Source organism: Camelus bactrianus, chromosome 6, assembly GCF_048773025.1.
Source record: "Camelus bactrianus isolate YW-2024 breed Bactrian camel chromosome 6, ASM4877302v1, whole genome shotgun sequence".
Taxonomy (NCBI): Eukaryota; Metazoa; Chordata; class Mammalia; order Artiodactyla; family Camelidae; genus Camelus; species Camelus bactrianus.
The window spans coordinates 42,699,796-42,818,779 of record NC_133544.1 but is presented as its reverse complement, the minus strand read 5'-3'; the positions used below and the strand labels follow the sequence as shown (position 1 = coordinate 42,818,779).

General features: G+C 41.9%; 1 protein-coding gene across 10 annotated transcripts; it reads right to left on the bottom strand.

Annotated features, from left to right (window-relative positions):
* Window positions 1-13,884: 13,884 nt before the first annotated feature.
* TRIM9 (tripartite motif containing 9) lies at window positions 13,885-118,557 on the bottom strand. 10 transcript variants are annotated; one of them, XM_045504299.2, is made up of 14 exons: window positions 116,760-118,556; window positions 62,891-62,986; window positions 60,498-60,620; window positions 47,819-47,929; window positions 46,522-46,675; window positions 38,220-38,377; window positions 36,896-37,050; window positions 28,283-28,296; window positions 24,608-24,796; window positions 22,068-22,109; window positions 21,628-21,651; window positions 20,550-20,799; window positions 17,901-18,063; window positions 13,885-15,915 (listed from the first exon to the last, which is right to left on the bottom strand). In XM_045504299.2, the coding sequence occupies exons 1-14, from the start codon at window positions 117,579-117,581 to the stop codon at window positions 15,853-15,855; spliced, it is 2,364 nt and encodes a 787-aa protein (XP_045360255.2). In that variant the 5' UTR covers window positions 117,582-118,556; the 3' UTR covers window positions 13,885-15,852. The 10 variants fall into 10 exon arrangements, with proteins under 10 accessions (XP_045360255.2, XP_045360253.2, XP_045360252.2 ...); XM_045504297.2 differs by lacking the exon at window positions 28,283-28,296 and having other exon boundaries at window positions 20,496-20,799; window positions 36,912-37,050; window positions 38,220-38,365; window positions 116,760-118,557; XM_045504296.2 differs by lacking the exon at window positions 28,283-28,296 and having other exon boundaries at window positions 20,496-20,799; window positions 36,912-37,050; window positions 116,760-118,554.
* Window positions 118,558-118,984: the final 427 nt, after the last annotated feature.

Genomic DNA, 118,984 nt, shown 5'->3' with positions numbered 1-118,984 from the left:
CTTCCTACTGTCAGAAGAGAACTTGGGGGAAGTGTGTCTGTCCAGCTCTTCAGAGAAGCAGATGCTAAGATGGGATTCAACATGCAAGGATTTTATTAGGGCAGATGCCTGTAGGGGAGAGACTGGGCAAGGAGCCAAGTTAGCCTGGGGGTGTCAGGCTGTGATGCAAGTCTGACCCCCAGTGAGGGAGAGACGGAGGGAACAACGGGAGGGGGCATCCCAGACTGCCCTCTGTCCAGGAAGGTCCAGCAAGGCCACTGGCAGTTCTGGAGCCGAAGTCAATGGCCAGAGGAGTCCCCATGCTCTCTTAGCCATTGGCAGGAGCACCCCAGGAAGGTGTGGCCTCTGTACAAGCACAGTGAGGATAGCCGGGCCCTTGGTCACTTAGGCTCCTTGTATTGGAGGTCTGTGAGCCCCATTCTGGTGGCCAGCAGAGAAAGATATCAGATAACAAACACAGGTTAGAAGCCACCAGCTTTCAGACTAGGGCTGCTGGTGTCAGCATTTCAGATTCATCTAAACTGCAACTAGCATTTTCCAAGGGCTCTGGCTAGGCTCCCAACGTGCAATCCTCTAACCAGCTCTGTGAGGCAAGTTCTATTTTTCTTCCCATTTTATAGATGAAGAACTTAAGAGAAGTTAGGTCACTTGCTCAGGATCACTTGACAAGTAAGGGGCTGAAGAGGTTTGCAAATCTTTGTGTATTATTTTCCTTCCTCTGAGCCAGGTCTGGGATCTTCTCAGTAAACCTGAATTCTCGCTGCATGTCAGCTGACCTACTTACGCTGTTGCCTTGGTTTGTTTTGTACTGTTCTCTGGCCTTTGGACCTACTTCAAGTCAGTTCTGAAATCCACAGAAATGTCTGAGGTCCAAAGTGGCCCCACAAATGAGCTCTGATGCTCCAGCGATGGGCAGCCTGAAAGGTGAGCTGAGCTTTGTGCCCGATGAGTGTGTTTAAGTACATTTCACTCAGTATATTTAATGTATGAGTCTGTCAACCAAAGTTGCTACCTAGGTTCTACTGCTTTAAATATTTAGTAAGATGACCAAGAGCCCAGATTTTTATACTACTGAGTGCCCTTAGGACCTGCTGACAGCATGTTGACCACATTGCCATCTCTAATTGGTTGTGACTGTGACCATTTGCTTATTACGAATATAATATAAGAATATATTTGACTTGTCTAGAAGTAAGCGGGTTTTCCTGGCACTTTCAGGTCCTGTCATATCTGATTTGCTCATTAATATGGTAGTTTGGCTTGTTAGGTGTGGTCCAGTGGGAGTTCCTGAAAAGCTGGAAATATTTCAGCCCGTCTTCTCCCTGTGCCTCGGTCAGCGGCTGGTCTCAGGATGCCTGTTATGGAATGTGCTGGAGACTCGCTTACCACCTCGACTTCCACCTCTGCTGAGTGAGGAGAACGCTCTCTGCCTCTTCACTCCCCAAGATGGCTGAGTGCAAGCAAGGCATGAGCGGACAAGTGCTAGGAAACAGTAAAAGCACTGTTAAGACGTCAATTTGGGGGTTGGGGTTATATTTTGAAATATTAGCCAGCATTTCCTGCTTCTCCTCGTGGTTTCCTTTTCCCCATCTCCCTTGAGGAGCCACTCTAGCTTGTGCTTATAATCTGCAAGGAAGGATGTACCTTCCTGGTTTGGAAGCAGGCCTAGCTTAACGTCTGGGAGACACACTGAATGAGGGCCAAGGGTCTGAGAAGACTCCCAGGAGTGAGAAGATGTCACAGTGGAGGGCGGGGAGTGGAGCAAGGAGCCTGGCGCCTGCTCCCCTGGGGAGGCAGCAGAAACCCCAGGGAGAAAGTACCTGCTTGGAGGCTCTCAGCAGCTGGGCCTTAGCCATGACCGCAAAGACTCCCCGTCCCTAGGGAGGCGTGGGGCAGCCCCTGGCTGAAGCCCGTGTGCTGAAGGCTGACTCAGAGAATACCCAGCGAGAGACTTGTTCAGACCTGGTCTTCCCACCCTCAGCCCTCTGCCACTGGTGCTTGGACTGAATGGGCCAATTGACTGAGATCAGGTTTTCCCTTTCCTGGAGGAATGGGGGTTCAAACTAGAAATTCAAATGATAAAAAAATAAAGCTGCATTTCATACACACCTGAGTTTATGTACTGTTTGTATCTGCTTCACCCTCTGGATTATTACTGGTGCAACAAGACTTATGTTTCAGAAAAAGCTTTCACCTTGCTGTGGGAATGAATGAGGAGATAAATTCTGGGAAAATTTTGCAAAGACGTATGAGCAAATCCTGACAGAGGAAGGGAAGTGAGAAGTGCGCTAAGCACTAGGTTTCAGCAGGTAATCAGGATGCGACGTGCACTTCAGACAGCCTCCCTGGCCTCTGTCCCAGGGCCTCTGTTGTGCCAACCACGGTTGGTCCACATTTGACTTGTTCTTTGTGTGTGGTTGATTAATCGTGAGATTACCTATAAAACATATAGGTGCCATACAAATATTACTGTTGTTTAGAATTTTGTTCCCTTAAGGGGTAAACTGAAGGAATCACAAACACCAGGTTCTCAAATGCCAAATACTTTAACTTCTCTGAGCTGTTTAATCATCCGTCTTTAAAATTCTAAATTGAGTGGTAGCATTTATTAGTTTAAAACAGATAATACAGAGGAAAATAGCTTCCTTTCTACTTAATTTTTTCAAGGATGGAGTCTGGATGATTTATTAAAAGCTGATCCTCATTCACAAATACTGGGCTTTTATTTTTGCACTTCTTGTGTTAGATGGGCTGGAGTTCATTCAGCATAGTTGTGCATAATATAGCCTGTCTGTTTTTCAAATTCAATATTTTAATTTATTGATTTATTAAAAATTTTGTTAAGAATCTACTATGAGTCCAGCCTTGTGCTGGGTACTTGGGATACATCAGTGACCAAACTGACTGCACAGCAGCCAGACACAGTGTTTCCCCAGTCCCCTGGGAACTGACTCCCTCTCTTTATCTGCCTCTCCCTTTCCCCTTTATACTTAAGGATAGTTCCCTGTACTTGTTTTAGGAGTGGTCATTTTACAACCCAGAGTAGGTGTTACAACCATGACTAAAGGATTCCCCTTTGGTGATGTCCCTGGTGAAAGAAGGAACTGGAAGTATTCACCAACTTGGAAAATCAACAAAACAATTATTGAATGAGCACCTACTGTATACAAGGTATGGTGCTCACTGTTAATGGTACAAAAAATACAGGTCATGGCCTCTGCCTTACCAAGAACTTATAAACTAGCTGAGGGCACCACACTCACAGGAAAACACAAGGCAGAGTATGCTAAAGGGAAAAACAATTAGTCCAGACCTGAAGCGCTAAGTTCACAAGAAGGGAAGAGCATCTTGTATTCATCCTGAAGCTGAAGTATTCATCCAAAAGACAACAGCTATTTTTCTCCCTGAAAGTGCTGTTTCCTCCTCCACCCTCTTGAATGACAGTATCTGAATCATTGAATCACAGTACATTTCCATTTTAAGATGAACACATGAAGTTTCACTCCACTCATCATTTTCCTGACAAATCCTCTTTTGTATTTTTGAGATTTGTGTGAGAATTGCAGAGACAAGCTTGTACCAGCAGGTGGAGGAATTCGCTATTTGAACTCAACATTTCAGGCCACCAAGTGGTGCAGCAAAGGATGTGATTGCAATTTTAATTATTGCTTTATTTCTCTTTCTTTGTTCCAGATATTTATGCACTAAAACCCTCTGAAAAAATTACCTATATTCTGAAGATGAATCCAAGTTGATTACTTTCATCACTCTAGCCAGAGCATAAATAGATGGCACTTTCTCCCTTTCAAAATCTTAGATGTAAATCTAAAGAAATAATTTATGCTCATACAGAAAATTGAAGAAATATTTCACAAAAAGCATCAGATTGTAACATTATTATGCTGGATTTAGAACACACTCAGAGTTGGGTGTGCTCTTGGCTTGGGGCTTCCATGTGAGTTAAGTATCTGAGTTTGCAGAATTAGAGAAACAGAGTAGAGGGATCTCCGCACTGGTTTATCTGGGGTCTATCGCAGGTTTTTGAGCTTGTCTGGGCACATTTGTGAACTGGTGAGACAGGCCTGAGTGTAATCAATATACCCAGGGGAGGTTGGATTCATCTGGGAAAGAAGTCAAGCCATGCCCTGGCTGGGGTGAAGTATATATGGGCGTGTCTAGCAAGCTGTAAGTGGCTGGTGAGGCTGAGAAGCTTCCTGGGAGAGAATTCACCCTAAGGGTAGAAGGAATCTGCTGATTCGCTTGAGCCAGTAAGAAGCCTTAGTCATCAGAGGGGAGCAGCAAGTCTGATTGGGGCATTGTAGCAATTTCTTGGTTCTGGTCCCTGGTCTAGGTAACCTAGCAGCGTGTGTTCCAGAAGCACGTAGAAGGCTGTCAGTAAAAGCTGATGGAATTATCTCACTAAGCCTTATAAAAAATGCTTAGATCCAAGGTTTTGCCTTCTCACCTGAACAGGTGAGCCTTTCTCCTGCATGTCTTGCTGCACACCCAGAGGAGGGTCTGGAGAAACTGCTTTGCTCAGCGGGCAGATGCGTTGCCAGCAGGACATGGAGACACCTAGTGGAGACCCTCAGAAATATAAGATGGTGCTCAGCGGGTGGAGGTTTGATAAGGAAAAGGGGAGCAAGAACCAGGGACATTTGTGTTGGAGTTAATGAGATCTTCTGACTCAAAGGCTCATGAGATCTGGAGAAATAGGCATTACATATATACTTAGGTTTATGTTGAACATCTGCATTCCTTCTGGGAGTCTGGAATTTTGACACGTGTTTGGCAGAGGGTCTCTACATGACTAGCCTGCAATAAAAACCTTGGATGCTGAGGCCAGTGATCCTCTCTGGTAGACACACTTTGCATACATTGCTACACATCGCTGTTGAAGGAGTTAAGTACATACTGTGTGACTCCACTCGGAGAGGACTCTGGAAAGCTTCCGCCCTGTTTCCTCTGGACTTTGCCCCATGCACCTTCCTCCTTTGCTGATTTTGTTTTGTATCTTTTAATTTCAACACACTATACCTGTTAATATAACTACTTCTCAGTCTGTGAGTCCTTCTAGTAAATCAGCGAACAAGAGGTTCAGTGGGGCTGCGAATATGAGGACCTACTGGGAAATTAAATTACCAGGTGAGTCATTACCTCTACTTTTATGGTGGCCTTTAGGATAGAGCTGGGAATACAACTCTTTGAGTGAGTCCCCTCAAATGAGATGCTTCAAGAGGGGAGATTTGGGCAGGAGAAATGGTTTAATGTCCCAGGTAACTTACAGCCACAGGAGGGTTGGGGAGACTGTTCCTGAGGAATAGCTGCCTATTCAATCTACATCCTCCCCTGCCCTGAACAATCCTATTGCAAGAGAGCAGTCTCACTGGCATTAAGAAAAAGTTGTAACTATTCATGTAGTTCAGTATACCCTCAACACAAATATAGCCAAACATTAAAGGAAAACCAACAGCCTGACAGGCATGGATTCAACAGACAAAACTGACACACAACGGAAAAAGAGTTAATAAGGGAAACAGAAGAAAACTTAAAAATAAGCACAAATATGTAACAAAATTAAGAAATGTTTACTTACAGGAGTCTCCTTACTGTATGTGATGGAAGAAACACTGTACGTGTTACTTGGGTGCTGGCTTATTCTCAATCAACCCTGGGCATTTTAGTTTACTTCCTGACCCCCAGATCACTTAGTCTCAAGCATTGAGGCACTTATTTAAGACTGGCACTGGTTTATATAAGCTAGCGAAGGTTCTGTAAAAACTAGGCAGGGAGGATGGTAATAGAAGAGAATTATCTCACAAACGGGAAATATCTTGAAATCAGATAGCAGACATCACTGTACCTGAAGACCATTAGACAAACATTGTCAGAAGGAATTCCTTACTGGCTGTTTCTTTCCTTGGGTCCTATTCACCTTCCCTGTCCCTGGAGACCACCCTTTTGTGGCTTTTTCTATCTCCTCTTTCTCTTGGGAACCCCAACCACAATCTCTGGGCTTCTCCTTTTTTTTCAGGGGAAAAAAGAAATCTCTTAAAATAAGTCAAGCAAACAAGCAAACAAACCCCTCTCCCCCAAACCCTGTCTGGACAAAGGGAAAACACTCACACTCCTGCACAGAACAGTCTAGCCCACACTCTCCCATGCTGACTTTTGTATAATCAGAGGTCCCTTTAAAGCATTTTAACAAAAAAGGGAGAAAAAAGAAGAAAAGCTTTCCCCAAAGCAGCTGTTTACAGTGTCCTCAATGCCTGCAGTGGCTGCAGTTTAAAAAATTCTTTTCCTTCCAGCCATCCTGCTCCTAACCTGCTCCTTCTCTTTAGTTCTGCTTCACTAGAGAAGGTGATTTCTGTCTTCAAGCATATTAGCAAAACGCCCTGAGCATGGCTGGCCTCTGAATACCTTCCCTCCTCAGTCCTCACGTGCCAGCATCATCTCCATGGCAGAGTGTCCCCTCAGCAGACAGCTGGCAGAGTGTCCCCTCGGCAGACAGCTGTTGTGTGGTCCTGAAAGGATACAAGTAGAGGCGCTTGCCTTCTCGGCTGCAGCAGGGCGGAGCTCCCTGGGTATTACTTTGTGCAGGACCTGCATTTCTGAGCTGGGTGCCGTTAGTGGGGTGACCAAGAGTCTTTTTCTCTCCTTCCCAGGTGACTGTGCTGCTCTGTCCCGGAGGGTGGAGCCTGTTTATTTCAGTCAATTCCTTTTGCATCTTTGCCACAATTGTGTTTCACGGTCTGGCCTGCTTTAAGCTGACCTTGGTCTAAGTTTTTTTGGGGCACTGTCAAGTGGTTGATAGGATTTCTAATGCTGTTGAAAGTTTCATATTTTAAGAAGCTTATATGGATATCTTAGCGGGAAGTTGCAAGAAACCGTATTGGAGTCTATTACCCCGCTTCAGCAATAACCTGGAAATTGAAGACTGGATGTGATTAATGAGGGAAATGGAAGAGAGAGTGAGTGGAGTATAGCTCCTGAGGCATCGGGTGAGTTGTCACTGTTGGAAGCTTTCAGTACTTTGGATACTGTACTCCTGGTGAGAAGTGATGGACACAGAAAGGAAAGAGAGGCTACCAAAGAGACACCTTCACTTTGGAATTTTGCCTGGAGTTGGCTTTGTCCTCTCTCCTCCAAGACACTAACTGGGAACTAGAGCCCAGAGAAGAGCGAGCTAGCCTCTTTACAATAGCCTGGTGGTCTCTGGGAGGGCCAAGGCCAAGGGCCAGCTTGTAAGGAGACCAGGTCTCTATCAGAATTTCTCCATGCCCTGGACATAAACCTTTTATTTTATTACATTATTCTACTTTATTTTGTTTTATTGGGCTGAGAACACAACGTGAGATTTATGATCTTGGCAAATTTTTAAGTGCACAATACAGTTTTTTAAATGGGGGATAATAATACCAATCTCATAGGGTTGTTGTATAGATTAAATAAGCAAATAAATATGAAATGTTTAGAATAGTGTCCAGTATATCATGAGGATTGAAGTAACAGTAGTGATTATTATTACTTGTCTTAAGAAACACTGGCATGAACTATACTCGAGGAATGTAAATCTTTTAAAGTTATTCAGGGCCAAAACCCTTTGTAAACCTTTTTTCCCCTCCACATCCATACTAAGGTAGACATCCTGGCAGTGTGTATTCAGTTACGTGCTGACCGCTCTCCACTGCAAGGATTAACACGACCTTAATTGAAAGAAAGCCCAGTGAGGTGCTGTATTAGGCAGGCCACACACTTTCCAACTCAATGCTTACAATCAGCCTATGGTGTGGGTATTATTATCTCCAGTTTATGACAAACTAAGGCCGACTGTGGTTAATTAACTTGTGTAAGCTTTTATTTAAAAAGTGGATGATCTGGGTTGGGAAACTGGTTTTTGTGACTCAAAAGCCTATGTTGAGACAGATTTTCAGATCAGCAAGGCCCAAAGAATACTGTTTTTTAAAAAAATTTACTATGTGGGATCTTTATATCACGAGAGAAAAATTCCCAGCTCAGTTTGGAGTAGTTAGAGGCAGCGATTTCTCTGTTCACTGCTTGGAAAATTTTACTGAGATTGGCTGTGGCCCCAGTTTTGACTGATCGTGGAAGCTCTGTTGTTTTTTGAGCAAAACGCCTTGTGAGCATTTAGCATCGTGAGATATAAATTCAATACTGAAGAGAACGTCCCCTTCAATGTTTATTCTCTGCAGAGATTGAAATTGAGCCTCCTTGCTTCCTGCCATTTCTAAAACATTTGCTTTTGTGAAAAAACAAACAAACAAACAAACAAAAAACCAAACCCACCCAGACACAAGAAACAAAACCAAAATCAAAACCAGAAAACCCCCTCACCAGAAACTGAAGCCACAGACGTCAGCAGCATTCATTCATTCAAAACACGCCGCGGATATAACCTGTCCCTTTGCTTTGCTCCTTTGGCTGCCAGCACTCATCCCCGCATTTCTAGAAACAGCACTCAGATTGGATGCAGTGGTTGGGGTGATAGGCCATGATGTCAGCTAAGAGGCAGACCCAGGACCTAAGCCAAATCAGACACCGTCTTCCTGGAATCACATCTCGAGCAGAGAGTAAATGATGAGACGTCATGGGAGTGTGTGTGTGGCCCGTGGGGCTTGGAGAAGGCCGTTGCCCATCAGTCCCTGCTCCCTCCAGACGCAGAGCCGCCCTGGTTTCCATCTTTCTGAGCTGCTCCGTGCCATTCTAATAGCTTCCTTCTGTGCCTTTATGTCAACCAGAGTCAAGTTGGGTTTTTTGTAACCAGACTCCCAAGCGGCGCATCTGGCCTGCAGGAGCCTGGAGGTCTGGCCCTGAGCGTCTCCGGGCCTCACTGGCCGGCTCTCCTCTCCTCTCTGCATTGTCAGCCGCACTGACTCTAGTTCCCCGGACACCCAGTGCTTGTTCCTGCCCAAAGGCCTTTACCCCTGCCTACTGCCTTACCACCACCTGCCTCTAGCACTTCAGCTCAAATGTCACCTCCTCAGAGAGGCCATTGCTGACCCCCCACCCCTCTATCCCATTGGTCAGTTCAATTTCTGGTACAGCACTTAGTACTCAAATGATCTGGAGCTTTATTGATTTACTTACTTGCATTTCTCTGCTAGAATATCAGCTCTAAGAAGGGAGTGAGGGCCTTGACTATTTTATTCACTAGCATCTCTAGTTGTTATACCAGTGTTTATAGCACTTAATAGGTGCTCATTAAATATATATTGCCTGTGTTGTATGGGGTACACCCTGTGTGCAGCAACCAGTGTCCTATAACCAAGCGGTTAAGGGCATGAGCCCTCAGGCCATCTGGGTTCAGATCCTGACATTTGCCTGCTGTGTGACCTTGGGCAAGTGACTGACCTCTTTGTGCTTCAATTTTCTCATTTCTAAAATGGTAATAATAAAAATACATAAGATGAAGATCAAAGAAGATGATTCACGTAAAGCCTTTTGAACATTGCATGGAAAACAATGAGATTCAATACATGGCTACTATATTATTGACCACTAATTTAATATTAGTTCTTTTGGAGAAAACCAAAACCAAATGCAACATTAAATGCCCACAAGAATTTTTAAATCTAATTTACAACAGTGTACCTTTATTCCCACAAATACACGTTCCTTTTCTCTTCAGAATGACAACCACAGTTGGAATCTCTGTATCAAGTATGGCCATTGGCAGTTACATTTAATGTAATCATCACCTCCGTGGGTGACCTGGACCTTGTTAGCATCTTTGTGATGCTGCAGAATAATTTAAACACACATCAAAGCATACTGTGGGTTATGTGGGCTTTTAAAAATTTGTTTGGTTGCATTTCCCTCTTGGCCATTTTGTTTGTATTGTTGCTGCTAATTGTATTATATATAACTAGAGACATTTTGGGGAAACTAGCTGGAAGCTTTTGACGAATGTGGATATCTGAATGATAGTTTTTAACATAGCTGGTCCCAACAATTGAATATCTGTGATCTGGTCTCAGAATTTTGGCAATTTTTATTGCCTTCAATTGCATTACCCAGTGTGTGACTATTAATTTTGTGCATACACAACATATTTTTTCTGTTCTATATTACATTATAGTGGAATCTTTTAAAGTGGGTCTTTTAACTGACAATTATGAGGTGAATTTAAATCTACCAGCTATCAATGCACATAACTCCACAGAAGTAACAGATTGATGAACTGATGCTCCCCTTCCCCAGCATCTTATTAATTTTCCAAACGTACAGGCAATGAAAACTGTCTCTGAGCATTTGCCACCCACTCATCCCTTACCCCTGCATTCTCAACCCTGGCTGCACATTAGAATCACCTGGGAAACTTTAAAAAGCCCACATTCTCAGGCTGCATTCAAACCAATTAAATTAGTAGCATGGTATCAGTATTTTTAAGGTCCTTCTGATGATTTCAATGCGGTGAAGGTCAAGGACCATCACTTTACCAGTGGCTAGTGAGTTTCTTTTGACACATGTAAGATGTATCCTCACTACAGAGATGTTAAAGTGGGGGAGGGGGGAGTAAAAACAAACAACCCTTGGGTCTGAGAAATAAGAAAACAGAGTATTACTGTTATTGTTATTATTAGCCTAGCCTCGCGAAGATTCAGACCATGAAAAATATCATATTGAGTCAGACCCACTTTGTGGAAGAACCAATGTTCCTTTGTTGTCCTTTATAGCAAAACCTTTGAAAGTTTCTACTAGGAATGTGCCCCAGTGATTGAGTTTCCTTTAGTTACTACCAAAGACTTGACAAGCATCTTAAGGATGAAGCCTGACACCAGAGACCTCTAAAGAAAAAAACACAACAACAAACAAACACATGTGAAATGCATCTGAATTTCCTTGTGGCTAAGTGTGCCCCAGTATCCTTGTCTCTCTTGTTCCCTTGGGGCCCCTGATGTGGCATCCTGATTGCCCCTGAACCAGCCCTCAGAGCCTCATCAGATCCACTGGGATTCTCTCTCCTCTCTCTACCCATCCCCAAGGTATGGAGAGCAGATGCTCAGATTCTTTTAATATCAAGGAAAAGTGTCCCCTCCATTTGGATGATACGACAACTGACTTACACAGAGGATATGTAACTAGGCTATGTTTTAATTCTTGGTCTTAGTTGAAATCTTGAAGACAAGGAATTTAATAAAGGCATGGAGTTTTGATTGATCCTCAGAAGTTTCTTAAGATTGACTGATTTCTTTCTGATAGATATTTGTGATTTTTTTTTTCCTGCAGGCATAGCAGGTCTACAGACATCACGACACCTAGGTAAAGTTTGCATATTCTGCAAAGCCCATGTATTGCCAACTCCGAAACCAACCTCTTGAGAAGCTGCAATTAACCTTCATATGCTCATCATTTTAAGCCTGCCAAGCGATAAGACTGGAGATTTATTTCTTCGCATCTGACAACCACATTGCCCACCAGGCAATTAGGAAAATATATTGAGTGGAGCCATCTTCTCACAGAACATATGTGGCAAACAGCATTTACAGAAGGAACAATTAGAATCTTCATTTACTTGCTCATTATAAACCCATTACCTATTAGGCTGAAAATACAGTCCAGAAACAGAACGCAGAGTAGTTCCTATTTAATACCTCAGTCTTTTCTGAAGAGTCATGTGTTAAATGGCAGCATAACAATAAATCAATGCACTCAGTTAACCTATAGTACTAGAAATGGACTTAGACAGAATAAAGACAGGCCCAGTGAATTAAGGAAGAAAACAGATGGCTAAGATATACAGGCAGAAGTAACAAAGGAGGGTTTAAAATGTAAAAAATATAGGCTGGAGAGAAGTTTAAAAAACTCATAAGCCTTTTGCGTAAAGTAATTTACAGTGACTTAAGCCTCCTTGAAAAAGAGCAGATGAATATTTGCCTTGTCTTCTGGTTTATTAAAGTTTTAAATATTTCATGTTTAATGCCAGCATATCTGAGATGTGATATGATTAAAAAATAGAGTTTCACTTTCCAAATAGTTAACCAAGTTTTGAATAATATTTTTCAACGGTTTGGAACACTTTTCATTTCCTTTTTTGTGATTCTCTGTTCAACATTCATTGACGTCTCTATTTCTGAGTTACGTTGGAGCTGATTTTAGTGATACCAGACCTGCCGGCTCCTGCGCTCTCAGCCACCATACCTGACAGCTCACTGTCTGAGAATGCAGAGGGTAGAGGTTACTTAATAATTATATTTAACATGCTGTGGTAAAGGGGAGCAGGTAATAAATCCAAAGGACCAGGCTGATGTTTCTGGGTATTTAATTAGGTGCGTCCATTGTTCACTCTTATTCAGTGAAACCCTCAGTTCTGTGTGTAGCCGAAAAGCTGGTTCTTCAGATAAAGACACGATTTAGGTAGCCTCAGTTATGTGTGATGTACCATTGCCAAGCCTAAGGCTCCCTAAACACCAGCCTCGGTAGAAATAGCTGGCTCATATATTTGAAGAATATATGCAGATGTCTCTGGCGTGTTCATAAAAACTAAAAGGTAGTGTGATCTGAGAACTTCCTTTGTTTAACTACTGTAGTTTCTCTGACTCGTAATCAGAAATTCTGATTCAATAGCAAGGCTTCCTTTCTTATCAACGCACACATTAGAGGCAGAAAAAAAAGATCTCATTTCCAGAAAAAAGGGCGATTTCTTGCAGATCACTTAATCACTCCCGTGAGGAAATACGGGGGAACAGAAGTTCTATTAACCTCCGCACCACAGGAAGAGTGAAAAACGGCTGAAGTTTCCATTAGGTAACGGACAGAAGAAAGAAAACCTGCAGGGAGATGGCCCCCAAAGAGGAAGAAGAACAAAGAAGGGCGGGGGTGGGTGTAGGGTGCGGTTGGAGAAGCGCGCAGAGACCCGGATGGACAACCTCAGGTCCCACCCCGACATTCCCACCTGGATCGTACTGCTACCCAACCATGGGCTTTTTTTACCAACACCAGCGAGTCAAAACGCTGAGACGCGAAATTTGCAGCAAGGTGAGGAGACAAGAACAAATCTCAAATCTGCCCATCCCTACCCAAGGCTGGGGTATTTACGGGCAGGGCAGTCTGAAGCGTGGAGGGCGCGGGGCACGGGGGAAAGATGACTGAAAGAAGGTACTGGTAATCGGCAGTCTGCGCAGGTGTAACCCATGACAGGCTCCGCACCTCCCAAAGGTCCCCGGGGCGGACTCTCGCGCATGCCCAGTTGAAAGGTGGGGGGCGCCAATCTCGTCTTAATCAGCTCAGCTGGAACCAGACACAGCTTGATTCCAAGTTCCTGGACAATGACGCCCACCAACATCTTACAGTTTAGGCAACGTGCTTCTTGGAGGACAAGCAAGTCTTAAAACGACCTTGATGAATGATGGCCTGGGAAATGGATTTAACTCATGGTTTCAATATGCTTTTAGGTGGTGTTTTCCTTTTAATAAAAAACGAAAGTGGTTCATTTAAAAAGGCTAATAATAATGTAAGGGCGATCAGTGACGTTGTAATTATTTAAAAACAATCGTATGCTTAGCCACTCCAAGAAGCGATGAAGGAACCAGGTTAGAAAAAGTCAGTGACACTCTCTTGAGGTACAAGCTTGTGGCTTTTTTAGGAGCAGGTTTCTTAAAGTAAGTACCCAGTATTTGGAGGCAGATCCCCAACAGCATCTAACTACTGACATTTCACACTAAGTTAAGACCCAGGATTTGAGTACCACCAGGAAGCAGTGCCAGGCTCTGGAGGAGATGGGGTGAAGTGCAGGTGCTTTCCTGAGCTCTGGGGGGGGGGGTGTCCAATGACACTTTGCTGAAGAAATATTGCTCTGACAAAAGCAAATTGTCACCCCAAATAGGCCCAGACTACACAATTCTAAAGAGACATGGGATGCTCTCTCATAAAAGTCATTTATTGGCACACCAGGAATATCCATGTTTTCTAGCACAGTAGCTGTATGCATCTATAATTGCAGTTCTGTGTAAACTACGTGTTACCGATCACTAGAAATCTAATTAGCAGGATGAATTTAATAAAGAACAAGAGTAACTATGGGTCTACAGCGGCCCAGCGATTGAGTCTCACTGGAGAGTAAATCAAATATCAAATGAGTGTTGGCCTGCAACAGAGTGTTTCTGTAGCCAAGAAAGATCAAGGTGGACACAAACAGGATAGCACCCATTCAATAAATTAGGAACACTGAACTAGAAAAACACCACGGCTCATAGAGATTATCTAAATAAAGTAAGCTCAAAAGTAAATGATGAGCTATTTACATAGATCACTTTTGCCAACACTTTAAATGGTAAGCTTTCCCACCCCATCCTACCTCTTCCCTTGTTATACTTGTTTTTTTCCTGGTGAATTTCTTGGCTCCCTGGCAAATATTTAGACAACTAATCAGAACCTCTTTCCAGGTCCTACATTTTCTAAAACTTCCTGTCAAACTAAAGGCTCTGAAGGGCAGCTTATACAAGTCTACCTCTACATGGAATAAGCTGATTCTTCTGCTATCAGTCATAGCAATGACCTACAGTTTCATTTCCTTCTAAACATTATTTGAACTGTTCCAGAAAGTCAGGCTGTGAATGGCAGCAGAGTGGATGGACTTTTCATTTGTGACAGGCACAGATAGTGAGTCTACATGGAGACAAGTGTGTTAATCCTGAGAATGTGAATGCTGTGCACTGGAACTTAAGATCCCCCAGGACAGAGAATGGGTCCTCCTCCATCTGGTCACTATTTTTTTTTTTTCACATTCATTTTTTAAGGCTTAGTATCATTGCAGCATTAACAAATAAGAATGCTGACATCATTTCTACCAAAGAAGGGCTCTTGATGAATGGCAGGAGGTACCACAATTAAAATAGCACAGCTGAAAAGGCATTGAGTTGGTATGTTTCTGGTGCTATGGCCAGAATGAATAGAGTCTTAGCCTCGTTCTAGGGGATCTGAAAGATCTTGCCAATGAGCCCCTTTGGCCCTTGTTTATTTCCTTTCTAGTACGTGGAACAACTTGTAATTATTTTATTTTTGGTTTGTTCTCCTAGGACCGTATAAGCTCCAGGAGGGCAGAGGCCACACCTATGTATTTGTCACTGTGTCTCCGGTGTCAAAACAGTGCCTGGTCCATAAAAGGTTCTCAACTAAAAACTTGGATTAAATAAATGAACCAAATCATGAAGTCCCCTGGCCTCCCTGTTTGGAGACGTCCCAGTTTCATTCAGTGACTGGGGTTTCTGGCCTGTCCTAAGGACCTGGCTGCCTTATGATCCTACCCCACTGTGAGCCTTTGTGTAGCTGAGATTTTTGTGCTTCAACAGAGAGTAAAACTTTTCAGTGCTGCATTCCCTCTACCCACCTCCCAAAGATTAGCTACGCAGAGCTAACACTGCAGGAGAGGTCATGGGGCAAGAACATTCAAGGACATTCTAGACTGCCGGCTTCAAATCCAGTTCATTCTTCCCTACCACCTACCTCTCTGACAGAAGTTCAGGAAAAAAGTTATCAGGAGAATTTCCTCTCGGCAGTACCAGCTCAGTAGTCACCAGTGACATGATCAGAAAAGAAACAAAATGGAACTCACCTACATAAAAAATTAATGTAAATAAAAGCAAACTCTGGGCGTGGAAACGAAGTGACGTGGTGGGCTGTCTAGGTCCTTTGTTGGTTAGAATTACTGAACATGGAAGAGAAAGCAGGCGGCACAGCTGTGGAGAGGCCGGAGGGACAGGGGGCTGTGGGCAGCGAGGACCAGCGTTTCTCTCCTCCTCCTCCCTCTCCTGCTCTGGCTCTGGCTGAATGCCTTGCCGTCGCTCCCAGGTGGAGGTCAGAACAGGCAGCTGGTGCCTCCACAGCCCATCCTTAGGCTATCGATGCTCTGCTGGAGTAGAAGTCTGGGACTGGGAGCCCGGTGTGAAGCGTGACCTGGGGGAAGAGACTGTGAGTCCTGGAGGCACTGCAGGAGCCCCCATGCCCCCCACGCCCCCTCCCCAGACACAGTGGGAATGTCCCCAACTTAAAAGAGGATCCTACTGAGTTTTCTGTAACATCTCTTCTAGTAGACGCGAAAGAGAATTCAGCCTGTGCTAAGAACCTGGCCACCATGCTGGGCTCCCACATCCCAAATAATATGGTTCTCATCCACCTGCCTCTTCTAAGGATTCTCGGGAGATTGTGTTCCTTATGACTGAAGACACGGGTACTGATTTGCAGGGAGAAAAGCCTGTTGGGCACATCACAGTGATCACTGCCAGATCCATGGATGGAGAACTGATGAGTAGAGAATGCTTCCCCTGTTATTTGTCCACTGGCATTCCAGTTAGGATAAACCTTCCAATTTGGGATGGCACAGGTGATTGTCAGGTACGAGGAAACATGGGCCCTGATACTACTTCACTTATTTCTGTCTAACCTCATGCCCCAGTGGGTAGCTGCCTGGGCCAGGCTAGAAGCATTTCCTGCAGTGCTGTCATCTCTCCCCTTCTTGTCCCTGTCTTCCCCAGCCCAAGACCTAAAGATACTCAGAACATCCTGGAAACCCCTGAAGAGCATCAAGTACAATATTCTTGGGAAGGGGAATAGCTGAAAATGTGGAAGATTCTGCATGAGGGTTTTCTGAGACACACTGCTAGGGAAATGGATGGTTTTCTTTTTTCCAATGTAGAGGCTGAACTCTGATAGGTTAGATTTCAGCCTCCCATAAAAACCCATCTAGATGCAGGAAGAGAGAAGGGCAGAGGTCACTGGGTTGCAATCACTTTTACTGCACATACAGATAAGCAACAATGGATTTTTTTTTAATAGCTCTCAAGATGGTGGTTCTGAATAGGGCACAGATCACCAGCAGTGTTTTGATCCTCAAGCCCTCTCTATCATCAGACAGCCATCTGCTGAATGAGGTGCACAGCTGATAACGAGCATTCCAGCTCAAGACGGGAGTGAAAGCTCCAATCCTAGCAGCGGCTGGCGGGACGCTCCCTGCTCTTCTCTCCCACCGCTCCCCTGTCTCCCCCAGCCACAGCTTCCTGGCCCTTCCTTGCCAGAAACCGCCCTGGCTGCTCCCTCTGCCCGGAAAGCCCCACACAGCTCACTCCCTCACCTCCTTCAAGGCTCAGCTCACCTGTGACTGTAGGAAGGCCCACCTACACCGAGCACCCAGACCACCCTTCTCAGGCTGTGCTGCCCTCCCAAGCCCGGCTCTCTCGTCCCTTCCCCTCCTCTCGGTCTTCTTTCCATTGCGTATCACCTTCGAACGTACCATATAACCAATGTAGCAACTGTGCATATTATTTACTGCCTGCCTCCTATAACTAGAAAGAGAGCTCTAAGAGGGCAAGATTTTTTTCGTTTTCACTGAAAAACAACAATACTTCAAATACTTAAAATAGTGCCTCATATGTTAAAGGCACTCCAGAGATATTTGTTGAACTAATGAATGAGGAGGACCTGTTGTTTTTATTTGCAGTAAATCATAAGTAACTAACTCTCAGGCAGCGATAATGTTTTCTGTCCCAGGAGCACCTAACAGCCAACAGGAATGCAGAGAAGATGCCCCACATTTCTGAGCGTGGAGCTCACGCTGCAGCCTCACACGTGAAATGCTCAGGTGCTCACGGGCTTTGCGTCAGTCAGTCCATTTGTTGTCATGCCAGCTGGTTCAAGAGTTTCATTCCTACCGGAGATGAATCTAGGGCTCAGAGGGACGATCATCGGCAAGCCAGGCAAAGAACTAGGAGTTTCCCACGTGCTGTTCACTAGACTGTGTCCAAGTATAACGGAGTGCTTATGCTGGTTCGGAGTCCTCTCACTTGTCTCTGTCCATCCCCCCACCCCCCTTGATCTGGGCCTTCCCGGTCAGGGGCCCAGCTCACCACCAGCGGGCAGCCCTGGGAGCGGAGCCCACAGCTCACCTGCACATTCCTGTTCAGGCTGACCGCCGGGAAGAACAGCCCCTCCACGTTCTCAAACGCTATGGGGCCTTGCTGTTCATCGTTGATAAAAAATGTCAAGGTTTTTCTGTTTAAGTCGAGGAGGACCCCGATCGTGGCCCCCTTTGTGATCCCTCCCTCAGTTCTGTGGGAAAAGAAAACAGTTGGGTTTCACTTGCCTGTCGTCATTCTAGCAGCTTCCTGTTTCGTATGGTTAAACCTGTATTTCTCAACCTGTTTAAAGGTGCTGTTCCCCACCCCCACCCCAGGAGCCTTTTAAAACGTTTTTTCCCCCCAACCCCCCCTCCTCACATACATTTTAATAGCACAGATACACTGTGTATCTGTTTATGTGCTGTGTATGTATCTGGGCTTTGTATGTAAAAGCAGTAAGAGTTTTTGCTCCCCTGTGAGGTTCAGCTGTGCTGCTCTGCTGCTGCCGATGGTGAGCACCTCCATACAGGGGCTCTGCTGCTGAGCCACAGTACTAGGCCGGCAAAACGCCGAAGCCCGAGAGCAGCCAGCAGCCTTTGGGCTATCAAAGCTCTGCCCAGAGCTGGCTTGCACGCTTGGCACAGACAGTGTGCATGAAACATCATTAAATCCAACGTGATTTAATTGGAAAGTCAAAGTAAAGAAGAATTGAATCTGAACCTAAAACACAGATGTGAAAAACTGGACTTGGGGCCTGATGTTATCCATTAAATAGAAAAACTCATTTCAGAAAGATGGTAATTTTGGGCATGTTGAGAAGTTGGAGGCGCTCTGTAAAATGGCAACACTGAAGGAGAGGGGTCTCCTCTCTGTAAGGTGAAATAATTAATTACACTGTACCAGTTGGAGTGATTGTCATTTGACTATAAATTGTGTCTTTTTCTTCAACTGATAGTTTCACAAAAGCCATTAAGCCTGGATGATCAGATTTGTCTTTTTCCTCCTCTTTGAGATCTAGCAATACTGAACTTCATCCTCATCTCAGCAGAGCACAGAAATGTTAGTGTTGTCTTCCCCACTCACCCGCAAGCCCAGCATGTAGAATACAGAATGCACATGGGCTTTAAAGCACAGGGGTATCAACTGCATCTTGGAAACTCCCAGCTTCAACGACGACGGCACTGGTGACATGCAGCTTATACACAAGCAGACGTGTTCTGACTTAAGAAAGTGTTTCTCTGCATAGTGTGGCAGCTGTGCTATTATATTGTTCATTCCTTTTTCTTTTTCTTTTTCTTCCTAGGGATTTTTTTTTTTTTGGCTGCTGGGGGAGGTTATTAGGTTTATTTATTTGTTTTTAGAGGGAGTACTGGGGATTGAACCCAGGACCTTGTGCATGCTAAGCATGTGCTCTACAACTTGAGCTATACCCTCCCAGCTTATTCATTCCTTTACTCCAAAATAGATAAGCTGAAAAGGAAAAGTATGGTACATGGGTGATGGAATCGGGAATGTAGTCACAGAGGCGTCCCCCAAATGTGAATCACTGAAGATAATGGTTTATCTACATCTAGTCGGATTTGCTATCAGGCTGAAATGGCATGTGTGTGCACTTCAAGTGATGGTTAATAACATACAACTGAATGCAGGCGTAAAGAAACTATTCGAGGGAAAAGGAAGTGGAGGCCCTGGGAGTCCTGCTCGCTCGAAAAGGAGCAATGATGAGGACACAAAAAATGTCCACTGCCCACCACTGCCCGACTTACTTTCCTAGTGATCAGACTGAATACAATTGTATTTCCGACCCCTCACCCCAAGAGATACCAATGAAAATGTATCCTGGGGAAATCTTTGACGGTAAGGTAGACCAAGGCCCATAAAGGATACTTCTCTACCTAGGAAATTTGTGAAAAATACGGATGAGGAAGAAAACACAAACCAAGTGAAAACAGAAATCTAGAGAAAACATAGTATGGGTTAAATTATAACTGCCTATATTTTGGTGGTAAAGGCAAACCTAAGGTGATTACTGTGTTCTTTTCCCAGAAAACTGGGTGCTCTGAAACCACACTATAATAAGAGAGTTCTTCAAGCATAAAACTCTCCAAATTGGCATTCACAAAATTTAGTTTAATGAATGGCTACTATTCTGAGCAGTGGCATTGATAATCATCATCATAAGAACAATGGCTTCTATTTTCAGGTGCCTCTGATGGGAGGCATTTTTGCATGTTTCATTTAATCACGGGAACATTTCTGCATGGCAAAATATGACTTTTCTAATTTGGTGGATTTGGAAACCGAGGTTCAGAAAAATGAAGTACCTTGTCCAAAAGTGCTTTTCTGGTAAGTTGTAAGTCTGGGTTTTAGAATCCTGGAATGTTTCTATGCACAGGGATTCTTATTTTCCAGCCCTGGATGGAATACAGCAAGAAAGGGGCCTAGGAAAGTACTCATGTCTCTCTCATTGTGTAAAAAAATAAAATACCAGGGTGGACTCGGCTCAGATCAGTAGAACTTTTACTTAAAGATCGCCTGCCTTACTTCCTCAATGTTGTCTATTTCACAGGTCTTTGAAGTTGGGCTGTCATTCTAGACCAGAAGCCAACGTGAAGAAGGCTCGGTTTGAGGGCTGCAGGGTACCTGTTGGTGTGCGAGTTGTTGTGCATGAACCAGCTCCGGTTATTGTCCACATACATTGCCCAAGCTTTGTCGTCCTTTCCTAACATCACATCTTTCATCACGTCCATGTGAGCCACACCGAAGGCAGGGTCAGGGTGGTTGTCATAGCGATCCACAGTGAGCTCCCAGTAGTGGACGCCCTTGGAGAAGCCGGTCTTCCCCAGCACCACCCGGTCATCGTAGCTACTGCAGGTCACAGTCAGGTTGTCATTGGAGAAGATGATGTCAGAGTGTGCAGAGCCGGGGTCGAAAGCAAACCAGGCCACTGGGAACAACAGAAGGGAGGGCGGTTACTAAGAGGGACCCGATGGGCTCAACCCCATCACTCACTCCTGGGCAGGTGAGGAGCATCTTGTTCCGTTTGCATGCTGCCATGCAGGAAGGAGGCGTCCGGGGCCAGAAAGGGCCGTGAGTGAGCAGACAGGGCGCTCGTCCTGGGAGCTGGTGCTCTCTGAGCCCAGAAGCAGACGGAGGACACACAACCGATTCAGCAGGGGTTACCTGGCTCAGACTGCACTCCCAACCAGGTGATCCGGGAGTGAAGTGGCATCGGTTTGGAAGGTGCAAGTCCCTTCACCCGGTGACTGGCAGAACAGTACACCAGAGACATAAGGGGGAGGGATGCGCTAAGATGCCTGTGTAACCCTGAGACGGGGAGGCTAGGATCTAGAGTCCTAGATGGAGGAGGGATAAAACACACTGAGTGAAACAAGGAAATCGTCCTTCGGCAGAAGTGCTCAGATCAAGTCGTTTTGAAAATGTCCTCAGTGTTAGTGAAAGCTTGAAAGCTTGAAAGCTAACAGCAACAGAAACTACTTTTCTTGAGTGATTGTGACTTGGATGTGAGACAGGTTGCTTCCTTCACACTTAAGAATGCAGTTTGCGTGTTACTCCTAAAACAAACATTTGAAACATTTTGGACATTAGGTGCAGAGAGAATGACGTCTTGGTACACAGAGCTATGCCCGAGTTCTGAAAGCCGCCTGCCAAGAATGCGCTCAGACAGACAAAATTGCTGATTTCTCAAACCTGTGAACCACCTCACATGCACTGTGGTCTTTGCTATTTGTAACAGAATAAGGTTATTCCATACCTGCCAACAGCTTTTTAATGTCAACTGTTGTCATTCCAAGTGAGGCATGGGAGAGAGAAACAGGAAGCAAAATTGACATTGATAAGAAAATATGTCTCTTTTGATAAAACAATATCAAAAAAGAGTTTAGTTTAAACCTGCAAACACTACAACCTTTGGTCTGACTAGTGCCTTTGCCCACAAGTGCTCTGCTTATAAAGAGTGCTTTGCATTGATGTACAAGAAAACTGGGGGGAAAGGTAATCTTTGAGGCATAAAATTTCAAAATCCACGTATCTTTTCCACCTTTGTAAGTACGTGAGAAATGGCTACAATGGGATTTGAATGACAATTAGACAATTTTATTGACATAGAATAAGCTGCTGCCGTTTATTTTGTGAAGGGAATGGAGCATATCGGTCACATCAGTAAAAGAGAACAATTACAATAGGTATACTTGCCTAATTGAGAGTAAGGTGCAGAGTGTGTCTCAAAATTGCATCCTATAAAGAGATACTACACATCAAAGCTATGAAACAACCAGGTTGATAAAAATAATTTGTATACACGTAAAAAGCACCAGCTGAACAGAGTCACCAGAGGCCTGATTCATGAAAAACCAAAGCCCTTTTTATGTTAGTTTACTTGGTTGGGTAAAAATTGCTTCTCTGCTCTTTCAAAATGAATGGTACATCTTTTCCCCCCACTTAATAAATTCTTCTCCAATTGTTTCTAAACTTTACTGCTTAAATTTTCATCATCTTCCAAGTTCAATCTTTTCCACTAAAGTTTCCATATTAAGAAGGCTTCCAACTGAAATGGAGAAAACACTGGATCTTGGTAACACTCCATTCTGCATCACTATGCCGTGTACTTCTAACTCTAATTATGCCAAAAGGCATTTGTTGTGACTTGGGCCCAAGTCAAATGATAATTATGTAACTAAATGTGTAATGTAATCTGTATGTTAATACATACATCTGATAATTATTAATAATGACATGAATTAAACGTAGTAAAAACAAAAATGACCTAGTCTCCATCTTAGAGTGCTTTACTACATCAGTCCTTTTCACCAAAGAAGGTGGGGGCAGTGGGTGAGGAGTGGCCTCAGGGATATGTTGGAATCACCTGTGGAATTCTCACAACCACCTTCCCCCTTCCTTAACATTTGGGAATGCCCTACCTAACCCGTGAGAAGTTTCCTCAGGTGGATGAAACAGTCTAGTCTTAAGATGTTCAAAGGTGTGTGAACTACAATTTCAAGTGGTATCAGTGACTGATCTAGGAAACATTTTTGATGAGTACTAGGGTATCCTCTAGAAAGAATCATTTATTTTTTTTTCAACACTCTAAAGCCCTTATGTGCTAAATGAAGGATATTACACTGAATTAAAAGAATTTTAGAAGAATTAAGAAAGCAACTTAGAAAGGACTACTGATTGAATTAAAAACAAAATGTAAAGATTATGACCTCACTTTTGGTTACTTTATATTTCTCTGGGATGACTTCATATGCAAAAGAATAATTTTCTCCAACTCATGGCTGATATTTAGTTTCTATCAACCATCACTTCAATTCCTACTCACAGCTTGGAGCTTAGTGAGTACAGAACACATTGAGTTTCAAAACCGAATCTCATAGCTAGCTTTGGAAATCAACTTGTAGAATTTGAATAGGGCTTTTAAAATTTTTAAATGAATCATGCCTTGTGCAAGTCTTTTTCAAAACAAGTTTTTGAAATCTTTTTACACTACTTTAAACATACCATCGTACATTTAAGATTCAACAAGACAGCTAGAACAATGGCGTCAAGTACAGCCATCAAATATCCCCAAACCCACATTTCATTTAATTCTTGAGACAATATACATTACAAAGACTACAACAATATTTCAGTACATTAGACACAAGTGCAAAGAGTTCCATAACAAAGCATGTTTAAAAGCCAGTAGTGCACAGAAAAACAATAAGAAACAAAAAAGCACAAAGAAAAATGTCATTTTCAAGAGAGCTTGAAGTCCCTGCATCCTTTTTGCACTGTCATGCTGTGGCCTTCTTCATTCCAGAATGTGGGATGAGCAAAAAGAATAAAATAAAAGAGAAAAGAAACCTTTGGAAATGTGAAATGTGCATCGTGTGTATCCCTGATTACAATATAGTCCTGAAGAGATCACAAAGGTCTGCGTGTTAGATGTTTTAAGATTCTATTGGCTAGACCGAGTTCACCACACAGAAACACTAGTCTAGCTTCCCTCATATGAGCCTGAAGCCCTGCCACGGCTCTCTTGGCTGTGGGTAACTTTGAGGAGGCCAGACTTTTCAGGGACTCCCATCTTTGGGCCTTAAGCTAGTTGACGGTTTCTGATTCAGCTGGTGGTGGGTCCCCTCTTTGCTTAGAAAAAAATCAGCCGTGAGACCGACTGTTGGACCATGGAGCAGAGGCTTTTGCAGAAAATACTTTCACTTTCTACTCTCCGGTTTGCCTGCTACACATGGTGCATTCTGCTGTTGGCAAGTTTTACACTTTTATTTTTTCAATAAAGATCTCTTGAGTCTATGTTTAATCAGACCACTCCAGGCTGGATGCACTGATCCAGTCTCCCAGACACAGCTGGTTTCCTGGATACAGCAGGGTTGCAAATCTCCAAACTAAGGCCACAGCCTCCACGCAGCCGGCACTGGTGCGTGCTATGCCGATGCATGTGATGACACAGCAGGTTTCCCATGGTGGTACCAGCTCGTGCAAAAAGAACGACTTCACTCAACACTTTCCAACACCATCATATACACCGACCATAGAGGTTGATCCTCACATGACAAACAAGAATGCCACAAAGCTCCATCACCCAAATGCTCCTCATCCCAGAAGCAGGCCACATACACAGAGACAGCTCATTGGCCTCTCCACGCACATGAACGGCAAGAACAAAACAGCTATTTCAGAGATGCCTTCAAGGCACAGAGATGAAGAGGAAAGGTCAGACGAGCTCAGCTCACCCGGTGCATTGAGAGACTGTAAAGAGGAATGCAAGCTCAGCTGGTGGGGTGAGGATCGGAAATCAAAGTAGGATCTCCCCGGGAAGCTGGGTTGTAGATTAAGGGTAGAGGAGAAAGGACTCATTCTACGGAGCGGCAATCTTTCCGAAGGCACTGGAAAAGGGAGTGTCTGTTCTTCTGAATCTGTGTCTAAATGTAAGATCAATGCAAACTAGAGATCAGAAATCTGCTACCTGCCCGTGCGCGGTTCCCCAAGACCTGCCTTACGAATGCTTTTTTCACAAAGCCTCATCCACCCCGCAGATGCCACAGACATGACCAAACCAGTGTGATTTGAGACTGGGAGGGAATTCTCAGCAGGTCAGAAACCAAGACCAGAGGACACTTCAAATATCTCAGACAATTGTTTTCATTTCCTCCCAGTTTTTAGTGGTAGAGAAAGTATTGGAAGGTTTCCTTTTAATTATATAGTTTCGAGTTGAATTTAGAAACCTCAGAGGTCCACTGATGACCAAGAGGTGATGAACACGCTACCCTCTTCAGCCCCCTTGGATGTTCCTACTTGTCCAATGGCATCTTACAAGGTTTCTATGTAAGAAATGATGATTTTGACCAATTCTTTGCTGTTCCGTATTTTCCCTTTTCTCTTTTAATATATATATATTTTTTCTATTTCTAAATGGACGAGAAGCTTTTTCTATACCAATACGCTTAAGACTTGCTCTTTAAATAGGAGAGGAAGATAGGGCTGAACAAATAATCGGGAAAGAGCCTTACCTTTGTCCCTGAATTAAGATCAGACTCTAGGGATATCCCTGACCACCTCTGGGTCTCTAACAATAAACAGACCGTGGGCAGTGGTGAGGTGCATTAGTGGCAAAAAATGTCTTTATTTTCAGGTAGTTAGGTCTGGCACAAAGATCACTATTATACCACAGTGAGAACGTATCAATTACTTGATCTGGTTTTAGAATTTAGAGCAATTTAGGAGTAGTTTCTCTAAATTACTAAAATTGCTCCTTTCTCATTTATGAAAGAGTAAGTTGGTTGTATGCAGTGGGGTGATCTGGTCAGAGAGATGTTTTACCAGTTAGGGCTTTCTTAGAACTCAGTTTGATAGTAATAATTTAGGAAATATAGGTGGCATGATGGTAGCACTCTATGTCGAAAACCATCGAGGAAATTTCTTCTCATTGAAAACATAATTTTGTTTTCGTGGCCAGAGCACATTCGTGGGATATTTTTCTGGTTTGAGTCTGTTAGCATGCTCCTCTGTGTTGAACACACCCTCATCCTATGAAAATGCTATTCTGTGCATGTTCAATGGAGCATGTGTGTGCAGAATAGGATTCTACTTGAGAGCTCAGAGCAAGGGTATAGGTGGGTTTCAATTTAATACTGCCAACCCAGCTCCGTTTTCATTTCTGAACTTATAACATTAAAATTAATTAGCTTTTCAGGCTTTAGACTTACCCTTGGGGGAAATGTGTGTGTGTGTGTTTGTGTGTGTGTGCACTTTTTTTTTTAAACAGAAAAGTATAAACCAGATTTTCAGAGAATAGGAATTGCTATTTATGGAGTTAAGGCATGGTGTTCCCAATAATAATGCATTCATTTGAGTTTTCTTCTACCTAAATTTCATATGGTTTGGGTAACTTGACATGTGTGGTCATTTCTTTGTCCAGAAATGGTAAATCAAAAATGATTTCTAATTATCTCAAGGGGGAATTGGTTTTTCAGTTTAACAGAAAAATTTGAAAGACAATAAATAGCACAGCACCACAAACTGGCATGGGCTTCTTTTAGGGAGAGATGGCATTTACAATTCTATTTATGTCAGTAAAAGATTTTTATTAACAAGAATTTGCTTGGAGAGGTATTTTTCACCAGGTGATAACAATCAAGTCATTATACCGAAAATTCTGGTTGCCCTGAAAATGAAGGGAAAGGACTCTTACAGTAAAATGAATTTCAGAGTATACCATACCCTCGAGTAATCATCTGAAAACCAGTGAAGAGATGTGTACTGAATCCAGACTCGGGGAGCATATCCAGTCCCACGGTACTCACCTTTTCTAGTCTCATCATAAGGAAGAACTTAGAGTTGGTGACGGCACCTCTGTGCGGGGTAGGGGCTGAGGGCAGCTATGGTTACACAGGCGACCAGTAACTTGACACTAAATGGTTGGTTTTCCTGTTCTTTTATGTAGAGCTGTTATTTACTGATGACCCAATTTTCCTTGACCATTCTCATTCTTGAACCACGCTCTCTCTTTAGGCAAGCTTACTTAATATCCATGGTATCCAATCATTCCATCTCTGTCCCGGAGTTTTTCCCACCTATGGCCTCCCATACCCTACTACCTGGACTCTTATTCCATTTTTTCTAAGAAGCTCCTAAAAAAAAATTTACTACCTCGTCATGAAAACTGTCCAAATGAAGTTCTAGAGAACTTTCCACCAGCCAGAACCTTTGAGCCCTTCCCCATGCATGTGGTGCAAATGTTGGATCAGCTGCCTGTAGGTCATCTATGCCACGTGATATTACCTTAGGTTGCGGGAGTCTTAGAGAGAAGGCACTTATCTTGATAACATCAGAGCAGCAACCATCAAGCTGCCCCTTGAAATCCCCTGGGTTGAAGGTCTCATGGCCTCCGGCCAGGCCCCCCAGTTTACAGGTGTTCTTGTACTGGTCTGGATACACCTGTCTGGGAGCTCTGCTCCTCCACTGCAGCATTACTCTCTGGGGCCATGCAGATCACTGGGTCTTCAAATATTTGAGAGCAGTCACGGGTCCCCTTTAAACCATTCTTTCTCAGGGCTAAACAGAAACTACTTCCAAACTTTCTTCTAGGATGTGGATTTCAAATCTTCACTCTCCTCGTCATGTCCCTCTGACATGTTCAAAGACATGAACCCAAGACAGTAAGACAGTATTGGGGATAGCAGTGCCACACCCATCTTTGACCAAATCCCACAATGAACACTGGGCACACACACAGCTAGCCAAGTGTGTGTTCTGTGTTATCCCCACAGGATGAGGGACGGATGTCCATCCCGCTTCCTCACCTCTCCTTCAAAGTACAACTACTGAGATCTGGAGGATTCTCAGCCATTCATATTCTATTAGTCACAACAAAGAGGAATGAGGTTAGTGCTTTTTTTTTTTTAAGAATACATGATACAAAGCTATGTTTCAGGTCACAGCTAATATCCAGATGATTATTATTAATTTTTAATGTATAGGTCACTAGAGAAAGACAAATAGTTCCTTAAAATTTCTTATCATGTTTCATCCCAAGCAGTGATCCTGTCTGCTGAAGAGATTTGCTGAGTGAAAGCAGTTTAGCAAGAAAGAGCAATGGAAAACAGAATGCCAACTGAATGTGGGGGTGGTGACCCCGGGCAGATCAGTAATTCTGGGATGGGGATGGCGTTTATAATAGAAATGTGTCAAGACACACTTTCGCTTGACTGTGTCAATGGCCTTTGTTCTCCTCTTGCCTTTACCTGGACTGCTTTCCCTTCCCACCTGGGCTGGCTGGATTCTGAGATTAGGTCCTCTGCTTGAAAGAAGCAATCAAGAATAATCAAAGCAAAGGCTGGCTGGGGACCACACTTATTATCTACTGACTCTTGGGTTTGAGGCAAAAAAAGAATATTTTAGTAGCGTACTCCTTTTTGGCTTACTACACATTCATATTATTTGTTCACTAGCAGACATCACATTAGAACTAAGCAGCTGGGAAACACAGGGCTGGGAGGAGAGCTGACTGTAAGAAAAAGAATAATTTAAAGAAAATTCTTGTCTTACATTATTGATTGATTTTTGCACTTCGGAGGGTAGAAGTTCTTGACTGATTCCAACATGTATAGCACACTAAAGATTTCTATGGATGTGGTAGAATATTTTGGAAATGTAAGGCACAGGCGTTGAGATGTTATTTTTGGAATTCAAAGAGGAAAAGCAAGCTGACAGGAGTTCTTTATGACAATGTACACTAATCCAGCTTCCTTTGTGCCCTGGTAGAATTCTTGGTTATCTGCCTGTCTGGTAGTGAACAGCTTCATAACTGAAGGACCCTTGGATACTGGCTCAACATGATGGTTGTGTTTCAGAGCACAGTAGGGTAAGATATGCCACCAAGAGCTGCACAAGCAGTGTCAATTACAAACCAGCTGTAAAATAATTCGCTTTTGTTGGGAAGACTTTAAAAGAGATGAAGAAATGAATGAAGGGGGCTGAGTTTCCTTAAATGATCTAATAAGCATCCAAAGTCACAATTACGTCCCACTGGTACATAATTTACAGCCAAAGGTGGTATTTTAATCTTTCTTAAGTGTGGCGTTAATTGTAGTTGAGAAGCGAGAAACAAATCTGTTTTGAAAAGCTCCTTTTAAAAGAAGAAAGGGAACAGCCTCCTTCCACCCCAGGACAGTTGTACACTCTGTCACCAAGTCCTCTACCCCAATTCAGAATAATACCATGGCATTATTTATAAGGAACTATCATCAGAAGAATCGAACATTCCTATATTTCAAACAGGCAAAAAAGATTCCAAAGACTAAACTGCTCCCCAGAGTATCAACTCCAAAGACCATTCACCAGAAGTAAAAATAGGGTTTGGATCCAACCCAGTCCTCTGAAAAGATGCAGGGAATTCCCTGGGATATCATACATGTTGTCAAAATTAAAAGGAACAAAATCTCTCTTTTCTGGGCCTGAAAGCTATCATTATGCCTCTCACTTTGAATTCTGTAAAATCTACCCAAATTTGTTCAGGTATGATTTACCTACCATGAGGAATTTGTCCTGGAAATGCATATTCTTCTAACTAAATACTTTTGGGGGTGGCGCTGATGCTCCGAGTGAGGAAAGGTGAAGCAGAGGCATAGGGGGAAGTATCTCCAGGGGACCGTATACTTTCCCTTCTGTGAGCCTTTATCAACTATCCCCTATCAGCACAGAATTTTCAGTATCACAGGTGACCTCCAAGACCCATTAAAACTCTTGCAGGAAGCAGGAGGTGGCTTTGCCTGTTCATAGCATTTTCTGAAATAAAGCTTTTAGCAGTAATTCTGAAGAGAGAAGCCACAGAAGAAAACCAGGGGGTATTAACTGTAAAGAACTTAAGAGGTCATCTACTCTAAGTCTATAGTCTTAGAGACAACTCTTCACCAAAAACAAAAACAAAAACAAAACCATAAAAAACAAAACCCCCAAAGTCCAGAGAGATTAAAGGACACATCTGAGTCACACTACCAGCTGTGATGGGACAGGACAGGGGCCCAGGCAGGATCATTTCCTGGTGATTAAAATTGGGGTGTGTGTGTGTGTGACAAGGCCAATGCTGCTCTTTTGCCCCTTGGAAATGTGTAAAAGATAAGGTTTATGATCCGGGCCATGGGGCCGCTTCCGGTGGTCTCAGGGGGACCAAGGTTTGTATAGTATCATTCTCCAAATCCTGCACTGTATTGAGGATGAATCTTTCTCGTCTACATAGAGTATTTCCATGGACTGTGATGACTGGGCAAACACACATCACCCTCCCCTTTGGGATTCTGGCCACACGGGAAGGGCAGGCTGAGGTCAGATGAGATTACATCTTCTCTGGTGGTGGAGGGTTGGGGGGACACTGATGGTGTCTCAGTACATTAAAGTTTAAGAGAGCAGTACTTATCCTGGCCCCAAGTCACCATAAAATGTCTGCAAAGAGATTTTGAACAGATGTATCTGGGGTCGTTCTGGGCCTGTATTCTGCCTGCATCTCTGAATATTCTCTGGGTTATTTCCTTTGATGTGTGGGAGGAGGAGCTATCACACTGGAAAGGGTACTGTGATGCTGAGAGTCTAATGGGAGAGAAAAAGGCATTTTTAATCTTTATGAATAACACCTTCTACGTCCCTTTTTAGAAAGCAATCTCTAAGATGTAATTTCAAGAATCCCAACCCTTTTGCTATCATTAGATAAAACCATCCTGGAAAGCGCTGGGGAGATGGCTCCTGTGGACATTCAAGTAAAAGGATGCTTGAGAGCACTCTTTTTCCACTGCTCTGGGCAGCTGTGTGCAGAGAGCGCTGGAATTTTCAGCCTCATCTGCAGCCTGGTTCTCTCATTATCACTGATTGCCTCCTCCCCACTTTTCCTCATGCTTGAGATCTGGAGGGCTGAGAGAATCTATGAGTAAACAGCTCAGGGGTTTCAACCTGAGCAGCGCTTCTCATCCCAGAGCTACTTGGTGGGGTCTTTCAAGGACCTTGAAGATGTGGCTCTGACATTCCTTTTCCTTCCCAGGCAGTGAGACAGCCAAGAGCATCCACTGGTATCCAGTGGAGGGAAGCCACCCCGGAGGGCGGGGGGGACCTGAAGGAAACGGAGAGATATGCAAAAAGGACAGGAAGGACCCAAGGAGGTGCTTGGGTACTGTGCTGGAGACCAGAGCCAGCTCCACATCTCCCTCTTAAAGCAGGCACACTATTCTTTTGAACAAAACTCTTACATGACTCTTTGAAAGTATTAAAATCCTATTTCTGCCTGGGGTTTCCGGATGAACACATGAGGCAGCTACACAACACTGCTTCCACAAACTGCTGTCAGACATCCAGCAAACAGACTTAGGATAGTTTTCCCTCTTTCCTTCCTTTTTGGTTGAGTGCACACAGCACTCTTTTATGTCAGCATCATAGTGCACTGCGCCGGGCACTGGAGCTGAAAGGCCCAGGTCTGACATGTCATTTAACCTCCCTGAGGCTCAGTTTTCCCATATGCAGAGCGGGATAATGATGATGATGATGATGATACTTTCCTCTTAGAGTGTGACAGGTAGCATAATGGCCTGCCAAAAACAATGCTCCGTGTCATAAGCCCCGGAATCTGTGAATATGTCACCTAACATGGCAAAAGGGACTCTGCAGGGATGATTAAGTGAAGGATCTTGAGATGGGGAGATTATCCTGGACTATCCAGATGGACCCAAGATAGTCAATCACAAGGACTCTTGTGAAAGGGAAGCAGGAGAGTCAGAGTCAGAAAAAGGCTGGAAGATCTCACGCTGCTGATTCTGAAGATGGAAGAAGGGGCTGTGAGCCAAGGAACGCAGGTGGTTTCCAGAAGCTGGAAAAAGAAACAGAACAGATTCTCCCCTGGAACTGCCTCCAAGATATGCAGCCCAGCTACTCCTTGCTTTTAGCCCAGGGAAACCCATTTAGGATTCTGACCTCTAGAACTGTGATAAGGTGCTAAGTTAGTGTTGTTTTAAGCTGCTAAACTTGTGGTAATTTGTTAAAGGAGCAATGGGAAACTAATACACAGGGTGAATCTAGAATGTCGCAGCAACAGGACAGGGGAGCAGTTTAGACATCAGCAATGGGGACAGAGGCAGAAAGTCTACACAGTGGGCTTAGGGCAAGCAGAAAAGAATCTTTATTTTTTCCTTAGGACCTTGCAGTGAATGGGTAGTTTTAATACAATTCTACTGGATTTCAGTGTCCTACAAATATTTGCTGTCATTTTCCATGGAAGTTTTTAGTGGACAGTGAAGAAAGTTCTTAGAAGCTGGACACAATATGTAGTAGGGTTTATTATCATAGACTTGGGAGGCACTTATTTCATGTTTGATTCCATAAAGCCGTCTGACATGGACCTAATATCCCATTACTAAGGGCTCCAGACAATAAACTGACTTTTAAATGTATTAGGTGGAAATCTTTTTAAAATTCATTATATACTTTCTGACTTTCTTAATCTGAGCATATGCCACAGAATGCTCTCTTTAGATTTCTTTTTTTTTTTTCGGTTTGTTCACAGTTTCTCCAGTTACCTTCCATGCTCAAGGCTGCCAACAGCCTCCATTCACTTCTATGCCAAATTCTTCTCTCTTCTAATATGACACGTCTAGTCTGCTGTGTTCTTCGCAGATGGGTCACTGAGCTCCGTGTAAGGGAGGAAGAGAGAGCTGAGTGGCACCAAGGGCCCTGCTGTGAGGACAGCACGGGAGCGTCTAGGCCTGAACTCCTCCCCCGCAGTCACAAGTCGCTGTCGCTTACTTCTTGACTGTAAGAGGACTACCTGGATCGTGGGGTGGTTACCTTAACGCTGGAGAGGTGAGGTGGTACCATGGTTTTGAGGCACTGAGCCAGGTGCCATGAAGGTCAAGGAAGAGAAAGAGTAAAGCCTGTAAACTCTAGGGCAGGGCCATGCTGTACGCATCACAAAATCAACTCAATGGATGTTTCTGAATGAATGAGGTTTCCTTTCAAAAGTCAGCTCAAGGCACATTTTGATGTTTTTGCCTTTTGTATAGTTATTCCCTCTTTCTGGATTTTTCTCTCTCCTTCTCTCTCCTATTCTTTCACCCCTGAGAAGTCTTCCCTCCCCTTTAGATCCTGTTCATTTTCCCTGCAGTGTGTTGTAATTATCTCATGTAGCTATGAGACGTAAGAATCAGAATATTATTTCTATGAAACAATGAATTAAAAATCCCCCTTTTAGAAACATTATTTTTTTCTTTTAGAAGAGGCTGCTTGTTAGTTAAAGTTAAACTCTGAATAGTAGGATTAAGGTAATACTAAAAAAAAGGGAAGGCTCATACATTTCTGGTGTAAAATATGTCTGGAAAGCAATTTGCAAACATAGATCAAGGGCCTTAAAAATGTTCATACGCTTCAGTAATTCTACTTCTAAGCATGTGTCCAAGGAAAATAATCTTTTTACGCAAAGATCTGTATTTAAGAGTACTTTTTGCACAGAAGGTGCAACGCTCTGTGTTCTAATTCCCCTGAAGGATGAGTGAGCCGCAGCTCCACCCCTGCGGAGGAGGCTGCGTGAAGCAGTTCCTTGGCTCCCAGAGCTGAGGGCAGTCAGAGAAAGACCTGTTTTCAGCCAGGTAATAGTCTCAGTGAATTATCCAAGCACCAGGAATATTATCTTTACTCTATCTTACTGTTCTCTCCAGACTTGAGAAAAAGAAAAAAAAAAATACACAGTCTGGTTAGATAGGGAGAAGGAAAATAGGGGAAAATAAACAGAAAGTTTTCCTGTCTTATTCTCACCCATGTCTTTTTTTTTTTTTTTTTTTTTTCAGGAAAACAGTCTTCTAGACACAGAATGAGCCCCAGACCTCTATGCATTAAGTAAGTCTTGTTACATAATGTTTTTTAACAAATATCCTTTTGCAGATGGTTTCAGACACTGTAACACAGCCATCACGGCTATTAAATGAATTACTTTAAAGATGCATACAACCAGGTTGTGGGCCTTATCTGAACATTTCATTAAAATTCTTCAGTGCTTACATTTATGTTTCTTCTTAAGTCGGGGTAATTTGGTTTTGATCTGCAACCGTCCTTATTCGCATGGCTGTCTCGGGTACATCCCCAAGAACTTTGATTTCAGGGAACCAGCCAAACTTGAACTCACATAATAATGCGTTTTTCTTTCCTTTTCTCTTTTGGTAACACATTCTTTATAATTTCCATTGCATTGAATTAGTATATTCATTGTTTTCCTGACTGGTTCCCTTATACAAATTACATCTTCATTATGGTCTCCTTTCCTTTTCTCACAGCATTTATCATAATTTGTGAAGATGTTATATTTGTGTGTCTATTTCTTTCAGGCCTGTCTCTGTTCTTAGACTGTAAGCACCACAACAGCTGGGTGACCTCTGCTCAACACTCTATACCCACCGCACAGCACACAGCAGGCACTTACCAAACACTCCCAGGTAAACAGACAAATAAACAAATTTGTTTTCAGAAAAAACAGTCAGAATTCACAACAATGTGGACTTTTGCTCTCTCCTGCATGATGTTACTTTTAGGTCAGCAGAAGGTTTTGTGATAGTCCAAAGAGTACAAGTGGTAAGTGATTTAAGCCTTGGGCTAAAAGCATGTAAATACACGTTAGACTTGCTATCACATACAAAATCATACCCTTCTGTGATACAGGCTTTTGATATTGCAACGTGGAAACGGGTTAACTCTTGCTAAAAGAACATAAAATATTTTGTTAAAGTAGAAAGCCAAAACAAAGCATTCCATCACCCTCCCCCTACAGCAGCAAAGAAAAAAATCTCCAAAGCAAAACTTTCCAGGAATGGTAGGAAATAAGATGAATAAAGTATAAGTTCCATTAATGTACCAAAATTCTGTTAATGCCATTTGTCTCACTGATTTCTAAAAAAACAAAAAAAGAGGTATAGTTCTTTAGTTCTTATAAGCTTTCTCTATTGTTACAGATTCATGAAATCTTTTTGTTCTAATAAGCTATTTATTATATTTTTTCTTGCTGTCTAAATCTTGTCTCACTGTTGGAATGAATTAGAATAAGGGAGAAACAAATAGAACAAACCAAAGTTATGGAGAAAGTATGTGTGTGAACTTTATTTCATCACGAGAAAATCACTTCTGTGCAGTAACAGAGAATACTGATATCTACACGATGATAGGGTTTTCTTTGTATTTAGATACATACCTTATATTTGTACACAATATATAAAATTCATGGAGGAAATTAATTTCTACAGTACAGTCTCTTTGTTGGAAGAGGACTTGTTCCATTAGTTTCTTTTAGAAAATGACCCCCAGTTCTGTGACTGTGGTACCAAGGATCGTAGTTCCAATCCTGTAATTTATTAGACACCATACTCTTATGAACATTAATCGAAACTTAGAAACTACATCCTCCTGCAGGATGAAAAGAGAGACATCAGTGCTCAGGCCGCTATGCTAACAACTGATTTTAGCAGAATAGTATGAGTTCCATGATGCATTATGAATAGAAATAGTTTTCCCGTAGGTCTGGTGACACAGAGTAAATAACAACATTGCTGCAAATTGTCTCCCTGCTCTGACGGCATGCACTTCACTCTTCAATCAAACCGCCTTGTACACACACGGGAAGTGAGGCCATCACCGTCCAGGGCCTTCTGCATTGCGTCCAGAACTCTAGCATCTAGTGTGGGGCTCTGGGAAGACAGGCAACTGCTCTTAAGCTAAGTCTCCTCCCAGAGAGAAGGTGCTAAAATAGATTGTTCCAGGGGAGGCTCAGCTCCCACATCCCGATAACACAGATGGGGAGAGGTCGTGTGGGCATCTCCCCTTCGCCAGACCTTTCTCTTTGAATGGCATCGCTCACAGACTTACGACTGCTCCCCAGGCGTGGTTCTCACGGCTAGGGGCCTTTGAACCTTGCTATGGGATTTGAAGTTGTGCTTGTTTTTAACCATGTGAATCGTTTTTGGGGTGACTGGCACATGCTGAGGTTCGTGGGAGGTGGGAAAAAACACCACCACAGTTCTTTTAGCTAACATTTTGAATGTGAACAAAATCAACATAATTAGTTCTGCAGAGGGACGTTAGGGAGAATGTCGGCAGGGTGGGGGTGGCTGCTAGGATTAAAATGACACTCAGGTCTGAAAATGCTTTGGCACCGACCACCAATACCTCTTTATAAGTTTAATTTCATGTTTTGCAATTGCTTTTAGAAAGAAAATGTTAAGAGTCTCAGAGGTTATACCTGGCCATCAAATCCAAGCCCCTCTTCTGAGATGGACAGCTTGCCTTTGATGGCCAAAATCTGTATGGTATAGCCAAGAAGCAAAAGCTCTCTAGAGATGGACCTTGTGTGAAGGGCCCAGGCAGCCTAGCTAAGCCTAGAGGGACAGGCAAAGGTGGAAATGGTGAGGTAATGTTGAGGCGCTGGTCTCTTCCTGTCTAGTGCCCACAGGAAGCCAGTCCCCGCATGTGAAATGGAAGCGGTGCTCACTGGTTAAGCCAGGAGTGGCTGCCGACAGGCCCTCTCGGAACAGCTCCTGCACCCCACACCCCTCGGAAACACATCCAGTCAGATAAATCCACAGCTGGCAAGGACCGGGGCCCCGCTCTCAGACACAAGCAAACCCTACAAAGCAATTTAGCATCCTCTGGGCCAAACTGGCCAGTGATGTGCATCGTGGAGAAGGGGAGCCTGCCCTAGAGCCCAGACACATTCGCCCCACACACTGCGGCACATTCAGGCCTTCACTTCTCAGCTTCTTCCGCTGTAGCTTACTTAGAGCATTACTGAAGGAAGCCGCCGGCCCAGGCCATTGGAACAGCCGCTGTGGACTCTTTGGTTTGATCACATCCACATACCATGGGCTCTCTAAAGGCAGGAGAGAAACCGTGGCTCTGTGCCAGAATGCAGAGCAAGTCATGGAAACACTTGAGAATGTGGGCAGTGGTGGGGTTACCTCCGGGCTGGCCGGCCATTCTAGATGCCTCGCAGTTCTCGCTCTGAGGGATACTGCTGAAGGGCCTTACCCTCGGACGTCTGCAGGACCAGGGTCTTGCTGTACTGGCTGACTCCTGTTTTGTTGAAGGCCTTGACGCGAGCATTGTATGTGCTGTTGAAATGAAGACCATCCACGGTGCACATTGTCTCTTTTCCCACATACACTTCCTGAGGGTCAAAAAATAACAGGCCACCCTTTAACTCCAACCCTTGTTTGAGGTTGTTAAGGAGGCAGTGTTGCAGGTGGATGGAGCAGGTGCTTCTGTGTCTGCCTGATGTGGACTCATCTGGGAGATACTATGCCTTTGAATTGACCGCTTTCAGCCTCAGTTTCCTTCTCTGTAAAATGGGGGCAAAAACACCTACCTTATGAAGTTGATGGGAGGATTATATAAGGTCATCTGTGCAAATTGACTAGCATAGTGCCCTGTGTTTAGCGTGGGCCTGGCAGCTTCCTGAATGATTGTTATTAACAGGGCTTTGAATATTAAAATTGGGTGCTTATAGTTAGCATTAAGCTGGCATTTACTCAGTATATTATACCTACTAAGCTCTTTAACTCAGTATGATTTCTAAAAAAAATGGATTTGAGGATGCTCTCTATGCTGTGTTTATAACCCACTGATAACTTGAGGAACTGTCACAAGATAAGACTCAAAGCAATAGGAGTTTTGAAGTTTAGGAAGGGGAATCATGAGCTTTCAGATCTCATCACAGTACAGACGGAAGAGGGAGGAAACAGGGGAGGGAGGAAGAATGACATTTCAGAAGCTTAAAATACATCCTAGCATAATACATCTTTAGCGCAGGTTAGGCATTGGCCTCCCTCTTTAGCTGTACACTTTGTAACATTATGCTGATGTAATGAGTAAAAATAATTTGTATCCAAAGCACGGCCATAAAATGACAACTCTCCAGTGGGATACTAGGAAGACTGGGGCCTGGGACTGAGGCACTAAGAATTTTATGTGAATTACCTAAGTCACTCCTAACAACAGTGCCTGAGGTGCATGCTAATATCACCTCCCTATCTATAAAGGAGCCGCTGAAGTCTCAGATAGGTGAGAAGTGAGCACAGCCCCACGGCTAAGTGGTGGAGTTGGGATCTGAATGCAGGCAGTCTGACTCCAGAGCTTTTGCAGGATTGGACGTATTTTCTCTCAGAGGGCGGGGCAGTTCCTATGCAGGGGCTCCTTGGTCCATCTTTGATGGCACAAGGAGAAGGCAAGCCTCAGCTGAAGGGCAGGCAGGCCCTGCCCGGATGGGTCTGAGACGCCAGGGTGGGTCCTCTGAGCTCCGCACAGTTTTGGTTAACAAGGAGTAGGCGCTCCACTTACCCGGAACTGACCACCATTGCCGTCGTCCAGCTCCAGAATGTAGCCTTCCGCCGGCACCGCGGACAGAGGTGGCTGTTTCCAAGACAGCGTAGCGCTGTTGTTGTGGGTGCAACACTCCTCCAGCTGCAGGATGGGGGTCGCTGGGACTGGAGAGGAAGCTAAACAGAAATTAGTGTAACCCTGGCTTCTGTCGAGTTGCCAACATTTCAGTATCTAGGAATGATAAACATCTCCTTATAAACAAGTGACTAGGCTAAGTAGCTAGCTGGGGGTACGTGGGTAGGGACCTGAACACTATCCTCTCAGTCTCCAGGAGTGGGACTGATTTCTGGTCTACTGTAGTGCTTTTCCAAGCTCATGGTGTAACAGGGAAGAACAAATCTGACTCCATATTAGATCTGTTCCTTTAGCTCTAACCCTGTGCTCTGTTTCCTGGGCTTTGTCATGATGGTTCTAAACCTTTTGTAAAAGAATGTTGCCCATAGCCCAAAATATACAAGATAGCCCATTCTCAAGGCTCTGACCTTTAAGGGTATACCGCTTTTCCATTCATATAGAGATAAAAAGTTGCAGAACAGAGAATAACATTTGTCTTGTTGTTGGAGGTTTACAGGAACATGGTGACCTGACCTACGTGGACAGCTGAAAGAACAAAGGATTCCAACACCTAGAAAGTTTGCAACAACGAATCACCCCCTCCCCTTTTTTTTAGTATAAAAGGAGTGTGAACTCTGACTTGGGGAAGGTGGTTCTCTAGGACATTAGCCCCCATCTTCTCGACCTGCTGTCTTTCCAAATAAAGTTGTTATTCCTTGCCCCAGCATCTTGTCTCCCAATTTACTGGCCTGTCAAGTTTGGACTTGGTGATAATGGTGCACTTCCTTCCTCCTTAATCAGAGTAGAGACAACTGCTCTGTTCTCACCCCCATGAGCACTGAAGGTATCACCCCTATGGGAAACGTTTTACACAGGGGATGGATTTCCTGTCCAGCCCACTAAAGCCTATTTTACCCATAACGTGGCTGATAGATAAATTTCTCATAAAATTTATTCTGAGCCTTAAACCTCACTTTATAAACCGAGGACCGCCTATGCTGAGAAATAGCTCTGAAACCACTATATTTCTAAGGTTCTATCATTTTTTTTTAAATTAATGATTCTACTTAAGGTTTTGTGCACATAAGTAGCTATAGCTGCGTACAATTTCAATTTCCAAAAATTTGGTACCAAGGGCTACAGTGATTTCTCAGTTTTGAAATATCTGAGGAATTTGACAGCATTCTTTCAAGGTAGCTATACCTTGAAAATGGTACTAGTTCGAGACTATTCTTTCTGTAGGTGTAGAACAGTCAAGTGTGAGCCTAGAGAGTAGTTTAAGAACAGATGGGGCCTGGCAGAGAGGGTCAGAGTGTCCTTGTGACCTTGTGAGAATCTGTCACTGTGTTACCGGACACGATACCCCCTCTCCCCGTTCTGTATTACTTAAAACTGCAGATTAGTTGAGCTTTTAGACATACAGACATAGAAATGTTAGGTAATGAATAATCCTAGTTCCTAATATATGAACTCAATATAGGTATCTGGGAACAATGTTTTTACCAACTGCTTAATTTTTTTTTTAAGCATCAAAACATTCATTTATTTTTTGTGGCACTTTAACAACAGGAGAGAACAGTTTGGACCATGTCCAGGGACATTCAGAGGAACAAATGTTAATTGCAGAACACCTGGTATGCTGGGCCAAAATTGGACTCTGAGTGTCATGCACTGAATTAAATCTGCTCCTTGCCAGTCACCCCGAGTAAGAAGACGGTTAATTTAGCAGGAGTTTAGGAAACAGGTTCTATGGTAGATAACCTAGAAAACAAAAGCAGGGACTAAAACATAAGAGATGTGAGGATGAAGTAGGCCTATTATCTTACACTTAAGAAGGCTGATACATGACAAGAAAACCATCCCTGAGTTACTAGATCAAGCAGAATTAAATCAAAATTATGACAAGTCAACTGGAGGTGATCAGTTTAGGAAGGGAAGTCCTGCTTCAAGTTTCAGTGGCATAGATTTCAGGTGGAACCTTATCAGAGAACAATGGCTCTGCAGCCTCAGAGGTCCCAGGACATCTGGATATGGAGGAAAGGAAATAAATGCATTGCCTTGTTCAATAAATAGACCACAGGACTGTATGGAAAGAGGAGACAGAAGATATAATTCCTTCTAATGATTTTAATGATCATCTACATGTAAACAGGTATCACCTAGGAGTTGTAATTGGAGGGTCAACTTGAGGTCATTATACCACTTAGGAACTTACTTTGTCATTTAAATTTTTTTCCAAATTAAAATAATATATCTTAACATATTAACAGTGGAGTAAAATCTCACAAGTTTAAGCAAACCATTCTTCAAAGGGCTTCTAGCGACAAGAATGATTCTTCCTGGGGACATTTGTTCTTAACTACCATATAACAACTATTCTTTGGACTCTGCTTCATTATCTACCCAATCAGTCTTCATTTTCCCTTTGTTCATGTTTCAAGAACATCTAAATTTCATCGATTTTAAAACTGAAGAGTAGGATCACAAGGTGGTTTTAACTTGAATCATACAATGTCTTACAATGTCTCTGATAAGAAACTCAAGTTTCCTGCATAGATGTAGGTATAATTAAAAGATTAACTGAAATACATGGTGTCATGTGTAATTAAAACATGTGAACTTCATTTATATGTCCTCAGTGGATACACTTTAAAAGGCCAAGAAGACAGAAAAAAGTCTGACCAATCACTCATCTTCATATGTCCCAAATTTAAACAAATAAGCAAACAAAAAAAGCAACGTGAGAGAGAAAGAGAGAGAAGGAAGGAACCTAGAAACACTTGCATGTGTCTAAATCTATTTCTCAATGTGCTGAGAATTATTTTTACTTTTTCCTTATTTACCCCAAAGCGATGTTGCATATAAAAGGAAATATAACAAAATTATAGACTCATTAGAAAAGGCTAAGGCTGATGTTTCAGAACTAATTTTATACTGGGTATTATATCATTACCCTTTTTCACTTTATTAGGTATAAAATAAATGGTCTACAAGAATCCAAAGTATTTTCAAATTAGTTATCTCTTGTGTTTTGGAAATGGACAGCATGACAGTTCCTGGGCTGAACTTGGAGAGAGAACATTTTATTAAAACCCCTGGCATTGGAGCTACAATAGTTATCTTAATCTTAACACCATGATGATCATTCCTGGATAGCTTTATTTTTCTTAAACAACTAGTTTCCCCCGACCTGAACAGAATTCTAGCACTCAGCATCCTGTTAGCCTGTAAAACCAAGCTTCAGGCTAAGAGTTCTCCTCTTAGATACAGGGGGGTAGCTGTTTTTACTGACTTCCTTGGGGTCTGGCAGAGCCTCAGCTCAAAATTAAATTCTGCCACAGTGGCTTGTGATACCCAAATTTTCAAATGTCTGACTTTTTAAAGGCCATTCTAGCTCCAATTAGAGCTCATATTTTTCTCATTTGTTTACCTTTTTCTTTAATCCTTCAGATTGTGAATACTCCTAACCCTCCAGAATTCCTCTGTGAGAGTTCACAGGAGAGTGGTGAGGATGTGGGGGAGAGTAAAGGAGGTTGGCCTCCCACCCCAGACCTGGAAACATTGTTGAGGGCCAGACTGTAGGGAGAGGCTTACATGTGTTCACCTGCTTAATTTTTACCATGACCCCACTGACCCCACGAGGTATTACTATCTATCTGGAGACAAGGAAACTGAAACACAGGAAGGGTTCACAGCTGGGCAGGGGCTGAGTTGGGTCTCGATGCCAAGCCAACTGGCTCTAGGGGTCTTGTGTTTACCTTGCCTCTCCATCCCGGGGGTCAGTAATAGTAAACAAGAGGGAAGGTGCAGGCCTAATTTCAAGAGGAATGTTCCTTTTTGATTCCTACAATGTGAACGATAAAGCTTCTCAAGAATTGCTGGTCTAGACGAATGACATATTTCACCTTCAGAGCTATGGTGGCCGGGAACGCAGTTTTGCTCCATCAACTTCTCTGAAGGTTCCTTGTGGACAGTCATTCCTTTTTATGGTGGTCAAACAATACAAATGGCTTTTGAGGAAAGTTTTGATTTTAGAGGGACGACAGGTGGTTTCTGGAAAGCTATTCCCAGTACCCTCCTAAGGATAAACGTGAACACAGGCTTTGAGGACACGAACTCCAGGCTCCCAGATCATGATACAGATACCACGTGAGTTTGCGTGTGTGCTCATCACTGCCAAATCTCTGGGCACTCTTTCTCCATGATTTATGGGGGGGGGGGGGTCTGTTCAGATCACACTGTCCTTGTCTATGTCCTTGGTGCATAATCAGGGCTCTTAAGATTCAGAATGAGTTAATGAAGATAAATGTGTCCTTAGGTGGGTAGAGGCACTCAAGGGATTAACAGTCAGCAGTCTTTGTGCTAAAAAGGCTTGATGGACTACTGGGTCAGTGTTTCATCTTGGGTCACAGTGAACACATTAGTGTTTCATTTCAGCACTGACTCATGAACCTTGGGATCCTTTGTGTACTTAGACAATTCTGGGGTAATATTTTTCTGGGAGAGGGTCGGTATCTGAAATATATTCTGAGCCAAGAAGCAGACCTGGGTTGGACTGGAAAAAAATATTAAAATTTCATTCCCATGACCTGGTAAGAATTGACAATAGCAATTTAGAATTCAGGAAAAATGTTTTTATTACTCCGTAATAAAAACAGAAAACAAGGTTTAATCAGTTGTTTTTCTACAAAAGAAAAGCTTGAGAGATCAACCACTACTCCCAATAGTCTGGAAAGAGGGTAAGATGATTTTCTAATCAAAATGTAACCAGAAAACATGTCATTACAATTTAGGGATGTTTGAACAAAGAGGGTGCCAGCATTTGCCACTCAGATCTCAGCTGCTTGAGGGTGATGGTGAAACAAAAAGAGCAGATCAGTTAAATCCTTAGCTAATAAGAGAATAATTTTAGGCAATGCATTTTAGCTGAGCAGCAGCTGGCCTAAGCGGAAGTATTTAAAAACCAACAACAGACCTATCTTCTTTGATATTTTTAAAAAAGGCATCTGAGATGAAATTTCAAAACCAGAGAGATGCTCAAATTTTGAGTCAGAAAGTAAACAGATATTTTAGTTGTAGGTCTGAGTCATGGCTTTAAATGCATATTTCAAATAGTTGAAAATATTTTAAACTTTCTACTAATCCACATATTTAGCACAATTAGAAAACATACATTGAAACTAACATGTTAGTCTCACGATGGTCAGATTAACACAATTCCAAATGTCACTTAAATTTTGGCCACTTGTACATGGATATGGGGGTGCAAATTCTTGAGATATTTTTACTGACAAGCAGTAAAAACACAATTTATTAAACTGTGAATATCCTAAGAAAATAAAAAGACCAACACTCCACCAGGCACAGTTGTGTATACGCTAACAGATACCAAAGGGGCCAGTAGGAGAAGTCTTAACTACAGCCAATCAAGTTCTACTGTGTCATGACCTTATGGCTTTTTTTCTGCCATCAAAAGCATGACAGATGAAAATTATTCAGATTCTAAGGAGGACTGGGCTCTCACTGAATTAACTAAGCTTAATGAGCACAAAGCAAAGCACATGAATTAAATCTGCAGGATACTTATCAGAAGTAAATTAAATGTTAAAAAGAAAAGGAAAATGGAATAATCCAGTCTCATACCAAATGGCCTTATAGTATACATATAATATAGCTTTATATATACATAGTTATATTAACTTCATACATAACTGTTCTGGATAATTTTGGGTTCCAGGTGAATTTTTGCTGTGAGAGTGTTCTGTGTTTGGCCTTGAGCATGGGTAGCATCCTCTGCTGTGTGTACAGCCATGTCCACACTTCCTTCTGTGTACAGACATAAATGGCCAAGCAAGGATGCTTTAGGAATGCGGTCTGTGCCTGCAGTTCCCACACCAGATGAAGGGCCTGTTCACTCCAATACAATTGTTAGCATCATGCAAGCCGGCAGGCCTGGGCTCCGCTATGGCAGATGGACATGACTCAAAAAGGATGGGGAGGAGAGGGCTCTCCACTGATTAAACCATCTGAAAGCCCGTAGGCTTCTGCCCTCTACCGGCCCCTCCTCCTGCCTCATCACTAAGGCTAATTGGGTTGGCTCATTTTTTTTTCTCTCTCTTCCACCAAAAGCCTTTCCACTGCTCTCTTGTGACACATTTTCTCCTCTGAGCTACTTGAGACATGACCTTTCAATGATTCAACTTGGTTGAAAGAACTGGATATAAAGAGAGGTTGATCAAGGGGACTTTACCTCGGGCTCTGTACACTCCTTGGATGGTGACACTTCATAGGCTACCATGAAGGGGTTAAAGAACAATTTAGTAAAAGCCTGAAAGAACTGCTGCAACAAAAATTTCAATTTCTTCAATTTAAGAGAAGACTTCAGTTGTTCCCTAAAGAAGCCCCTTAGTAAGGCACTAACTTTATAGCACACACTGGAAGTTGTAGATGGGTTCTGGAATCACGCCCCCTGGGTATGAATCCTGGGCCTGCCGCTCATGAGCTGGGTGAGCTTAGGCAAGTAACCCAGTCTTCCTGTGCCCCAGTTTCCTCAGCTGCCTAACAGGGTTATGAGAATAAAATGAGTTACTTTCTGGAAAGTACTTGGGAGTACTTCTGACCTAGTGAGCAGTCAATAAATGCTAAATATTTTTATTACTACAGTGAAGCATTTTTATTTACAATCTATACACAACTTACTTTGAAAGTTAATTAAGGCATCATCCTAAAGCAATTCATACTAAATAAAAAATGAGAAAACTGAAAATAAAACAGGGCAAAAATTCATTAAAAGGATGAGAGAAGGACATGTACCAGGGACAGGGATAAATGTAACTGCATGATGTACATAGCCCTAACGCTCACTGGGTTACACGGTTCTCTATGTCTGATAAAAAGATGCGTGTAGATTTTTCTTAAGAAACAAACATTTTAAAGCACTGAATTCTCAGTCATTTATTACATGGATGCTTAAATTGGGGGAAGCAAAGGGCAAATCAAATTTCTTCAGTTTTAAAAAAGATCAGAAAGAATGACAAAATTACAGAGGTGGAGGACAGATCAGTGGTTGCCAGGGGCTGGGGCGGGGTGTGGGTGCGACTACACAGGGGCAGCATGAGGGAGATCTTTCTGGTGATGGAGTAGAGCTGTGTCTCAGCTACAGAGGTGGTTACACTCGATAGCACAGACCTCTACACACACATTGTACTGATGTCAGTTTCCTGGCTTTGCTATTCTATAATAGTTATGCCACATGAAACCACTAATGGACATTGGAAACAGGGTACAGGGGACCTCTCCTTACTATTGTTGCAATGTCCTGTGAATACATAATCATTTCAACATAAAAAGTTAAAAAAATCTGAAATATTTTTCAAATGAGATATTACTTACGCTGCCATAAAAATACCATAACCATTTCATGATTAGCGTGAATTTTTACTTTTCTTTGAGAGTCATTTTCCTTAAGGTAATTTTAAGTATTTGTACTTCCCCTCAGCCACCTGAAAATCTCTAAGAGATCCTGCCATATCCCTTAACCACACAGACCAAAAGTTAACGTTGATTTCACATTTCCACTTTCCTTCTGTGCCCAGGCTCTCATTTTCCTGACCAGCACAGGCAAATCGACTGTGATCCTCTCAAATGCCCCCAAATCCACGCTCCACTGTTCACTATCTCTGTCCCTGTGGAAGCAGTTTCAATTCTGAACTCCTTTGATTTTTATCAAGACATCTGGGTTACTGTCTGCAACAAGATTTTATGCACAGTGATGCGCTCTTTCTTTCTTTCTCCTTATCTCTTTTTACGTCAGCTGTTCTCTGATACTGAGCATGTGACATCTCTAAGACCCTCAAAGAGGCGAGCATTGAGCTGATCTGGATTTGTCTGATTCTGAGAGGCAGGTCACACGGCTACAAGTTATGTTTCCAATTCATGATAAGACAGGAGCCATTCCACATTTTTGTAACCTTAACCAGAGGGGGGTGTGTGTGTGTGTGTTTGTGTGTGTGTTGACTTTCCCACCTGTCACGTGATTTATAAACCTAGCGGCTGCCTTGTGTTTGCTGCAGTCTGGCAAGCTGCCTTTATGGTGGCAGTCTTTATGCTGGCAGCACCAGGATCCGCTCAGGGTGTGGCTATGACGGTGGGGGCTGGGTGTGGGGGGTGGGGGTGGTAGTGGGGTGAGGGAGACCCAAGCACGCACCTTTCATCTGCACAAAGTCAAGCTGGTGGATGGACTGCAGCAGAGGGCTGTTGTCCAGACTCAGGTCGAAGTCTGTGGTCATCCTGGGAGTGAGCGTGCCTTTCCCCCACTGATCCTCCGTCAGGTGCACTCTCCTTATGAGGGCGTCAGAAATCTATCACATCAAAGACCACAGCCTAAGCAGTACAACCCCACACTGGACACAGATCACTGCTCCTCAGCTCCGGGAGCACACCACCAGCCACCACGGGACTAATACCCTTCCCGTTTCTGTGCAGGAAGCCAGGAGCCTGTTATGACAAGGATGCCTTATGACTTATTACGAAAATATAAATACTCCATGAGTCAGAGTGGGCACTATAAATAATTAGTGGTTGTTAATTGCTCTAATATATGATATATGATCTGTATATATGATCACGCTATTTATGGCTGATCAAATAGAAGCCAATAACATTAAATAATGATATGTTGGCGATCCGTTAAGTCTACTGGAACCAACAACCCTAAGTTTCTGATATGAGCTGTGGGTATATCCTGTTAAGACTTAGAAATGAGTTTTATTAAATAGATTAGGGAGGCTGTACATGATAATCTATAAAATAGAATTTCTTTACACTTTACATGCATCATCTTCATGTATCATTTTATTCTTTGGTAAAGCACTTTTTCATTTCTTATATTTAATCCCCCTCTGTCATTCTTGTCCAGCTTGGCAGAATTAGAATTAGAAGGGAATCTACATGTTCCTTAATAAAAGGTCCTTGAATCATTGGGATCAAAAGTTAAGTAAAATTCAGCTGACATCATAGCATCTCACTAAAACAGCACGGAAGAAATCATGAGACACCCAAGGAATGAAAGAAACTTCACTTTATTTGGGAAGAAACTGACTTACTGGCCAGAAGGAGGTGTCAAGGAGGTAGAAACCTTGTATGATTAGACATTTCTAGCTGACAAAACTGTCCAAGATATTAGTAAAAGGGCCCAATTCTGAAGCAAGGCAATAACTCTGCTTCGGAAAAACTTGCAGGGAATTATGTTTTCAGGATCAAACATGAACAAACCAAAATTTAAAAAGCCCATACGCTTCTCAGTCTTGTGGCACATGGGAGCAGAGACTTCTGGGGAGTCAGTGAAGTGTCCTAGGCACCCACATACACACGTCAGCACCAAGGTGGGTTCTGTTATGGGGGGACCTGTGCCCAGCCAGGGCTATTGGGGGCCTGGCCTTGGTGTCATAGACTCAGCCTCCCAGGACATTGAGAATCTGAAGCAGAAACTAGTTGACACTTACCTGCAAAAAGCCACTGGGATCATTTTCCTTAATCACCTCCAGGCAGTACTCCATGAGACCTGTGGTCTGGCGCAATTTCACCGTGCAGTGAGAGATCTGATCTCGAACCACCTGGGATGGATAAGACAACAGAACGGTCCAAAATGGCAGAAGGTACAAAAGAAGCAAACTGGGATTTTGGAAAACTTCAAACCAGAATCCAAAAGCATTACGGAATGGTATTATATTTATGAGGATACTCTGTGGCAGTGCCTGCTATGGGCAATGGCTCTGGAGGACAGGTAGGATAATGGCTCTTACAGGGACTTGGACCAACTGAATTTATCAGAACAATACTAGTTGTTGGAACCCTGGGAAGCTGGTTACCTTGGCACCTCAAGGGACACCTTCCACAGGTCTCCCTCACTGCCCTCCGCTGGGAGCTGCTCTAAGCAGGAGGTTGTGGAGCACGGGTAAAGGAGCTGAGTGGCCTGAGGGGAGCGGCAGCTTCTGCTCCGTGACACAGTTGCCCATCTTCTCCTGCCCTCTAATTGTCCTTTCTAAAGAGCAAATGTCACCATCTGAACCCAGTTCCTTTCTTCTTCTGTTTCTCTTTTCCCTGGGTGGGTGGTGGGGTAGGGCTAGAGGTGGAACTTGCTGAAAGACAATGAGCTAATGACAAGAAATAAGCCAGAGAAGGACTATGCAGAAGCAAGTTTTAAAAATAATTCATTTAGAATCACTCACTGCCTCACTTTGCAAAATAGTTTTAAAGGCTATTTGCCCAGCTATGAGTCTGCCTTAACCTAGAGAGGCATCTCTCTGAATGTGCAGTTTCTGCCTCTAGGAAGCTGTCTTTCCCCAGTGTCAAGCACATGACAGATCTTAAAAAGTTTCCTTCTTTAGAAATGTTCATCTTCTGTGTCCTCTGCTCAGTGACCCAAATCCTGAAGCGGTTTTTGAAGCACAGAGTTGACCAAGGGTTTTCTAGGAACCTCAATTACTCATCCTCTGTATTTATAGTACTTTGCAAAAGCCTCAAAAATAACCAGCATTCTGGATTTTATGGATAATAACTGAAAGGAGTTTTAATAATAATTATTTGGAAACTTTTCAGTTTTGTTCCTAGGGAACTGCAAATCAAGTTTTCAGTTTTGATTATAAATTTATTTTCCATGAAAGATTATTATGCCTACTTTCAAAACCAATAGGAAAATAGACCCCAAAAAAAGCAAATTGCCTCACCACTCCAATGCAAAATTTTAAAACATTTTGATATTTCCTTTTAGTTTTTTTCCTTGAGCTAGATTTAGTTATAGTTGCAATTACAGTATGTGACAATTTTACCTCCTTCCCACTTAACACCATATTATAGGCATTTCTGTGTTGCCACCATCAATAAATGTTACTGGGTACATAAATATCCCATTGAGTGGGTTATCATAATTTATTTAACCTATTTTTTGACATTTTAAGTTCTTCCTAATTTTTGGACAGCTCATTCATTATTGCTGATCTTCCTTTCTAATTTTTTATTGTGATAAAACATACATAGCATAAACCTTACCATTTTAACAATTGTTAACTGAACAATTCTGTGGCATTAAATACATCACACTGTTGTGCAACCATCACCATCAACCTTCTCCAGTACTTTTTCTTCTTCCCAAACTGAAGCTCTGTGCCCGTTAAATGATAACTCTACATTCACCCCTCTTCCCAGCCCCTGGAAACCACTGTTCTACTTTCTGCCTCTGTGAATCAACTACTTGAGGTAACTCATATAAGTGGAATTATACAGGATTTGTCTTTTTGGGACTGGCTTATTTCACTTATATAGTATCTTCAAGGTTTATCCATGTTGTAGCTTGTGTCAAAATTTCCCTCTTTTTAAGACTGAATAATATTCCATTATACACATACACACACACACACACATATATATATATCATATTTTGTTTATCCCTTTACCCATTGATGGACACTTGAGTTGCTTCCAGCTTTTGTGTTGTGAATAAAGCTGTTATAAACATGAGAAGACAAATATCTCTGCGAGTCCCTTTTGCTTTTTTTGGTATATACCCTGAAGTGGAATTTCTGGCTCATATGGTGATTCTATTGTAATTTTCTTTGAGAAATCATCATACTATTTTCCACAGCAGTTGTACCAGTTACATTCCCACCAAAAATGCACAAAGTTCCCAATTTCTCTACATTCTCACTAAACACCTATTGTCTGGTTTTTTTTTAAATAATAATACCATCCTAATGGGTGTGAAGTGGTTCTCATTGTGGTTTTGATTTGCATTTTCCTAATGACTAATAATCCGGAGCATCTTTTCATGTGCTTATTGGCCATTTGTGTATCTTATCTGGAGAAAAGTCTATCCAAGTTCTTTGTCCATTTTTAATTTAAATTGGGTTTTTTTGTTTTCTTTTGATGCACAAAATTTATAAATTTTCATGAAGTCCAATTTGTCTGCTTATTTTGTTGTTGCCTGTGCCTTTGATGTCATATCCAAGAAATCATTGCCAAACCCAGTGTCATGAAGCATTTGCCCTATGTTTTCATCTAAGAGTTTTATAGTTTCAATTCTTACATTTAAGTCTTTGATATACTTTGGGTTAATTTTTGTACATGGCTTTAGGTAACTGTCCAACTTTGTTCTTTTACATGTGGATAGCCAGTTTCCCCAGCATCACTGGTTACAAAACTTCCCTTTCCCATTGAATGCTCTTAGAACCCTTGTCAAAAATCATTTGGCTATATATGTGAGAGTTTATTTCCAGGCTCTATTCAATTTTTAGTAGTCTTTGTGTCAATCTTTATGCCAGTACTATGTTTTGTAGCTTTGTAGTAGTTTTATAATCAGGAAGTATGAGAACTCCAATTTTGCCCTTCTTTTTCAAGATTGTTTTGACTATTTGGAGTCTCCTAAAATTTTGACAGATGACTTGTTATTGCTTTTTAACTTTTAATATAATTAAAATAAAATAAAATATAGAAATAAAAAATCTCTTTATTAGAATTGGTGAAAGAAACCAACTTTGATGTGAAGATTGTTTTGTGCTTTTGATTGGGGGGAAATTAAATTTTACAATTCACTGGTTGATGTCTTTTCTTCTGACATCTAGTATGTTTCTGTCAAATCACCACCACTGTTTGTTGGTCTGGGCTCAAGAAATGCAAATGATTATATTTTTATTTTAATTTTATTACTTTACTTTAAAATAAGAAAGTAAAGAAAGGTTAAGGTTCTGCTTCTTGGGGAGAAAAAAAATACCCACAACTAAAATACTTAAAAATGCAAGACAGGTGACCTACAGCTAATATGCTATTCCTCTCTGCTATATGAGGTTAGACTAAACTGTTCCCAGAAAATGTCTCTATATTTCAGTAGCCAGTGTGTTAAGTGCTGCTAGGTAGCAGAAACCTCATCAGTCACCACCCACTATCCAGATGGCCTCTGCCCTAAGACTGCAGAACTGACTGGTAGTGAAAGTCTGAATAACGAGCACGGACTGGATCTGAGCACTGTAACCCAGAGTGAGTCTGTTCTTGAGGCAAAACAGACCGAACTGTGTTTATTTTCCAGAACATTCAGCTCAGTGATAATTTTATAACCTAAATGTGCTGAAATAAGTACATTACTCAGGCCTCAAGAAATTCTATGTCTGCCTCTATAAATTTCCTTCTCAAGCAAGGTTTATTTGGTGCCAAAGGAGCTGTGGGAGTGTTGGGGTGCTCCAGCTACTCTTAAGAAGCTTCATTGTTGCACTGCCAAAGAGTCTGTGAGTCTCGGGGTGTTTGCCATTGGCTCCTGTATTCCATGGCTCAAGTCTCTTGGAAGGACTCAATATCCTGAGTTTCTGGCTCTCAACTCCCACTGTTACTATGTTGGTCCATTTTTAAAACATTTTAATCAACCATTTCACAATGATCACAGTAGCCTGTGATAAAAATCACTGCTGAAACTTAAATAGTTGGGGTCCCAGAGAAGCATTTTTTGGTGCTTTGTAATTAACTTTGTTTCTCAATTAATCTAGCAAGATTTCCCATCTTATGGAAATCAGCCAGATAATTAAATCTTTTAAGAGCATAAATTTTTTTTCTCTGAGTGTCTTTATCAGCTTTCTTACTTGCTACCTTCTTCACTCTGTGTTATCTACCACTTTTTAATTATTATTTATTTCTACATTATATTTTTTTTAATGAAAAACAATTCTTAGGAAGCCAGGCCATGTCACTTTTTCTTTGACTTCCACATTTCTGTGCAGTGGCTCTGATGCTCTGGAGAAACTCCTGACACTATGTTTGTAGCTGGCTGGATTTAAGGAATTTCTTTTTCTTTCCTTAAGAAGGAAATGTACAAGTTGCAAGAGTGACATAAATAGGAACTGGGAAACAATATTCCAGTTTTCATGTGCATTAAAGCCTCAACCAGCTCTCAGGGAACAAGGAATTAATCTGTGGTCCACAGTTAGACCACAGATTAGAGAAGGCTTTCACAATTTTATCAGTAGTCACCATCTGTTCTGGACGGCAAGTCCTACTGATCACTTGAAGAGTTCGATTTTGTTGAATGGTACATTTATAAAGGTCATATCTTGGGTCAGGATATGACACTGTACCTGTTCAGAAAAGGAGAATTTGAGAGCAGACTTTTGTGTCCCTCTGAATGCTTAGACTTTTTTAGTAGCCGAGAGCAACCCATGACAACTTATATAACACAAATGTAAAATGTTGTTCTGTCTATCCACAGTACATTTCCCACCCCATATCCTGCCACTCAGCTCATGTGATACAAAGACCAGCAAAAACTGAGCTTAATTAAGGGGAATTTCATTATTTTATCTAATTTTGACCTTGACACCTCCATCCACCTCTCCATCTTTCATGTATGTAGCTCTTTAAATTTTTTCCTTTAATTCTTCTTTTTAATAAATACTTTTTCTCGTAGTACTCTCTCTCATCATGTGGTCTGGAGGGATATCCCTAGTGATATTTTAGTCTAAGTAAATAGTAACAGAAATATAATCTATACATTTCGATTGCCATTTAAAACAATTTCCCCTAAGTATAAGGCAATCCTTTTTTTTTTTTTTTCCTATTTAAGGTACAAGTACAATCAAGATATAAGCTTGAAGAATTTATTCTTCCCAGTCCCTTTGGTCAGTGGGGGTGGTTTCTTCTGTGTGTCCCATCATGTCCTGAAGCAAGATGACAAACTGATGCTTGTGAGTTATAGGTTCATCTACGAGAATAAATAATTCTCTTCCTTTTCTCCTAGAGTAGAATATTATCTCCTATATTATCATTACATTCACTGAAACTTAGAGGCATTTAAATGAAGGAAGAGCATTTTAATTTAATCACATGCCACCATTCTCCCACATGGTTTATGGAAATATGACAAATATTTCCCCCATTCTCTTGATACCACCTTCTGTACTAGTGTTATTAATTTAACCACATTGGCAACTAATCATTTCAAAGACAAGTCTGAGGCCTGGAGTTTTTAATCAAGAAATGGATTCTGTAGGCTTATTAAATAAACAAAACACATACCTGTTTATTTTAAGGAAGGCTTGAGATTTTAACAACTTCCTATCTCAGAAGTGTGAATGCCATCAATAACCTTATCAATAAACACTGAGTGGAATACCAAAGCATGTTCTTAGTGTCTAGAATACTGTATCCTTGTACAGAGAAGTTAATGAAGGAAGAAATGCAAGCCATATGGAGAGGTAAGCATCCTGGTGTGGTCCTATTCACACAGGAGAGCATTAACCATCTATAGTGTTCTGCAATGAAAGTGATGCAGCCAGTATGGTGTTTTGTAGGGTGTGAGGTATGACGGATACTCCACCATCTTCAGAGTATGTGTTAAGTGCCTTCTGGAGCTAAGGAGTGCCACTCATGTCTAGGTTTAGGCAAAGGCCGTTAAAGAAGTTCTGTGACTGCCCCTCATTGGCACTGCCAGAGTGGGTAGAGGGTGTTCAAAGGTATGTCCCCTAAACTTGGTGAGCTCCAGCTGCATGTGGTGACATCCTGGTGGTTCCACGGGCATCTTGGGCACTCTCTTCCTTACAGGTCTCTTTGACCTTTGCTCCTACATGGTGGGAAGCAGAGCACCACAGAATTTGACAAATGCATTCACCATTAATGGTGGGCTCGTTATCAATAACAACTGTGGTTAAATGATTAGAGTTGGCCCCCTAAAGACTTTGGGTGAGGGCAAAGGTTTCAAGTGTTCCAATGTGCCTAATGTTTTCAAATGTCTTCATTGTAGTGGACTAACAGGATTCCTTGCTAGTAGTTTTATTGAAATTGAGTGGATTATTGACTTTTTCCCCCTAGTTTATCGTTTTCCTTTCTAGTAAGGACTGTAATCATCAAATCCTACCCAATTATTTTTAAATTCTTGGTGACCTTATGCAGGCCCTTCCCTCCTCCTTCATTCCCTCCCTCCCCTCCCTTCCTTCCATCTTCCTTTTCTTCTTTCCTCTCTTTCTCTAAATCTGAATCAAAGGATTATTTGTCTATTATGCAAAGCACTGGCAAAATGACTTAAGTAAGCAATTTGACACGCCAATAACATCCCTAGTGTAAATTTGTACTCTGAACATATGGATATATAATTAATTTTTATGCTAACATATGGGAACAAACAGGCAATACATGGTAAATAATGACAAAGATACTGATGACAGTAATAATAATGTTTCTAACAAAACCCAACGGTATACTTGGATTCAGAATCAAGTATTCTATAGAAACCTACAGTTGTGACGTGGAGGCCCTCTGTAAAAGTAAAAGCTCTGTAAATCAGGAAGCTTAATCACTATCCTTCAGCATTCTCACTGAGTAATTTCGTTGGTATGTTAATTTACCAACCACATATGGAAATTAAAGATTAGAGTTTTTCAGAATATTTCTGAATAATTATGACAATTTTTTTTTCTTTCGGAGGATCTTAGAGTTGAAAGAGAACCAAGAAAACACGTATCACCTTGTACCATTCAACACATGAGTTCATTCTAAACTGTTGGGGAGAGAACACATTTAAGATGATTGTAGAATTCTTTTAAATTCTGCATGTTTCATAAAAAAGAAATCTCAGATATTTCTTTGGGCTTACCAAGAGAAGAATGACATTTGTAAAGTTCCTGAAAAAACTGTAGATCTCAATAATTATAAGTGTTGTCGCAAATTCTCTGTGGCGATCACAGATAGTAGGATATTTTAAGGCCTTACTCAGCAAAGGAAGACCTGGGGAGGATGTGAACAAAACATACAGTTTGGACAAGAAACCTGGGGACCCAGGTGACTCTGCTGACGGTGCAGGTGTTGCCCAGTAGTGCCAAATGTGACTTAGAAACATTTTTTGAAAGCTCAAAAGCATTTTTCCCCTCCAGTAGCTTTCTGACATTTGATTAATTCACTACATCCTGAAAATAGATATTTGGCCCCCAGTGTTTTTTTAAACCACAGAAGGGTATTCACTGTAATTTACATTTCAAACAGTGTTCCTAAAATATGGTCACATCTGCATAAGCCTCAAAGCCTTTTTTTCAGCTTTTAAAAATAGCTCACCAAACTTGGTGCACCACTTTATGTGATGATCATTTATAAACTCGAGCCACTAAAGCAAGTTCTAGGGTCAGGGACAATCGCACTAGTACATGGGCTAATTCTACAATATGAACCTGGTAGTAGGGAGCATGAGTCCCTGGGGCATATCCTCAGTGTGCTGAGTGAAACCATATTTCCAGTCTTTCAATGATAAGAACAGTAATAAAGCTAATATCTTGAGTACTGTACTAAAGGCCTTTACAAGGCCCTATGAGGGGACAACTGCTTTGAGCCTCATATGACACTCAGGTAAAAGAAACTGAGTCACAGACTTGTCCATGGTTAGAGATCTAGTAAGTGAAGTTTTCCTCACACCTTGTTCTCTATGACCCAGGATCTGGACTCCTCACTCAGCTCCATCTCGCTTCAGAACCAGAACTGTTCAATCTGCTCAAGCAATCAGTGCTTTCAGAGAGGGGCATGAGTAGATAGATTATAAAGACTGCCTTTATGCACACTTGCTTTCCAGCACCCCTGGCCTTTCGGACTGCTCAAGAAGAGAAAGTTGCCAGAAAAACACACACACAACTCTCCTCTTTGTCAGCAAAAAGCAGGCCCCCAGAGAACTCTGCCAAAGGGAAGCGGAAGACCATAAGATTATCCCCGGCCGACTCTGAGTGATGCGTTAGCCAACAATGACAGAAAGAAGTACTGTGCTTGGCAAGTGATGTCTACAAAAGGCCAGTCTTTTCTCACAAATCTGAGTAGCAACTGACGAGTGACAAGAAAGGGACAAGGCAGGAGGAGAAAAGCAGAGGGAGGGAGACATGGAGACTGGCATCAGCAGTCACAGTGTTGGCCTTGCTGGCTGTTTTTAGAAGTGGTGACAAATACAATTGGCTCAAAACAGCAGAGAAACAAATCGCTGGAGACAGAAGACAAAACAGCTTCGCTGCTGTGGGGGACGACTGGCCACCTGTCTCTCGTTTCCGTAGCCCTCTGGGATCTGGGGCAGGGAACTCCACCCTGGGCTAGTGAGGAATGAGGGCAGGCAGCTGCCTCTGTTCAGCAGCCCTGGAGCACAGCAGTGTGCCCAGTGGGGGCGGGACACCAGCACCGATGGACCATCACTGGACACGGAGTCCCTGTGCATTCTGTGCTGTCTCCATCTGCGCCCACCGGCAGGCCCAGAACTGATTTCCGCTCGGTCCCATCCTGCAGAGGCAGCACTAAGGAAGGAGAACTGGGGGGCTTTCATGCCCCTTTGCACTTTGTGATGCTCTAAATGATGTTCTCTCAATCCTGATACCCTCATCCATCCACATTGCTGTCCTTCCACCTCTCCGGTATAAGAAACCTGGAGTCACCACTATAGTCACCTATGGCAGACTGTTTACCATGCTCTGTTAAAGATGCCAGGAAAGTGTCTGCAACATTTCACAAAAGAGATGTCCATTAAGGAAAAAGTTGAAATTTATGGCTACATACTAAAATGGCTGGTCCACTATTTAGGGGGGAAATCCCAGCTGTCCAGCCCATTACCTGAAGGAAGACAACTGTGGTTTTATCTTAGATACTCTGTGTGGTTCAAATGACATTTTAAGTTTCACCATACCAATAAAAGTTCTGGGTTCCAAATGGTGCTAAAATGAAGGGCTATAGCGATCATCTTTTTGGCAACGTCAGAGGAAGTGATGGAAACAGAAAGCATCCATTGGTCCTCATGGCCAGCTGGATGCAGCAAGGCCAGGGTGCACCATGCTGCTCACTATCGTCTTCCCTCGCAGCCCTGCCCATCCCCGCAGGCAAGGACATCAGCCACCCCAACACACGCCTCCCAAAGTTTGGGCTCCTTCCGTGCCAGCTTTGCAGGAGGCGCTCTGTGACCCTTTCAGTTGGAAGTAACTTTCCCCACCTCAGAACTTCCATGACATGGGCCACCTTCACCTGGAAACTCACTCTCAACCTATGTTGGAGTCAGTTGTGGGGATGACTTATCTCCTCCATGGCACTGTAAGCCCATAGGGGCAGGACTCATCCTGAGTCACCCTCGTGTCCCTCTCCCCCGCCCCCCTGCCCAGCACTCAGCTCCTAGCAGGTGTGCATTAGGTAGGTGCTGCCTGACTGGTGAAAGGATGAGACTGGGAACATGCCTTCTCTCTGTTCCGTACTACCAGCCAGAGGCAGCAGAGTGCCACGGTCCAGATTCTGGGCTCTGAAGCCAGGTTACCAGGACCAGAATTCTGGATCCTTGGACCAGTTCTTAATATCATGGTGCCAAGGTTTCCTCATTTCTAGAATGTGGATAGTAGCAATAATAACCTTGTAGAGCTGTTGTGAGGAACAGAGGAGTTGATCCCTGTCATACAATTTGTATAGTGCTGTGTCAAAGCAAGTATCCCTAAATGTTAGCTATTGCTGTCACAAAAGCCAGGGCCTGGTCACAAAGGATGCTCGTTCTGTGTTCTACCTGGGTAGCTACAGAATCACATTTCACAGCACTTCTAGATTTTAATTCAGATTGAAAAATGATGACTCCAGAAAATTTTTCATTCAGGCCTAGCCCATCTTGGATGGAAATGCCTGTGGATTTAAATCCATTTCCCATGTTGCTGCAGCTAAATGTATAAGATTAATATCCACATGGGAAAACCTTCAGGGAACTTTCTGGGTAAAAAATAGTATCTTTAACTGATAGGCATAAGTAGACTAGATAAACAAGATTATACTCTATAGCACAGGGAAATATATACAAGATCTTGTGGTAGCTCACAGCGAAAAAGAATGTGACAATGAATATATGTATGTTCATATATAACTGAAAAATTGTGCTCTACACTGGAAATTGACACAACATTGTAAACTGACTATAACTCAATAAAAAAAAGTTAAAAAAATAGTATCTTTAATACTGCCCCCACTTCTCTCCCTTACATTTTAGGAATTACCACATACGTTATCACGAAACACAGTCCAGTGGTCCTTTATGGAATTCAAAAGCAAATAACTTGATCACAGACACTAAAGGACTGGAGCCTGGAAACTGATGAGCTAGAGGAAGTCATCTAAGTAAAACCTGCCATCTTTCAGCACTTTGTGAATCATGCAAGACACAGGGCAGTGGGGGTGCCTCCCTAGGAAACCCAGTGCTTTCCAGATACCTGCAGCTCAGGGTGAAGGCTCCACGAGGCTGGGGTTGGTGGGGTGCCCCTCAGGGGCTTGTGTTCATTCTAAGATGAACCTGAGAGGGTCTTCCAATTAGACTCGCTCCCAGGAAACAGTCATGGTCTCTCTGGAAGGAGTAGTAAGATCCCCAGCCTTGGTTCGCCAACCAAGCCAACAGGCTGAGGCTCTCTGAACATTGGAGCCTTGGATACTTTTCTCTCCTAACTCCTGGTTCAGGTTCCAACTTTAAGATGTGCAATGTTTTTACCAAGGAATCGGCTGTGTCACTTTTTGATCCAACTGTGCTGTTGCTGTTGCATCGGGAGCACTCGAAGAGACGTGGCCCTGATACAGCACCAGCGAGGTCAGGCCAGCCAACTTCATTGGAGGGCACAATCCTTGCGAGCCCTCTCACTTGGACCCTGTTGTCATAACTCAGCCTCCAGCCTGCCTCCATCCCACCGGCCCCCTCACAGTGACAGATGGGTAAGTCATAGAGGCAGGAGAGAAAGATTTATATTTCAGCCGCATTATTGCCCTGGCTTTGGGGAAGAAAGAAGCAGGTGTGTGGATCTAAATGTGTTCTTTGGAGCTGTAGGTGGGGAGCAGACAAGGGAACCTCAAGGAGGAAGCTGGAGTCAGGATTTTCTTTGCCTTTGGAGAGACCTGTTAAGCATCCCTGGGAAAAGGTTTCTCTTCCATACTGCCTGGTCCCCATCTTCCTGGCACAGTTCCCTGGGCCCTGGGTCCTGGTGTGTGGTGAGCACAGGTTAAGGACTGGTAACTCTGCTGCTCAGGGCTCAGCACTGGGAGTCCTGCTGCAGGTCTTGCCCAGGTCTCATGCCCCAGTTAGCAACTGGCTTCTTGCCTTGTTCCTAGTAACCATGAACTGGGTACCAGTCCTGCTCAAAGCTTCCCTGCCACCAAGCTTTAACCCCAAATTTTGTAAGCTGTGTTCTCTCAGTTCTTCATTTTGAAATTCTTGACTCTTTCACTGGAATCCCATTCTTTTAGAAATGGGACCTTCTCTTGCTCTTCAGGGACTAAAGCCTGTTCTACACGTGCTGGGGAAATCTGCCACTTCCTGGGCTGTTCTCCAGACACCAGCTCCCCTGAGGCTGTGTCGGATCACTGTTGCCCACTCTTGAAGCTCCCTGATGCCGACTGCCTGACCTCACTGGAGAGCCTACCGTCAGACCTCGCTCCTCCCTCCACCCACCACCACCCTGAGGCTTGCTGGCCCTGTAGGTGGCCGTCTCCCCATGGCCTGCTTCTTGCTTCCTTCTGCTGGGTGCTGCCCATCTATCCAGCCTGCTCTCATGGGTAGTTGCCCTCCAAGGGGGCAATGAATGGGGTGTCAGATGTCTCCAGTGTCTCCAGGAGGACCAGTCCTTCTGCCAATAGGTCCCCAAACTCGTAATCAATTGATACTACTGTGTGAGGAGCAAAGTCTCTACAGCTGTTCAATTGCACAGTTTGCTTTAGAAGTTAAGACAAATCTTGTTTGTTTTCTGGAAGGTACAGATTCAATTTCCCATTTCAAAAATATATTCGCCTCTGCATGGTCGTCCTGGCCAGTCTGTCTAAAACTTCAACCCCCATCCCTAGTATTCCCCATCTGCTTTTCCTTATTTTTTTCCTTAGCACTTTTTACTAACATACTGCAAATTTTACTTACTGTTTATCCCTTCTGGTGGAGTATAAGCCTGAGGAGGACAGTGATTTTGATTTATTACGTCTGTACCCAGAGCACTTCCTGCGTAGAGAAGTCTCTCAAGAGTATAGGTGACATAAAGGGAGGAGTGAGCGGTGAAAGAAGGGATATGTCTGCTCCCCACGGGCCGGGCCACTGGCCCCCCAAGGCTGCGGGTACCCTGAGCCCCGTCCAGCGGGGGCCACCCTCCCAGCCTGTCCGTCACACCCTGGGAGCCTCTGGCTCTCCCCCGGCGCAGGACTCACCTTTAGCTTGTGCTCGTGCTCCTTGTTGACGCGGGCAAGCAGCTGGGCTTTCCGCCTGTTGAGGGCGTCGATGAGGGCGTCACACTGGGCCACCAGGCAGGCTTCGAACTCCACGCTGTTCTCCTGCACGAGAGGGCACAGCTCTCAGCTGCGAGGTGCCTGGGCGCCCGGGGCTGCTGGAGACAGCAGGGCTCCTGGGCATCTGCAGGGCCGCGGTCCTGCTGCAGGGAGGAGCCCTGTCCACCATGCACAGCTGCTTCTTGTAAACAATGGAATGAGTTTCACGCCACAGTGGTAGTGTTCCACTTTAAATTTAGATCCAAAGGGATAAATATTCTTTAATACATTTATTTTTTATCAAAAGGAAATCATCTCCTCTGTTTGAATTATATCAGGTAAAATCAAGTTTTAGTTTGTGGGGCTGAGCAGGAACCCTTTTGAGGGCTGGCCTATGCCCAGCTGTGCCTGGTGGGAGGTGGCGTGCAGAGAGGCTGGGCGTCTGAGGGAGCTGGGTATGGCTGAGGCACGAGAGACACAGAATCACTGAATTCAGGGGAAGAAAGAGGAAGGCGGATGGCAACGGCCTTCGATATTAAATAATAATCCAATGGCAGCAGAAATTTGTTAAGAATAATCACGGGCAAAAGCACTTGCTCTGTTCATTAAAGAAGCAAATAATAAGTGCAGGGAGGCAGTGAAGAACAGTCGGTATATGTAACAGGCATCTCTCGGCTGTGAAAGTCAGACCTGAACTAAGAGCTTGCTGGGGGCCAGTAACTATGTTCTAAATGGATTATAGCTTTCCCATGATGTTTACACTGAAAGCCGGGTCTAATTTTTTTACTTGATTTAAATCTATACGTGCTGTAGATATTTCCTTTAAGCAATTCTCTCACTAAATTATAAGTATTTGTTAAAGATAATATTTTTGCTAAGTTACATCTGTAATTTTGATTCTCAAACTATAATCTGAAAAACAATTGTAATTTACAGCAAATGAAAGCTGAATACTCCTCAGAGAGACACTAATGGCACTGAAAAAACAGCACTCAGCTGAGTAAACTGTGAACTTTTGGGGGCTGGAAAGGAAGGAAGAGCTTTGTCTATCAAATTTTAATTTGCTTCCAAAGTCATGAAGAATTGTGTCTCTTAATACAAGGATCTATGGATAGGTGTTAGGTCACTGTTTTCAAATGCTTTCAAAATTCCTCACATAAGGAGTATATTTGTAATCACTTGAACAGTGACTTCTACAAATGTTCAGCTTTGGCTTTCACGGCAATTGCTTTTGAGCTCACAGAAGTCCCCTGGAAAACATCATTTAAGAGCTCTCTATGTCTCGAGCAGGGTAATGTCGGGAGGGAGAGGGCAGTTTCTCCGTGGAAGCTCTGATTCAGAGTAGAAAGAAAGCTTTGCTCTGATGAAGAGACGAGGTGCAGAGGCAGGCCCGGGGCTGCAGATTTTATGCCAGCAAAAGCAAAGAAGGGACCAATTGATAAACTCTATTGCTTTGGGAAAGAGAAGGAAGTGTACAACTGTTGGCTTATTAGGGAATCAAAAGTTTTAACATGGGCCAGCATGCCAAAAAAGGGCAAAGAAATCAGCGTGAGATGCTTCGGAAGGGCTGGCTTCCATTTAAAAAGCCACTTCTGCCTTGACATGGGTTACATATTAACTCAGAAAACCAATTTACTGGAGGCCAGAGCTAAGGTTATTTCTGTGAAGTGAACCTCAAAATATAAGAACAATAAACAGCGTGGAAGGTCACCATTTTAGCATCCCATGCAATTTATGGCTTCTCCTGTTCAGCTGCAGTAGAGAATTCACAAGCCCTCAAATGCTGGCTGATCTTGATTATCGTGTCCAGATAAAGCAATCTGAAATAATAGTCTCCAGGAGATTACAGCTGAAAAATATTTAAGTACCTAAGTAGAGGAGAAGCATTATTATGGGATAGGAAGGAAGGAAAAAAAGGAAGAAAAAAAGAGAAAATGCGATCTTTTTGTTACCATTAGATGAGATATACTTATTGTACAGTGCTTTGGGAACCTATAGAGTTTAAAAAACTCAACAGTCATGACTCTGAATTCACAAAGAAATGGGTGTCTTTCTATGCACAGCAGTAGAGAATTAAAAGCTCAGTGTGGAAGATAGGGACTATTCGGAAGGTAGGGTGGTGTGGCTTGTTGGGAAAATGTAACCCCCTCGAAAAGGGATATATCTGAAGTTGCTCTCTATGTGTGTTTATATGTATCAGATGAGATAAGGCAGAAAAAAATATATAGGAAATTCCCCACAACACATAAAAATATGAGAAGACAGAGATAGTTCCCCCACTACACAGTTACATCTTGACCGTGCCGCTTGCCTTCAGTCTCAGGGGCTGCCAGTACCTGGATCTGCTGGACCATGTTGCGCAGCTGCACCAGGAACTCCTTGGCTTCCTTGGCCCTGTCCGACAGCCCGTTCAGCGCCTGGGAGAGCTGGCTCTGCAGAGACGAAGAAGGAAACCATGGAGTTACCATCGCATGAGGCAGCAACAAGGCCATGCAGGGTGGTTGTCATCCAAGACCCAAGAGTCCTCACTCTCCTCAGATTCCTCTTGTCTGAGCTGGGCCACTTGGCCAACATCTGTGCTTGAGGAGTCTGGCAATAACAGCGTCCAGGCTCCTTCCATTGGCTCCTGCAGAGTGTCCCCTCTGAAGCAGCGAAAACCTGTGGCCATTCCACTCAAAGACCCTTACCAGCTGATGTCTGCCTGGAATTTCCTCATCTCATTACTTAATGAATTCAGCAATAATTTATTTAATTTTAAATTTAAAAATCTATGAGTCAGACGATCTGATAATTAACAACATTATTTAGCCGAAAGAGCTACTGATCTGGGGTTGGGGCAGAAAGAATGAAGAGAGTCAAGAACAGGATGAGGAAAGGGAGGGGGCGAGCATGTATGATGCTCTGGGACCACTTAAATGTCATGACAGACACAAAGGGCAGGATGACGTTCCTCCCCATCAATGTCCTTTTCCTTCTCCCGAGTGCAGCCCTGCTGCGCTAGCTCCTCTCCACACCAGCCTCCCAAAGCAACATGTTCTCTCTTTCTGGTTTCCCACACCGCCCCATCCATGTGGGGAAGCAGTCCTGCTGGGAGGGTGCGGCAGGGGACACATGTCCAGGTAAGCACTTGCTTTCCCAGCCTCCTTGCCTGGCGCATGGGACACACTGCTAATTGATGAGACCAAAGTGGAAACTGGTTGGGGGTGGAAGGTCTGAGAAAGCTTCTGCTTTTTCTGCTAACGTGGTTCCAGTGTGGCTGGTGCAGCCTCTTCCCTTTTGTTCCTGACTTGATGGCAGAGGTCTTGTGACCCTCATGAGGAAAAGGCCAACACAGTACAGGAGGAGGGGTGAAAGGAGAAAGTGCCTGGGTTACGATGGCATCTCTCAGCAGCTGAACCAACGCCTGAAGTCTCCTACCACCAGGCTTCTTGTCATGTGGAGAGAATGGCCTCCCAGTTACATCCCCGTACTGGAGTTTTCTATTACTTGCTGCCGTTAACATTGTACTTGATACAAAATTCCTTCTCCTGAGAGCCTGGGCAAGTCCTTCCATCCTTCCTGCAAATTACAGGATAAACTCCCTTTCCCACAACACCTTCTTTGAAAACTAAAGCCCATTCTCCTCCTTGCCAACACAACGCCTCATGCACTCCTTCCTTTCAGTAAAAGAATAGAATCTTACAATTATATGTCTTGGTCCTGTGGATGATTTTCACTTATTTTTACATCATTAAATACGAAGTCGGGCACTGAATCACTTTAAAAATGTGCGTACCATGTGCTTGGTGGAAGCACTGTGGGATGGCAGAGAAAGCATAGGCTTTGGAAAGGTTCAAATTCTGGCCCCTTCTTAAGCAGGCCCTTGAGAAAGTCCCAGTGGACCCAATGAAAAAAGTGGGAATAATAATACCTTGTTAGTTGCATTACTGTGAGGGTTCAATGCATTCATCAGTGTGAAAGCTCCTGCTAGTAACGGACAGTCGTTAAGGGAAGCATTCCAAATTCCTAAATGCTGCCAGTTACTGGCTGTTCATACCTTACACATAGTTTTATGTCTCCATAAATGAGAAGAATACTACTCCTCTTGGGTGCTGTGGGCATCTTATGAGACACTGTATCTAAAGCCCAGAACCCTGCTGGCACATGGTGCAGGCTTAACACACATCTGCTGTTGTTGACTCTTATTCGCCTTCTCCCTTCCTGCTCACACACCTGCAGACTGATGTGGGGGATGGGGTCTGTAGGGCAGATTGCTGGTACAAGATCTGTTGGAAAATACCCTTCATCACTTGTGCTTTGATGGATGTACTCTGGGAGGCTAGACCAATACAGCTGAGGAAGGGAAAGCACAATCAGCCCACAGTTGCTTAAAGGGCTACTCAGTTATTTATTACTAGGTCCCAGGTGCACTACAATTTGGGGTAAAAGTTTTCTCCTCAAGACCTTTCGCAGGAGCCCAAGGGATGGAAGAGGGAAAGAGGGTCTCATTTGGAAGAGTGGGCAGTAGAATGAAGACATATCCTAAAGAGAAATTTTGTTCCTGCGGCTTTAGAACACATACTCCCTCTTTTCCTGAATGAGTCAGAGTTCGCTGGGCTACCAGTTTTCTTCCCCATTTGATTGTAACCTACACCTTAGTAACCACATTGGAGGTTTACGTAGAGAAACCAAATTCATTCAGCTACACAGAACCGGAGCTACCTGATTTCTTGTATTCCAGCCTTGCAATTATCTGTGTCTGTATAATGCAAGCTATACCTGACACCCAATAAGGATTATTGACCAGGTGCTGCTATATACTTAGAAAAAAATTATACTATAGTAGATAAAGAGTGCTGGCCTCATCCACTCCCTAGATTTTATATAGCAAAGCAGTAAGTAAACTGCAAAACTCAATTTATTTGCAGATTTCCTCCCTTTGTGTCTATGTTCAGCCTTCTACCTGGCTAATAATTGTGCTGGTATTTGATAAACAACTGCACTATAAGATAAAGATCTAGAAACCTTTCTCTTAAGTTTTGTCACTTTGTAGAAACTGAGCAGGAGACAGCCTTGGAAACTGTTTATCACTAGAAAATGCCCTTCTTGTGAGGATTTATATGTGCATTGCTTTTATTGGACAGTCTTTTGATCACATTTATAAGCTACATCTGATATAGGAGAACATTATTATTGATTGATTTTGTTTCCCAGAAGAATTTAAATTCCTGCTATATGTTAGCAGAAATGTTCTGTATTCAGCACCACAGACCAGCCCTGTGAATTTATACGAGATACAAATATTTAGTGTGTGTTTTCGTTACAGCATCCTTGGCAGTACGTGTAGCCATTAGAAGATGTTTATAATGCCTAAGCAATGACATTCTGATTTCTTGGATGTTTGTTTTCCAATTTACTGAAAAGGTGTCATGATCCAAAAGTGAACAGGAGTGGGAAAATGATGTAGCCAAAGCAGCGCTGACAGATTTCCAGTCCAGAGCTCAGAGCATGCTCAGAATAACTGAAATTGCCTGGAAAGATGACAAGTTGTTCGGAGCTTGAAGGAGAAAAACAAAGAACTCTGCCTCCTGCCTACCTTTTCTCCCTCCAACTGTTTTTCCCCTCCAATTTCCACCCTTTTCTGGCTCCCCTAGCCTCCCAAAGGAGCGCATATGATAAGAGATCGGTCCCCTGTGGAGGGTGTTTCAGAACCACAATTATTTAGGCTCAGCAAACGGGTAACGAATTCAGTCTGTCCTAACCAACCCCCTCTGTGCCTCTGTATCCTCCTAGCTGCCGCACCTTCCCAGACAGGCCAAGTCTCCTTTCCTTTCCCTGCTGTGAACATTACTCATCTGTCATTTCCCCCTCAATTTACTACGAATATTGGATGGAGACAAATTGGGACAAATGAAAGGAAGCTTCCTGGCTGTCTGAGATTTGAAGTTACAGGCACCAGATGGGTCAAAAAGGATCAGCCAAAGAATTGGTACAAAATAGATGAGGCAGCAAATATGCAACAGCAGCTTGATGGCCCCGAAAATGACCGTGCTGCCTCCCTGGGCAGCTCCGACAAGTGCTCGCCACTCAGGACTGTGGCCCACGCCTCCCCCTTCCCAGGTACCAAGGGCAGCACGAAACACAGAAGAAAAGTGACAATTGACGCAATGTGATTCTGAAGAAAGCCCCTCCCATCCCCCAGGAGAGTAACACTCTTTCTCAAAGAAATGCTGATTTTTGAGTCTCACTACATTATTGACATTATATGATTAAAAACTAAAAGCAAGAAATAATTACAACATATTGGTCATTTCTTATGAGCCAGGAATTCTGATGTGTGCTTTTAATCCCAATCTCCAGCCTGCCATTTTGCAGAGGCTCAGAGGTATGGATATTCCTGAGTTCAGGTTTTACCACTCACATACACAAGAGCCAGAACACAAACCCTCATCTGATTCCAAAGTTGTGCTCTTGCTTCGGCCTCCCGAGAAGAGAATTCCTTCCTTGCCCGCACAGGAGGAAACAGAAACAACCCATGATGAGAGCATGTTAACACCCAAGAAGGTGAGTTAATGAGGGGATTAGGATTATGGGGGAATGTGATTATGCTTAACAGTCAGATAATATATAATCCTTAGTATGGCTAGTCACCCTATGGGTCAGTCAACTTTCTTCCTGCATAAAGTTTTCTAGTGAATTTTATTTTATTTTTCATATCACTTTATTTATTTTTATTTTATTAAAAATTTTTTTGGTGGTGGGGGGAGGTAATTAGGTTTATGTATTTATTTTTTAATGGAGGTACTAGGGATTGAACCCAGGACCTCATTCATGCTAGGCACACACTCTACCACTGAGCTATATACTACCTCCTTCACTGAATTTTAAAAGGATCCCTGTCAGAGAGGAGTCTCATAGGAGAGGGCCAGAGGCTTTGGGTTGGGGTCCAATGCTGGCTTTATCACCTACTGATGTGAGATCTTGGGCAGGGACTGGGCTGAGTGTGGAATGAGATTAAGGAATGAGAATTCACAGAGTGACCAGTACCTGGGGAACCTTCAAGCTGAGCTGCCCAAGGGGCCTGATTCTCCTTCTAGCTAAAACTTCTATTTTTCCTGTCTGTACCTTCCCTGCCCCCATGAAGGGCTCTTTCCTCTGGCTTCTCTGTTGGTGGAAGATCCTGGATCTATTGTAGCCTCAGCTCACTGTAGGTAGCTGGGTGAGAGGCTGGGCTGCCTGGAGACGCCACCCTGTCCCTTAGCCTAACAGCAGGGCTGGGGCAGTGAACATGCTGCGATTTGCAAACTGAGTAGCTGGGCTGGGAACTGAAACACACAAAATAGGGACAAGAGTATGCATGTGAGTGTGAGAGCATGTGAGTGTGTGTGTATGAGATAGCTCATCAGTGGAGTATGGGGAGGCTCTTGGCTTTGGAGGAGGTTTGTATCCGCGGAGTCTTATAGGTAGGGCCTTGGTTCACTAAAGTGCTGCTTATTGCTAATTGGTTGTGACAAAGATTCTCTCCTTGACCAAACTCTAGCCAGGCTCCTCTGAGCCCTCTTCTTGATTTTATAGGCCTCAACTGTGGCCTATAAGACTTGAATAAACACTAACATAATCTTAACAGCTCAAGTCTTAACAGCTCAAGACTGCATCCCTCTTGCGTGACCCTAGTTCCCCTTAAAGTGTCTGTCTGAGAAAACTCAAGGCTGACTAAAAAATTTACTGTTGTTGTAGCCAACATGTGAAGACAGGAACCCCCACCCCCACCCTTCCCAGTCTCTGTGGGAAGGTGGGAGCCTATCCTCAGTAAGCACCAGTTAATAAACTCAGATGTGTTTCACACACCAACCCCCTTCCCACTTTATAATTTTTCACATTCTTGACTCTACTGAGCCCCTGCTCACCCCTTCCCTAGTCCTTCATTCTCTCTTTAAAATGTCCAATCACCTCTGTGCAATTCAAAGTTGAGTTTAGTTCACCTTGGACTCTTTCCCCTACTGCAACAGTATATTACAGATTAAAACCTGTCCTCACCCCTTTAACTAGTGTCCGGCTTTGTTTTGCTTTGACAGCAGCTGGCCCTGGCTCTGACCCTTCAGCAGGCCAGGTTAAGCTTTAAGGATGAGTAAGGAAGCACATCAGCAGCAGACCCAGACCCCCTGGCCTGAGCGGGCACGTCTCTCACAGTCTCACCATTTCAATTGTGAGCCTGACCCAAAAGCTATGTGGAGGACAGAAAGAAGGAAGACTTCATGCATTTTTAATCTAATACACAGTTACATATAATCCCCTTCCCCATTTCCCAGTGCTACCTCCATACACAAGCACACAGACGTTCACACCAAAAGCTAGCGCCATTTACTCTCTTTTCTATAATGATTCAAATCCAAATATTCTGTTCAGCCACTCTTTAAGCCATAAACATGTACCAGAAATGCCATTATTTCATCAGATAGTAGCAATTAAAAGAGACAGGGCAATGGGGACTGATATGGCATTGAGGTTAAGAGGATGGACTTTAAAGTCAGATGGACTTGGGTTGTTTTTTTTTTGACATATAAATGTACAACACTGTGTAAGTTACAGATGTACAATATAATGATTCACAATTTTTAAAGGTTGTACTTCACTTATAGTTGTTATAAAATACTGGCTATGTTCCCTGTGTTGTACAATGTGTCATTGTAGCTTATTTTATACATAGTAGTTTGTAACTACTAATCCCCCACCCCTAGATTGCCTTGCCCTCCTTCCCTCTCCCCACTGGTAACCACTAGTTTGTTCTCTATATCTGTGGATCTTTCTTTTTTTTTTTAAAAAACATTCACTAGTTTGTTGTATTTTTTAGAATCCACATCTAAGTGACATCATACAGTATTTGTCTTTTTCTGTCTGACTTATTTCACTTAGCATAACACCTTCCAAGTCCATCCATGTTGTTGTAAATGGCAAAATTTCTTTCTTTTTTATGGCTGAATATATAGATTGCTTATATATACCACATCTTCTTTATCCATTCATCTGTTGATGGACACTTACATTGCTTCCATATTTTGGCAATTGTAAATAATGCTGATAATGAACATTGGGGTGCATGTATCTTTTTTCCATTTTTTCCATTTTTTTAATTGAGCAATAGTTATTTTACAATGTTGTGTCAAATTCTAGTGTAGAGCACAATTTTTCAGTCATTCATGAACATATATATATTCATTGTCACATTTTTTTTTCACTATGAGCTACCACAAGATCTTGTATATTTTCCCCTGTGCTATACAGTATAATCTTGTTTATCTATTCTGCATTTTAAAATCCCAGTCTGTCCCTTCCCACCCCCTGCCCCCTTGGCAACCACAAGTTTGTGTTCTATGTCTATGAGTCTGTTTCTGTTTTGTATTTATGTTTTGTTTTGTTTTTAGATTCCTCCTATAGCGTTCTCATGTGGTATTTTTCTTTCTCTTTCTGGCTTACTTCACTTAGAATGACATTCTCCAGGAAGATCCATGTTGCTGCAAATGGCGTTATGTTGTCAGTTTTTGTGGCTGAATAGTATTCCATAATATAAATATACCACATCTTCTTTATTCAGTCATCTGTTGATGGACATCTAGGCTGCTTCCATGTCTTGGCTATTGTAAATAGTGTTGCTATGAACACTGGGGTGCAGGTGTCATTTTAAAGTAGGGTTCCTTCTGGATATATGCCCAGGAGTGGGATTCCTGGGTCATATGGTAAGTCTATTCCTAGTCTTTTGAGGAATCTCAGGGTGCATATATCTTTTTGAATTAATGTTTTTGTTTTTGTTTGGATATATACCCAAGAGTGAAATTTCTGGATCATATGGTAGTTCTATTTTCAGTTTCTGGAGAAACTTTCATACTGTTTTCCACAGTGGTTGCACCAATTTACATTCCCTCCAACAATGTACAAGGGTTCCCTTTTCTCCACATACTTGCCAACACTTGTTATTTGTGTTCTCTTTGATGATAGTCATTCTGCCAAGTGCAAGGTGATATCTCATTGTGGTTTTGATTTGAATTTTCCTGATGATTAGCTATGTTGAGTATCTTTTCATGTGCCTGTTGGCCATTGGACTTCCTCTTTGGAAAACTGTCTATTCAGGTCTTCAGCCTATTTTTTAATTGGGTTGTTTGTTTTTTGATGTTGAACTCTATGAACTGTTTACATATTTTTGATATTAACCCCTTGTCAGCCATATCATTTGAAAATATTTTCTCACATTCAGTAGGTTATCTTTTCATTTTGTTGATGGCTTCCTTTCCATCAACAAAAGCTTTTAAGTTTAATTAGGTCCCATTTGTTTATTTTCACTTTTATTTCCTTTACTTTAGGAGACATATCCAAAAAATATTGCTACAATTTATGTCAAAGAGTTTTCTGTCTATGTTTTCCTCCAGGAGTTTTATGGCTTCAGGTCTTACATTTAGGTCTTTAATCCATTTTGAGTTTATTTTTGTATATTGTTGTAATTTCATTTTTTTACATGCAGCTGTCTAGTTTTCCCAGCATCACTTATTGAAGAGACTGTCTTTTCTCCATTGTATATTCTTGCCTCCTTTGCAGATGGACTTGGGTTTAACTCCTAGCCTTTTATTAGCTGTGTGACCATGGATGCTACCTAATCACAGTGCATACTGTGGTGCTCTGCCCAGATTCCCTTTCATGGCTGATGCATCCTTATTGCAGCTGGGTATAGTCACTGTTGATAGATTAAACAAGGAATTGCTCTTGGCCATAGGAAACTGAATTGCTCAAGGCTATGCCCACTTCCAGGGGTATTCCATGGCTAGGGACTGGCTAGAAGCCCCTTGCCTTGATTTGAGAAAAATCCTGAAGGGCCATCCCAGCTCTGGAACTCCCTGCAGGATTGGCTAAAGCCCATTCAGGTCACCACCTCCCTCTGCTCAGTCCTGGCCATCTCACTTCCTTGTAGGTGGGTCTACTGAGACCACTGAGCAACTAACCATCCCTACGCAACTCTCTGAATCTGTGTCCAGGGAACCCCCACTTATAATACAATTTTCTAGGCTTTAGTTTCCTCAACTTCAGCATGAGGATAATAACAGTATCTGCATCAATGAACTCTGGTGAGGATTATATGACATTATGTATATAAAGTTCTTCTATACAAAGCCTGGCATATTGTAAGCACTTAATAAGTAGTATTGTTTATACAGTAAGATACATATATATACATAAATCATTAAAACCCTATTGTCATACCACATGTCCCAGTTTGGGGTTTGGTCAATTATAATTATCCAGACAGTGGGGTATGCTGTTTTATTGTTTGTTCCCTCCCCATCTTTGCCCAGGACTTGGAGCTCCTCCTGTAGATAGAGCATGTGTCTCTGCCCCATTGTCCTACTTGGCCATGTGATTTGCTTTAGCCTAAAAAGTCACTGAGATTTTCTGCCAGCTCTTTTGTTCTCTCCTTTTGTCACACAAATCCAGGGATGTATTGATAAAATGACTCTCAAGAAACAAAAACAACAAACAAATTTTGATTTGTAGTGTTTGGCAATTTCCATGGTGTAAATACACAGTTGATTTTAGGCCATCAACATGGCACTACTGAACAGAGTTGGGAAGAGATGTATACCATCAACTCTTTTGAGCTGTGGGCTGGTATGAGCCAGGTCAGCATGCCAGAGGGCATATTCCACACAGTGGCTCTAGGCCTCAGAAAAAAGACATGTAGAATGGAATTTCAGACTGCTTCTTATGATGTAATAAGAGCAAGAAATAAACTTTTGTTTTATAAGCTGCTGAGACTTGGATGGTTTTTTCTTACTGCAGCAAAACTGATTAATACAAGATAGGTATTATAATTTTCCCTTCATGACTTATTAATTTAATCTATAATCACAGAGTTTCACCATGGACCAGGTACAGTGATTCATGCTAAGGAAACAATGATAAAGAAAGTAGACACAATCCCTTCCCTCATGGAACCGCCATTACAGTGATTACAGTGAAACTACCACCATTCTGAGCTTAATAATGTCCATTTAAAAGTTCTCTCCCATAGGTGCCCTAATGAAGCAGAAGACGACTGGAATATTTTAACAATTAACGGAAAAGTAGCTCCTCCAACTCTCAGGGAAAATGAGAAGTACTTGCTTTCCAAGTAAGACATAGCGAGTTCTGGCTGGAGTTTGAATTCCAGAAATACTCTGTACAGTCTTTATCCACCAAACTTCAGATATTTCTCCATCTTAGACAGAAAACTCTTAAATGGGAGATGCAAATCAACATGGCAGGGTTTTTCAGCAATAAGATAGAGGAGCCACTTTTTGCCTCAGAGCAGAGCAAAAAAACAGTTGCCTCACCCCAGTGTTCACAGTTTCTCAGGGAAAATTGATTTGCCATGTCTCTATGGCTTTTACTTAAAATGCTGGAAGCTGTGAAAGAATTTGTGCAGCCACTGTTGTGACTGAAGGCATGAAACTGTAATAAAGCAGCAGGCACACAGGCTGGAAGGTCAACACCACTCTGCCCAAGGCTCCGGCAGACAGCATGCCTTTCTATGGATAGTCTAAACCATGATGTGTGTGTTGTTAGGCAGTTACTAAGTTTTTATAGCTGAGGATCAAAAAACATGCCTTCTTTGGGCTAAGCCTTTGTGTAAATATTGGATTTTACATCCCAGAGATGAACCATAGGACAGATCTCCTTTGTGTGTATGTTGCCTTTTCTCTCAGGAGAATTCTAGGGCCCCAACTGGCAGGTCTGAGTCCTTTCCCAGAAAGCTCTTTTCTCTCTGGATCCCCCCAGCTGCCTTCACATTCACACGGGCCTGTCATGTTCTTCCAGGTGGTATAGCACTCCACTTTGTCTGCTACTACCAGGGGACAGTTTTAAGACAAGCAAAACAGATTTGAGATCTATGAATTTTCAGTTCTCTGTAGTATTTAAATGCCCCATATAGTAGAAACTCCCAGTTCTACAATAAGGGGTTTTCACTAAATAGTTTAAAACATGCTCTTAGAAATATATATGAAAAGGTTAAAAAAAAATCACTGAACTATTTTTCGTATAGAAATGCTTTGTGTTTTTTCAGAGACTTCAGTGTCCAAAACAGGAACGACTTCTTATTTATCCCTTCAAGTTTCTGATGAGGAGAACTGGTGAGAGTAAGACTTTATTTGTCTTAAGAAATAGATTTTCCCATCTTTATTTCGAAGGCAGAACATGCTCATTTCAGAAAAATCAGAAAATAAAAAGACTTAGAAGAGAGAAAGAAAACCCTCAATCTCACCAGAGACACACTGCTACTAGCCTTGATAATTAACCCTTGATGTTTATATTTTGACATTTTGTATACACTTATAGTCAGATATGTATGTCTCCATATAATGCATGTCAACAAAACTGAGATCATGTCATATACCCATTGTTGTCTTGGAATCTGCCCCTTTCACTTAACATACTCTGAATATTTTTTCCATCTGACTAGATATGCTACTGCCTATCCAACTATATAGTAACCACACGACACTTTGATAACATTTACTATGTGGTAGGCACTGCTTACAAATCTTTACACATATTAACTCCTTTATATTTCACAAAATAACCCAGCAAAAGTGGGAAATATTATTATTCATATTTTTATAGGTTATAGAATGAAGGCAAGGGAGGTTAAGTGGTCCAAAGCCACAAAGCTGTTAAGGAGCAGAGCAGGGAAGCCTGTGGCCAGAATCTACACTGTTCACTGATAAACTGTAGGGTAGCCTATTGTGTAGGTGCATTGTAATTTATTTAACTAACCTCCTAGTTTAGGATATTTAGTTTGTTTTCATCTTGTTGCAAAGAGCTGAAATGAAATTCATGTAGGAAATATTTGAACACATTTTTGATTATTCCCATTTCCAAAAGTAAAATTGCCTGATCAGCAAACTTTCACATTTAGGGGGTTTTGAAAATCATATTGTCCCTAGGTGATCATCTAATATACACTCCTGCTGAAGGTGATATATAGGCAAGTATTCTTGCCTATATAACTCACTCCAAATATTATCATTTATATTTATTTTTGTAATCATAAGCAAAAAATGGAATCTCATTTTTAAATTTTGCATTTTAAAATTACCAAGGTTAGGGGGTGGGGTGAGTTTTTTTTCAAAAGCATCTTATTGATCTTTCCCTAGTTAAGGTGTCAGCTCCCACTGGTATTATTTGTGAGGCCCTTAGAAGAGTTCCTAGCCCATGGGATGCTACCTAAATGTTACACAAACTAGTTTCTTCCTACTGCTGATGACCGGGCAAGGCTGTCCTCACCACACGTGTTTGCTTACCACAAAAGCCTTAGGGGCCCAAAGCTGGAAAATGATCTGGAAAATTCAAATGGCCTTTTGGAGAGGAAGCGAAATCATAGATTACTAGTCTTAATAGATTATGGTCAAATGTCTGGCTCACAAAATCTCTACTCTTTTGAATTTATAGTCATTATTTTGTGGACAGATACAAGTACACAACATCTGGTAAACATGCAATGGGCAGACAAGAAGAATATACTTTCTTATTACAGGAGAGGATATGTATAATATAAACATGATATGTATAATATAAACCTTTGTAACACATTTGTAAACATAATTGAATGTGTTAATTGGGTTATTCAGATACCGTATATTTTGTCCATTATTTGTCTACTTGACTTATAATATTCTAAAATAAACAGGTAATCAAATTCCCCACAAGAATCGTGTTCTCCTATATTTTTAGGAGTTTTTGCCTTCTTTTTCTGTGGCTTCATTGTTTGTTATACTTTCTTTATATCTTTAACATTAGATCTTATCCTTCTATGTTTCACTTAGTTCTTTTGGTTTTGAACTCCATTTCATTTGATATTACTTTATATACCCTCCTGTCTCTCTCTCATAAAGTTTTGCTCATTTATTTTAAAATTACATTTGTTTTTATCTCAATCTGATGGTTTTTTCATTATCATAAGGAAATTTGGGCTATTTACATTTATTGTATTAATTGATATAGTTGGCTTTAGTCCATCAATATTATATATATTTCTATTTGCTACAATCTGTTTTTCCTTTTTTAAAAAATGTGTGGCTTTATCACATTTCTTTTACTATTTTAATCCCACTCACCAATGAATTTGGATGTTTTGCTATGCTTTTCTCCTTTGCAAGCTGTTACCTTCCCATCTTTTATCACACATAAACTTACACCTGTCCATTACTAAGTCAAAATTAAGTAATAATTTTGATTCTCCTTTCTCACTACAGTCCTGCAAGTGTTCCACTTAATGCATCTCTTGGAAATTCAGAAATACCATTCAAAATAACCCTTGAATCAAACTGGAAGTTGAAACTGAATTCATAAATTACCTAGATATTAATGAAGAGAAATAGGTTATGAAAATATATTACTTAAAAAATATGACTATTTGGACTAGGTAGGAAACCTAAATAAATACTCTTCATAACTTTGTTCCCACTAGAAATACTGTTCTTAGATGGAACTTGGAAAACCAGCAACATTTTCTCCCCTGTCCCTATCCTGCACCTTCTAGACCCAGAACAGAATCCTTCCCACTTCTAACACAATTTCAAAGGTAAATCACAATGGTGGCCAGATTATAAAAGAAAGAAGAGGCTTTTTTTTGCACTTAAGTGCTTACATCAGGATGGCTCTGGATGACTGTTCTTATGTTCTGAACATTCAATAATTTCAGTGTCTTTTTTCCCAGTATTAAGTTGTGACTTGCATGGCAAGATACAGTGGTCTCTCTCTATCTCTTTTAAAAATATTTTTCATATTTCATCTATCTTTGTAGATAGATCAAGCACCTCCAAAATACAAACATCAAAGAATAGCTCACTTGGCTAAGCAAACCTGTAACTGAGATCGAAGTTACAAGTTTCCTTTAAACTTCACTGGGAAACAAATACAATGGGCGGCATTACCACCTATTTCTCAGCCTTTGGGACACCTTGGGAGGAATAAAAGCCACATTTGTGGCACCTATACCATTAAGCAGCATTAATGAATGTTCACTCCAAGGGAGCACCTGTGCCTCAGCAGCGTCACTGAGAGCCGGGGTCAGACACCAGAATCAGGGTGACCAGGTTCGATCCCTGGGTATTGATTCTGTTTCTTGATGTAGTAGGAAGACTAATGGCCCCCAAAATGTCCACGCCCAAATCCTCAGAATCTGTGTTATCTTACCTTACGTGGCAAAAAGAACTTTGCAGATGTGAGGAAGGTTATGGACTTTGGGGAGATCAGCCTGGATTATCTTGATGCACCCATTCTAATCAATCACACGAGTCCTTAAAAGTAGAAGACCTTCTGGGCTACAGTCAATGAGAGAGAGAGTGACTACAGAAGAAGGATCAGGGAGAAGCCATACTGCTGGCTCTGAAGTTGGCCGTGAGCCAATGGGTGCAGGCAGCCTCTAGAAGATGGAAAAGGCAAGGAAACAGATTCTCCTCAGAGTATCCAGAAGGGAATCAGCCCTGTGTGTTGGACTTTGAACGTACAGAAATACAAGATACAAGATCCACATTGTTTTAGGTCATGAAGGTTGTGGAAACAGAAACCTAATACACCTGAGAAGGCAGTCAGTCGGGAGCCCAATGCTTACTCCCTTGGGCAAGCTTCCAAAGGAAAGTAGCATGGCCACAAAGAAGAAGAAGAAGCTGGCCCACTGAAATCTGCGGACACATTTCAAGGTTGAGTTAAGGAACAAGAAATGGCTATTCAGCTCTTTTCATACACATCTGAAGTTTCTGAGGCACTTGACCTCCTGGTAATCTAGAAGTTCTGTGAGACTGAGCTAGCTCAACAGCCCTATGGCTAATCACCAAGGTGAGGTTTCCCCATCAGGCTGGAGGCAGCTATTGAATTTCAGCTATTTTAAAATAGGGACAGGGAATAGATTCTTGGTCTCGTCAGAGCTAGTGGCTATTGTTCATTTCAGAAGCCTAAAAGGACATGTGTTTTGGATACCAAAGTGCTCCTATCTACTTCAGCCTGTTGTGATCATCAGTTTAAGGCTACCCTGGAATTTCAGCTCACCTTGAACTTCTATTTATCTTAGAAAAGCTACTGTTTTCAAAGGCATGGGGTCATTGGGAGGCTAGGAAATGTTAATCACAACATCTACATTTTAATGCTAACCTCAGGACCCCACTACAACATTGAGGCAGACATCAGCACAGCTTCTTTGAAGAGTTTCTTTAGAAAAAAGGGCACACAAGGAGAGACCACTAGACTGACAACACTGAGTGCTGGTGAGGGTGGAGAGCCTCACATGTTCTAGTAAGAGTTAAAATGGCAAAACCACTTGGGGAAACTGATGCTTCCCAGTAAAGTGAAATACACACCCACCCTACATGACAGCATTTGTCCACAAAAGACTTAGATTAAATGTTCATAGCAGCTTTATAATAGCCCCAAGCTGGAAACTGCCCAAATGTCTGTCAACAGTAACATGAATAAATTCCATATATTCATACAATAGAATACTGCTCAGCAATGAAAACATTCAAAGTAATGATATATGCAAAACATAAATGAATTTTAAAACACTATATTAAGGAGGGAGGGTATAGCTCAGTGGTAAATAACATGTTTAGCATGCGTAAGATCCTGTGTTCAATCCCCAGCATCTCCATTAAAAAAATTAAAAAATAAATAAACCTAATTACCACCCCCCAAAAAAAACATACCATGTTGAGCAAAAGAAGACAGACACACACAAAAAATACAAACTGTATTTATGTGAAGTTCGAGAACGGGCAGAACTGATCTATCATGATGCAAGTCAGGAGAATGGTAACCTTGGTAGGTGGGGAGAGTAACTGGAAATTGTTTTGGAGAAATTCTCCGATATGTTCTACACCTTTATCTGGGTGGTAGTTATATATACATATATATATGTGTATATACATGCATACATATATAAGTATATTTATATATGTAGAGGTTTATTGAGCTGTAAATTTAAGATTTGTATATTATATTGTAAATACTTAATGCTTTTTTAAAATGGGCATTTTTTCCCCCAAGAATAAATTCTCCTTGTATATAATTAATCTTTCTTAACTAAGACCCAATGCTGTGTAGAAAAAAATAAGTATTTTTTTCAGATAGCCTTGTCATTTTTTCAGTTGAATCTCTGAATTTAAACAGACACCTACAAACCCCTCGAGAATCTGATACCTGACTCCTAGAAATATTTCACTCAATTATCTGGAATACCTGATATTGGAAGCTGTTGCTGCTTGGATGAAGACTGTCATCCCTCATGCCCTTCCCCTGGCCATGCTGTCACTTCTGTTGCAGACACCCCGCAGCACCTGAAATCTAGTCACATGGCAACTGCTAACTCTGGTCTGCATGCCCTCTCACAATGCCATCACTGTAATTTAAAGGATGTATCTGGTTGAACGCCCTTTAGGAGGAAATGTATGACTAATCTGAAAAGTGGTAAATTCTCAGAGGGAGCAGGAAGACTGGGGCCATGGAGTAAGAATTGGGATGACTCATAACACCTCTGCTGGTACCTCCACCCACCCTCAGAAATGTCTTGTCCTTTAGAAAGGCATAAATAAAGCTTATTTATACACATGTCTTTTCTAGTCAACTCAGGATGCCGTAAGTTCGTAGGAAGAAGAACTGGTATGCAGACTTGCTTGGTTTGACTATGAGTTTGAGATGCATACTCCTAACATTTAATTTATAAAACTTGAATATAAGGAAATTGCATAACTCTCCCTCTCACTACCATGGCTTCAATTAGTCTAAGAACAAACTAGAACACAATCTTATTCTAATAAATGATCTTCTTCACTGGCAAAACAGAAACTCTTTTGGTTATCTTTTGTGAGGGGGATTATCTTAAATAGCTTCTAAAACATATTTAGGGCTTTCCCCCCAGTATTGAAAGGTTTGTTAGAGTCCAGTATTTATAGGTCAATTTTTCATCCAAAGTAAAATTAATAGTGATCATCAATATTGTTCAGAAAAATGCATTGAAGCCATGTCTGATTCCTTTTCACCCTTTCCCTCTGCATCTTTGTCAATCCATCTCCAAAGCGAGTGAACTGCAACTCCAGCCTAGTGAAATTGGGATGGTTTCCATGACAACAGATTTTCGCTCTGCTGGTTAGGATTTAAGATTTGACTCCCACAGAAATAAATCTCACCATGGGAATTGGTTGATTTTGTAAACGACTAAATAACTGTGCAATCATTTCCAAAGAAAAGCCTGTTAAAAGCTTGCACGAGCAAGGGTGGGTTATGTGAGGTGACTGAATCTGCTGCTGACATCAGGCAGAGAGAGCAACGTGCAGGGAAAGGCCTGTTTGGAGCTGCAGCTTGCTCCATTCTGCACCCGCCAAGTGTGGGCGGCACAGCCTGGCTCTCCTGTGACTTTCAATGATGTTTTCATCCCAGGTAGAGGGAATAGATTGTAGAGCATCTCACAGCAAATGACAAGTGTTCACCCCCAAATGTCTTTCCTCCTTATTTCCAGAAACTATTAGTTCCTTGAAAAGATGAGATTCCCAGAGCTGTTCTTAAGTATGATATAAATTTAATTCCTTACTATTTCTTTGTTAAAATTAGGTGTTGCTGTTGTACAAGAATTCTTTTTTCTCTTTACCATCATTTCCTTCTTAATAATTTGTCTTACTTTTTCAATTAAAAATATAATTAAAATATCTCTCCTCTATATGAAAAATATATAGAAACATTTCCAGATTTTTAATTTTCTTTTAAAAGCCTAACATGATGTTAGTGTTTCAAATAATGTTTTATAAACATATTTCCCTAATAACATTTATACAAATCAAAATGGTTCATTCCAATTTGTAAAGAAAAAAAATCAATGCTATTAATCTAGCAGCATGTAATTAACAGAGTGAATTCCATTAACTCCATTCCTGAATCCATTAAGCCACGTTTCCTCTGAACAGTGGGACTTACTGCTGGAGAAGGAAGTTGTGTTGCAGTGAGGTGGTGTCCTCAGCAGAGATCTGAGGAGGGAATGAGTATGCAGCTTTGAATAAGGGTGCAGATTACTGAAGACTGTGATGAGGACCCTCTGCAAAGTGGGAACTTGATAGCTAAATCTACCCCTCCGTCCCCAGCACGTGATGCATTATGCTACATGAGCTGTTTTTATATGCCATTGCAAGTATTCCACAGCAATTCCTCAGTACCTGGCCTGTTATTGTCCCCACCCAGCAGAAAATAATTATGGTCATATCTGGTAAAGTCTGCCTCTCCATGTTGTGTGCCTTCCTTGTCCCCTCAGCTTGTCCCCTAATGCTAACTCTTCTCCCTCCTCGCAAAGCTTAGGAAGAACCTGATACCAGTTACGGAACAATGAACGGCCAAACATCCCATCATTCTTTCAGTGAAATTCATTCACATTAAAATTTTATCTAAACCAAAGATTTCCCTTTTAAATCTTTTATTTCTGTTGTCAAATGAAAGACTTTGTGTTAAGGGAACTTTTGATAATGTTGAGAAAAGTGGGAATAATTTTGGTGAAAAGGGGTCCTGAAATTACATTAGTTTTACAAACTTGCTGGCCATAAAGGAAAACCTGAAATCATCTTTTTAGGATGAAGCTTCTCTCCTCCCATTCCTCCCATGGAGGGTATCTTCTTTCTTAGGGCAAGAGCAGCCCTCTGGGGCCTTTGGAGACCCAATCCCACTGGCAGGTAAGGGTGTGAAGGAGCTAGTGTCCCTTCATCCTGAGCCTTTCCCAGGAGCCAATCGGAGCCTGCTCTGGTACAGACCTGCCTACTTCTTCTTCCAGACCTGTCCTCAACTCTCTCTGAGTGACCACAGGGCTGGCCGCCTCCTCTGTCACCTCTAATATATATATATATATATATATATATCTCACACATATAGATTCCTGGCATAAAACATTAGACTCATGGTTAATAATGTTTAAGAATTAACTTGCTTATATGAAGTCCTAAAATGCAAATACTACATCTCCTAGAGTGTTTGTACCTGAATTTCAGACTGAGAATGATGTTACTAGAGTGAATCAATTTTATGCCAATTGTCTTCCTGAATGCCTCTTCTGCCCATTTCTGGTTATATATTTAAAATGACAGAACTCAGGTCTGCTAATGGCTAATTGATTAGAGTTAAGTATAGAGAGAGGAGAAGTGTTGGGGAAGGAAGAAGCGAGCATGTGTAGAATATGTGGTCTCACGGGCAGAGGCCAGCTGAGACATCAAGCTGGAGGAAGGGGCATCCAAAAGAGGAAGGCAGAGAATGGTGGGGATGACGTAGAGAAGGAAGGTATAGAGATGTAGAGAGAGAAGATAGAGAACAAGCTAGAATCCAATACTGGATCCTCTGGGGTAGTGCTGAAAAGCCTGTTGACTCATAAGCCTTCTTGACCAAGTCCATTTGCAGCCCAGAAAACTATGCAGTGTGGCCTCAACTAGGGTGAACCCTGAGGGACTAGAAGGAAGCGATGCCACAGACGTTTCATATGAAATTTGGGCAGGAAACCAAATATTAGGATTTATAATTTAGAGATCCTTGATCGTTTTTATAGGATGTGCACCCAGAGTTAATAGAACTAGGCAGCTCACTAATTATATGACTGCTTTTCAGCTCTCAGCTTGTAAAATGAAACTGAGGAGAGGTTGGAAAAGTGTCAAGGAAGGTGGAACTGCATTCTCCAGAATTCTCTTTCCTGGATGTCTAGTTAGGGTGGGCCACAAGAGAGATACTTCAGGGAGATTTGGAGCTGGAAGGGAATTACCAGTCATTGTGTAAGTAACACATATTGTCGCTTATCTGCTGGATCAACTAATTGGCATGAGGCTGCCACTGAGCCAGCAACTGCTCCACTTTCCCCTGGCTCCTCCTTCAGCCTCTGCAATTCCTGAGCCAGGTGTGTGTGTGCATTTAGTGCTATGACAAAAGGCCCCAGATTCAGCAGGACCCTTGCATCATGTCACCAAAGTTGGAAGCAAGAAGAACTGAAATGGCTTTCAGTCCATCCTCATGGGTTCTAGTTCATACTTGTGCGTTTCAGTCTCCTGTAGCTCTGCCCCAGGGACTTCAAGCTCCAGGATCAGATGTGAATTCAGACAACAGCCTTATAGCGACTGCTTAATCACTTCCTCTCACAATTGTGTGAGGTCAAATCCTTGTAACAAATCCCCCTGTCTGGCTAACTAACTAACTGACATATCTAGTGGTCCTACTTCTTTGATTGAATCCTGAATGATACAGAAGGCTAAGAAAGATTTGAAAAACATTTAGTTCTGGAATAAGCAAATTAAGTCTTTTTTAATGACTAAGAACACTGTGCATATAAAAAGCAAATCAAAATGTGAATCGAGATACCATTTCACATCCATAAGGATGAGTATAATAAAAAAAGACAATGATAACAAGTGTTGGAGGATGTGGAGGAACTGAAACCTCATACATTATTGGTGGGCCTGTAACATGGTGCAGCCACTATGGGCTTGGGAAACAGCTTGGAAAACAGCTTGGTAATTTCTCAGAAAGTTAAACATAGAGTTACCATATGACCCAGTAATTCTACTTCTAGGTATATACCCAAGAGAATTGAAAACATATATGTACACAAAGTTTGTACAGAAATATTCATAGCAGCATTATTCATAAAAGCCAAAAAGTGAAAACAATCCAAATGTCCATCAACTAATGAATGGATAAGTGAAATGTTATATCCATACAATGGAATATTATTCAGCAATAAAAAAGAATGAAGTACTGATACACATTACAATATGGATGATCCTTGAAAACATTATGCTAAGTGAAAGAAGCAAGATGCAGAAGGTCACATGTTGTATGATTCTATTTATATGAATTGTCCAGAATAAGCAAATCTGTAGAGCCAGAAAGTGGATTAGCAGTTGCCAGTGGCCAGGGGGAGGGAGAAATAAGAGTGACTGCTAATGGGTGCAGAGTTTCTTTTTGGAGTATGAAAATATTTTGGAACTAGATAGTAGTGATAGATCACAAGTCTGTGAATACTATACTAAAACTCACTGAATTGTAAACTTTAAAAGGGTGAATTTTATGGTATGTGAATTATATCTCAATAAAGCAATTATTTAAAAAAATCAAATCAATCTCAAAGTCTTTTTGATAAATGAAACAGGTTTTAGCTATATAAAATCTAAGTAAAATTTGAAATGTAGTCAGTTTTATTTTCAGTATAAGCTAACAGAAATTATGAAGTGTCAAAATAATTATTAAATATAGGATTGTGTTTACTTAGAAAGAAATCAGTGATCCCCAGAAGCCAATAAGGGTTCACAGGAAATAAGTACTGTCAACCAACTTAATAGTGTGATTTCAAAAAGGCATTTGAATGAATCTAGTGTGGTAACTTTCTAGAAAAGAAAAAGAAAAATTAGCTAACTTATTATTCAGTTGGGTGGATCACAACTTTTTAAATAACAGAAGGAGATTTCTGAAGGTATAATGCAGGGTTCAGGCATAATGTTGGTCCTGCTTGGTTTAACTTTTTGATTTCAATGGTGTATGGAAGGCTTACAGGCAAAGAGGATACATAATTTGCATATATTTAAATTAAAAGAGATTTAGGATCCAAAGAGATTCTGATAGGTTGGAGCAATAGTCTGAATTGAACCAGATTATGTGCTTTGTGCTTGAAAAAAATCTAAAAAAAAAAACACCAAAAACAATGCACAAGTATAAGATTATAGGATGTGATTTTGCAGAATAATGTCAAAAATGGTTTAGGAATTTTAGACAATAGGTTCAGCAGTGGTCACAAAATGATGTGAATGCAGGAAAAAAAATTAGGATGCACTGATACAGATCTCTATTTTTAGAAAGGTCAACAATTAAAATTCCTCCCGGGGCTACCAATTGCTTTCCTAATGTCCAGTTCCTCCTTCCTCCATCCCAACAGATACCTATGTTATTGGAAGCAACAATGTGCTTGGATAAAAATTATTTCTAAACCTCCCTTGCACTATGATTAGAGACATAGTTAAAGTTTTGGGAAGGGACTTTTGAGAAAGGTCTTCAATGGTAACTGACTCAGATGAGAGGTATGACATTTTGCTTTTTCCCTCCTTTCCTTCTTTTTCCTGTCTGGGACGTCAGCTCAATGAGTGGAACTTTAGCAGCCATTTTGAACTATGAGGCAACTTGGAGGGTAGAAGATGAACAGTAAGGATGGTGGAGCAGGAACACAGGTCTCTGCTGATAGTATAGCCACCATAAGCTGACTGCCAATCACTGTGCTGATATATGAGTGAGAAAAAGAATTTTATTTTATTTAATCCAAACTTGTTTTCCATTATGTAGTTAAATCCAGTCTTAACTTGTGCAAGAGACCAGTAAAAAAGGAGTGAAATGGGTTAGGTGAGTAGCTGCTACCCTGCCACTCCTAATCAACTCCACCACACCAAAGTTCCTATGTTAGTAGTAGTAGTAGTTTTGTTTTGTTTAAGGAAGAAAAATCTAGGCTATCTCTAACATTGGCCCAGTATTGCAGCTGTGAGATACCTTGGGATTGGAGAGGGTTGTGATGAACCAGAGGATTCATTTGTCTGAGAGAGTGGCTGCTTCTCACCTCTTGTGGGTTGTCATCACGTGAAAATATGGCAAACTGTTTACCATGTGGACTGACTCTGCTGGGGCTTTTTAAGACTCATCTGCAGGCTGGGCTCAGCCCATGACCCCCAGGTCAGCTCGTGAGCTCAGGTCTGTGGTGAGGAATCTGTCCCGTTCCTTGGCATCACATCCCACCTTTGAGTACCAGGTTTGGTTCTGAACATCATGCTCTGAGGAGAAGAACTGGGGGATACAGGATGGAATGGGACATGAGGGTTATCTTTAAATATTCAAAGATGACCAGTCTTTTTGTGTGTGGCCCTATGAGTGTGACGTTAACTAACAAGTGCTGATTAAAAGACAGATTTCATTTTAAAGTAAAACACAACTTTCAACTCTCAGAGCTATCAGGAGGTGTGGTGGGCTGCCTGGAGAAGGGCTGAGCTGCCTGACCCTGGATGTGAGGTCTAGGATGTCAAGCTTTGTTTGGAACATTGTATAGGGTACTCAAGACCCAACTGGTGGGGGCTACCTGCAAGGTCCCTTCCAACCAGACTTCCTGTGATTCAAGGAGTACTGGAACATAAATCCCCATTAGGACAGAGGACATGTCATGTTATTGTCATTGTATTGTGGCCTTGTTTGCCTTAATTCAAACACTTTCATTAGAAGTGACAGAGCAGATCTAGTAATTTGGATATTCGTGAGAAAAAGGATAGTGAACAGCTCTGAAAAGATGGTTCTGGTGAACCTGATTATAACATTTAGGCCCATTATTTGTAACAAATAAACTCTCTCATTCATCTTCCTTTGGTCATCAAAGACAGACCCCAATTCAAGTGTGAAGAAGCAATAATATACACAAGGAGACATGTTCATGAATTGTAGTGGTGAAAAACATGGAACCACCTCAGTGTCTATCAACAGAAGAAAAGCTAAGTAAGCTAAGTACCCACCCAGCAGTTACAGTGACTGAACCAGGGCAAAATACATCAACACAAGGTATCAGTCTTGAAAATCTAACAGTCACTGGAGAAAAGCAAATTGCAGTATGATGGAGAGGTAAAAATTCAGGCTTTGGAATGGTAATATTTTAGAAATGGAGGGCAGCTTAGTGGTTGCTGGGGTTAAGAATGGGGATGGAGGAGAGGGGCTAGAGCATGTTGGGGGTGGGGCTGTGAGAGAGAAGGTGTGGTTTAAAAGGGCAACAGGAGGGATCCTTGTGGGGTTGGACCTATTGATCATCCTTAGTGTGGTGGTGTCTATACAAGCTTACCCCAGTGCTGAAATTTATAGACACACACACACACAAGTAAAAGAAAATTGAGAAAATCTGAATAAAATCGGTAGATTGTATCAGTCAATATCCCTTTATACTGTGATATTGTACTACAGTTTTGCAAAATCTTACTATTGGGGAAACTGGGAAAAGTGTAGAAGGGATTTCTTGAAATACTACTTCTTAACAGCTGCAGATGAATCTAGAATTGGGGGAAAAAAAGAAGAAAGAAATAATCACTTCAAGTGTGAAAACCCTGGAAAACATTCTTGGTCTTCTGTGATAGAAATTTTTAAAAATTCTCACTGTCACAGAAGAAAACAAGGTGATTCTCATTAATAAAATTACTTTAAAAGCCAAGGGCATAAAAAACTTACAATTTAGAACCACACTGTCTGGAATGGAATCCTGGCTCTCCCACTAATTATCTGTGAAACCTTGGACAAATGAAAGACTCTTGAGTCTTCATTTCTTTCTTAGTAAACTGGGATAACAATAGTACCCACATCATCGAGTTGTTAACTGGCTCAATATATGCATATTTACAACAGTGTTGGCCCTTCTTAAGTGCCCTCTAAATTGTTGGTTCTCGTTGTATGAACACTCTGATACCACTGATACAAAGTTTGAAAATGGCTAATGCTAGAATAGGGATACATATATGTATAGTAAGACTACAAAGAAATACAAGAAGGTGATAAATCCAAATTCAGGACAGAGTCACCTCTGAGAATGGGGAAGGGAATGTCCCTAGGGAGGGGCATACAGGGAGCATCATTTGTCTGCAGAGTGTGTTATTTCTGAGTTCTGGAGCTCAAACATCACCTCCTCTGAGATGCTGTCCTTGACTGCCCTGCTCCAGGTAAGGCCGTTAGTCACACTCAGACAGCACCTTCCCCTACCTCTGCCAGAGCACTCATTCTTGCATGGCTGTGGTCCCCAGTAGAGCTCCTGGATGGCAAGGACATGTGCACTGGGCAGTGGCTCACTGCTGAGGAATGAACATAATGCTTAGAACACCATCCTGCAGGATGATTAAATCATGGGGTTGACTTGTTACCAGCGATGATTTCAAGTTAGGAAGCAAGAGAGGATAATTAACACTCTGCAGCAAATTATTGGACTGGTAATTAATTAAAATATTCATGATGCATCTAACACATGTAAGGCACTGCCTAGGCCCTGCCATACAAACAGGAAAAGGGACATTTGATCCAGTACAGGAAAGACTTGCACATATAATCTGTATCTGGTAAGAAAAATGGCCAAAGACGAGTACCAACCAAATGCTATGGGTAAATCCTGAGCGATTTGCGTTTTTTTCCCCAAGTGAGAAAAATGCAACACACATTTTAGAGAACAAGAACAAAGCTTTCAATTGAAGTATATAGCTCTTAACAATTTTTTTGTGTAAAAAATTCTTTCAGTGAAAATATACCTTTTAACAAAAATTTATATTTCATTGTAATTTTTAAAAGCACCTAAAAGAACAATCTATTTTGAATATATATGTTCTTAAATAATTTATTCTGTTAAAAAAGTCCCCTTAGCAAATCTTAACCTTGTACAGTACCTGCCCTCATCCAGGCACTGAAAGGTAATATTCTCCTTCCTGATTTACAGTTTGCTCCAAGATACCATTTGCTAAATTTTACTTATACAAGACTGTCATTAATTTTAGAAAAATGAATATCCTGCTATATCAAATTAAATTGTCCAATTGTTGTGCAGGCCAAGGTTTTGGGGGTTAAAAATAGATGTCTGGCAGCTTAGGGAAGACTCAACATGGGCTGGGCAGTCTGCCTTGTGAATGTTTGACTGCACGTGACGTAGAGGCCGGGCTGCATACCATGCAGCTCTGTCTCCAGAGGCCCCTGCTGAGAACTCTCATCTCACAGACTTCACAGAAAGGAGCCATATTCAGTGTGACAGTCTAGGAGGAGAGCCACCAATGCTTTTCCCCAGTGAGAATGAGAGCAGGATGCCGAGCAAGTCTTCCCTCATATTTTCCAGAGCCCTTCTCAACAGAGCACTGTTAAGAAATTTCACGCATTTGTCTGTCTGCCTGGCCAGCCATCAAATCCTTCCATTGAGCGTGTCATATGTCAAAGTCATTGGTTACTTTGGAGGGACGCAAAGACCAGCATGACCCAGACTCTGCCCTCGAGAAGCTGGTGATCCAGGAGCAGGGCAGGCATGCAAACTGGGAGAAGTGTGTGCACAAGGTACTGTGGACTCAACAGAAGGAAGCACCTGCTTCTCCTTTGAGGTGGGTGTGAGTTAAGAGAGCTTCAGAGGGGACATGAAGCTCGAGAGTCGAGGCATTCCCAGAAGAGGGAACAGAGTGAGCGAAGGCACGGTGGCACGAGAAGGTCTGGCTTGCTGAGGAACCATGAGCACGGATGCAGAAGGGTGCTCAGGGTATGTGATCCAGAGCTGTCTTGGTGCCTTCTCCATTTCCCGTAGTAAGCACAGCCATACTGATCAAGTCGTTGCTAACTTTCTTAAATGAGTAAGCACAGGCATTATTCTTGCTTTTATTCTGCTGGCTTTCAGAAGAGATCTGAACTCTCATCTCTTTAGCAATACAATTTACCTTGAATCCAGTGATAGGCAAGGCAAGCCTGCCTTTAAAATCCATTACAGTATCCTATTTTCCCTGAAGTTTTAACCCTTTGATATATCATTATGAAGATCATGCCCCACTATTTTAAAAAGCCTCAAAGATTATTGATTTTGGCACAAAGAATCAACAAACGCAGAAGCAAAGAGAGGGGCTGGGTTGGATTCTGAATCCACAAATTAAAAGTCATCCCATCTCATTCTTATCATTTACATTACCCTAGTCTGGTGGAAGCAAGACAGAAAAGATTATATCAGGCCTCACTGTGACTTAGCAGCTAGAAGGTGCGCACGCGGTGGAGCGCTGCCCTTCCTAATCCTCCCGGACACACTCATGATGGTGCTGCCACCATTGGTCACAGCAACTTGGGAATGGCTGACAGGAAGAGGTACCACCCCTCTGTTTTTTCATTTACACACTGAACACACACACACACACACACACACACACACACACAGAGTGAGCACTGTGGAGTAGACACTGCTCTGTGTATGTGGTGGTGAACAAAATGAGTTCCTGCCCTCACAGAATTCATATTCTGCTGAGATGCAAAAGTACAAAGATATAACTATATCTATAGCGAATATATGACACTATATAGATATACATCTCTAGCTCTCTCTCTCCATCTGCCTATTCACGATGTCAGGTAGTGACAAGTGCCTTGAAGAACAATAGAGCAAGATAAAGGTTGAGAGAGGGAGAGTGTTCATGGGCACAGCAAGTGCGCGTGGGGTCACAGGGGGCCTTTCTCAGAAGGTATCTTTTAAACAGAGACCTGAATAAAGCAAGGAAGCAAATCATGTGACTATAGGGGAGGAAACCAACCCAGGGAGAGAGAATGAGCTTAGTCTGTGTGAGAAGTGGCAAAAAGATGAGTGCGGCTGGAGGCGGGCGTGGGTCGGCCAAGAAGGGTAAAGAGTTCACAGTGAAGATCTAGGTCATGTAAGGCTTTGTAGGTAAGGAGTTTTGGGACGTAACTGATGGAAAGTCATTGGACAAACTGATATTGCCTGATTCACCAGTTACATAAAATAGTTATTATAACCGTCTAACCACAGGAAACCCTCTCCCATGGAAGACTGTATTTTCCAAAGATGGCCATTACCTATATATTTGTCTCTTCCTAGATGTACTCCTAACAATGTGGTCCACCAAGAGATGCAGTCGATGTTCCCTCTCCTTGAAGCCAGCGAGGGGCTTGGGATTGTCCCAGTCAATGGACTATCTTATGTGTCTTCCGAAGCTAGGTCATAACAAGGATAAAGCTTCTCTTTGCTTGGCTTCCAATCTCTCTGTCTCTCTGTCTCTCTGTCTGTCTGTCTGTCTGTCTCTCTCTCTGTCTCCATGGATGCTCACCATAGGAACCCACCTGTCAGGTTGTAAGGAAGCGCAGACCACTTGGAGAAACTGATGTAGAGAGGAACTAAGTCTTCCTGCCAACAGCCAGCACCTATGAGTGAATCTCCTGGGAAATGGATTCTCCAAGCCTACATATGCCTTCAGAGGACTCTGAGACCAGCATCTGACCACAACCTCAAGAGAGAGTCTAAGGCAGAATCAGCAAGCTAAGCCACTCCTAATTCCTTACTCATTAAAAGCTGTGAGAGGGAATGAATTATTTTTAGTCATTAAGTGGTGTCACTAGGTGCTGGATCATGTAAGGCTTTATAGGTCATGGTAAGGAGCTTGGATTTAATTCTAAGTGTGATGAAATGTCACCGGAAAGTAAGGAACTGATGTGCTCTGATTTACCAGTTACAAAAAGTTATCATAACCCAGATACCTACAGGAAACCCTCTTTGTCCCTGAAAATGTTCTCTATTTTTATCTCCTTCCTCCCTCTCTTTATCTCATCTCTGCCACCCTTGCTGTCTCCTTAACGTCTCTCTCTCTTCCCCTACCTCTTGTTGCTCCCTTCTGTGCTCTCAGTTACTCTTGATCCCTTCCTCCTTGGCCTCCCCAGTGCCCCTCAGAGGAGCTGTGATTCTCTGAGCCTGACCACCAGTGTGGAGAAAGGACTGAAGAGGAATTTGGGGTGGGTGAGGTGAAGGCAGGCAAGTCTTACCTGGCAGGTCTCTGCTGCATATTGAAGTTGGGAGGTGGGAGATTTTTACACAAAACACCAAGGAAGAGATGCATTCACATAACTTGCTAGTGTGGATGTAATGAGCAGAGAAGTGTAAAATAAATAGCTAAATCATTCTCAGCTGGGATTGTTAGTGAGGTAGAAATGTGGGTTCCTGAAGAAGAAAATGAAGCAGTAAAACAATCCAAACTGTCTTTTTATTTAACAGGCCCAATGATCCAGCTACTGAATTGTATTAATACCTTATCCCGCTTGTCATTAAATTAATTCTCTCAACATACATTTTTCCAAAATCATTAATATGGTGGAAAAAGTACCTATAAATGTTGTAAAGCAAACTACCAACTCCCTAACACTTAAGGAGACCCTTTAGAAATAACAAAAGAGCCAACATCTGTCAAAAGGATTAGGAATTGCTTTTTCGTTAATAAAGACTCTCAGAACATTTTACCCCCTATTGCGTGTCTGCTGGAATTCCTCTTCTCCCCGGAATTAAATTTGATCATCAGTAGCCTCATCTCTTAGTATTTTGGCTATTGTTGCTAGTAGGATTTAATTTATGTTTAAATCCCTGTGGATTTGATTTTGAATAGGAAGGGAACAGTGATTCTGATTGCCTGAAGCAGCACCATCTATCTGACATATCATCACTCTTCAACTGATACAAGGCCTTGATTTCAAAGTAGGAGTTTTGACATAGACATAGGGGTTGCCAAGATTCTATAACACGCAGTTTAGCTGCTGCCACTGTGCACTCAGACTCTATTACTTAAGCAGATTCCTCTAAGGCCCTCATTTTTGACTCCAGATATAGACATCAATGGCTATAAATCTCTAAGGGTTGAGAGTTAGGATTTACTGGTCACATCACTTTACTGGTGCACCGTATAAGCCCCACACCGTGTACCTGATGTTGATGGAGAGAACTTGTCATTTTACTACCTTCAGAGTAAACAAACCAACAACTCAGATTGGGAAGAATCTTGAAAAATACCTTGCACAAAGTGCTCATTTCATATTTATGAAATATTTTATTAATGATAATAAGATGAGCTTTTTTTTTTTAGGTATCCTCACAGTATTTATCAGACTCTTAAGGGTCCGAAGATGAGTCAAATTGTCAAATGCCCGTTTCCTCCCAAAGTCCTGAGGGAGGTCCTCTGTTTCTTTCTGGTACTTCCTTTTAAAGAGCTTAATCTTCATGGAGGTGGGGTGCTCTTACTGACCGGAGTGACGTGCTGGGCGCACTGACAACAGGGGATAACGCTTCAATGTAAATGCAGAAAAGTTAATTCAATACTCAGTCTGTAGTCCACACTCCACCCTCTTTGGGAGAATCTCAGACACGCAAGCTCAACTATAAAATTATCAGAACGAGTATTTTTAGGGATGGAGGTGTTCTAAATTATCACCCAAAGATAAACACTATCAAATGTAAATAAAGGAAATATTTATGGGCAAGGATGAATCTACAAGGGTCTGCTGTCTTAAAATCTTTAATAAAGGAAGTTTTAAATTTAATTAGCTGCCATCTCTAAAGACAGATGAATGGTCAACCTGAATTTCTAAAATTCATTATCTTAAAATTTAGTAATTGAAATCCAGAGACCATCACAGAATTAGTTAAACTTTCTCTAGAAATAATTTTGACATCATTTTGAGAGTATGATTTGACTCACACAGAAGAGAAAGGGTTGGATCTTATTTGTACTCATTTGGCTTATTACTTAGAAGTTACCACAAGTTATTTCATTAAGTCTAAATGCCACCAGTCATAAGAAGCACCATCATTTTATATTCCAATAAGAAAGAAATTCATTGCCAGTTAAAATATGAAGTAATTTTTTTAAACCGCATTGATTACGAGATGTCTCCTGACTGCAGAAATGATAAAATGTGAAAAAATGTGTGTGGTAGGCAGAATGAAGGCCCCCAAACATGTCCACATCCTGATTCCCAGAACCCATGAATATGTTAGGTATTCATACACACGAATATACGCAGATGGAATTGAGGTTGCTAATCAGAAGATGAGGAGGTTATCTTGGATTGTAATCACAATGTAATCACAGGGGTCCTTGAACTGGAAGACAGAGGCAGAAGAGTCAGAGGGAGATATGATTACAGAAGAACATCAGAGAGGAGCAAGATTGCTGGCTTTGAAGATGGAGTAAGGGACTATGAGTCAGGAAATGTGGGTGACCTCTAGAAGCTAGAAAAGGCAAGGAAAGAAATTCTCCTCTAGAGCCTCCATAAAAGAATGCAGCCCTGCTGACACCCTGATCTTAGCCCAGCTCTCTGTCTTGGACTTCTAACCCACAGAATTGAAAAGGTTAAATAAATCTGTGATGGTTCAAGCCACCAAGTTTGTATAATTTGTTATGGCAGGGACAGGAAGCTAATACAATGGACATCATAGACTCCATGAATATAACTTGTACAAATTTGAAGTTATAATATTTGTATTTTACTAGATATATAAATTCATGAGACTTTCAATTATTATTCATAAATAAGCAATTTTAGACAAGCCTGAAAAGTTTAATTATGCACGCCTCTGTCATAGGGGACAATCTTCATTAGGATGTATAAATTCAGATAAATATGTCCAGAAACCAACCTCACTCCTCAACAGTCCACTTCATGTCTCTGATGTTTTGCTCACTCCTATTACAGACGTGGAGAAGCAAATCTTTATAATGGGACAAAATAACACCTATGCATTCATCATCCTTGATCTAGCTAAAAAATCAGAATATACCTGAGTATTAAAACCTCTCAAACCAGACCAGAAATTAGTTTATAGTCAGTGAACCTTTATCATGCAATGGAATGAAAAATGTTAATTCGTATTTATTTGGTTTCAAAATTTTTGAAATATTAAATTCTTTGTGTTAGCCCTCTGTCCAGCACATAATACATTCATTTGATACAGATGTATAGCTTGCAACTGTACTATCTAAATCCAAAGCTGAATTTCTAAAAATAAAACAAAATAAACAAATTCATCATGAAGTAATCCTCAGCACCAACTATACCACACTCTAAATCCCAGATCTCATAATCTCACGTAAAAACCTTGACATTAAACAAATGAGTCCAACATTTTTCAGGCAGGTTGGAAATGTCACCTCATGTGTGTGCAGTGAGCTATCCATCAGAGGCCACATTACTCTGAATACAAAATAGATGACCGAGGCACTTGGTTTGGAGCAACGGCTCAGCAAACCATTAAAAAAATTATTTTGTTATTCTTGTGCCATTATCCTTCCCTCCAGTTTCACAATTCCAGGATCTTAATCGTAGCTGGTCCAAGATCTTGGTTTTTCTGGCCAATGGTTTTTTCTTTTTCTTTGTTTCTTTTATCCTTGCTGTCTTCTTATACAAAATGCACTTTGCCCAAGCCTTTCTCTTATCTCCTTCAAACCGAATGTCAGTGTTTCCAGCTTCTGGGATCAAGAAGCAAATATTTATTAAGGTGAAACAGAGATTTAAGGCAATATTTTGTACCTTAATATTTATCTGGCTTGGCTTAGCTTCTGCCTGTCAAATAAAATAATGAATAAATGAACCCACCTCCCATTTATTAACAGAATCATTCTGGAGGCTTTTACTTTTTGGAGCATTTATTGATAAGACTCTTTATGTAGCCAGTATGGGGCTTCAGACATATATCTGCATAGTCACTGATGCTGTGCTTTGTCTTCCGATCCTTATTTCATCACCCTAAAACCTCACCACCCTTTCACAGAAATTGCTGCTCACACTTTCAGTGGAAGCAAATTGCTTGGGTGGTCTTGACAGCAAATGACTATGAGCTAATAAATTACTCTATTACTGCTATTAGCCTGATTACTGGGAGTGCTACTTATTTTATAGAATTAAAATGTTTCTGCCTTCCAAAAAAACCAAAAGAAATTTACAGATGTTTTTAGTTGTCTTCAAGAAGGTTATAATGCAAGCCACATTATTTCCTCTTTTTTTCATTAAAGTCTAGTTAGTTTACAATGTTGTGTCAATTTCTGGTGTATAGCATAATGTTTCATAATACATATATACACATATTTTTTCATATTCTTTTTCATTATAGGTTACTATAAATTTCCTCTTACAGATGATGGGATTTGTTTTCTAGAAGTCATCATAATTAATATTGAAACTTGAGTTCCCCATCTTTTACAGTATTATTCTATCTGCTAAAACAAATACATTAAATTTAAAATACTGCTTTGTTATATTTAAATTTTTTTTTTAGATTTTATCTTTAAAATCTGCTTGTCAATGGTCAATGAAAATATGACATACATGGGCAGAATAGCACTGCACATCAGCAAATTTCAGAATATATGAAAATCATGCTTTATTTTTGTTGTAAAATCAAAATCATGGTCTTTAAATATGAATTTATTCATCTTTCTTCTATTAATATAGTTGTTGACTAAAAAACGGCCAAGCTTATAAAATTCATAAATTAAAAAATATTCTTTTGAAATCAAAACTTTTGTCTGAGGCTAAACCATCTCCCTGGAATTGAGTGAAAAAGGAGAATAGGTGGAAAAGATGTCTGCAGAGCCAACTTGATCCACAAATTTATCCACTAAAAATCAGTTAAAGATAATTTACTCAAAGGAGAGAAATTTGGGCCCTGATTCCAAGACAATTTACTCTGATTTTAAATTAAATTCTAACAACCTTGATTATTTAGTTTCTAAGTCTACGACTCATTGAAAGTAAAATTTCTATAAACAGATTACAGCAAGAAGCAATGGCTGATAGCCTATCAGTAGAGAGACTGAAAAACAAGTGACAATGAAGATAAGTCCCATGTAATCTAGGGGCTGAAGCTAGCACATTTCAACCTCCCCCGGTAGGGCTGAGGGGGTCCTGGCATTACAGCACGACATAGTCTTGCACTGGAGCTCAGAGCTGAAACTGGAGTCTGGTCCAGACATGATCACTTATCTAAGTGCGCTTGAGGTAGTAGCTGAGTCTCACATCCACCAAATGGGAAGAATTAGTTCTGCCTTGTGTATTCTATCAGTGCTATAGGTTGGTAAGACTAAATGAGATCCTGTGTGTATTAGTCAGGTTACTGATTCAGCTGCATGTGAATTCTTCCCACCAGAATAAAGGTTGCATTTCTTAGCCTCTCTTGCAGCTGGGTGTGGCCCTAGACCTAACTTCTGGCCACTGTGGTAGAGAGCAGGCAGGTGGGTGGTGACCAATCCTCGACTGTGAGGACGATGGCAACAAGACTAAAGGGGCCTAGATTCTTGTGACTGCTTCAGCAGAACAGATACACTCAGCTCAGACGTTTCTACAAAAGAAACAATTTCTATTGTGTTTAAATGCCTTCAATTCACCTGCATGTGGTGTGTTTCTATCACACTGAATCAGAATGACAAATGCCCTGAACATCCCAGTGGGACCTGTTATGAGATGTTTGAAGAATAAGAAAAATATTGATGATTCTTAAGCTTAAGAATCAGATTCTTAACTCTCCACATACAAGTAAGAATTCTCATGAGGATTTGCATTTTTCTTTGGAGATCATAGTAGGAAACAAGGATTTTAGAACCCATGGACTGACTACACAGTTCTCCAAATTCTCTAGGGCAGGTTAGAATATGTTTATAAGGAGGAACTGATGAAATGGAGGCTTAGTGGGCCAGGCCTAGGACCGGCCCAATATTAGCACAAACTCCTTCCCTCCATCCCCCACCACCCATAATGGTTCTTGGGAAATCAGTTCTTTCCTCTGAGTAGGGAAACAGTGGCGCACGGACGATCAGAGAGCAGAGGAAGGGCAAGATTTTTCATTTCCCCTAAACACCACTTCTACAATGTTGCCTCTTGTTACCATGGTTACCACAGGACTTTTGAATTAATTTCTACAGAAACAGCAATGGTGGATGCCCAGAAGCATAGCATTTACCCAGGTGCTTTCATTAATAATAGGAAATACAGGCCACCTGCTAAATACACACCATGGGGTAGTCTTGTCTTTCAACATTTACTTCTGATTGTGTGCCACAAATTGAAGACATAGAACTGGGGGCACAATGAAAAGAATGGGGGGAAATGCAGCTTTACTAGGGAATTTAATATTCCTCTACTAGGGCTGTGGAATATCTAACCATCAGTGTAACATCTTTACAATACTGGTTACTAGCAAGGCCCTAAAAGCCAGGTTCCAAATAATTCATTAAGGGGAAAATATGGAATAAATTCTGTAAGATAAATGTTTTGTTCCAGTTTCCAGATTTTTATAGCTCTTTCATTTGACAAACCTGTTTGGAGTGTCTGACCCACATCCAGCCATCCAAGGAAAGTACCCTAAGCTCTGAAGTTAGTGAACTATTCTTTATAATTTTCTATATTCTTGCCACAGAATCAGTAATGGATTAATAGATTGCACTCTCATATCTAAGTAAGGATTTAAAAAATAAGACGCCTCACACAATACATAGGAAGAATTCAATTTTTTAGTGGAAAGGTTCTAAAAAAAAGACTGTAGATAAGGAACAAGGTTTTTCTGTTGCGATAATAGAAAGGAAAAAGAAGCCTCACCTCTGGAAACTTTTAAAAATTCATATTTAATATGAAATCAGAATTACTTTTTTGAGGTTATTGAGGTTTCAACTCATTTTTTCTTACAGACTATTGAATAGCTCTTACTTTCATTTAAGAAAGAATCGTTCTCTTTTCAAAATGTATTTGCATTTTGCACGAAGTGTTTGCTCTTGAAAAACCCTTCACTCTAAATTGCTCTATAACATTGCTAAGTGACACTGAAATATGCACAAAATCTGATGACTTGATAGAGAGCCATGTACAGCGTAGAGAAAGCAGAGGTGGCAAATCTTTTCTAATTAGTACCTCTGGCCCACAAGGAAAAGCAGCTTAACTCAGATTTAGGATTTTTTTTTTTAGTATTTTTGAATTTTAGAAAAAGAAAGAAATTTAAAAGACAAGTGAATAATAAAAAGGCAGACAACTCAATGGAAGAGTGGGCAAATTACTTAGCTGACTCCACATAAAAGAGGACATTAAAATGACCAGAAAATATATGAAAATGTTCTCACTACCACTGGCTATCACAACACTGTCATGCCGCTATATACCTACCAGGAAGGCTAAAATGAAAACACAATTAACAGCAGCACGTGTTAATGCTGAGCTTATGCACATACAGGCCTAGGACCCAGTAGGTCCCCTCCTAGGGCAAAAACAGTAGAACAGTCACATGTGTGCACCAAAGACATGCACTATAATGTTTATGCACTACTCATAATAGCCAAAACCTGCAAACTGCCCAAATGCCCACCAATGGTAGAATGGATGAATTGTGGAATATTCCTAAAATGGAATACTACAAAACAATGAGAATAAGTGATTTAAAACTGCACGGAACAATATGAATGAATCCAACAGTCATAAAGATAAGCAAAAGAAGCCATGCTGGAGTGCATGCTGAAATACAAAACCAGGCACAAATCATATGCTGTTAGAAGCTAGGACACTTGTTACTCTTGGCATGGGCAAATAGGGCTGTTGGTTGGAAGGGGGCAAAAGGAGGGCTTCCGGGGGGCTGACAGTTTTCTTGATTTAGTGCTATCTACACAGGTGTGATCAGTTTGTGGAAATTCTTTGAGTTGTACATTCATGATTTCTGCACTAAAAATTTCTGTAAATTTTTTTTTTTTTTTTGCAGCTGCAGGCTTAAATAATTTTAGAAATAATTTTAGACAACTTGCAATCTGGCTCTTCCTCTGATCTGACTTAAAGCAAAATAACTAACAATGAGCAGTGGTGTACTGGAGCTGGCTTGTTCTGACTCTCCCCAACTCCAAGGTCAGTGCTTTCATGTCAGGGTAGCTTGAGGTCCGCCATGGCAAACGCTGCAAATCAGGGCTTTACATTATTTTCCAGCATGTCACTGAATCACAGCAATGACCACCACAACAAAAACCAAATATCAATTTCTTCTGCATAAATAATAATTGCTTGAAATTGAAGCAATTTGGCATCTAAAATGAACACATATGACTCCACTTAGAAGATCAGCACCAAACTGGCTCCTGCCCTGAGATAAGGAACTCCAGGCCAGGTTCACATCAAGACTCAATCTTCAGGATACCCTACTTCAAAATGATACCTGCACCCCAATGTTCATAGCGGTGCTATTTACAAAAGCCAAGACATGGAGACAGCCTAAATGTCCATCAGCAGATGACTGGATAAAGAAGATGTGGTATATTTATACAATGGAATACTATTCAGCCATGAAAACTGACAACATAATGCCATTTGCAGCAACATGGATGTTTCTGGAGAATGTCATTCTAAGTGAAGTAAGCCAGAAAGAGAAAGAAAAATACCATATGAGATCACTCATATGTGGAATCTAAAACAAACAAACAAACAAACAAAAAACATAAATACAAAACAGAAACAGACTCATAGACATGGAATACAAACTTGTGGTTTCCAGGGGGACAGGGGGTTGGGAAGGGACAGACTGGGATTTCAAAATGTAGAAAAGATAAACAAGATTGTACTGTGTAGCACAGGGAAATATATACAGGATCTTCTGGTGGCTCACAGTGAAAGAGAATGTGACATTGAATGTATGTATATTCACTATAACTGAAAAATTGTGCTCTACACTGGAATTTGACACATTATAAAATGACTATAACTCAATAAAAGTTTAAAAAAAAACTTATAACTTGAAGAATTGAAAAAAAAAAAAAGACTCAATCTTCAAAATCACCATGATAGGGAAGTGAGAAGGCAAAAGCTTATTTATCCATTTTGTTCCCACCTTTTATCTCTCTCAATCAAATCTTACTTCTCACTTTAGGAAGTAAGTAGTCAAAAGCGGCTTTTTTATTCCTTTTTGGCTGCCACCCTCCACCCTGCCGTTTTCTTTCTCTGCAAGGAAGTGACAATGAGTGTCATCTGTAGACAAGGGTCATTACAGGTCCACCAGTCGGTTGTCCCAGCCAGGATAGGGAAGCAGAGGTCAAAGCTGGGCAGCACGTGCTCCCATCTGCCCGCGGAGCTGCCTCTGCCCATTCCACCCTGCACTGGCAGCCTCCCTCTCACCTGGCTCTGGAGCCCCTGGGGCACTTCAAGGCCAGGGTAATATGAGGGGAACGGAAGATGCTACAGTTACCCAGTCCATCTTTTGATTCCCAAATGTTGAAGCCCCAGCTGAGAAACTTGAAACAGTAGGAAAATTGAAGTCTCTTTACAAAGGCACAAGCAGCAGGCAGCAGTTTTATACAGAAAACTCTTGTCAGGAACTGAGCCAGAGAAACATCAATAAATCCAGATCCCAATTAAATTTGGCACTGACGGGGACCCTAGCTCTCATCTAATTTTACATCTTTATTCTATACATAAGAAGCTGGAGGTTCAGAGGAGTCAAGTGGGTTGCCCGAGAGATAGACACAGGATCAGAACAGGGGCCTCTAACTCTGCATCTCCTGCTTTTTCTATTATACTTGGCCTCCACTTTCCTAAATTCCTGATGGACCCCCTCCCCCACTCTTACTCCATGCTAATGTTTCTGAAATTGAGATGTACCTTATAATTCTTTCAAGATTTCTTTTTCTTGTTCATTATTTTTTTCTAGAAAAAGAATTTAAAGCCTTTTATTTACTTGTTGGTGTCCTGGAATCTAGGCAATGTAGATTTACCACAGATATTTACATTTGAAAAATATATACCAAAGATTTCTTTCTAGGAAATGTTTTTGGTACATTTACAATATGATCTTGTTTACAAGAAGTTTGCAGGAATACAAGCAAGCCCACTTGGAGCTGCATTTTGGAAGCACTCCTTAGCAGCTTGCTGCCTGTCAGTCTTTTCTCCATTTCTGCTGTCCTCTTTGAAGTCATGGATTGTATTTCCTCAAACACCCAGAGGTGAGTGAGAGTTAGGAAGCCTTGGAGCCGCCACTGAGGAAGAGCAAATGGCAAAGTGGATGGCTGGACTGTCCAAACTCTCAAGCCTTTGGGGAAGGGGTTGGATCTATCTGAATTTCTCATGGCTCCTGTCCTGCTTCTGACTAACCCAATGTGCTGGTTAATTTCATGTGTCAACTTGACTGGATCACAGACGTTTGGCTACACATTATTTCTGGGAGTGTCTGTGAGGATGTTTCAGGATGAGATTAGCATGTGGACTGGTAGACCGGGTAAAGCAGACTGCCCTTCCCAGTGTGAGCAGGCATCATCCAACCCACTGGGGGCCTGAACAGAACACAAAGGTGGAGGAAGGGAGAATGTGCTCTCTGTGACTGACTGTTGAGCAGGGGCACTGTTCTCCTGCCCTCAGATTGGGAATTACACCATCAACTTCCCTGGTTCTAAGGCCTTCAGACTCAGAGTGAACTACACCGCCAGCCTGTCTGTGTCTCCAGCTTACAGACGGCAGATCATGGGACTTCTCAGCCTCCAACTCGGTGAGCCAGTTTCTTAAAATAAGACATATACATATATAACAATATTATTTCCTGTCCTATTTAACAGGTAACAATAGCTCACATTAATCATCACATTTTCTGACGAGGTTCTGTTCCAAGGGCTTTGTATCTACCATTCCTTTCATCCTCACGACAATCCTTGGAGATTGCTCTGATTACTATCTCCATTTTACAGATAAGAAAAGCAAGGCATAGAGAAGTCAACTAACTTACCCAAATTCACACAGATAAATGGTAGAAAATCTAGGGTTTAAACCCAGGTAGTCTGCTTCAAGGCCCATGTTCTTAACCCCTCCATTGTGTTGCCTGAATAAGAGCAGATGAAGGAACAGAACTTAGCTTTGCTGGCGCTATACCAGTAAGCTGCTCAATACCGTGTAGGCAGTTCCACCATAACATTATCTGAAAAGGCCTCTTCAGCTGGGCTCTAGTCTTTTGGCTTGAACTCTCATTTTAGCGCTTGCTATAAAAGGGCTTAACCAGACACTAGTTTTACATTCTGCCATGCTCATTCTATTTCCTGTTTCTCCTGATTGTTTTATTGTCTGTTTCCCGAATTCCTGCTGTGCATCTCAGATTCTTCTAGCTTACATATAGTGTCAAAATGCTTGTCATCATTTGCTCTCAGCCAACAAGGCATTGATGTGGCAACTTCACAGTGGCATACACGATAACTGCTTTTAGGAGTGAGGTGTAAGGACTCTCATGTTTCCTGGAGGTGACATGGTGTCTTCGATAGGGTATTTCAGGGTTTGAGGTATGGTGATCATGAGCTTCAGACTTAAGTCCTGGCCCTCAGCCTCAGCTTCAACATGCATGAAGCCCTCCTGGCTCAATTCTAATGATGACCACTGTTAAATCAAAGAAATTGTTCATGGTGGAAAAGACACTGATATGAAATCACATCTCATAGCACAGTTCACACAGCAAATCCTGTTCTAGCAACAGCTGTTCCATGACCTTGGTTTTTTTTTTTTAACATTCACTGAGAGTTTACTGTGTTCTAGGCCAACACAGTTCAACAGAAATACAATGTAAGCCATACACGTTATTTTTAAACATTGTGGTAGCTACATTTTAAAAAGTAAAAAAGAAACAGTTAAAACTAATTTCAATAATATGTTTTATTTAACCTAAACATATCTAAAATATCATTTCAATCTAACATATCCAAAAAATTATAATTTCAATATTTTAAAATTCTTGATGAGACATTTTACATTCTCTTATTTTTTATTCCAGGTCTTCAAAATCCAGTGTGTATTTTCTATCAACAAAACATCTCCATTTGGAGTAGCAACATTTAGAAGCTCAGTAATCACACGTGACCTTGGTTTTAATACATTACAAGAACAAGTTCTTCTCAGAGGTGCTTGGGAATTAAAATGGTTACACACCATTATCTGTGTAACCATTATCCAGTCCTCTTTCTGGGCGTATAAAGGTGCTTATCTGATCAAACTGGAAATCTCCCTCACTGTATGAATTTCCCCAGTCGAGCAACTGAATATACCTGGAGCTCAGTGGTGGCTAAAGAGCCAGTGGCCTCACGCTACACCATCAGTACCCTGAACTTGATTCATCGACAGTAAGGCCCTGACTCAGTCCACACTGGGCCTCAGGGAAGTTACATTGAGGATGAAGCTCTGAACACTGATCATCTAAATTCCTTAACATGGCCAGGGTGATTAAAGAACAGTAGGACATGAAGGAACATAGAGGGTTTGTTAGACCACTGATAAATATGATTTAATCTCTGAAGAAAACCATGAGATATGAACAAATACTACATGAAATCAATTTTCATATCTAATATTTATGCAAATTTTGTACCAATCCCTTCAGATATACTAACTAAAGAATTTCTCTAAAAACACTGTTATTTTTTTGATGGCTGTATCTCACAATAATAACCTTTTGTATCTACAGGTTTTAGAAAACTTAATAATTGACCATCACCCAGAAGCCTTCATAACATGCAAATTAAATAATATAAATAGTAAATTCATGACTTTATTCTCACAAAAGTAAATAGAATACCTAAAGGAGTCAAACTATAATATAATTGAACTATTTGGCTCCACTCAGAAGAGAATAATTGACCAGTTTTGGGCCAGCCTCCAAACTGGGTAATAATCTTCTGTCTCCTAATTCATTCCTTTCCAGTTTTACAGACGAAATTTATAAATTATTCTTTACTTTCTACCTTCAACGTAAACAGAGCTTCCAGGTTCCACTAAATATCTGCCATATTTCATTTCAGTAGTGGCTGGCTCTATGTCAATGGAGTCTGTGTTTGTATTTAGTTAAATCATTTTATGGCATGTTTCAAAGGAAAAGTGTCATGTGAGTTCATTTTTATACAACCCAGATGTATATGTTGTAAGCTTATTTTTACATTACAGGTGATCAGCCAAGTACATTACAGTAATCTATTGCTGGAATCAGTGCCAGCTCTGAAGCTGCTGCCCACGTGGTATGAGCTGAGGAGCTGTCAGCACTGGGACCTTTGCTGGGAAAGGAGCCAGAACTGGGAAAGCCAGTGTCAGGTTGGAGGCTGAAGCTGCACAAGCTGGATGGGCTGGGCAGAGAGACACCCAGAAGTTGCTAGTCAAGGGTCTGGAGCTGGAAAAGAAGACTGGACCCACAGTGGTCAGAGCAAGCCATGGAGATGACCAGGAAGGAAGGCATACCCTGGAACCACAGCTAGGTTAGCAGACAGGTAGGCAGAAACCAGGAGATTCACAGCAGGAGGGGAGGAGAAGAGTAGAGAGGGCTGGCAGTAGTAAGGTGCCAACAGAGCTGGGAACTAGTGTAGCAGAAGTGGGAGAGGAGAAACAGAAGACTCTTTTGCTTCATTTCATCAACTCCTTCTGAGCATTTGCCTAGGGCGGGAGCCAATGAGGGGACAGCCATGCTGCAATGCAGCACTTCTCTCTGCGTGAGGGACAAAGGAAAGCCTGTTGTCTACACATTCTTCCTTTTTCAGCCTTTATGCTGAAACTCCTACCACTAGATTGAAACTTTGAGCAAAGGCACTGTCTACTGAAGGCCAATGTTAAAAAAAAGAATATCTTGTCTATAAAGAAGGAACATTATTCAATAGTATAGACATACATAACTTGCCCTTAAAGAGAGAACAACAAGGTAAACTTTGATAGTTGCAGTCACAGAATATGGGGGAAAACCCTGAGATTATGGTTGTCCAGGGGCACAAGGGAGCCTCCAAAAGAGAGAATAGGTGTTTCAGTTGAGCTTCACGCACATGCACGTGCACACACACACACACACAGAAGCAACTGAAAACAGGTCCATGGATGTTCAGAATTCTTAATATAAGTTCTAAGAAATCAAAGGGTTTTTTTTGATAACACATACTATATGATTTTGGTAATTTACTGAAGTTTTCTGGGATTTATTTCTCTGACTTTTGAGGGAGTTGAGCAAATGATCTCAAATACCCAGTATCCCAGTACTATCAGTTTATGACTCAAATACTGGGGTAGGACGCACCACTCTGACACCCTGAGGTTACTTTTTTGAATACCACAACGGTAAGCCGCGAGTAACAGAAAGCACAGCACCATGAGGAACTTTACAATATTGCACTGAAGTGAACTCTACTATCGAAGTCAGGAGAAGTGGAACTTGAGGTAAGGAGGAGGCACAGCCATCATATTTGGGGACTTTGATAACTAAATTATTTCCTCCTCCTGCTTTTGGATTTTCCCATGTTACATATTTGTCATAGGCCAGTCCTGGTAGGGCTTAACCAAGCTCTGCCTCAGAACTGGCTGATAGAGGTAACTGGGCCAGGAAGTAGCAGTAGGTTCTGGTGGGCCAGTCCTGACAAAATTTTTCTCACATTCAGCTCTGTGTCTGTTTTTTATTTTATGTGTGTCTGAGAGGTGAAGGGCTCACATCTATGTCCCTTTCGTTAAAAAATTGAACAAGAATTAGAATATATAAAGAACTCTTACAACTCAATGATGAAAGAGAAGCAACCCAATTTAAAAATGGGTAAAGGCTCTAAATAGACATTTCTTTAAAAGAGGTATAAAGATAGCCAATATACACATGGAAAGATGTTCAACAGCACTAGTCATTAGGTAGTTACAAATTAAAACCACAATGAGACACCCCTTCACATCAGCTAGGATGGCTCTAGTCAAAAAGCCAGACAATAATAAGTGTTGGTGAGGATATGGAGAAATTGGAACCCTCATACATTGCTGGTAAGAATGTAAGATAATGTAGCTTCTTTGGAAAATAAGAATCAAAGATATTCTCACTGCCAGAAGCATTAATTTTCTCTTTGGCTTGATGGCATTTTAAAAATTAATATAAAATGTTTGTGTTGATTTGACAATTAATACCAATCTTTAGTAATATGTTTTGTGCCTACATAACAGGACCTTACTATCAATTCAAACTCTTCCACAAAAATCTCTATATGCAGTGACCAGAGCAATCCTTCCTAGTTCAGGGGAAAAGGTGCTATTTTTGAACAGAAAGAGAATGGTAGTTACACCGTACACTTGCTTATCATGCTTGTTGAAGCCAGCCTGGAAATTCAGTGCTCATAGAAGCTTCTATATTCCATATATCTTGTTCCTCAAAGCAAGATGTAGAGACAATTTGATTTAATTCTGAATAATATTTTAGTTCCACCAGTGGCAGATTTGCTTCCATAATGGCAGAAGGTAGCCAGAAAACATGAGTTGAATGTAAACATCAAGCTTCTTCATACTGCATTGACTGAGTGCTGAAAGCTGTTTATCATATTTTCTTGCTAGGTCTTGACCAGATGATTGATGGGCAGTAAAATCAATAACAACTGCTTGTTAGAAGCACCACGGATTTATCTGTGCCATGTAAGATTTATTAGATTGGATGGAAGTCCAATTCTACATTTGATTTTACGTGACTAATGCTCCTGGGATAACATTTCATAGCTAGGTGGGGGGTGGCATAGAATAAGTGACACCACTATCAAGTTCATAAATTGGTGTGTCTGGGTGATGGCATAAATATCACCAGCAGCACTGTGTAACGGACTACACATATTGATAGCAAAATCAGCTGTTGATTACTTGCACTGATGCAAAGAAATTAAAGTACAGGTGATCAAAAGTGGTAGATTATGTTATAGAGTCATTTCACTTTGGCTTTGGGTCAGTTATAATTACAACTGAATCTGTATATATTTGACCTTCAGGCATTTGTTCCCTACAAAATCAAAAAGCCTGTTATGAAGACCTGCCTTAGTTAGAATCCCCTGTATTGACATTCACTTCTCTCTGCAACTGGCTTTGTTCAGAGACTAGATAATGTCTTAGACTAATGCACAGCAGAGGTCAGAGCAGCAAGGTCCTCTCGCAGGCTTTTCCTGGAGCATGGGAGAGAGTGATAAGTGTTTGGTGTCAGTTGCTTCTTAAAATGCAAAATGCAAGCAAAGTAAGAGTAAAGAGAGGATGAAAGAAAACCTCAATACAGCCAAATTGATGCTATCTGGCCGGAAAGTCAGCTTCACATGAATAAATCAGCAGTAGAAGAGGATTAACCCTTTATGTGTACTGGCTAATGACAGAAAGTGGCTATTCCCATTGAACTAAAGGACAATGTTCAGCTTTCTAATTCAAATGCTAATTCTTTAAGGAATAGTTTCTTCTTTGACCAGAACTATATTAGTATAAAACACACAGTTCTGGTTCTGTACAAGGCTTATGGAAAACAATTTTATCTGGCTGCGCTTTAATCCATTCTTAAACAATAGGCTTTTCCAGGCCATATATTTCTTTTTATATTTTGGGTAAAAGGCAGGTCAAATCTTTTCTTGAACAGGAATATACATTTAATTTTTTCAACCATCTCAGCAAAGGACACAAGAAAAAACTGAAATAAACATAGAGTTAATACTCACTTACAGATTTGAACATATTTTTATGTTTTCCAGGATAGACTTATAAATGTCTTAGATCTATAGAAATAAAGATATTTAAAATGTTCCCCTAAATCTACTTATTCTTTTGTATCATTTCTGTCTGTAAATTTTAAGATGACTATTTTGTTGGGAGAGAGACAATGAATCCATGGCTAAGCTGATAGAACCCTACTGCCTATCTGTCGCTTGCTTGGTTCTGATGAGGAGGCAGAGGTGATCTGGTCAGCCTAGTACACTTCACTGATCTGGTCTATGGAATCCTCAACATACTTATCTGACCCTCTCCCTCCATCTTGCATTTTCCTCTTTAAATTTATTTTGTCACAAGGAAACTTAGGAGACAAATGGCTTTTAATTTCCCAGTAATTTTCATACATGAGAACTAAAAGATCTCATTTATTTGTTATGTCATTATAATGCATAAGACCATAAAACCGTGCTTTGCAGGTCATATGTTTCCTGTGATTATCAGAAGGTAGGACAGAACAGCAGTTCCACATAGGAGATCTGGAGTCAGACAGCCTGGATTCAAACCCAGGCTTTGCCACTTACAACCAGTACAACTTTATAACCTTTCTGTGCCCTGGTTTTCTCATAGGAAGATGTGTGGATTCTGAAGATTAAATGAGAAGGTGCCTAGAAAGGACTTAGTACAGTATCTGGCACAGAGTGAGTGCTCAGAAATGTTTTTAACAAAAAGCATGAAATACAGGTTTTCAAATTTAATTATTACTGTCAGGCTCATATAAGAAACTTAAAATAATGGGATATGTTACTAATTCTTAATCTTCTTCTTACTGATTCTCTTTTTCAGTAAACAAATCTTCTTGTTTGTTGGTTGGTTTTCAATTTTTGTTATTGAGGTATAATCAGTTTACAATGTTGTGTTAACTTCTGGTGTACAGCACAATGCTTCAGTCATACATGACTATACATATATTCATTTTCATATTCTTTTTTACTGTAAGCTACTACAAGATATTGAATATAGTTCTCTGTGCTATACAGTATAAACTTGTTTATCCATCTTATATATATTAGTCAGTATCTGCAAATCTCGAACTCCCAGTTTATTCCTTCCCACCCCCTTCTCCCCTGGTAACCATAGTTTGTTTTCTATGTCTGTGAGTCTGTTTCTAAACAAACCTTTTAAAAACATCTTCTAAGTGCAGAAATGGGGGAAATAGAGACATACAAGAAACAGTCTATGACTTTGAGTTACTAGGGTCCAGTGGAAGATTCTAAAATATGTAATTTTAATATAGTGGGAGGATGTTCAGTGTGAGAACACAGAGATGGGAGCAATGGAGGGAGAGCGGATAGAAGCTAGGACAGAGTTTGGGACCACGCTGTGAAAGGGAAGGGGACTGAAATGACTGGATCTGTTTCAGACATTTAGGTACAAGAGGGAATCAAAACCGTGGTGCAGACAGGTCTCTGGAGACAGGTGTATTGAGGACAGAAAAGTCGGTGATGTTTCTTTACTCATGACTAGAAATTCAAGGCAAGTTTTCTTGCTCTTTAAGCTTAAAATGAATCAGCTAAAATGAAGAAAACTTTTCTATAGTTAAGGAAAAAAAGTATCTGCAATGAAACCCAGCTGGGGTGGGGGTGCTGCTGGTGCAGGAGGGACCCTGCTGGAGCGGGGAGCAGGAGCAGCACGCAGGCTCTGGCTGGCAGGCTGGCCTTGGGCAAGGCTGTGGAGGCTGGTGGGCTGGGCTTGGCAAGCTAAGTCGGGTGACTGGAAGGTCTAGTCTAGTCAAGAAAATGGTATAGGGCAGGGCTGGTGGATAGGGAGCAGGCTGGTGGGGAGGCTGGCAAGTTGGAAAGTTGGCAGAAATTTGATTTCACAAGCTCCTTGTCCAACCTATTGGCCTTAAACATAACATCACTGTATATGCCAAGTAATTTATTAGAGTTGGTAAAAAAAAAAAATTCCCTTAGGCTTCTTTGTAAGCAATCTCTAGATAAGAATAGAGGAAACTAGCCAATAAGCTAGTAAAGATTACACAGTGGTAAATGAATAGATAGTGTTAAATTAAATATTGTATAATTTCTGCTTCATTGACTCAAAACTGCTCTTTTTGTATTTATGGCATCAGAATGCAGTCTTCTAAGTATAGTACTATAGAGACAATACTTAGAATTAATAAGAATTAGTACCTTCAATAACAAAAGTTCATATGTGTTAAATCATATGCTTTTATAAGTCAGGACAGAAAACCAACATAAGCTAGCTGAAGTGAAAAAGAAGGCGGGAGGTTTGCTGACTCACATAGCTGGAAAGGCAGGAGTGGGAAGCTGGCCTCAGTCATGAATGGTTTCAGGGGCTCAAACAGCATGTCTCAGAATTCTCTGCTTCTTAGCTCTGTATCTCTGTGGGTTGCCTTACGTTCTTCTAATGGAGGAGGAGGAGGAAGAGGCATGGGCACAGACAGCTCCTGGCTTTTATTCTAGCTGCAACAAGCCCAGAAGAAGGCAAGCCTCTTCTGTCCCTGACTCAGTATCTAAAACCCTCAGAGAAGGACTCTGATTGGATTGGCTTGTGTCACGTGCTCCTCCTCTGAATTAATAACATTGGACAGAGGGAGAGGTGTGGTGATTGGCCAGGCCTATATCACGTGTTCCCGCCCCAACTTGGACAGGGAAGGCAGAGCACTGGGTTGGCAGCCCCAGCAGAACCAAATGGACTGGGCAGAGGCAGGTTTGTGGTGGTGAGAGGAGAAGCACTTAACTAAGTAAGAATAGTACAGAGACCAAAACATTAAAAAAAAACAACAACACTAAACTTCATGGTAACTCTAGCTCTTCTTTCTTCTAACAAATAGATGAAATTATTGAAGTGAAACTATATGGTTTTCTTTCTCCCCATGCCCAACCCAATCACATACTTTAAAAGAGGTACTCAAAGTTAGTCCAATATCATGTTTTGGCACCTTCTGTCCTCCTTCCTCCACTCATACACAAGCAACCTGAGGGACCACTTTGCTGTTAGGTGGCCACGTTCACCAGAATACATAATAGCAGTAGGAACAGCCTCACAAACTGCTTGATGGTGGAGCATTACTGGGGAGAGGAAGCACTGAGCTTCAGCTGTCAGTGTCCTCTACACTGTCTGACTTCTTCATCATCTACTCTGTTGTTTCACTTTTGAAGCAGCTCAACAAATTAGTGCTGCAGTTAAAATGCAGAAGATCCAGGTAAAGCAAAAGGACTTTCTTCTGCACTCAGGATGGCTTCCTCTTAGATTATACAAGAGGTGCTGGTCAGTGCCTCCCTGCCCCTACTGCTCACAGAGGCATTCTGCCCTGGGCTCTCCTCCTGCTGAACAGTGACACTAGGAGCCAGGTTTGTATCAAGTGTCTGTCTGTCAGGGCCAGCACTAGGGTGAGGAGAGTGAGGCACCCTCTTTGGAGCAGAAATTAAAGGGGTGCCAAAAACCTTAGTAATAAACATAAATAATATTTTAATGCAATAAAATATTAAAATTTAATTAAAAAATAAAAATGAATGCCAAAATAAATCCACGATGAACAAAAGATCAAAATCTTAAACAAAGACAGGATCAATATTACTGATTTCCTCTTTTGACTCAGGCTCTAGTATGGCCCCGCTTGGCACTGTTACTGATCTTGTCTTTATTTAAAATGTTGATATTTTGCTCATTATGGATTTTTTGCATCCATCTTTATTTTCCAAGATACTGCCTCGCAAGTTTTTTTATCCTGATTACTGAGTTTTTGGTGCCCCTTGATGTTTTTCACCCAAAGTGCCTCACTTGCCTGGCTCTAGTCTTCTGCAACCACCTCACCAGAGGGGTGGGCCTATGACCCAGACAGTCATCTGTAAACTCCTGAATCAATCGGAGCCAATCAAAGCCAATGTTTTCTCTAAACGTGAAAATGTGGCCTAAGAGACACAGAGACACTAGTTAGATGAGAGTGAACACTTGAACTGAAAAGCCATGCTGTACTGGGGCTAGAGGAGTCATGTTGGGCCTTGTGCAGGCCAAGGGAGCCCATCCAGAGAAAGAGAAGTGGCATGAGAGAGTTAGACATGTGCCCGATTGTATGATGTGTTCAAAATATTCTCTGTCCCACTCTGAAAGGCCCTTCCCTGGTGCCTCTCTCTGTTGGAAGAGTGGATTTCCTGCAGCACCGATGTCAGTCTTGGCCACATGACTTGTTTCAGCCAATGGCATGTAAGCAGAAGTGACATAGCATGTCTGAGGGGAAACTGTAAGTACCATTGAGTGGTTCTGCTTTGCTCCCGTCTCTCTACCATAATTTTGGCATATTCCAAATATGTTCTTTCAGCCTAAGTTCAAGAATAAGAAGAATGTGGAGAAGTGCCGCAGCCAACTCTCAGTGGTCATTAGTGGGAGGAAGAAATTATATGCTGTTGTTGTAATTCACCGAGACTTGTAAATTGTTTGTTATTGCAGCATAACTTAGTCCAAGCTGACTGATACACAGAGAGTGAACTTAAACTCTAGTTTTCAGGTCGTCGTCTCCTTGTGAGTTGATTTTATTTCGCATGAAGTCCTCTGAGATCCCTTACGTGGGTTTCTGTTTCTTACAACCAACAATCCCCGACAAAACTGATTAAAAACAATATTATTTAGAATTATTTTGTTCTTAAACATTTACGATATAACAGGTTCTAGTCTCCTCTGTGCCAGGGTTAAGTTATATGCATACACACACTTTGGAAGGTGTTTAGGTAAGAGAAGTGCAATCTATTATATTCATGGTTAGGGTAATTTTCCCTTGTGCATTATTCTTATTAATCAATGACAGATAGCTGTGACAATTTTCTCATACTTTATGAAAATTGATTTGATCTGAAATTATACTTCATAGCATCTTTTAATGGTATATACAGAAAGAACAATTTCTACTACTTCTGAGTGATAATAATACCTTCATTAGAACATTAGAAAAAAGTCATACCAGTTATCATTTTAGCTTTATTATTCAAAAACAAAATACCTTTGTTTAATATACAAAGGTGTAGTGTTCTGTTCCTTGAGCTTAATTCAACTGACTATTCTCTGAGGATCCATGAGGATATGGCTCATTCTTTTAGGCCACTGTCAAGAGTAGCCTTTGTACTACACCCTGTGCTCTGGAAGGAGCAAGCAAAGTATCCCAAGCTGGGGGATGAGTTTTTTTTTTATGCAGTAACTATTGATTAGTACGATAATAATTTCTGTTTTATGCAAAAACTTTCTATTTTGCCAAACTGAAATTAGTAAGTTATAAACACTTAAGTTATTTTTTTCAAATTATTTCAAAATATTTCCCCAAATATAGTTTTAACTACCTTATGTCCTGTGAGTAGGAAGCACAGAAAGGTTATGAGATTTACTTAAAGTAATAAGTGGCGGCATCATATCAAGAACCCAGATCTCCTGTAATATAGCTCTTTCTATCTTGTCTCAGTACAAAGGGCAACAATTCATTTCTCTGTAACATTCTCCTTAATACCTGTAAGACTGTTTACATTGCACACAGAATGTCTAATTATACTAGAAGTAAACTTTTTAAAAATTTTACAAAACATGAACATATGTTACCCCTTATAATTACCACAGGAATATCTAGAATATATTGTGTTTACTGCTGATATATACACATATATATATGTGTATATATATATGTGTATATATACACATATATAATATATATTCTGAACACCACTTTAGTTATATTAAATAACATTTTTGCTACACAAATGTTTGATGAGATGCCACCATACTACAAAGCAGTTAAAAAATTATGGAAAATTTTCCCATAATACTTTGACGATGAAAGCATAATAACTGATGATTTATTTTAAAACGTTTAAATTGCAAATCTTTGTTTTAAAAAAAGAAGGTAAGAGAAATTAACATTCGAGATAAGATTCACAATGAATAGCCAGTGTTTAGGGTAGAAAGATAAAAGAAAGTTCTTGCTCAACAGTACAAACACAAAGGAATGGCTACAAATATATTACTGATTCAGTGATTGATAAAATACCAGGAATTCAAGGATAATGTTAGAGTTAGAAATATGAATTACTAAAACTACAAAGTAATAATAATGATTCCAATTGCTTATATGACAGTGTCTACAGAATCTTTTTTTGGTGTGTCGAGCAATTTTTTATAACAACCTAAGTTCAGTTAAGGAACAGAGCAAGTGCTGATTCTAAATAAAAAGTGTTACCAGCTATCTGTCTTATAAGACAACTTCCTGCATTATTATTTTTCATGGATTTTGAAGGCCACATATATCTGAAAAGTATTTTAATTTGGTCATTTGACAACTAATGAATTTCAACCAGTTGTTTTTAAAACCACTTAAAAGATAAACTTCAGCCACTTTGTCTTGAATGTGTAAGATCGATGACTTAGTGCCTGAGGGAAACATTTATTCACAGGGTTTTCCTTATCACTAGAAATGTCTAAATATTAACGAAAACTTTCAGGTCTAGTGATAACTGGTGTTGATAACTAACTGCCCAAATTTAGGAGAACTACTTAGTGTAATTCTTTGCTGTCCTGTGTTTTGAAGGGCATAGAAATTCCGGCTCATGAGCTTTTTATAAGGATGGAAGATAAATAGATTATATAAGAAAATTGAATGTTAACACATTACCTTATGAAGGAGAGAAGGTGGGGGAGTAATGTTTGTTGTTCTTCTAACAGATAAGTGAATGTTAAAATCTGTCATCCTTCCGCCTTATATTTCTTGGCAGTTTAATAATCTAGATATTGACTGGACAAAATTATGACTATTAACTATTTTGAAAAAATGTGCTGAAGATCAGAGAAGAAATGGTCTTTTCAAAAAATGAACCAATAGTCCCTTCCTAGGCTACTTATGTCATGTCTCAAGGGCTTTAAATCTTCTTTAGCAGACAGCAACCCTGTCCATAACACACTACCTACTCACAACGTCCATTACCAATAAAACAAATGGTTTAACATTGCAAATCTGCACAGGGCTTGATAGAGATTTAAAAGTTGCCTTTGGTCTTAATGGATGAAGTATAGGTTCTTCTTCACAGAAAAGTAATGCTGTGGTTTGACCACTGTAATTAGAGTGTGCCTCTAAGTTTTTTTTCCAGACAGGGTGATTAATTTCTTAGTTCCAAGGATAGTTTTGTAGGGCATTTAACATAGGCTATAGTTAGCAGTTTAAGAGTGAAATCATTTATGAAGAAAAAATTGGCCATGAACTAAAAAGTTTTGAAAAAGTTCAAAATTAAATATCATTAAAAATTTTTTAATTAAAGCATTTGAAAATTAGGGGCATGTGCCTAGGGGATTCAAATTTGTGTGACTTGTCTCCATCAGTACTAATATGGTTTAATAGGTTATATGCGAGAACACAAATGACTGTAAACATGGATCATGTTCAATTAATATTAAAATTAAAAGTTAGAGCTCCCCCATTACTGAAAATGGTGATGTTTTATTTTTTCTTGCTGTAAATAAAATATCAATGTTTCAGCCTTAACCCCAGGGCCTCTCTCAAAGGCTAGCCTGTCTAGTCTCCAAGGAATGCTGGGAAACCGTGAGAGAGGCACAACTGAGGCCTGAACACCACGTCTACCACCCCACCTCATCCTTGGGCTTGCAACTCAATGATGTGAAGAAAACCTCCCTGTGATAGTCCTGAACCCCTGCACTGTGCTTTGCACCTCCAATTAAGTGGATTATTTAAAAAGTGGAAGTCAAATTCATGTACATCTCCTCAAGACTAGTTTCCTTTCTTCTAAGCAGTGTGGGCAATAACATTATAAAGATTTTCCTCATGAAGTTTATTTTCATGTAAGTGTGTTGGGGGAGTAATATATAAATACAAAAGTAACATGACAATTAAAATATATAGCATGCCAGTCAGTGATAAGAAAAAGCAGGGAGGGAACTAAGAGGATCAGAAATGTCTCACTGCAAGGGTGACATCTGAGCAACGATCTGAAGGAGACGAGAGATTGAACTATTCAGATATAGGTTATTGGTCTCAGCCTGAAGGAGCATCAAATGCAAAGGCCCTGGGACCAGAAGGGGCCTGCATTGGTTGAGGAAAGGCAAGAGAGGCATTGTGGCTGAAGCAGAGGTAATGGGAGGAAACGAGGTTCATGAGGCCAAAGGGGAACAGGTCATGTAAGGTCCTGGTAGACCATCTTAAGGACCATCTAAGAAAAGTGGGGGACAATTGGAGCATTTTGAACAGAGGAGTGGCATGACTTAACATGTTGTTAAAGGCACTGTTCTTGAAGCTAGCTTTGGCAGAGGCACCATCAAAAGAGATCAGAAAGATAAATTTGGAAACAGGTGTCTCAAAGTTTGCACAGACAACTACTGACAGGCGAAAAGGGTTGAATTCTGGTTAAATGTGTGTGTGGGTAATCGGCAGGAGGGGTTTCCCCTGGGAGACGGGACGATGCACCTGCCTAGCTTTCGGGCCTCGACCGCTCTGAAACCGCCAGTCCTGCCGCTCCAGTCCAGATCCCCTCCGGGAGGGTCAGGGCCACAGCCTTCAGGCCGTGTTGCCATGGCGACTACAGGATTCCCTTTTTCCCCCGCCTTCCCACTCCCGACTCGTTTGCCTCCTGAGCGCAAAGCACCCAGACCTGCATCCTTTCCGGCGCGGACACAGGGTCTGGGCCAGCTCCGACTCATCTGTATTCCGCTCTCGGCGTTGTCCCCACCCCGCCGCGACTCCAAGCTCCAGCCTATCCAGCAGCTCCAATTCCCAGCGGTCTGCGCCGCCCAACCGCCCCCACCTCCTCCTAGGGGACCGCGGCCAGAGCCTTACAACCTGCCCGGAGCGTCCCAGGCGGCCCTGAGCACGGCCGCGGGTCCTCCCAGTCACGCATTGCTTTACCGCACGCTGGTGGCGGCCTACAGCTGCACATTCGCGGCGGGTAGGGGGCGCCCTGCGCCAGGTGACACCCAGGGGAGACCCGCTCTACGCATCCTCGCAACAACTCTCTGGAGATGTTCAACTCCCCTGTGCACCGTTTAAGGTCCCTCTGCGCTTCCTGCAATGCACCAGACGGGGGAAGCAGATATTGGAGGCACCTGCACTGCGCCCCGGCTGGGATGCAGTGTGCTCAAAAGAAGGGGAACGAATACTGCAAAACCGGATGACTGGAGGCGCGGGGAGTTCGGGTGGGTTTTCTTAGGACTCACCTTGTGCAGTTTCCACATGGCCCCCAGAGCTTTGACTTCGTGGCTGGAGTGTTTGCCCTCCTCCAAGCACTGGTAGCACACTGGCATCTTGCATTGTACGCAGTACATGCTGTGATTCTCCAGCTCGTGGTCTGTACAGGTGGAGACCTTGCGCGGGCTCAGCCGCCGGCTCACGCGGCCCTGGGCCGGGGGCACCAGGCGGTGCTTGGCCAAGGGCCCCCGGGGCGGGTGGCAGCGCAGGCGGCACGGATCACAGTAGAAGACATCGCACTGTTCGCACATGACGGTGGCTTCCTTGGGCGCCTTCTCGCAGAGCTGGCACTTAAGGGCCGCCGCTTTGCTCTGCTGGTAGCGGTCAATTACCCCTTCCAGGACGCGGTTCTTGGGGAAGCCGCGAAGTCCCCGGTCATCCAGGATGAGGCTGCGGTGGCACTGGGGGCAGGTGATACAGGAGTTGCGGGGCACCGGGGCCAAGGCCGCTGACAGGTGGGTGGGCGGTGGCGGCATAGCAGGGGGGAACACACGGACACCGTTGGGGGACTTCTGGCACGGGGTAGTCGGAGCGCTGGCGAAACCCCCGTAGGAGCCATAGCCGCTGTCCGCCTCGCTGTAAAGGCTCATCTTGTCCAGGTCCAGATAGTCATAGTCGGAGACCCCGGAGCCCGAGGCCCGTCGGCTCTGAGGGGACTCCGACTCTGGGGTCTGCACCAGGATGTTGCGGGCGCACGCCTGACATATATTGTGAGAGCAGGGCAGGATGATGGGCTCCCGATAGAAGGAGCCGCATACGGGGCATTTTAACTCTTCTTCCATCTCTTCCATGGGGACCGGGCTGGGAGCGAAGCAGCGGCAGCTGCAACGGGTGCCTGAGGTGACGAGGTGGCCGAGAGATCTGTCGTGTCCAGCACCTTGGCCAGCAGCGGCGGCAGTGGCAGTGGCGGTGGCGCCTTCCCGCGTCGCCTAGGCGCCGACTCCCTGTGAGGCGCTCTCTCTGTGAGCCACCGAACCGCGGCGCCGCGCGCCAGCCCAGGACCACCCCCTCCTGCTCCCCTCGTCCCGCCCCGGCCTGTAAACAGCGACCTATTGGACGGCGGTAGGGAGAGGGGAAATCTCATTGGCCACACGCCCCGTCCTTCTCCTCTCCTCTGCAGGCCGCAGGGGGTTTAGTGAGGATGAGGGGAATCTTCGCTCCCGGCTGCATGATCTCGGGAGGGGGCCGGCGTGCGGAGGCGAGGGCACCGGGAAGGAGGAATTAGGCGGGTGACTCATCCCTCGCCCCGCTTCCTTCCGACCTCCGGCGCAGTTACCCAAGAGCGGGGCGTGAGAAACCCCTCCCCGCGGCGAGGGGGCTGGCGCTTGTCGCCGGCGTCCGCCTTTGGCTTGCAGCTATGGCCTCCGCGCCGGCCTCCCCTCAGCGAGAGCTGTGCCGCTCGGAGACCTCCCTTCTCCTTCCGCCGCTGGCGCCTTACTAGGGCCTGGGTTTCCGCGAGGCCGCCGGGCGGCTCTCCCTCTCAGGAGCCCGCCGAAGCCGGCCCCTGGCCATCCCGCATCCCGGGTGTCCGACGGCGCAGGCCGTGAGCCCTGGTGGGGGTCTCTCCGTTTCTTTCCCCTTCAGTTCCTGACGTCTGAAAGGGGACGGATAATCGATTTCCTAGTGTTGCCATGAGATTTAAACTAGGTGACCGATGTAAAGCCTCGGTATATGAGTTAAAATCTTTGTCCCCTTCATTTCACGCCTTCAGTTCAGCCTTGGCGCAGCGGCTCTGTACCGTGCGGTGTGAACGTGCTTCTGTATCTACCCTCTTCACGTCAAAGAGCCTCTGCCCCTCGTCGACCCCCCGCCCCCCCACCCCCCTCCACCCCAAGCTGTGTTCCCACAGGCTCCCAGCACCTGGCTGAGCTTTCACAAGGCCCCCAGAACCTTTGGTTTACTTGAGGCAGAAATGGGTTGTCTATTCTCTGAGTGCCCAAGGTTTAGTAAACTATCTCTAGATGAATCACGTTGTCACTGCACAGTCTCAACGAGTGACTCCAAATAGCATTATTCCGTGTTGTGTGGCCCGAGCATCTACCACAGCTTCCAGAATGCTGGGTTCTGTTTCTTCTAGCGCGGTGCGTGGGGTGATGTTGGTGGGCGGCTAGTTCTAGTGTCAGACCTCATGTATTAACCCTTCTTCTCAGCTCTCCCCAAACACTGCTGGAGATAACTGGTCCTTTGCAGAACT

What these genes read in the sequence shown, in the direction of transcription:
- TRIM9 (XM_045504296.2), bottom strand. Translation starts at nt 117,581, where the DNA reads ATGGAAGAGATGGAAGAAGAGTTAAAATGCCCCGTATGCGGCTCCTTC. An exon ending in CCATGTGGAAACTGCACAAG is followed by an intron (nt 62,987 to 116,759) that starts GTGAGTCCTAAG and finishes TCGTCTCTGCAG; the next exon opens with AGCCAGCTCTCCCAGGCGCT. An exon ending in GCCTGAACAGGAATGTGCAG is followed by an intron (nt 15,916 to 17,900) that starts GTGAGCTGTGGG and finishes CTCTTCCCCCAG; the next exon opens with GTCACGCTTCACACCGGGCT.